Source organism: Lissotriton helveticus, chromosome 7 (assembly GCF_964261635.1).
Source record: "Lissotriton helveticus chromosome 7, aLisHel1.1, whole genome shotgun sequence".
Taxonomy (NCBI): domain Eukaryota; kingdom Metazoa; phylum Chordata; class Amphibia; order Caudata; family Salamandridae; genus Lissotriton; species Lissotriton helveticus.
The window spans coordinates 1,733,840,002-1,733,972,505 of record NC_136068.1 but is presented as its reverse complement, the minus strand read 5'-3'; the positions used below and the strand labels follow the sequence as shown (position 1 = coordinate 1,733,972,505).

General features: G+C 45.5%; 1 protein-coding gene across 1 annotated transcript; it reads right to left on the bottom strand.

The window, feature by feature from the left end:
• Positions 1-10,812: 10,812 nt before the first annotated feature.
• On the bottom strand, positions 10,813-126,449 carry LOC144770714 (uncharacterized). The gene is made up of 5 exons (XM_078655445.1): positions 126,230-126,449; positions 107,205-107,379; positions 102,072-102,198; positions 36,064-36,171; positions 10,813-12,163 (listed from the first exon to the last, which is right to left on the bottom strand). Exons 2-5 carry the CDS (start codon positions 107,351-107,353, stop codon positions 11,723-11,725), a joined length of 825 nt encoding a protein of 274 aa, XP_078511571.1. The 5' UTR covers positions 107,354-107,379; positions 126,230-126,449; the 3' UTR covers positions 10,813-11,722.
• Positions 126,450-132,504: the final 6,055 nt, after the last annotated feature.

Sequence of the window (132,504 nt, the reverse complement as noted above, 5' to 3'; positions counted from 1 at the left end):
ATATTTGTTTTTGGAATGCTTTTAAGGCTAGGAATATGGCTAGTAACCCCAGGTGGTTGATGTGGAGTAACTTTTGTTGTGGTGTCTACCTGCCCTGCATGGTGTGTAGCAGTAGGTGTGTTCCCAAGCCGGAGAGCGATGCGTCCGCTGTCATGACTATTTGAGGAACTGGCTCTAGGAACGGTCGCCCTTTGGAAAGGTTTGTGGTGTTCCACCACTGCAGAGACTGGTGAGTACGACCGTCCACCAACACTACATCTGTTAACTGACCTTGAGCCTGGTTCCATTGGCGTGCTAACCACTCTTGAAGGAGACGCATCTGGAGTCTTGCATAAGGCAATATGAATATGCAAGAGGCCATCATGCCTATGAGTTGCATGAACACTCGAGCTGGAAGAGAGTGTTCTGGTTGAAAATTTGTTAGAAGAGCTTGCATGTTCGCTATTCTGACAGGAGAGGGATAAGCTAGCGCTTTTGAGCTGTTTATTGTGGCACCGAGGTATTGTTGTATGTGGGACGGTTGCAGATGGGACTTGGTGTGGTGTGCTGTGAACCCCATGTCATGGAGGAATTGGATAGTGGTGTGAGTGTGTTGTACACACTGGCTGTATGAGCTGGCTTTTATGAGCCAGTCGTCGAGATATGGGAAGACGTGAACATGCTGTCTTCTTAGGTGTGCTGCCACCACCGCTAGGCACTTGGTAAACACTCGTGGTGCTGTTGTGACTCTGAATGGGAATACGTTGAATTGATAGTGCTGACCGTCCACTACAAATCTGAGATACTTCCTGTGAGCGGTGTGAAAAGGAATATGAAAATAGGCATCCTTGAGATCTAGGGTAGCATGGAAGTTGTTTTGTGAAAGAAGAAGAAGGACCTGCTGGAGTGTGACCATGTGAAAGTGGTCTGACTGTATGTATAGGTTTAGGGGTCTGAGGTCTACAATAGGCCTTAGAGAGCCGTCCTTCTTTGGGATAAGAAAGTACAGGGAGTAAACTCCCTTGTTTTGTTGGTGCAAGGGAATTGGTTCTATTGCACTTTTTTGTAATAGGGATATTATCTCCTGTTTTAGCAGTCAAGTCAAGTCAAGTCAAGATTTGTATAGCGCACTACTCACCCGGAGGGTCTCAAGGCGCTTGAGGGGGGGGGGGGTTCGTTACTTATCAAATAGCCAAGTTTTTAGTTGTTTTCTGAAGGAGAGGTGGTTCTGTGTAAGGCGGAGGTGGGTGGGGATAGAGTTCCAGGATTTGGCCGCTAAGTAGGAGAAAGATCTTCCTCCCATGGTGGTTCTTCGGATGCGTGGAATCGCGGCGAGGGCTTGATTGGACGATCGTAGTTGGCGGGTGGGGGTGAAAAAGGTTAGGCGCGTGTTGAGGTATTTGGGTCCTAAGTTGTAGAGGGCTTTGTGCGCGTGGGTGAGGAGACGGAACGTTATTCTCTTGTTTACGGGGAGCCAGTGAAGGTCTCTCAGGTGATCGGATATGTGATTGTGGCGGGGTAAGTCTAGGATGAGTCTGGCGGAGGTGTTCTGAATGCGCTGGAGTTTTTCTGTAATTTGGCTGTGGTTCCGGCGTAGAGGGTGTTTCCGTAGTCCAGTCGGCTTATGACAAGTGCTTGGGTGACCGTCTTTCTTGTTTCGGTAGGGATCCATCTGAAGATCTTTTTGAGCATACGTAAGATGTTAAAGCATGATGATGAGATGGCGTTGACTTGTCTGGTCATCGAGAGGGAGGAGTCTAGAATGAATCCCAGGTTGCGAGCATGGTTCGTTGGTTTGGGTGAGCTGCCTAGGGCCGGTGGCCACCATGAGTCGTCCCATGCAGAGGGGGATGATCCTAGGATGAGGACTTCCGTCTTGTCTGAGTTCAGTTTTAAACGGCTGTTCTTCATCCATTCGGCTACGTCTTTCGTCCCTTCGTGTAGGTTGGTTTTGGCGGTGTTTGGGTCTTTGGTGAGGGAGAGGATCAGTTGTGTGTCGTCAGCGTAGGAGATGATGTTGAGGTTGTGTTGGCGTGCGATGGATGCAAGGGGGCTCATGTAGACGTTGAAGAGGGTGGGGCTGAGCGATGATCCTTGTGGTATGCCGCAGATGACAACGGTGGCCTCTGATCTGAAAGGGGGAGGCGGACTCTCTGGGTTCTTCCGGTGAGGAACGATATGATCCAATCCAATGCTTTTCCTTGTAACCCGACGTTGCTGAGGCGTTGTACAAGGGTGTTATGACAGAACGTGTCAAACGCAACAGAGAGGTCCAGGAGGATAAGGGCAGCTGTTTCCCCGTTGTCGAGTAGTGTTCGGATGTCGTCTGTGGCTGCGATGAGGGCGGTCTCGGTGCTGTGTTTGACTCGGAAGCCGGACTGTGAGGGGTTGAGGGAGTCGTTGGACTCGAGGAATGCGGCGAGCTGACTGTTGACGGCCTTCTCTATGACTTTGGCAGGGAAAGGGAGGAGCGAGATGGGGCGGTAGTTCTTAAGTTCAGTTGGGTCTGCTGTAGGTTTCTTCAGGAGGGCACTGAGTTCGGCGTGTTTCCAGCTTTCCGGGAAGGTAGCGGTGTTGAGGGAGCAGTTGATGATATCCCAGAGTTAGGGTGCGATGATGGAGTCGGCCTTGTTGAAGATGTGGTGGGGGCATGGGTCGGTTGGTGATCCGGAGTGAATGGAGTTCATCAAGCGGATGGTGTCTTCGGTGCTGATCGGGTTCCAGGCGCAAAGGGTGGTGGTGGGGTGCTTCAGTTCGGTGGTAAGGGGAGTGGACTGGTTGCCGAAGCTGTTATGTATGTCAGCGATTTTTCTGTGGAAGAACGAGGCAAGACAGTCGCAGAGGCCTTGAGAGGGAGTGATGTCGTTGGTGTCGGCGCTGGGATTGGTAAGCTCTTTGACGATGCTGAAGAGTTCCTTGCTGTTGTGGGCGTTGTTGTCGAGTCGATCCTTGAATGCTAATTTCTTGGTGGATGGGATTAGCTGGTGGTGTTTGCGGGTGGCGTCCTTGAGGGCGGTCATGTTGTCTGTGGTTGGGTTTTTTCGCCAGGTTTTATCGAGGGTGCGGCAGTTCTTTTTGGAGTTCTTGAGGTCATCATTGAACCAGGAGGCTTTTTTGCTACCTGGCTTGTTGTGTTGCTTTTTCAAGGGTGCTAATTCGTCAGCACAGTGGGTGATCCATTGTGCGAGATTGCTGGCTGCTTGATTTGGGTCCGATGATTTGGCGGGAGGGTTTCGGCTTAGCGATGTGGTGAGCTGGTCGGTGGTAAGTTTGTTCCAGTTTCTGCGGGGGACTTGTTGTGGGTGCTGGTGGGTTGTGGTCTTTCTGAAGCTGAAGTGAACGCAGCTGTGGTCCGTCCAGTGGAGTCCTGTGACGTGATTGAAGGAGACGTGCTTGCTGGAGGAGAAGATTGGGTCGAGCATGTGTCTGGCGTAGTGGGTGGGGTTGTTTACCAGTTGTTTGAGTCCGAGATTGGCGAGGTTGTCCAGAAGGGTGGTGGTGTTGCTGTCGTTGTTCTTTTCCAGGTGGAAGTTGAGGTCCCCTAGTAGAATGTAGTCTTCGGAGGGGAGGGCGTGTGGGCTGATGAAGTCAGTGATGTCTTCGCTGAATTGTGTGCGGGGTCCTGGTGGTCTGTAGATGAGGGTGCCTCTAAGTGTGGTCTTGGGGTCGGTGTGAATCTGGAAGTGGAGGTGTTCGGTGGCTGTGAGGGTGTCGTCAGAGCTGGTCGTGATGCGGATGGTGTTCTTGTGGACGATGGCGATGCCTCCTCCGGTCTGGTTGATGCGGTCCTTTCGGATGATCTTGTAGCCGTCCGGGATGGCTATGGCGATGTCTGGAGCTGATGAGGCGTTCATCCAGGTTTCTGTAAGAAAGGCGACGTCCGGCGTAGTGTTGTCTAGTAGGTTCCATAGTTCAATGGCGTGTCTGTGGACCGAGCGGGTGTTGAGCAGGATGCACTTCAGGTGGTTAATGTCGGAGCTTTGTTTGGTATTTGTGGGTGTAGTGTGGATCCTGATGCAGCCAAACTTGCAGGATTGGCAGGTGAAGGGTCCATGGGTGCGTCCTGGGATGGCTTGGTGGCAGTCGGGGAGACGGCCGGTGTTGAGTGCAAAGAGGGTTGCGGCGTTGTACGTTAGGCGGGTGGAGTGGGTTTTGCGTGGTCCAGGGGGTTTGGCGCTGGGCGCGGTCCAGGCGCGGACGGGCGTAGACGGGCTTACCTTTGGCGCGCATAGGGCGCGTACGCTGCGCGTGTACGCTGCGCGCAAGTACATCTGTCATAAGTGGAGAATGGGGGGGGGGAGCGAGGGAGGAGCAGCTGTGAGGCGGGAGCGGGGTGGCGCTTGGGGAAGGGATCTCTTGTGGATGCTGTAGGGAGCGGGGGTGGGGCCGCGGGGGAGCAGCGGCAGGGAGGAGAGAAGGGCTGGGACACCAAATGGCACGAAACAACAGCAAAAGGCAATGCAGGGCGAGATCGGGGCACAGGCTGACACAAATGTTTAATAAAGGCAGCAAGTACGATCTCAGCAGCAGAAGCAATGCAGAGCTAGGCTGGCACAGAAACTGAAAAAAAGGCAGCAAATACGATACCAACAAGGCAGGCAGCAAATACGATACCAACAGGGCAGCAGTTACAGTGCGATACCAACAGGGCAGCAGTTACAGTGCAAAGCGAGGACGGGGCACAGGCTGGCAGGGCACAGAGTGAGGATGAGGTGCGAGGACGGCCAGGAGCGGGTGGAGCGACCGGATCTGACTGGGTCAGATTCGGTCTGACCCAGTCTGACCCATTCTGACCCAGTCTGACCCATGTTCTTGTGACATTGGACGCTGTTTGGGTGGTATGTTTGGGGGGGTAGATGTTAGTTCGAGAGAGTAACCCAATTGAATTATTTGTCTCACCCACCTGTCTGATGTGATGTTGGTCCAGACCGGAAGGAATTGTTGCAATCTTCCCCCGACTGGAGTGGAATGGTGTGGGGGAAGTGGAGGGAAGTCATTGGGTAGGGGTGGAGGCAGAGCGGATGTTGTTAGTTTTGCCTCTGCCTTTGTTATTGTTACCCCTGTAACCACCTCTTTGGTAGCCTCTATTGAAGGTGGATTGCGTAGGGGTTATGTAAGAAGTGGAGGGGCTATCTGAGGAGTAGCCTCTGGTGGTGCTTCTGTATGATGAGCGACGAACGGAGCGTCTGGGAGCTTGCGATTGAAAAGCTCCCATAGATTTAGCTGTGTCGGTATCCTTCTTCATTTTTTCAAGGGATACGTCAACTTTAGGGCCAAATAGGTGTTGCTCATCGAATGGTTGATTGAGGATGGAAATCTGGACTTCAGGTTTGAAACCTGAAATGCGTAGCCAGGCATGCCTAAGCAAAAGGACACTGGTGTTAATTGCCCTTGAAGCAGTATCTGCTGCATCTAGGGCACAACGGATGGAGGTATTGGTGATAGTTTTACCTTCTTTATGAGTTCATTGGCCCTATTTTTATATTTGTTTGAGAGATGCTGCATTATGTATTACACCTCATCATAATGTGCCCTGACGTATCTCGCTAACAGTGCCTGAGTATTGGCGATGCGCCATATGTTTGCTGCCTGTGACGCCATTCGTTTGCCAGAGGCGACCAGGAGTTTAGACTCCTTATCTGGTGGGGGGGCTTCACCTGATGTTTCGGAATTGGCCCTTTTTCGCGCATTGGAGACTACAAGGGAGTCTAGTGGTGCGGGCCTTTGATGTAGACTGGATCTGTGGGGGCAGCCTTATACTTTTTCTCGATTCGGGGGTTGATGACACAAGCCCTGAATGGATCTTTAAATACCTCTGTTGCATGCTTAATGACCCCTTTAAGCATGGGTAGAATTGAGGTGGACTTTTGTGTGGTGTCAAAAGTGTCCATGAGAAAATATGTGTGTAGGTCAACCCCATGGTATTGGGCACCTCTATGGACAAGTTGGTTAAAGCCCATAGTGTCCTCTGGGGGGGAAGGCCTGGAGGGGTATAGGTCATCCTGTGGAACGTTAGGGACGTCTAGGGTGCTATAATCATCCCAGGGGTCAGGGGAGTCAGGAGGACTAGGATTCCCTAGTGGTTCATTGTCCGCACCACCCCCTGTATCATCAGAGGTGTTAACCACATCATCATCATCTTCTACTGGAATAGGGGATGGTGTAGGAGAGTGATGTGGTGGGGGAGGAGGTGGAGGAGGAGGAGGAGGAGGAGGAGAAGGGATCCTTAATGGAGAGGTCGAAATGTCTCTTTTTAGGAGGAGGAGCCAGCGCAGATGCATCTAGTGGTCGTTTCTTGGAGCTCAGAGCCAATTGACCAGTTTTGGGGTCCTTTGCAAGAGTTTTTTGGTTAGGATCTGGTCGAAATAGTTCTTCTGTAGAAGGTAGATCTTTTGGTGGCAAGGTCTTTGGTTCTGTAGGTTTTTTCGGCACCGACTCGGTAGCGGTTCTAGGTTCTTTTGGCTTCGAACCGTGACATTTTGCAGTGTCTTTTTCCGGTGGAACGTGTTATGTCCTCGGCTCCGAGACCTTTTTTGGCTCCGAGGCATGGGAGTCGGGCCCTTTGGTGGCAGTTTTTTGGTGAGCTCCGAGTGTGTTCTCGGTGTGGAGGAGCTGGTGCCAGTCTTCGGCGCCGAGTGCTTGGATGTGGAAGCAGCGGTCGGCGTGAATGAGGAAGAGGAGGGCTTCTTTTTCGGTGCCGGTAGGTGTGTGTTGGTACCGCGGGTAGGCTGACTTGAGCCAGAGTCGCCTGAAGGCTTAGTAGGCTTCTTTACCGGGCCCGAAGGCGGGGCATGGGTAGCAGTTTTTCCGTGTGCACCTGGGCCCGAAGGTGGAAGTGCGACCAAAGCCTTTTTGGAGGGTGTCGAGGTCGACGTATGTACTTACGACCCGCTGTGCCAGAGTGATGTCCTCAACGACTGAGTCCTCGGCTTCAGAGTCGCTGGCGATGCCTTCTTCCACCCGCTCCTGTTCTGGCACATCAACGACCTCTTGGAAGATGTCATCGGGGATCAAAGAAGACGAGCGAGCCATGGTCCTTCGAGCTCGTCGGTCCCGAATTGTCTTTTTGGAGCGAAAGGAAGCGCAAGCTGAACAGTCTCTGGTCTCATGCTACGACCTATCTCGTGACTTTCACAGACTTTTCAGGACAAAAACAAGTGCAAACATCCGGGCCCAACACTAGATGGCGATCTATGCAACAGTGTGTAATCTGTAAGCATGGGCGGATTTTGCGGATCCACGATTCACGAATTTGCGAATTCACGGATCGTGGATCCGCAAAATCCGCGGATTTTGCGGATCGGCGGATTTGGGGGCGGGGCTTCGTCGAGTGTGTGGGCGGGGCCAAACGGACGGGGCTTCCATGCGAGTGCACATGCCTCTTGTGTGTATTAAAGGTCAGAGACTGATCAGAGCAGTAGATGTAGAGACAGAAGCTCAGTGGTCACATAACAGTAACATGTGTGCGTCTTACACCAGAGTCTGATCCGGTTTCGTGTAAGTGCAGTGTTGGTTGTAATGAGTTTTATGTTTTATGGTGGGTAAGACCGTTTTAAAGCCAGTGCAGCCCTTTCTTCTCTGAAACTCTGGTAGAGTTTAAGAACTTTATTAGCAGGCGAATATGGAGTTTACAATACTGGCACACCCGCCTTGTGTAAGAAGAAGGGATGGCTTCTTACCTTCAGGGGACCAGATTCACAAAGGTAAAGTTTGATCAAAGGGGCACGGCTTAGGCGCCGACAGGGATGGCGGCTGGCTGAAGCTGCTCCGCGTTAAGTGCCGAGGTTTTTAATCTTTAAGCCTGGTGGAAGCCTTATAACATCTGCTTTTTCCAAGGAATACGTGTTGGAACCTCTACTGGTACCAAAGATGCTTTTTGATGCACGCGGTAAGCCCGCATTTTTGACATTTTTGTCTTAAAGCTGCGACGCGCCCCGCAACTAAACCGTGGTTGCCATTTTTTTGTTTACTTTCAACTTACTCCGTGTTTCTCTTATGAAACGGAAGGTTCACCTCACAAATTGCTGATAATGCAGTATGAAGGGAACATTTTAAAATTTACTGCCAACGTTAATTTGACTATTTCTGATGTTGAGTCACAGAAAACATATTTTTAAACTTATAAATGTGACGCAACCTTTTTCAGCAATTGACTTTCTCACGTTGCACACTTCACTTCACATAACAGCACGGGGATTGCGCTCGTGAAGGTCAAAGATGCCCTTCATATTTATTCAAGAAGACACCACCGTTGGTGCCCCTGCTGTAAATAATTTACGATGGCGCCGGCAAGCTGCCAGCGCCATCGTAAAAAAGTTACTTAATTAGCTTCAACAGGAAGCTTCAATTGTTAAAACAAAGCAGGCGCTCGAGTCCCTGCTTTATCTTATCTATTAGAGCTTCCTGTTGAAGCTAATTAAGTAACTATTTGAGGATGGCGCTGGCAGCTTGCCGGCGCCATCGTAAATTAGGCTTGAACTTTTGACCGCGGAATCCGCCGCTCGCGGATTGCGGATTTTCGGTAAATTCGCGAGAGTTCGCGGATCGCGAATTTACCGAAAATCCGCAAAATCCGCGATCGGAGCGGATTTTGCGCTCATGCTTAGTAATCTGCAGCTCATATGCCTCAAACCTATTGTCATTGTTAAGAGGTGGTAAGTTCATTCAAAATTAGATCTGAAGAGTACTTAGCATCAAATTTGCTTGCATAAAAATACTAACAATCTTATGGAATATGTTACTATGGAGGCCCCTTTACAGTTCATAATAATGCCGTTTGGGGTATCTTCAGCAGTCGTATGGATGATATCTCGGGTGTTTAAGGGCATACTGAATGTCATACACTTCCAAGATGATAAACTTTTCAATGGAGCGACTGTGAAGCAACACAATCAAGTACTAAAACAAGCGCTGGATAGATTGCCAAAGGCAAATCCTCAAGACATAACATATCCCCCCTTCATTTACCATAAAAAATAAAGACTTAAAAAACAAAATAAATACACAGAAATGCAATACTAAAGAAAGATAAACTGGAATTCTGTAGAGAGAACATAAAACAACATAGTGAGAAGATGATACACTATCACAATGATCTTAGATGTAATTACATTTATCCTTCCACATAATATTCCAAATACACAGGTGGCCTCCGTTCTCTCATCTAATGACCCAACCTCTCTTCAACAACAAAGGGCCATAGTATCAAGAACGGCGATAACATTATCGCCGCTTTAGCGACAGGAAACTGCAGCTAAAGTGGTGATAAGGGGCTTGATAATATGCCCTTGTGAATTCCCATAGAAACCCAGGTTCTGGTGTGCAGGACATCAAACCTGGGCATCTATGGGAATTCACAAGGGCATATTATCAAGCCCCTTATCGCCGATTTAGCAGTAGTTTCCGGCCTCTAAAGCGGCGATAATGTTATTGCCGTTCTTGATAATATGGCCCAAAGTTCTTTCCTACCCTTTCACCTGAATCAGCACCACCTGAAGCTATTACTTTCATTCCAGCTCTGTTCCTTGAACCACCTTCTAACTCCTCAACCCTCATCAACAAAAATCCACCTCAACCACGTTCTTCATTCTTCACTTAACACTCCCCCAAACCCCTTTTTTGATACAGGGCCACCCTACATCTGTTCCACTTGTCTCCATTTTTCAATACCACATGCCATTCATGCACATCCTTGTCTTTAGAGGGCCCCATGAACTTCGAGAGACCTCTTCTGTCACAACTAACCATTATTTTGACCCAATCCAACTTCAATTGTGCGTGCCACTGCATCATGGCAACTAAGAGACTCCCATCCATGTTGCATTCCTTCAACCAACTTGGTACCAATTTGGTTCTAGGTTTATTACCTCTCATTAACTCTGACCACATTGCGCACATTACTGCCACTCTGAATTTCCATCTGAAAAGCCTCTTTCACCATACGGTTTGCCCTTTCCGCAATACCATTTGCTTGAGGGTTGTACAAGGCCACGGAATAATGACTAATACCATTACTACACAAAAACGTCTTCATCTCCAATGAAGTGAGCTGTATGCCATTGTTACTTATAAAGGTATCTCGGTCTAGACCACATTATTTCGACAAGTGCCTTGCCATGAACTGACAGGGAAAGGAGCATTGTAAGTTGGTTCAATCATCCAAGCTGCCTGCGCAGGCAGGAAAAGTAAAATAAATGTGAGAAATGGACTATCTGCCATTCGCATTTCACATACCTCTAAATGCCTGGAAATTTCAATCTCACCACTGGGTAGAGCAGCTTGATCTCATGTTGCACAACTGCTTTTTTGTTACAACATACCACAGGTACTTTCAGCCTTGGGCCGAACCACTGATCTGACCTGTTTCTTTCTATCTGATGGGCTCTGAGCTTCAGCTTTTGCACTGCTTATCAGGTTTACCATAAATGCTGATGAAAAGGTGCATGAACAAAAATTTCCGATTGAAATCGGATTTACCTGTCCTCCTGACTACAATAGGTGCACAAGGGCAAAAGAGTCTATTAGACCGTTGGAGTGAATACATATCACAACTTCTTGTCCTTGAAAGTAATCCTTATGTCCTGGGCGTTGGGCTATAGGAATTCCACACCCGATTCAATATACTAGCTAAATATTATGCTCCGGAAGATATATAAACGACTTGTTAATAAAATGCCAGTGTAAAGAGGAACTCCTACAACATATTATGGCCATCATAAAACACAGTATCACTATGGAGTTTACACTTAACTAACTATGACAAAATATATCACGTTTTGGGTGCAGGTGCTTATTATAAAGATTTCCATTATAATCAACTATACTCAGGAAACTAATATCAACAATTTTTTTATTGCATGGCAAAAGCTTTCTAAACATTACATTCCAAGGGCAAATTAATGTCAGTGTAAATGAAGAGTATAAAAAGAAGCAAATGTCATGGTAAACAAATAGAAACAGACAAGCTAAGGTCATACATCAATGGAGATAACAGAAAAGTAAGTAGGCCTATTGGACGGAATGAATACCAAAAGTTAAAAGAAAAAGTGTAAATAAATTACTGGTGCAGTATACCACTGTAAGAATTACATATGCCTATACAACAAATGCAAAGCTCAGTTAACACTTGAATCTGAAAGTAGATAATAAACATACACAGTTTCAACAAAGATATGGCAGTCACAGAAGCTTCTATAATCGTACATAGTTACCACCACTATCAAAAGGATTTTATGAAAGCTCTGTGTAATATGTATACGTACAATGCAGATTAAGTACATGAATTTGGCTAAAACATCACCACAACATACAAATTCTGATATGTTGTTTAATGTCCAATTCAACTTTTTGGTATTTATTTTACCCAAGCGAAGTCATGAAACTGCATCCCCATCCCTCATATTAGCCATATGAACATAATTAACATAATTAACAGCTATCAGACTTAGGAGCTTTCTTAAGATCTGACTAAAGCAATCAAAAGCTACATGAGGAAAGCAGGTCATTTTGCAGAGACTATAGCACCCAAGTAGAGGTCTCTGCCGAGAGAACCCAAGAGGCAGACTGGTGCATTAAATATTAGCATGAGAAGTCATATTGAAAGTGTAAGTAACAGCATGCAGCATTCCCACTTGTAAAATGTCACTGCTCAGGGGGTGACTGAAGGGAGTTAGGCTACCCCCCCCCTTCAAGTTGGGAGGTCTTCATGTCTTCAGAAGGCCTATGACACATGTTTTTGACACGTCTAATAATCCAATAAGTACACCTCAAACACTTGCATTAAATCATAGAAGATAAGATCCAAACTTTGAAACTTAATGGAGGTCTTAACACTTTTAACAAGTCGCACCACTTTGCCCATGGATAGCCGATTGTCTGGATTTTTGTGCAGCATTTCAGGGACTATGTCAGCATACCTTGACCGCTTAAGCAATTTTCGAATATTTTTAGTTGTGCAGCCATCCCAGTGGAGCATCTTTTCCAAGAGGACTTCGGTGATCACCTTCCCCATCGACCAGACATCTGACCTTCTGGTACGGATCTTGCCTGCATGGGCTTCAGGGGCAGCATATTTATGGAACCCCTTATTTTGGCCGCTAGTCTCAGGACTCCCACTTTCAGTGTAGTTAACAAACTTTGCTAATCCCAAATCAATAATAACAGCCCTTTTTGTCGAATGTTCAACCTATTAGAAAAAAATAAGTACGTAAATATATTTTAGTGATTAGTTCAGTTATTAAGTTTGTTGAGCAATGCTCTACAATGCTAGATTTGAAATATATACAATTAAATAAGGAAATCAGTCAATTGAGGTTTAAGGTCACCTATCAAAACAAAAATGATTGTTTGGGGTTGGCCTATGTTGATAGGTCAATAGATCAGAAAGGAGAGTAGAGTTGGTGCAAAGTCAGTATCTTGCCCCCTGCCTCTAGTACCTCTGAAATTGGGGTGGGGGAAGGTTGTTGAATAATTCAATGAAGATAATATAAACATGATGGAGATGTAGGAATACAGTAACTGGTCATTCTCCATTATGGGCTCTTCACTGATGAAGCATTACCTTTTCTGGTTAATGATAATTAAAAGCATTACTAAAGAACAATGCTTATCCAATTGTCTGTAATTGGGAATTTTTTAACTGGCTGAGCACTGCACCCAACTCCACATTGCTCGCATCAACAGTATTTGGACCTCTCCCAATCCGCCTTCCGTAGCAACCACGGCACCTACACCATCCTCCTCTGCACCACAGACAGTGTCCGCAACCTCCTTGACCGAGGCAAAACTGTATCCCTTATCCTCCTGGACCTTTCAGCAGCCTTCCATACCATCTCCCACTGCCCCCCATGCACAAGACTCCTTGAAGCCGGCATCCACGACAAACCCTGGAATGGATTCGCTCCTTCTTCACTGGCCGAACACAGAGAGTCAAACTACTACTGTTCCACTCTGAACCCACGGATATTAGCTGCGGAGTTCCTCAGGGCTCCTTCCTGAGCCCCACTCTCTTTAACATCTACGTGGCCCACTCACAGCAATCGTCAGGACCCACAGATTCAACATTGTCTCATATGCTGACGACACCCAACTGATTCTCTCCCTCACCAAAGACCCCACAGTCCCCAAGAACAACTTCCATGATGGGATGAAGGCTGTCGCCACCTGGATGAGAAACATCTGCCTCAAGCTCAACTCAGAGAAAGCCGAAATCCGAAATGCTGGGCTCCACCCCCTCCACCTCATCGTGGCCCGCGGCTCTTAGAACTACCCCCTCCCCCCCTCAGACCACACACGAAACCTTGGCAACATCCTGGATGCCTCACTCACTATAAACCACCAGATCAATGCCATCTCATCATCCTGCTTCCACAGGCTACACCTCCTCCGAAAGATCTTCAAGTGAATCCCCACTGAGTCCAGAAAGACGGTGACCCACACACTCATCAGCAGCAGAATAGACTACAGTAACGCACTCTACACTGGAATCTCCCAGAAACTCCTCAATAAACTGCAGAGCATTCAGAACACCTCCTCCAGACTCATCCTCATCATCCCCCGCAACAACCACATCACCGGCCACCTGAGAGATCTCCACTGGCTCCCAGTCAACAATAGAATCACTTTCAAGCTCCTCACACAAGCCTACAAAGCCCTACATGACGCAGGACCTGCATGCCTCAGCCACCGCCTCACATTCCATGCACCCACCAGAGACCTCTACTCCGCCCAACTGGCACTGGCCACCATTCCACAAATCTTCTCCTACCTCGCAGCAAAGACCTAGAACACCATGACTCTCCACCTCAGGCAATCAGCATCACTGCCTCAATTCAGGAATAACGTCAAGACATGGCTCTTTGACGGCATCACAGCGCCTTCAACAGATCAGAAGTTCCCCTCCCCCAGTGCCTTGCAGGTGAGTAGTCGCGCTTTGCAAAACACTTGATTGATTGATTGAACAGTAAGGATACACTGGAGCTCTGGGTCGTAATTATTTAAGTCTCTGGGTGATGTCAATTGCTCTTTTATCCACTCAAACATTTCTTGACACTCCTGCTCCACTTGAACTTAACTCCTCTCCTCAACATACTGAACAATGTTCCTAATTTGGTTGCATAATTTTGTACAAACCTAGAATAAAATTTGCATTAGCCAAGACACAACTTTAAACTAGGCTTATTAACTGGTGGTTTGGCATGTATAATACTCTTCACTAGGGTAGGTTTAGGTTCAACTCTTTGACAGGTGATTAGGTGTCCCAAATATTCCACTTTGTCCATGAGAAAATCACATTTATCTCTCATGAGTACAACCCCTTGTGTTTGAAATCTGTTTAACAATACATTCAAGATCTTATCATGAGATTGTCTGTCTGGGACACAAATCAAAACATCGTCCTGGAATATAGATATTCCAATTATATAACTATATAATTATATTAACCATATCTCTCTGGAATACTGAGGCTACCGAAGCCAATCCAAACGGCATAAGAAAGTACTGGTATGTACCAAAAGGGGATAAAAAAGCTGTGAGGTGCCCAGACTCATCATCCAATTCCAGCTGGTGATAGGCTGAAGCTAAATCCAGCTTGGAAAAAACGTTGGTCTCCTTCAATCCTGCCAGCAGTTCTGAGATGTAGGGCAGCAGATGTGAGTCTACCCATATTTCTCTGTTTAGACAGCAAAGGTCCACACACACCCTCAGCTCTCACTGTTTGCGAGCCACAACTAATGGTGAAAACCACAGTCAGGATTCAACTGGTTCGATTATCCCTTTTTGCATAGCATGTCAAGTTCCTTTTCTAATTCTTTGAACATTATAAAAAGGCACACTTCTGAGCTTATGCTCGACTGCCTGGCCCCTCCTTTACAATTATTTTTTGTTTGAACCTCAATATCTTGCCCGACTCACTGGAGGATATAAACGGGTACTTGTTCATAATATTTTCTGGTTCTGGATCACCTCTAATACCTGCTCTTCAGTTCCAGGTTTCAAAATCATGCCAAATAGCCTCTGGTGAAACCCCACCAGAATATCAAGGGCCTTGTTTGCTATGTGGACCCTGCCTGTTATCTTTCTACCTTTGAATTCAAAAATATCATCAAGCCCATTGTGGCTTAGCATGGATACTACTATGAGTAATGAGGGACGAGTCGCCCCAATAAACCCCTGGTATCTTCGCAATCCCAAGACCCGTGCTGAGTTGATGAAATCCCTCGATAATTATTGTGTTGAAAATGTGGGGTCTGTGTCCTCTGCTGTATCACTGTGGGAAGCTTTTAAGACTGTGATACGTGGGCAGGCTTTATCTCTAATCGCTAACGCCAAGAAAAGTAAGCGCGAAGAGGTGGTCCGTTTGGAGACAGAGATAGCCGAGCTGGAGGGTGACTTGGAGCTCGGAGTGTCCCGTGCTAAGCTTCATTCTCTCAGTCTCAAACAATTAGATTATAGGACCCTGGTCACTGATACTGCGAAAGTCATGAGCAAAGAACAGCAGGGCAGATTGTATGATGTTGGTGATAAGGCGGGTAAATTGATTGCGTGGCTGGACAAGAAAGAAAGGGCGAGTCGTGTAGCTCCTGTGATTGAGAACCTTGATGGAGTGTGTGTGACTGACCCAGCTGAAATTGTTGAGTGCTTTGTGGAACACTTCCGAACTGTGTATTGTCCGGTCTCTGATAGGCCGGAGGAGGACTCTCATTTGTTGCTCCGCGATATCACATTGCCCTGCCTGTCTGAGTCTGACAGCGACCTAATGGATGCGACGCTTTCGGCGGATGAGGTGGCTACTGCCATTCGTTCAGTGCGTTCTGGCAAGGCCATGGGTCCCAATGGTCTGCCCATTGAATTGTACAAATTTTGTCCTGACAAAATGGCTCCGTATCTTCGCGATATGTTTCTAGAGTCGCGAGACACCAGCTCCCTTCCTCGTGACCAGCGTCTTGCTACTATCGTGGTTATTCATAAGGAGGGGAAGCCACGGGATCGCTGTTCTTCTTATAGACCAATCTCGCTTCTAAACGCTGAACCGAAAATTCTTGCCAAATTATTAGCTAACCGCCTGACAAATGTTATCAGTGACTTGATCCATCCAGATCAATCCGGTTTCATCCCACACCGTAACTCGGCGCACAACCTGCGGCGCTTGCACGGTGTTCTCGCGAGGGCGGCGTCTTTTCGTGAGCCGGCCATCTTGGCTTCCTTGGATGCTGCGATGGCCTTCAATACGCTGGAGTGGCCTTATCTCTGGGCTGCACTTGTCAAATTCGGTTTCGGCCCCGGGTTCATCGGCTGGGTGAAACTTTTGTATGAGGAGCCACCAGCGCAGGTGGTCGTGAATGGTTGAGTATCTGCTTCTTTTGTCCTCGGGAGGGGCACACGGCAGGGCTGCCCGTTGTCACCACTGCTTTTCGCTCTTGCCCTTGAGCCGCTGGCTGCCTGGTTGCGCTGTGAGCCCTCGATTAGGGGGATCCAGTTGTCCCCGGACTTCGAGGATTGCGTCTCGCTCTACGCGGACGATATTTTGTTGTACCTTACGTCCCCTCGAAAATCCCTGAATGTTTTGTTTGACGTGCTTACTTCGTTTGGGAGGAACTCGGGCTTTGTGATCAACTGGGCTAAATCCTGTGTATACGTGCTCTCGGGCGGTCCCCCTCCCTTGCCTCGCAGGTGCCCCATTCAGGTCTCTCCGACGGGCTTTAAGTACTTGGGGATGTTTAGATCTTTGGACCCCGTAGCTCGATACGGACGTAATCTGCTCCCTCCTCTTCAGAGATTGAAACTTGATGTTGTGCGCTGGCGCGGGTTGCCTCTATCTCCGCTCGGGCGCGCAGCCCTTTTTAAGATGATGTCCCTGCCGCTGTTTTTGTAAGCGCTTCAGAATACGTTCGATATTATCCCGGCGAGCTACTTTCGAGAGGTTGAGAGCCTGCAGAGACGGTTAATCTGGGATGGACGTTCGCGTATCGTCCTCGCTAAACTCACGCTTCCCTGGTACGACAGGGGGATAGCGCTGCCGGATATCAGGAGTTATTATTGGGCCTCGCAGCTGAGTGCGATCAATCATGCAACATACGCTCCAGCTCCTAACCCGGCGTTCGAGATGGGTAAATATTTGCTACCGGGCGGGGACTACAGAAGGGCGCTCTATTCCAAGGTGGTGGGAAAGGATTTATCTGGACCCACCAGAATTGCTGTACGAGTGTGGCATGATGCGAATGCGTCTATGGAATGGAGAGATTGACTGACTCGTGCGACCCCGTTGTATGAGTCTGAAAGGTTGGGATGTCTCTGGAAAACGAAAGGGTTTGAAAAATGGGATATGATTGGTATCAGCACTGTGGGCGATCTTTGGGTCAAGGGCAAAATCAAGACCTTTGCCGTATTGAAGACAGAATATGCATTGAGTGACAGGTAATTCTTCCGGTATGCACAGATTCACCATGCTTTAAGTTCGGCTCTCCCTGCGGGTACCGACGTCCCCGAGGCCTCCCCCCTTGAAGATCGGGTCCTTGACGGCCACGTGCCCGACAGTACCATTTCTTTGGTATATAAGAAGTTGATCAATGCCCGGGTGGATCTGTTGACGCGTCTCAGGAAGGCTTGGACCGGCGATGGTTTGCAGCTGGACGACGAGGATTGGCAGGCTGCATTATCCTCGCCCAAAGAAGTTGCTATCCCTGCCCGTCTCCGTCTCGTTCAGCTCAAAATCTTACATCGTGTATATGTTACTGGACCGCACCTGATTCGTATGGGTTATTCTTCAGATGGGTTGTGTAAGCGTGGTTGTGGGATGCTTGGAACCTTCCTTCATATAATTTGGGAGTGTCCGGAGGTGGTTGTGGTAAATGCTTTCTATATCTTTTCCCCTCTACCACTGCATCAGAATGTCCTGTGACATCATGGAATGTTTAAGTGCCTGACTGTGGCTAGAGAGAGTTGGTCATCTCAGGCTGAGGAGCTGGTAGCTCGCTCCTGGTGGGGTTTTCTCCTTGTATCTTCCTATCTTGTAACCTGCCACCTATCCACCTACTAATAAAGAGGGATTTACTACTACACTTGGATTACGCATCCTTGTTTGTGTACCACATTTTGGCGACGTTTTGGACTAACCTATGCTGCAGAAGGAATACTGGAACTCAACTATAAAGAAACCAAGGACAATTCTACATTTAAGTAAGCTTATCTCCTGGAGATCAGAGAAACGCCCAGTAAACCCCACCAGTGTCTTTTTCAACTTGGACAGCCTGCAACCTGGGCGTTCGTGTTGGGTGAGAGTATATTGCCATCTTGCTGTCATCTGGAGACTATCTGTTTCCAGCTACGAGAGCCACTGTCTCAGCGGGCTTGCTCACCCTGTTGTGCCTTCTGGCTTTCTTGAGTTATTTGACAGTTCGCTTTGGATTTAACCACTGTGGATTCAGTGTAGTTTCACACAGTGAGGGCACTTCTTCTCCTACGAGCGCCTGTTAAATTTGTTCTTCTGAAGGTGCCCGGCACTAGCAGTACTCTCTCTCTTACACAAATATGTTGTGTTTTTACTTTCTCCATCACCGTAGCCACCCATCATCTGTTCAGTCAAGCTCTGTGTGGCCTTTCTACATTAGGGCTGTACTCCAACAGTGTGGTGTTTCCTCTGCCTTCCTGTGACTCCTCACAGCTTGAAGACATTCAGCGTGACTTGACTCTCGTCCTTGTGGAAAACAGTTGTATTTTTGCGGTGAGTGGAGGGCATTTTTATGATGTTTTTGTGTACTTCTACCATGCGATCTACTTTGGGGCGGTTGAGCCTTTACATTTTGAACAACCCAACTGCCATGGCGCGCACACGATCTTACCTGTCTCGTGGAGCCTGCTTCTTGCCCTGTGTGACGTCTGCTCCTCTGCCACTGCCTTCTTCTTTGCAAATCCGGACAGCACATCTTCGCCGTGAGCCTTCCGGCGCGGACGTGACGGCGTGGCGCCATTTTGATTGCAGTCAGTGCGCAAGTCTTCCCAAGTGTGCGTCTGGTGCTGCATGTATTTACACGAGTGCGTCTGGTGCTACAAGTCTTCACACAATAGCAGTCTCTATACAGTTTCAGCGGCAAGCCGAAGGTCAGAAATGGGACTCTTTGGTTCACTTCACAGTTCATGTGACTATTCAGTGTTTGAACACTTAAAATTTTAGGTGTGTTCCTAAGTTTCATCACATCACACTGCGCATTTGGTACTTTCTGTTTATATGACTATTCGGTGGTTGAACACTTCAAGTCTTCGTTGTGTTCCAAGTTTTTATTGTTTTTATTACATCGCACTGCACATTTAGTGATTGATTTCTTGGTGTGAAGTCACTCATCGGAGCTTATGGACAATCCTGGCTAAGAAGACCTCGGGTGAGATATCGCTCACCGGAGCTAATGTATTTTTTGTGTATTAACTGTGTTATGCTTGAAATTATTAATTTCTCAGTAGGTATTGTGGGTGGGTATGTGATTGCTTGTAGTCTCTAGCTATGGCCACTCTATCTTTAGGAAGTTCTTCAAGTGTTTTTCTCATTGTGTATTCTTCGAGTGTTTTTCTCATTGTGTATTGTTGTATATTGTGTCTTCTGCCGTGATGATTATATTGACCTACACCTAGAGTTACACAGAACTCTCTCTGAGTGGTCTAGTACTTTATGTTGTTCTCTTTAGTGGAGAGTTTAGTTTCCAAAGGCAACATCATAACCCTAGGGTGTACCCTAATTTAGGGGAGGGTGTGAGGCTAGTCAATGTAAAAAAACAAATAAAAAAAAAATAATAATTTTTTTTTAAACTAGGGCGATGTTGTTCCGTATGGATTACCCTGTATGTATATATAGGGGATGTTGTAGTCTTGGTTTCACAGGGTGTGTATCCTGTGTTTCAACCTGTTTGGGCAGTTAGGGCGTTTGTGTATAATCAATGCCCCATTCATGTTCTAAGGGTTAGTACCCTATAGTGTACCCTTACTTAGGGGAGGTTGTGAGGAAGTTTTGGGGCCAGTCAGTGCCAACATTTTGTTTCCTAGGGTCATGTTGTTACCCTTTGGAGAAGTTACGTTGCACACATTTAACGTGGTGTACCCTTTCATTAGGGGAGGTTGTCAGCATGTAACTACTATGTTCAGAAGTTTCAAGGATTAGTTTCCTTTGGCCTACCGAAATGGCGTTGAACAACTTTTGCACTGTTCCGTTGTGTACCCTTTTGTTAGGGGAGGTTGTCTGTGATTGTCTAAGTTGCATCACTCTTCTTGGGTAGGCGAGGTGCGTGGTCAGCGCTACCTCTTGGTGTAGTTGTGTCACAGTTGTCAGTGTGTGGCTACTGTGTTCTTTGTTCCAGTGGCTTTAGTATTCTCTGGTGTACCCTTTCCTGGGGAGTTGTTTTGTTCCACAGTTTAAAGGTTGACTTTCTTGGTGTACCCTTGGAGGGGAGGTTGTTAGTACATGTCATGTGCTAATCTTTATTGCAAGGCATACCTTTTTTCTGTGTAGGTTGCTAGTTCATCTTATTGTGCTTTCTTCCATCTGCACACATTTTGCAGTTGTTACACCCTACTTAGTTTACCGGGATCGCTACCTTGTTTTATTAAGGAGGGTGGATGGGCATGTTATGTAATTTGCATTACTGTGTTTTGTTCAACCATGACCATTTGTGCATCTTATGAATACCTCTCTACATGCCTCTTTTAATTTTCCTTTGTTTCTGCTTCCACGCTTGTGTTTCCTGCTTTTCAAATTGTCTCTTTGACTTGCTCTTATGTCTACAGTCTCCTCTGGATTCTTCTGCTCTGTCTTAACTTATTACTTGCTGTTGTTCGCTAACGGAAGTGGATGTGTGGTAAATGCTTTCTATATCTTTTCCCCTCTACCACAGCATCAGAATGTACTGTGACATCATGGAATGTTTAAGTGCCTGACTGTGGCTAGAGAGAGTTGGTCATCTCAGGCTGAGGAGCTGGTAGCTCGTTCCTGGTGGGGTTTTCTCCTTGTATCTTCCTATCTTGTAACCTGCCACCTATCTACCTACTAATAAAGAGGGATTTACTACTACACTTGGATTACGCATCCTTGTTTGTGTACCACAGTGGAGACGTTCTGGAATCGTGTGCATGCAGTGTTGGGAAGGGTCACTGGAGTGATGTTATTGCCCGAGGCCAGACGCTGTCTGTTGAATGTGTGGGAGCCGAATGATTATGGTGTGGCTCAGACACAGTGGGCGACCCTTGGGAATATGATCTCAAAGAGAGATATTGCGCAGTTGTGGGGCTCCCAGCGGCCGCCCACGGTATCGGTGTGGAAGGAGAATATGGATTGGTGTATGTTCAGAAAGAAGACTGTGTATGTGGCGCGGGTCAAACCTAGGAAATGGAACAACATTTGGAGCCAATGGAACGCATATCGTGGAAATGTGTGTACGCCTCCATTCGTGGAGAACCTAGATGTCCCCCTGTCCCCCTGATCAGACATTCCATATATTGTGTTCTTTATGTCATCTCTAATTTGTTTCCCCACTCGCCCCCTCCCCACTCCATGTGCTATTGATCTACTGTGTAATATCGTGCCTAGGTGTCCTCCTCTGTGAACACATGCCCATGTACACTGTTTTTTGCCTTGTATGTTGTTTTCTTTTTCCTTATTTTTAATAAAACTTTAAAAAAAAAAAAGAATATCATCAAGGTAACCACACAGGTCAATGCTGAGGCATTCATAGGACACAGCTTTTCGATCAAAGGGTAATAATGTTCTGTTAGGCCACACCTTTTCAAATAGCTCTCTGGTAACCATAGTTATAAGTGTCCCAGAATCCACCAGCAATTTTACCATTTTACTTCCTGTAGGAAAGTAGGATCTGCTTCTTATGGTTACCCCCACTTTTTTCTTGATGTTGCACTGTTTTTGACTAGTGTGACTGGGATCCTGCTAATCAGGACCCCAACTTATCTGCTACACATTTACTTTGGTGCACTCCAGATTGGATACTGGGGTTCACTTATCAGTTCCTAGTATATGGTACCCTTGCATCCAGTGCATGGGTAACCCAGAGGCCTCCCACGGGCTAAAGCATGTATTATGCCACACATGAGAGGCCATGTAAAATGGAACTACAGGTCTGCTACTGCAACCTGTGTAGGTTGGTGCTTGCATCACTTACTTTAGATATAGGTTCACTGTACATATAGGTCACTACAATTAAAACTTATAAGTCACCCCTATAGCAGGCCTTATCAATCCTGAAGGCAGGGTGCTGGGTTTTTAGTGAGAGGGTGCCCCTGCATGAGCAGAGCCTCTCTGCAGCCTTCGGAGACCATTCTCCCGGGTTGTCTGTGACTCAGCCGGACAAATAGGTAGAGGTGCATTATAACCTCGCAGTAAATGATGTCTCAAACGCCTTGGAATCCTATCTCGACACTGGTAACCGCTGTGGGAGTTATGATTCCACCTTTCTAAAGCGATCTTCGTGAGGTCACTGGTCTGTCCGATGCCAGCCTTCTCGACACGGTCGGCACAAAATGGATGCTGCTGACCAGAGACACATTTCTGCCCTCCTGCTGAGGAACCACGCTCGAGCAGAGGAAGGCAGCACAATAGGTATCCTGTCACAGGGAGGTGTGACCACCTCCCAGACAGGATTTACTGTATTGGGCTGGGTGGGTGGTGCATTCTGAGAGTGCCTGAAAGTCGGCACTTGGGGCACATTTGGTGTCCCTGTGCATAGTCCAGCTCAAACCAGTTCTGGGAGTAATTGGTTCCTGCTCTGGTGTGAAACTGGGCAAAGGACATGGGTGTAACCACCCCTCTGTCCTGACCCTCCCCTTGGATGGTCCACTGAATCTGTCCAACCTCCTCCAGTGGGTACAAAAGGGCTTACCTGGATGTAAGACTTTAGATGTTATGTGGACAAGATTCCACAAGAAGAAACCACTGACCTTCAACCGTCTGGACACTCTGAACTTCAACTGGGCCCGTCTTTGTCTCCCTCTCCGTCCAAAGCTTTGTCTGTGCCCTTGCTCCATACAGGCTCTGTGCAGGACCTGTGGTGCACTAAGGAAAACTGAAGAATCTCCCTTGGAGTGAAGGAGTCACTCCTCGGCATTTGCAGGCACCATAACGCAACTGACCGGTCTGCTGCTCCTGAGCTCCTGTGAACTCCAAAGATTTCAGCAACACAGGAGGTGGGTTTTTGAAGGTCCCTGAGCTCGATCTGCCCTCTCAGAAAGTTGGAGGCCAGTATCCCTCGTGAGAGCTGCATAACCCGAACCCCTGTGCACTGCATCCATTTGCAGTTGCATATACTTGTTGGTGATTCCCGAGCTTGTGCATTGGACTCCGTGTAGTCCTGACCCTGAGCAGTATTTGCACCAAAGAACTCCCCCCTCCTTGCACCGAGTGCTCCGTGGGCTGGTTCTTTGCAAACATGCTCGAGGTCCCCTTACGACTCGTGGTCTTTTGACCTGTGGCCATACCAACAAAAGCTACGGGTATGTATAAGTGACTTTAATCCTAGGCAGCACGAATAATGGTAAATGGAAAAAGGGAATAAAAACACTAAGCAATTGTGCATTGTCTATAGGCGCGGCAAACTGCAGAATAGAAACGGACCTCATTTTGAAAAAAGGTTTCTGCGACATTAAGACGTTTCTCCCAAAGTGGTCATTTAAAAACCCAAAGAGTAAGTAGTGTAAGAGACTGAAAAAAACAGTCAACTACTTAGCTTGAGTATGATGTATAATTCCATGCTTTTCCTCCATAGAAAAGCCATTGAAAGACAATCTATATGGCGAAAGCAAGCGCATTCGAACGCTAAATGAAAAGCGTAGAAGTCCTGAAAGATTAATATAAGGACCATAAAACCCGAAAACTCAAGTAAGGGCATCGAATATATGAAAAGTGAACTTTACCATAAACAGCCCACATTTAGTTTAAAAAAAACTCTCTAGAGGTACAAAATACTGATTATATTTATTTGTGTTTTTTTGTAGAAAGAAGTTTAAATCATTGCTTTTAATACTACGTCTGTCCTGAGGAAGGTGCCACAAATGTATTTCTACGCACCGAAACGCGTCGACAATGGGACTTTTTACTGTGTATAACTTGTGTGTATAATGTATTGAATTTGACTACACCTGGATTTTTAATTGTGGTGTGACTCTGCATTAGATACCGTAATTCGGAATTGTTAGAACGTGGTTAAAACTGTTACAGAGCACACTTTTTATAATATATAGGTATATTCAAAATTGTTTTGATGATATATGTTTATTCTTTTTACAAAAACCTTTTTTTAAAAAATAAAAACTTTGAGAGTTATAAAGAACGACATTTCATGTGTGGCGTACTATTGGTAATCATAAAATGGTAATTATAATGTGACAATAATTAAAAGTGTGTAGGCCGAATGGTCACCAGCTAAAAGATTAATACACAGAAAGGAAAAATATTTTTGATATAACTTTTGACCTGTGGGTCATCTTGATTTCTGTTGGGCTTTCCTGGTTGTTCCAGATGTGCCCTGACTCTCCATTGCTTGGTGAGGCCTGTAGGCCTTGCTGGTCTACACCGTAACCTACTTGACCTTCCTGCGTGGGTTTCTTTTGCCAAGGCTTGTTGGTGCTCCAGCCGGACACCGACCCTTCAGCACTCTACATCCTTCGTGGGACAGCTCACTCGGCTCCTGGTCGTCGTCGACATCTGCTGGTCCTCGTGGCTGCAGAGTCAAGCATCCCTTCTACCGCCTGAAGCACCCAACATCGGTGGGCATTCATCTACCGATTCCCTGGGCACTCTGAAGTGACTCAGACTCTGCCCCCTTTGCTTTCAGCTTCCTATCTTCCAGAATCCAGGCTTGGATTCCACTGGACCTTTTTTACCTTCACAGCAGCAGTTCTTCTTCACAGCCCTCAATTGAGAACGACGGCGGTTTCTGACGCCACTCCAGACCTATGCACCCGGCTCCTCTGGGATAGGTAACTCAGGCACTACTGTATCCACGGGTGGGGTTGCTCTCCAACCTCTTAAGTTCCAAAGGGTTTGCTCAAAGTTCTCCTAGAACCTTAAACTTTAAAACTGTAACCGCGACTTCCCCATAGAAATGACGGAGCCTGCGGTCCTGCTAGCACACTGCACCCGTCCTCCGTGGGGTCCCTATCTACTCACCTCGGGTGGTTCGTTGGGGTCCCAACGATTCTACGTGCTCCAGACCATGTCTTGACCCGAGTCCTGATAGTTATACCACTATTTTAGTATATGGTTTGGTCTCCCCATGGAGCCCACTGTGTATTGTGCTATTTACAACTGTTCTATTGATCTCGTATTGTGTGCTTTGTGTTCTATCCTCGTTTAGAGGATACTAGAGAGTGTTCTATTAGTAAATACACATTTTTATATAACTACTGTGTGGTTCTCCTTTCATTTAGTCAATATAGGAGGTGATATTCTGGTAAAACAAGCTGCTTTACATTCCTTCAAGATTAAGCTGAAGGCTGCTCTCCACAGCTACACCTAGGATAGCTTTCTAAAGGTTATCTTTGAACTCATACATAATAAGGGTCGTTTGGACTGGTGCAAGGCGCCCACTATAATTAGTGGACAGCATATACCAGGTCAACTTCTCACACATCCGACTAAACTTTCAAAAGAAGGATCAATGCATAAACTGGGGTCCCCAGTCTTTATGTCATCTGTCTTCACTACTAGTCTGTCATATCTCTTCCAATGCTGTCTTCATCGTCGACGACACCTTCATCTGTATACATTTTAGTGAAGACGTCATCCTACACCTGTGACTTTGGCAACACCTTGACAAAATGACCCCGATTGTTGCACATCCTACATACCACATTTTTTTGCAGGACATGGTCTTCCACCTTTATTATGCATACGATTCCCACAGCGGAAACACACATCCTGCTGGGAAAAAATGATTTAGGTTTGTTCAGCTGTTTGGTTTCTTTTTAGAGTTAGTTCAAAGTTGTATTCACTAAACCCACTTGCTCAGCACATTTGCTATCCAGTTCCTTCGCTGATACTTTACAAGTTTCTGTACTTTTTGCCATTTTGGTTTATGCCTCTAAAGATGGATTTCCCATGGACAAATGTTTTTGTTTTATAGTTTTGTCACTACAATACCCAACAAACTGATCCCTCACCAACTGATCTGCAAAATTCTCAAACTGGCATTCTGCCACCAGCCTTCTGAGTGCCATTATGTATGTATCTACATCTTCTCCTGTCTGCTGGAATAACTTATGTCTAACAACCACTTAGCTGGTTTAAACATCAAACCGATACAGTAATTTGTTTACCGTCTCCAGGTATTCATCCACACTTCCTCCCCTCTTACTATTTCTACATCAGGTAAATATTTGAAGATAGCTCTGCCCTCAAAGCCTAACAAGTGTAGCAAAAGGTACTTTTTCCTTTCTGGTCGAAAGGGTAGAGCTCCAATGGCACCCAAGTATGTTTCAAAGGCTTCAAATCATTGTTTCCAGGCTATTGGTGGATCATCTGGTGTTAGTAGCGACTGGGGCGGAGGGCATACAGCTTTCATTTTCCCCAATCCTGAATGAAACTGAACTAGATACTAACGGCGACAAATATCTGATTGAAGATCAACTTGAACAGTAGGAGATACAACATTCCAGAAAACATATTTTGAAATGCGCCAAGTGCCAGCAAGAATATTTATTTGTTAAAATATCCAACACGCAATCAATCTGTTCCAGTCAGAGATGCTGCACCAACTATGCCAAACCGTAGCAAGAATATTATTATTTTTAAAATATTGTTTCCAAAGATATAATATCAATGTGTGCGTATCAGAGATACTGGCCTTTTTAACATTAGCCTCAGTAGTGCTGAATTACAATCATAATGTGCATGTCAGCGAGTGCCAATGAGAATGATCAGCTGCTCAAGCGACACGCATAATCAGATGTAAGCTGTGTGTGTCAGTGGGACTGCTCCTTCTTTGCAGCCTGAAACTCCCTGCAGTACACTCTGATGTTCTGATAGCTGGCGCCAACTTTGCAGCATGTAGCACAGACCTGGACACTCTGTGTACGATTACAAGTGCATGTCTCTGATCCTCTATTACTTTGGATTTCCCAGTCCAAAATGGCCACTCCACGTTCACGCTATGTATCTTGAAACTGCGGTTCAAGATTTTACACGTGCATCACCATCACAAACGCCATTGTATTCATAACCTTTTGTTTGCGTTCCACCGCCTTCATAATGCCCTCTTGGTCAGACTTACTGAACGCATATTTGTGAAAATGCCGCACAGTGCTTAGAGGTTGACCCCCATGCACCACTACACAGTCATGAGCTATTTAAGCTGATGAACAACTTTTTACTGATAAGGGCTAAAGTGGTTTCTTCTTTCCTTGACTCCTTGGAGGAAGAGTAGAACTCTCTGCAATGAAGATTACCATTAGAAAATAAGAGCATTACTACAAAAGGTAGTTATCTTACCCACTGGTAGGGGTTGTTCAGCAAAGACTACACTATTTGTTGGTTTATTTGTTATTTTATAAAGCCCCTGAATCACCCCCTTAGGGGTATCTCCGCGCTAATGAACTGCTTTCGTCGACCAGAGAAGAGGAACAGATCAAAACAATGCAGTCTTATGGGGCTTACAGAACTGCAGGTGATCGTAGCACTCTCACAGATGGATGGGTAATTGGTTCCAATAGATAGGGTCTAGGTGGAAGAAGGCTTTACCTCCCACCCGAGATTTTTTACAGCGTGGAACCACGAGTAAGGATTTGGACCCTGAGCATAGAGCCCTGAGTTGCAGATACTTAGTGAATTTTTCTGCCAGATAACTGGGACCTTTGCCGTTCAAAGATTTGTGCACAATGCAACAAATCTTGAAACGGATCCGCTTCCGCAATGGGAGCAAATGCAATCGCTGAAAGAGGGGGAGGGAGAAGGTAAGGGAGGAGCATTGGAGACAAGTCGAGCTGCGGTATTTTCAATCACTTGCAATCTGTTCAGTGATGCTTCATTAGCTGAGATCAGAAGAGCATTGCAGTAATCCATACTACCTAACACTAGTGCCTGAATAAGGGTTTTCCAAGTGGTCAGAGGAAGAAAGGGAAATACCCTTCGAAGGAGGCTTAGCACATGGAAGCAAGTGCCGACGGTGGTTGAAGCATTTTCATTCAGTATTAGTTTTTGGTCCAGGCATCACCTAGGATTTCGACCACAGTCTTGGGGGCCAGTACGGAGCCCAGCTCCGCAGGAACCAACTTGGGGACCATCCCATGGATGTGTCACCAAACATTATTTCTGGTTTTCCTGCATTGAGCTGGAGGAAATTATGCCACATCCAGCTAGTATACCTTCTGAGAAGATGGACTGAGCATTGGGATTATTTTTATCAAAGGAGAGTAGGAGCAGAGTATCATCAGCATATGAAATAGACATGAAGCCTAAATTGCTGAGTAATCCTGCCAAGGGATCAACAGAGATGTTGAATAAAAGTGGGACTTAGACAGGATCCCTGAGGTACTCCTTTTGTTAATTCCACTGTCTCAGAACAGAAAGGGCCTAGGTTAATAGTCGGAGACTCTTTGCTCACCTGAGGCGGAAAGCCGGGAGATAGTTTGCTGCTGCCATTTTTAAATACTTGCTTTCTTTATTTTTCTTATTTGCGCCGCACTTTAATAAAACTAATTTTAACTCTCAACCCACGCCACATTGCCATTCCCATCTCCATCTCCATCTCCCGCTACATCCAGCACTGAATACCCCGAGCTCCGCAGCCGATTAGGCGCTGTGGTCGGAGACGCTTGAACTGCTTGCAGTGCAGGTAACTTGAGGAACTACAAGTCCCAGCGCTCTATCGCTGCTGACGAGACTTTAAAAGAAGGGAGCGCGCCTGACTCGCGAGACTCTTTGCTCACCTGAGGCGGAAAGCCGGTTGATAGTTTGCTGCTGCCATTTTTAAATACTTGCTTTCTTTATTTTTCTTATTTGCGCCGCACTTTAATAAAACTAATTTTAACTCTCAACCCACGCCACATTGCCATTCCCATCCCCCGCTACAACCAGCACTGAATACTCCGAGCACCGCAGCCGATTAGGCGCGTTGGTCGGAGACGCTTGAACTGCTTGCAGTGCAGGTACCTTGAGGAACTACAAGTCCCAGTGCTCTAGCGCTGCTGACGGGACTTTAAAAGAAAATGGCCACTTCTCCGCGCAGCGGGCACGCCATAGTCGCGCCGAAGTCAAGCCTAAGTCCAGCCCGTCTGCGCCCGTCCGCGCTAAGGACGGGCAAGAGGACGGAAACTTTGTCCAGGGACCTACCATTGGTAAGATATCCAGAGATAGATTACTCGCTTTAAATACACAATGCATGCACTGCCATCAGGCCCTTAATGTAGAGAAATGGGCAGGACCGTTAAACTGCATTGAATGTAAACAAACAGTAGAACTGTATTAAAGACCGTCAGGATATGATAACGGGACATGTAGAGTCATAAAGGGCGGCCTTATAAATGCCCGATCCATGTGCAAAAATGCACTTCACATTTATGACCTCATTCTAGAAAATGCTCTGGACTGTCTATTAATTACGGAAACATGGCTCAGAGATTGGTCCAATCCGGATATAATTCAGGCTTTGCCTTTAGGTTTTTTAATCCAGAGGTTGGACAGATCTCTTCAGCGGGGGCGGGGGGACTGGCGGTTATCTACCGGGAATCCCTAAAATGTACCACTATGGAACTATCAGATATCAAAGGGGCAGAATGTCTCGAATTTAGACTTCAAGCCCATGACTCTTTTTCCTTCACTGGGGTTCTGATATATCGCCCACCGGGACAAACGACCCAATTTTTAGGAAGTATAGGGGAAGTCCTGTCTAGTCTCTCTCTTAAATCAGCCAATTTCACTGCATTGGGAGATCTAAATCTTCACTTAGATAGCACTACTGATCCAAATGTGAAGTCCTTTAGAGATACTCTTCAAGTCCTGGGGCTGTCGATTTTAACATTGGAACCCACACATAAAGCGGGGCATATTTTAGACTGCATTAGCTCAAATTTAGACACAATGAAGGTTGAATCCCCTTTGATTCAAACTTGGACGGACCATAAATTTATCGCTTTTAGCCTCAAAACGGATGGCAAGAAGGCGATGAGATCGGTCATACCTGAGAATAAGACGCCTACCCCGTGCTGGGGGAAAATTATTGAACACCCTGACCTTAACACCTGGGTAAATGAAAGCAGACCGCCTTTAGTGGGGATTACGACCATGGATATTAAGAGCTATGAGGGCTGGATGAGGAACATAGGGGAAAAAATTAAATCTCGGGGGCCAGTACTAAACCAAGACAAAGGAAAATATCTGCTCCCTGGTTTACCTGTACATTAAAAGACACTCTAGGAAAAGTGAGAGTCCTAGAGCGGTTATGGCGCCGACATTATAATCGTAATGATCGAGAGGCCTACAAAACAGCTAGAGGAGCTTATCATGCAGATATTAAAGGAACTAAAGCAAGTTACTATACGAACTTGATTGAAGCTTCCAAAAATAATCAAAAGGAAATCTTCCAAATTGTCAATAATTTTAGGAACCCCAAAATACTTTCACAAGAAATCCCCTCATCGCAGGCCTTCTGTAACGAGATAGCAACCTTCTTTGAACAAAAGGTCATAAACCTCACCAAAGATTTTCCCCAGGTCAATCTGGAAGCCCTAAATGAATCTCTTAATCCTAAAAATGAAAAACCACACCTGGCAGTGTGGGAAACATTTACCCCGATTACCCCTGGAAGAATCTTCCAAAGTTATATCCGAAATCAAATCAGGATCACCATTTCATCCGTGTCCGCCAACATTGCTAAAAGCGATAACAGAGGAGGTTAATCCTTTTATTAACTCAATCCTCAATTCCTCACTACAAACAGGGGAGATTCCAGCTTGCTGGAAAGTTGCTGCTGTAAGACCCTTACAGAAAAAAGCATTACGGGACCCCACAGTCTTATCTAATTTACGGACTATTTCACTTCTCCCGGCTATCTGTAAAATGACAGAAGCCTGTGTTGATAAGCAGCTGGTGTCCTATTTGGAGGAGAATCATATTCTTCACCCTAATCAAGCTGGGTTTAGAGCTCATCACTCTACTGAATCTGCAGTATTGCACACCACAGAGACCATCAGGGCTGCATTGGATTAGGGAAAGAGGGCCGTCCTGATCCTATTGGATCTTTCTGCAGCGTTTGACACGGTGTCTCATGCTATTCTATTACATCGTCTTATGAATGTTGGCATAGGAGGCACCGTGTCAAAGTGGTTTGCAAACTTCCTTAAGGATAGAAGGCAGATTACAATGTTAGGCCAGTTCTGTTCCGAGGAGATGGTGGTTCGGTCTGGGGTACCGCAAGGCTCTAGTTTGAGCCCTATCTTATTTAACCTATATATGGTCCCCCTGATCGAACTCATCTCCACCTTTGGAATTAGTACTATAGCGTATGCTGACGATACGCAACTGGTCCTTACCCTTGATGAAAACCCGGCACTGGCCGAAAAGACCTTAAAAGAGTGCCTTACAGCAACCTTTGCCTGGATGAAAAACAACCATCTGAAATGCAACTCGGCCACAACAGAAATTGTGCCGTTTGGTCACAATAATCTGTTCTCCCTCCAGAGTTGCTGGCCAAAAGAGGAAGAAGCCCCGCCCAATACCATCTTAGCAGCTCGAAACTTGGGCATAAAATATGACAAGTCACTCTCGTTTAAACAGCAGGTAAATGAAGTGGCTGGAGTTTGCTTCAATATCATTAAGGGTCTTAGGAAATTCTTTGATCTTCTACCCCTATCAGCCAGGCGGTCTGTTGCAGTGGCATTGATTACATCTAGACTTGACTACTGCGACAGCTTGTATGCAGGGATTAACAAATCTGCCCTGCATACATTGCAGATGGTCCAGCATACCACAGCAAGACTGGTGCTCAGATGGCCAAGGAAATCTTCGGCCTCTGCTACACTGAGGGAGCTTCACTGGCTTCCTATACAGAAGCGCATCCTGTTCAAGGTGTTGGTGATTGTCTTCAGGGCCTATCATAAACATGGCCCCCTTTACCTCTCCAAATATTTTAACAGATATTACCCCACCCGGAACCTTAGATCCGCCACTGCAAATCTAATGAGTGTTCCAAAATGTAAACTCATGACAAAGGGAGGCAAGTCCATAGCAGTGTTGGGTGCTAAGGCATGGAACACGCTGCCTCTGAGTTTGCGCAACACCACACCTGAAAAAAAATTCAAGAAATCCCTTAAGACTGTAAATCACTGGTTTAATTCACCTTGACTGAGAACTTATTTCCGTCCATCCTTTTTAGCATATGAGTCCAAGCGCCAAGATGCTCCCTGGAGTGGTAGTGCGCTCTACAAATGTCCCTCACATCACATCACAGTTCTATGAGAAAGGAAACTCAACATCCATGGCAAAGCGGTTCCTTGATTTCCAACAAAGGACATGTCAAGAAGTACTGCCTGTCCGCTGTCCAGAGACTGTCTGATGTTGTCGGTGACAGCAATCAGTGCTGACTCAGTACTGTACATGGGTCTTATACCTGAATGGGATGGAGCAAGACAGCTGGAGACTTTGGCAAAATAAGACAGATGTTTATTAATAAGTTTTTCTAATATCTTGCTCAGGAGAGGTAACAGTGAAATAGGTCGATAGTTGGAAAGGTCATCCATAGGGGCCTTAAGATTCTTACGTATGGATATTATTTGTGCCGCCTTCCACTCAGTAGGGAGTTGACCTTTACTCAGCAAGAGATTGAGGATTGAACAGATTGGAGTAGCAAGCTCTTTGGACAGCAGCAAGGTGGTCTTGGCCAGATTGATATGAAGTGGGGAGCCTGATTTTACAGTGTTGAGTAAAGACTCTACTTTATCGGGAGTGAGCATGGGGAAGTTTTCTAGCTTCTGCATGTTATACAGAGCGGGGGAGTGGTTAACTATGGGATCCTGTTGAAAACTTCCATCTAAGGTGATTTTATCACAGATTAAATCAATTTTCTTTGTGAAGTGAGTAGCTATTTTGTCGCATAAATCTTGAGAGGGAGCTTCCCCATTGTTGCATGCCTTTAGAAGAGTGAAAGTTTTAAGAATCTGATAGAGTTTTGCAGTCCTGCCAAGTATCACGCATCAGACGTGACACTAACGCATTTCAGTGTGGTGCTCCGCAACACCGCACTGAAATGCATTGTCACGCATAATGCAGTAGTTTTTGCTGTCACAAAGCATGCTGCAAACAACTGTGTGTAGCAGCTGGCAGCACGATTGAATGCCTGCACTGCCTTCTCCCACAGACTTTGGGCGCTCCCAGTAGCTGAGCAGGCTCAGCCTCACAGCGACTGAATGAGCTAGTTCTGCTATAATGTATCTTTTTTGATTTTCGTGGCTTCATGGGGCTGAGTGACGCAAGTTTCAGACTTTCCGTAGTGCCACAGGAGCACGTGACGTGACGTCCTGCTACCAAAGGGTGCAGGGAGTTATTTCATTTTGGAAAGAATCTGCGTTGAGCGGCTCGACTCCTTGCTCAGCCTCACTGGTTTACTGGGGCCGGCCCCTGGGGCCCGGGCATCATGGTGGTCAGCGTCTGGCTCACACCAACCACGCTGCTTTTCGCAGTGACCTCAGACTCTGTCCTGCCCTGCAGGTCTGCCCACACTGGAGCAGGACTGACAGGCCCAGGAGCTGAATTATTGGCGGTCATGCCACCCGCCAGCAAATTACTTCAGAGCAGCCCGACTGACTCGAGGCCATGGCGAGGGAGAGTCCTGCATGATTATGCGTCCGCTGTGAGAGGGCCCGTCGTCACTGAGAGAGAGTCACGCTGCCTCAGCCTGGGGGCTGCAGAAGAACAACAGAACAAACACAGTGGATTGTGCCTGCGGGCTTCCAGGAGTTGTGCTTCGAGGGGTTCTGGAAGGAGACAAATACGTAAGTCAACATGTAGAAAGAATGTGGTGCATTTTTCAGTAAGAGGACATTAGTGCCAAATCAGGGTCGGATTGGGATCACAATTCGGCCCGGGCACTGACGAAAAAAGTGGCCCACATTCAAGAGGCGTGGCCCACATTCAAGGGGCGTGCCCTTTCATGAAACACCATTTGCACAGACAAGGAATTAAAGTGGGAGGATACTGTTCTTGCACAGGACACAGGGCCAAGGTGACAATGGCCTACATGCTGAGCAACTAAAAAAAATAGCAAGGCCCCTTTCTGTCACAAAATTATTCCAGCCCCCTGGGCACAGGAGCACCTGAAAAGCAGCAAAGCCCCTGCTATTACTAACCCACTTAGCCCTCCCCAGACCTTCAGCTCAGGAGCACATGAACAGAGGTAAGGCCCCTGCAATTAGTAAATTAATCAGCCCTCCAGGCCTCGGGAAAATGTCCTGGCAGGGGAGCACAAAACACTGCTTTCTGGGTCATCCAAGGTAGCCAGGTAGCCAGGGGGGAGGCTGAGGTGAAGCTGGTGCATGTTCCAAACATCACCTGGCCCCCACAGCAAGACCCATTCTTCCTCGCCCACTATGCCCTGAATGTGAAGGGCTGTGGGCGAGGTGTTAAGACTAACACCGTTTCTGGGCTGCATGGGCCCCAGGGGGGCCGAGGTGAAAATGGCTCAAAGGCCTGAGAAACACCTGGCCCCCTGGGAGGCCGATTCTTGCAAACAATCACCCCTCTCCAGCCCAGCCTCGGCGTGATTGCTTGGCAGGGCAGGGGTGAAGGAGAGGCCACAGCTGACAATCGCTGTCCGGCCGTGTGCGAGGCTGCTTTCATTTTCTCTGTCTGTCTCCGTGCACTCTGTGGGCCGTTTTTTTTCTCCCCTTTCCTAGTACACTCTCTGTGGACTGGGACAGGGGAGAAAAAACGGCCCACAGAGGGCACTGAGGCACCGGCCCTTCGGCCCATGCCCGAATGCCCGCCTTGCCAATCCGCCCCTGTGCCAAATGCGGTGAAATGCTGTTGCTCATCTTTATACATAAACAAACGGCGAATAATTGATCATGGAGCATTGATATATTTTTCTTTTCGTTCTTGTTTTCAATGACAGGGTGCATGTAAACTTTTGTGTCTGAACTGTATCATCGGGATGAAGGTCATAGTTAATATATAGTTAATCTAGGCAGCAATCACTACATTTGTGCTTGTTACAATTGTGATTATCACTATTCATGTTCGTTGACTAAGGAGTCGAGGGATTGGTATCATTTTCACATAGTAGGCATGGTGAGTGAGCACGTTATGATTCACTGCAGAGGGTAACGAATTTCTTATATTCCTTGACACTTGTTTGTAAATTAACTCCGCGGCATGTTTAAAAGGATTGTTTCCACCTGTATTGTTTATGACTAGTTTGATATCAGTTTGCTTGGAGGATAACTTTGTATGTTTTAGGGATGTTATATTGGGGCGCTCAGTTGCCAACATTGGCACAGGGTGTAAATATGCTGGTTTCCACACTGGATCTCATCTCTACACATACCGTGAGATTTAGCTTATTTTTTTTTTTACTTTTCGTGGTTGCTTTTCCTCAGGGCAGCATTGATTGGCAGAGCAGCTCGCTGGCGCTCTTCGCAGGCAGGCCCCTGTTAGTGCACTTTCTTGTTGCTCCAATGGGTCTCATTTCTGATATTTATATGTTTCTCCATATGTTTCATTGCTTGATTTTTGATGCAATAAAGTGTCACTCATAGTTGTTGAAATGTCACTCATAATTACAATGAAATTATGAAAATGTCACACATAGCAATTTGAAGCCTTGGCAGCTATGGTTTTTGGGGCATTCCCAGCCTGCTCTAGTTGCAGTGCAATAGGGGCTTTGGGGGCATTTTTAAAATATTTTTATGATATTTAGTCAGAGCAGTTTTGTATGACCATTTAACTAATGCTTCTATTAGTGTTAAAGTTTTCAGAAACATTTACCAAGCACATACCAGAAGATTTAAAAACAATAAAATGATTTTGTTGGGTGGCTGACTTGAAATGATAGTTCACAGTGCATGAATAGCTGCTTTGATAGTTTCCCATCCATTCACTTGTCTGCTTACCATAACGTTGTTTGGCTTCAGATCCTGATGCACAATATTTTTCTTATGAAGGTAGCTTAGACCTTTGCACATTCCAAGGATGATATGGTCTTTTTCTGCAGCCAATAACTGTGAGAAGAATACAACCAGGTTACATTTTGAACCATTAAACCAAGAGTTAGAGACCAGTGACAACCTTCAAAAAGCAAACAGCAGTTCTACAAACCCCAACCAGTTGGCAACATCCTACTGATGGTGTACTCTACAACATACTGAATATAACCACAGAAGTGTTTGTCCTGAGAGCAGCAGATTATACAATGGTAATGCAAGTGAACTGTTATTGGTCTGTGAGCGGTCTTGTTTAAATGGTGTGTGAAGTATTAACTGTACTCTCACTTCTCTGATCATAGTCTCTGAAGCAGCTGCATCCTTTAAAGTTTTCTTTGAAAGAAATCTGAAAAGCAAAGCTACTAACCAGACACAACACAGGGTGTTATAGTGCTAGCTCCAATGATCGGTGAAGGGATTAGAGACACTAGTAGAACAAGCATTTACAATGCAATAGGTCTCCCAGCTTTAAAGTTTGAGCTATTGGCATTGTATATTACAATGTGTTACATTAACTTGTTATCAAACTCTGAATTGTTGTATAAAGATGATTTGCAAACTGTCAAATGTTGCTGAATAGTAAGCAACGTTGTGAATAATATTGTTTGCTAGTCATCCTTGGGTACCAGAGTACTTCACTTGAGGCAGCTCACTACTCTGCACTCACTACTCTGCACTCACTACTCTGCACTCACTGCTCACTACTCTGCACTCACTACTCACTACTCTGCACTCACTACTCACTACTCTGCACTCACTACTCACTACTCTGCACTCACTACTCACTACTCTGCACTCACTACTCTGCACTCACTACTTAAATGGGTTAAATTTACTATTCCCACTCCAGTGAGTGGGCTTCCCTCCTTTTACACTCCAGTGAGTGTAAAAGGAGGGAAAGTGTTGAATAGCATAGGTGTAAAAATTACTATTCCTACTTCAGTGGGTGCAAAAGTAGGGAAAGTGTTGGATAGCCTAGGGGTAAAAATTACTATTACCACTCCAGTGAGTGCAACAGTATGGAAAGTGTTGGATAGCGTGTGGGTTAAAATTACTATTCCCACTCCAGTGAGTGCAACAGTAGGGAAAATGTGGGATAGCGTAGGGGTAAAAATTATTATTCCCACTCCAGTGAGTGCAACAGTAGGAAAAGTGTTGGATAGCGTAGGGGTTAAAATTACTATTCCCACTCCAGTGAGTGCAACAGTAGGGAAAGTGTTGGATAGTGTAGGCATAAAAATTACTATTCCCACTCCAGTAAGTGCAACAGTAGGGAAAGTGTTGTATAGCATAGGGGTACAAATTACTATTCCCAATCCAGTGAGTGCAACAGTAGGGAAAGTGTTGGATAGCGTAGGGGTAAAAATTACTATTCCCACTCCGTTGCTGGCCTAGCTCTATCATTGATAGACTGATGCAGTAAAACATTGCAAAAATAAACCAACGTAGCACGGGGTTTTGTGTCCAGAAATGCTTTAGATAGCATATCAACCATGTACAACCGGGTACCCGACCCTTCCTTTCCCTCTGGTACACCAAGTACCCGCAGGTTTTTACTACTGTGTGTGTCACTACACTGTCCGAACACCGTTATCTTACTGGGACATGTGGTATGGTAACAGTTATGTATTACACTGGTGGCCAAAGGAGCTAATGTGCCTACTCCAAGGATCTGTGTTTGCTCTCCTATACTCACATGTTCACTTTTTTGATTCCACATGAGTTTACATGGCTTTTCATCCTTCTAAGGTCGATAAAATGAGTACCATTGAACAGAGGATCTTTGACCATTCAATAGCACAACTAAACTTTTCAGTGAGCTTACAGAGAGCGCAGAGTAGTGAATGCAGAGTAGTGAATGGAGAGTAGTGAGTAGTGAGTGCCGAGTAGTGAGTAGTGAGTGCAGAGTAGTGAGTAGTGAGTGCAGAGTAGTGAGTGCAGAGTAGTGAGTAGTGAGTAGTGAGTGCAAAGTAGTGAGTGCAGAGTAGTGAGTAGTGAGTGCAGAGTAGTGAGTGCAGAGTAGTGAGTAGTGAGTGCAGAGTAGTGAGTAGTGAGTGCAGAGTAGTGAGTAGTGAGTGCAGAGTAGTGAGCAGTGAGTGCAGAGTAGTGAGTAGTGAGTAGTGAGTGCAGAGTAGTGAGTTTTTTCAGGGATGCCGATTTTCATGGTCTTCTAACTTCCATTGTATGTCAGTTAGTTGAGCATCATGTGCAATAGTAATTTCGCATGTGTCTGCCAGGTCGTTCTCCAGAGTTTCTGTTCTTGGTTACAGGGTTGTCAGGCACTCATTGATTATACAGCATGACTTTGCGACTTTCCTATCAGCCCCTTGAATCTTCTGCATGGCTGTCTGCGCTCGCCTGTTATCTTGGCGCGTCTCCTCACAATGATAGAGTATATATTGAAGAACAGTTTCTAGGGTTGGGTGTATTGAGGGAAGTGTGCTGTCACCTTGGGGGTGGTGTTGTCAGGCTAGTGAGTAATTCTTACCCTGAATGATACCAATTTAGGCTTTTTATGCAGATTGGGGTGGCTTGTTCTTCTTGTTGCCTTACGCATTGTGACTGTTGGGTCTCTTTTATCACTGTCCGAAATCTCCTCGCTCGAGTCACCTAGTGAATCTGATCCTGAGCCTGACTCTGATCAGATTCCATCTGAGAGGGAAAATAAGCAATCCATTTCTCGCTCACTATGGTTCGAGGAGGCGGCTTGGGTCGTGGTTAGGGCATTTTCCTGATAGGGGTTTAGTGTGGTGGTTTCTAAGGTTGTTTCCTCCACTTGAGCCCCAGACCCCTCCGTCTTACACCCATCGTCGTCCCTTGGCCCGGTTGCAAGCAGGGGGAAGCGGGAGGCAATTGACTGCTCGCTGTTACCACGCTGATTTCAAGTAGAAATACGGGCACAGATATGAATAGAGATACAGTCTCGAGAAAAGCCTCATGCCCATCTACCAGTTGTTATGGCAACATCCACCCCATCACACCACTGCCTGTAACACTACCCCCTCGGCTTTGCTCACCTGTTCCATCTCCATCTTCTTCTTGTCGTTGTGACTGCGGAGTCACGGCATGCTTAGCTCCTGGTGCGGCTCTCAGCAGGTCCAGGACAGAGGGCTGACTTGCGTGCGGCTGAGATGGAGCTCCGCCCTTGGTTTTTCTATCCTCCGCCTACTCCATCCGGGTTGTGGAATTTCATACAGACTGCTTCTTTCCCCCGCCGGGTCTGGCCTGAGGGTCAGATGATGTTGCAGATTTTGGAGAGGAGCCAGCACTCACATCGGAGCGCGTCTTCCCCTTCATTCCTCCTCCGACCGGGACTTTTGGTGCCATTGTTTCCTGGGAGTATGGCTGGCACTGACCCACATATGCTAACCAACCTCCTTGCTCTTCGCTGCTGCGTGTCAATGTGGTGAAAAGGCAGAATAGTGCCTTGATGAGTTCTGTGCGGCAAACAGCACCCCCCCCTTGCTGGGACCGCGGCAAAGCTGCAGATAGGAAGACAGAGTTTCCATTCACTCTTTCGCTTTATCTTCCCCTGCCTTCTTAGCTTTTTCACAAAATTTTTTCTCATAGCATTGAGCCTGAAAACCAGTGTTTCCTGCTGTTCCTCTCCAATATCTTTTTACCTTTAGAGCAGCAAGTTAAATGCGACGCCGTCCCTTTAATCCATGCTCGAGGACGTGGGTCCCACGTGGAGCACGAGGAGTGGAGGGGAAGTCAGGCACGGTCGCCTGTGACGGGGGCGGGGCCACGTCCAGACCGGAAGAGGAGGCAGGCGGAGTCGATGCGTCTCGCGGCCCGGGGCTCCTGTGAGCGGTGTGGAGACCCGGGGCCGCGCTAGCAGGAGGTTGGGCGCCGCGTGCTGAGAGAAGAGTCCCCGACATTGCCCAGGTAAGTTTCAAAAGGCTGGGGGGGCTTGGTGCACTTGTGTGTGTGTATGCTCGTGTGTGTATGCGACGGCGACGGTGACGGCGGGGGAGGGGGGGCCTCGGGGATGCGCGCGCCCCAAACTGTCTGTGTGTGTGTGTATGCGACGGCGGGGGGGCCTCGGCGCACTCGTGTGTGTGTGTATGCATGGGAGAGTGTGTGTCTCTGTATGTATGTATGTATGTGCGTGCGTGCATGGGTGCTCGTGTGTGTGTCTGTGTCTGTGTGAATGCGCATGCGTGTGGGAGCTTCCCAGGAGACAGCAGCTGGCCACAGCGCTCGTTCGCGTGCGCGTGGCCAGCTCTAATCGCCTCCTCGGAGACAAAATGCGCGCGGCCAGTACTGTCTCCTGGGGAGCACAGTCAGTGACAAAAGATCTCCTGGCGGACACAGCGCTGACGCGCTGTTAAACGCCAGGAGACCTAAAAAAAGGGTATGAAAGAGAAGAGGAGTCAATCCAGTGAAGTAGTTAAAAGCCAGGATTTGAACTCCTCATAAAAGAGATACACTTTGGAGAAACAACTGGATATATGTCTAAAACGGTAATATGGCTGTTCAAAGTTTAAGTATGGAATGGAGGAGTGAAGGAAATGTATTTCCCCAGTTAAACCAAAAAAGATAACATTAGCTTTTAGAAGTTTATGTGACCTGTGGCAATGGAGCGTTAATGTCATATGCAAATTGCTCCATTTGCAAACTTTTGTTAGGAATATACTATCAAAAACATATCTACATAATATAGAGAATTCTGAAAGAAAAAAAAAACAATGGAGTATTCATATTTTGGTTACCTTAAATCAGTGGAGGCTCCTAAGCTAAAGAGGAGGGGCGTCAGTCCACTGCTTAAAAGGGGAAAAAAATGATAATATATCGTTATTATCATTTTATTTTTACTATTGGAGCACTGGCAGAGCGGGGCTGGCAAGAGCAGGGGGAAAAGTGGTTTTCACTCCCTAAGTTCACATGACTGTTTGGCCGGCCCTCTTGGACCGGTCAACACACACATGCACACTGTGCATCTTCCCCACCAGGCTGCATTACACAGCCTGATGAGAAACAAGCAAAGACTCCCAGTCCCTGTGCTCAGACCAATCATAATGCTGCATTGCAACGTTGTGGTTGTCTCAGGGAAGCCTGGGAGACCGGGTGGAGAGGCGGCGGCCGGTCGGCACAGTTAAGTCTTTTTTTTCCCCTCTGGAATCCTCCCTCAACACCCACCCACCCCTAACCAGTAGCAGCCGCTACTCCTTTAAATCATTAATCTCCCACGAGCAGCTTAGGCACTTTTGGCACCTCTCCGATTTCCCAGCCCAATCGGTCATTTAAAGGGTACGAAGAGTTGTGCTGCAATCTGCGCACTGTCCCTGGAGAGAAGGCCATCCAAACTAATGGCTAAAAGCAGACACACACATAAAGAGTGTGACTGACAACACGGTGATCGGCAGCACAAATAAAGCTACATGGTGACTGGCCGTGTTGTAGGCACTGGGTGAGGCAGAAGAGAGAGAGAGAGAGAGAGAGAGAGAGAAGAGTGTGTATGTGTGTGCATATGTGAGACAGAGGAAATAATGGCAGTGGTGCTGTATAAGCTGGAATGGAAATTTATAAGATCTGGAGTTGTGTGAGCGGTTTATGAGATCAGCTCCCATGTGTGACCCTGCTGGTGATGCGGGCCAGATGAAAGAGGAAGGCAGGAATGGGAGACGTGACAGGTAACTTCCTCATCTGCTGTGTCAGGATTAGTGTACACGTGTGTCTGTACTTGCAGAAGAGGGAGCAGTCTTTGTATGCAACCACACTCATGTGCCTTGTTCTGGTTGCATGCATCCTATGTCTCTACCAAGGGTCAACTACTGTCAACAGGGAAAGTATGATGTGATAACGATGGCAGATTGTGTTTGATATGAAAATATAACAAGAACAATAATCTAGGAACAACCAACAGCATGTGATGCCCCATTGTGGTCTTCTTTGGCACAGTGCTGTGTATCCCTGACACAATGGTGATCATGGCATTCTTAAAATATGTCTGCCATCCTTGCCCGTGCTGTGTTGGCTGTCTGGCACAGCAGCAGCTATCTCCTACATTCAATAATCATACCTGGCCTAATTGTGGTTGCCCCTTAACATAATGGTGGCCATCCATCACAGCACATCATTTTGACATCTCTGGCCTGACGTGGCCACCCAGGGCTTAATGGTGTCCATGCACAACATAATGGTGGCCAGTCCCGGCATAATTATGGCCACTGTTGATATAACATGGATATGACTGGCATTATGTTGTGCAGCATTGCTTAAGAGGGTTGCTGGAATAATAATGGCCATTCCTTGCATAATGTTTGCATCCTTGCCCAAAGCAAAGATGCTCCTGTGCCATTTTGTGGGCACATGGCAGTATGTGTGAAACTTTGGCACACAGTCGGTCATTGCAGAATTGTAACTATCTACAACATACTGTGGCATCACTGGCATTATGTTCTTTAGCCATTGCAGGGATTGTAGGGGAAGGAAGGGATAGATGGATTGACAGACACACAGACAGACAGACAGACAGATCTAGAATCTCGCCTTTCAGAGAGGACAGGCTCATGGAAAGTTCTACAGTACTGACATTGTATGTGCAGTGGGCATGTAGCACATGTATGGCAGTAGGACACTCTGTGAATGGAGACCACGAGTACTGGCACCAACGCGAACCATTTTGGACGGCCTGTGGTGAGCATGGCCCATGACAGAGGAAGTGTATTGATTGCTTTCCTATGGCTGGATGGGTGGAGACCTAGGCAGTAAAGTGAGGGAGGATGGAGACTGGGCTACCCTTATAAATTCAATAAAATCCTTTAAACAAGGGCCTGCCTACTAGTGCAGGGGAGGTCTGCACTTTTGATTGTTAAAGGTGAGGACAGAACTATTCATGAACTGGCCTGGGATATCTGCTCTAGCTTTAGGCTGGATTAGCATCCACTCCCATTCAACTACACTTAACTCTGGTTGCAGCATAGATGCAAAGTCGGGAACACACATCCACGTTTAATATCCTGCGGTTAAAGCTTTCATCAGTGGCCTTAAAATATGTATTTCTCCCAAAACACAGCCGAGCCCCTGTTTGGAAACTAAAAAGGAGTTCTCATGCAGCTCATGGATTCACCCATTCTGTCTCAGAAGCAGGAAATATCAAGCTTAAACCATAGAGATCTAATCACTCCTGAGGCGGAAGCCGGGAGAGCTGTTCGCATTTTGTTTTAAAATTATCCTTGCTTTGTATTGCTTTTAAACCCACTGAACACTCACCCTCGAGCACTTTCCCCCTGATAGCTGCTGGAATATCCTTCGCACAGCGGAATTTAGCGTTGTTGCGGGTAGGGAACAACATCGCCGCCATCGCGCGCCAAACCCCAGGGCCACGCCCACTTTCTGAGGCCACGCCCACTGACCCAAGCCTTTAAAGTCGCGCTAAATCACTAGCGCGCCACAGAGATCTAATCACTCCTGAGGCGGAAGCCGGGAGAGCTGTTCGCATTTTGTTTTAAAATTATCCTTGCTTTGTATTGCTTTTAAACCCACTGAACACTCACCCTCGTGCACTTTCCCCCTGATAGCTGCTGGAATATCCTTCGCACAGCGGAATTTAGCGCTGTTGCGGGTAGGGAACAACATCGCCGCCATCGCACGCCAAACCCCAGGGCCATGCCCACTTCCTGAGGCCACGCCCACTGACCCAAGCCTTTAAAATCGCGCTGAATCACTAGCGCGCCACAGAGATCTAATTACTCCTGAGGCGGAAGCCGGGAGAGCTGTTCGCATTTTGTTTTAAAATTATCCTTGCTTTGTATTGCTTTTAAACCCACTGAACACTCACCCTCGTGCACTTTCCCCCTGATAGCTGCTGGAATATCCTTTGCACAGCGGAATTTAGCACTGTTGCGGGTAGGAAACAACATCGCCGCCATCGCGCGCCAAACCCCAGGGCCACGCCCATGCCCACTTCCTGAGGCCACGCCCACTGACCCAAGCCTTTAAGGTCGCGCTGAATCACTAGCGCGCCACAGAGATCTAATCACTCCTGAGGCGGAAGCCGGGAGAGCTGTTCGCATTTTGTTTTAAAATTATCCTTGCTTTATATTGCTTTTAAACCCACTGAACACTCACCCTCGTGCACATTCCCCCTGATAGCTGCTGGAATATCCTTCGCACAGCGGAATTTAGCGCTGTTGCGGGTAGGGAACAACATCGCCGCCATCGCGCGCCAAACCCCAGGGCCACGCCCACTGACCCAAGCCATTAAAGTCGCGCTGCATCACTAGCGCGCCACAGAAATCTAATCACTCCTGAGGCGGAAGCCGGGAGAGCTGTTCGCATTTTGTTTTAAAATTATCCTTGCTTTGTATTGCTTTTAAACCCACTGAATACTCACCCTCGTGCACTTTCCCCCTGATAGCTGCTGGAATATCCTTCGCACAGCGGAATTTAGCGCTGTTGCGGGTAGGGAACAACATCGCTGCCATCGCGCGCCAAACCCCAGGGCCACGCCCACTTCCTGAGGCCACACCCACTGACCCAAGCCTTTAAAGTGGCGCTGAATCACTAGCGCGCCACAGAGATCTAATCACTCCTGAGGCGGAAGCCGGGAGAGCTGTTCGCATTTTGTTTTAAAATTATCCTTGCTTTGTATTGCTTTTAAACCTACTGAACACTCACCCTTGTGCACTTTCCCCCTGATAGCTGCTGGAATATCCTTCGCACAGCGGAATTTAGCGCTGTTGCGGGTAGGGAACAACATCGCCGCAATCGCGCGCCAAACCCTAGGGCCACGCCCACTTCCTGAGGCCACGCCCACTGACCCAAGCCTTTAAGGTCACGCTGAATCACTAGCGCGCCACAGAGATCTAATCACTCCTGAGGCAGAAGCCGGGAGAGCTGTTCGCATTTTGTTTTAAAATAATCCTTGCTTTGTTCTGCTTTTAAACCCACTGAACACTCACCCTCATGCACTTTCCCCCTGATAGCTGCTGGAATATCCTTCGCACAGCGGAATTCAGCGCTGTTGCGGGTAGGGAATAATATCGCCGCCATCGCACGCCAAACCCCAGGGCCACGCCCACTTCCTAAGGCCACGCCTCCACCTCCCTATACCAATGTGCATTCCCTGGACGCGCAGCGGGCGAGCGCAGCGCCGAAGGCACGCCAAAGGGAAGCCCGTCTGCGCCCGTCCGCGCCCAGGGCCCAAAACCCCTGGATGCCACACTCCATTATCAAGGGACTACACGCCTGACCTACTACTCTCCATGCGACCCCCTGTCAAATTAAACTGTAAGATCCTACCAAACGACAGGCACAATTCCATCTCGTGTCCTTTCTGCAACTTCCAACTTGATGTCCCCCAGCTCTGTCGGCCCTTTTCCTCAGGCCGTAAGCCGGTACATACGTGGCTCCTTGGAAGCCTGAATTGTAGATCCCTTAGCAAACACAAAAGAAACATATATGACCTCTTGTCCGACAATTCACTAGATGCCCTATTTCTCACAGAGACGTGGCTACATGCCAGCTCAGGCCCAGACATAGCTGAAGCCCTACCGTCTAACTATGCCATTGTCAGAACAGATCGAACCACTGGCATAGGGGGTGGCATAGCAGTCATCTTTAAAAAATCGTTGCAATGTACCTTGTAACGGGTTTCCCTAAACGCCTGTGAGATGGCCCTTTTTAAACTTCAACTCCACCCAAACTTCACCTTCACGGGTCTCCTGATTTATCGACCACCCGGCCCCATTCAACCCTGGGCCACTAAATTCATGGACTGGGTCGCCGCGGTTCGGGCAAACTATAGCAATTTGTCCATTATAGGAGACCTAAATATACATTTTGACGACCATCTGAACAAACCTGGCATAAACTTAATTCACGATCTTGCTGCCATGAATCTCACTTTGTGGAATTCGGGAGCTACACACAAAGGAGGCCACCTTCTGGACCCAATTTTTTCCAGCTTTCCCCTGTCACTCTGCCATCCAGCCTTGCCCCTACACTGGTCAGATCACTTCCTTACTAATTTCAGCGTGTCTGACCATATGACTTCTAGCTCCTCCGGCAGGACAGGACAGTCCGGTAAAAGGAATTGGATGAAACTGGACATAAACCACTTCATGTCCGTACTAGACTCTGTACCTCTGGATGAATTATTTGATACTGAGGACATAGAGACTGTAGCCACTAAGATCAACAAATGGCTACTAGGAGCCTTAGACACCTGCCTTCCCTTGGCTCGCAAAAAACTCACAACCCACAACTCTCCTGCGTTATGGTACAACGAGGAACTGAAGGCAGCGAAATCCAAGTGTAAACGCTTGGAACGCCTTTGGAGGACAGACTACTCCCCTGTAGCCTGCCTGACCTACCGAAACGAACTCAAGCTTTACCATAAAGCCTGCTCTACGGCCAGAGCCAACTACGTGGCGAAATCGGTCTCAGAAGCCACTAATAAATCTAAAACTCTGTTCAATCTCGTAAAAGAGTTAGCGGGCGCAAGCACATCAGCCAAACCCCTTCCACTGAATGATGTCCAATGTGAAGAATTGGCCCTGTTTTTCACAAAGAAGATTGAGACCATCTACCAGGACATTGTAAAACAGCACCAGACTCAAGTAGAGACAGACCTGGACCTCGATCCGAAGGGGGAGGCCATTTCCTCTGCGCTAAACCTGTCCTACGAGCCACTAACTTCCTGGCCCGAGATAAATGTTCAGGGTCTTCGAGACACCTTAGGGAAAGTGAAATCTGGCTCTCCCATCGACACCCTCCCAATCTCCGTACTCAGACTCCTGGACACCCCACAACTCTCCGTCATCTGCCAAACTTTGAACCTATCCCTCTCCACAGCAAAGGTCCCAGCCATGTGGAAACATGCCATGGTGTCACCCCTACTTAAGAAACCATCGGCAGACCCGAAAATCCTGGCCAACTTCCGCCCAATATCCCTCCTACCCGCTTTATCCAAAGTTTTGGAGAAACATGTCCATGGACATCTCGCCAGTTTTACGGAAGTAAACAACATACTTCACCCCTCTCAATCGGGTTTCCGCCCTGGCTTTTCGACTGAGACGACATTGCTTGGAGTGATGGATAATCTTCGCCTCTTAGTCGACAGAGGTGACTCCGCTGCGCTGATTTTACTTGACCTCAGCGCAGCGTTCGACACCATCTCCCATAACATTTTGTTAAATTCGCTCTCTACCATGGGCATCAGGGGTAAAGCACTGGACTGGATATCATCTTTCCTGACTCTAAGGACGTTTCAAATCATCTCCAGTACCGTGGCCTCAAATGTCCATCGATCCCCCTATGGTGTCCCTCAGGGCTCAGAGCTGAGCCCCCTGCTTTTTAACCTATACGTAACCCCACTTGCCCAGATCGCCGAAGCAGCAGGTCTAAACATGTTTACCTACGCCGATGATTCACAGATCGTATTTTCTCTCTCCAATGGAGACCACGACTCCTCCTCCCTCCTGCAGTCTGGCCTTAGGAACATCGCCACCTGGATGAGTAAGAATATGCTCAAACTAAAGGGTAGCAAAACTGAGGTTCTAATACTGGGCCCAAACCAAAATCTCTGGAACCCAAGACACTGGCCATCTGAAATGGGCTACCTACCAATCCCTTCACAAAAAGTACGCAACTTAGGCATTATTATTGACAACGGCCTAACCATGGAGCCTCAAGTCACTAATCTGACATCCACCTGCTTCACCATTCTGAGGTGGCTCAGGAAAATCATTTGGATGCTACCCGACGATACTCAAAAGTCTGTGGTCAACGCATTAATCACCTCCCATTTGGACTATGGAAATGTCCTCTACCTAGGGGCTTCACAGTCGGTCATGCGACGCCTTCAACTGGTGCAGAACGCCGCAGCAAGACTGCTCTGCAAGTGCCACAGAAGGGAACACATGTCCGGTCACCTTAAGGCACTCCATTGGCTACGTATCGAAAACAGGGTCAAATTCAAAACACTTAGCCTTATGCACAGAATCAAATGGGGCACTGCCCCTAGATACCTACAAGCCCTCGTGCGAACCTACACGCCGGCTCGTTGCCTGAGCTCCTCATCTCAAGGCCTTTTCTGTGTACCCAAAGTACGCCTAGTGAGGATGGGGGGTAGATCTTTCTCCCTATTGGGCCCCAAGCTCTGGAATTCCCTCCCTCAGCACCTACGCCTGGAAACCCGCTATATCTACTTCCGCAAAGCCATCAAGACCTGGCTTTTTAACCAGTAACTTGCTCTGGCCTCTCCCCAGAGTCTTTCGTTCTGTCCATGTGGTTTAATGTCTCTTAGCGCCGGGAAACCCTTTTTGGGTAGCTGTCGCGCTTTAAAAGCCCAATAAATAAATAATAAATAGAGGAATACTTCATCCAGGTTAATAAGCAGCCGTTAGACTATCACACATCAGGCATTAGAGTAACGCATTTTAATGGGGTGGTCTGCATCCCTGCACTAAAATGCATTAATCACGCATTTTTATCGCCTTGACCACAATGGATGCTGTGAGGAAGAAGCAGGGAGTGACAGCAACCGTCATAACTGCATTTACAGCAGCGCATTGTCCGAGTGCTGTGCAGACAGTGCTGCAAGGTTTGTAATGTCCACTCAGATCTATGTGTTAATAAATGTTGATTAAGAACTTTAATATCATTTAATTATACCCAAGGGAGGCTCCTCCATTAGGGCGGAGGAGCGTCGCCCCAATGCTTTCTCGCAGTGCAAGAAGCAAAAACATAAAATGGTAAAATTACCATTTTATGTTTCTGCTTCTCGCACTGCAAGAATCCAGAAGTGCATGGTTGGGGCGGGTGGGTCTACTGGAATATAGGGGAGGAGTGGCTAGCCCAAAGCTGTGGGCCCTGACTGTTTGGTCCCAAACCAGCCATGTGCACTCTCCCTTTTCTCTATCTAGGCTACATGCAGCCTACTTACAGAAAATGGCCTCCCCATAGGCGCCCAGCTGCGTGCCGTCCCCACCAATCACAACGCTGCCTTTGCAATGGCTTGGGGAGGGAGGGCAGCTGCTTGCTTCCTGTTCCTCAACAAGGGACCCGGCTAGGAGCTGCAACAGTGCGGGACCCGAGAAGGCAAATGTATTTAATTTTTTTTAATTAATCCCCTCCCCGAGACCCCCATCACTGGCTTCCCCACCCGCGACTCATGCCGGCCACGACTGATTATAGCAGTCTGCAACTCAGAGCTGCTCACCTCAGGCTCGTGTCCCAACGGGCTGGGCTCAGTTGACTGTATTAATAAGCAGTCAAGACCCCGCCAACACTGCATCAGCCTATCATGTGGCCTGTAGTTCCGTCCGTGCTAGTAATCAGTAGACTAAGTGAACTAACCGGGAGTGGCACCTTCCCTGTTTCTGTTTTTAGAGTAACTGGAGCCACCACAGCGTCACTGACAGTGACCTTTCCTTTTGGCGGCTTAGGGCATTCTGAATGTCGCAGACGCATGATGGGTGCTTGCCGGCATGATCACCACTGTGTATGTAGTTTTCTATCTTTGGTGCCAGAATGTGGCGGCTGGCACCTCTTAGGTCGGTGAGGTCCACAAGGAGAGGAGGGACTCTTTCTTTTATCATTATGCCATGGAGGAGGGTCTAGTCAGCGCAGGCTGTGGCAGGATGTTTTTAATTTCAATTTCCTGCTGGGCCGGGCCCCCAGGAATTGCTGTGGCCACCTGGCCAAGTCCTGTCCTGTCGTGGGGAACTCCCCGGGGGTTGTGTATAGTCACGGTGAGTCTGAGAGCAGGTGCTGAGCATCTTTAAGAGGTACATGGCTCGGCTCTCAAGACAGCGGTGCCACCTCTCAACTCCATAAGCTCCTCTCACTGTTGGGACCGTCTTTTATCTCACCTGCAGCAACTGTCTGCAGCCAGAAGTGAGTGCGACTCACAGAGAGTCTTCAGCGACACATCAGCTGCAGGCTTTATTTACCCAGCTGCATCACTGTGTTGACTCAGAGATAGACTGTAGTGATTCCAAATGTTCCTGCTCAAAGGTCGGAGCTTTATCTACTGGCAATTTTGATGCACATTGCACTTGCGCAGAGGGCTAATGTCCCTGCTGTAAAGAACATGTAGAACATGTACCATGCATACTCAGAGCTGTATGTTATGAGGAAAGCCTTGAGTTACTGCTTTTCTCACAGAGATCCTTTTTTTTACTTGTGGAACTTCTGATGCACTGCAGCAGGTGCTCAGCTGAGGGGTGGAGGATACTTTTGATTAAAATAAACTTGGGTGTAAAATTAATTGGCAATGGGGATGAACTGCTTGTGTGTCTCGTCCAGGAGTTTCAATGCAACAATAAACATGTCAAGATAACTCTGGTAAATTAAGTTCCATGTGGAGCAAGATAAGCATTTTGTTTCGTAGCAGCTTTCAGTAATCATAAAGTAGTGCATAGGGTTAATATCCCTGCAGCAAAGAACACGAACCATGCATATTCGCAGAACTTTATTTTATGAGGATAACTGAGAGTAACTGCATTTTTCACAGAGATCATGTTGTTTTCATTTGTAGAACTTCTGTTGCTCTGCAATTGACACTGAGCGGAGGAGTGCTTTATATAAATAATAATAAAGTACTGACTCTGAAAGACTTGTTTAATGTTTAACATCATGGTCACACATTTGTTTTACAGTACCATCAGGATAAAAGGGCACTAGGTTAGTGGCCTTCCATTTCTGGTGCTTTGCAGCAGTTTCAAGATCATCTTAGCGTTTCTCATTGTTCAAATGGATGTAATTTCTGATATGTAACTGCTTCCCTGGTCTTCATTGCTTGATTTTACTTGTGATACAGTGTCACTCTAACGGTCACCCATTTTGTCATTCAATGTCACTCAGAAGTACACTGAAACTATGAAAATGTCACAAATAGGCCATCTGAAACCTTGGCAGGTATGCACATGAACAGGTTCACATTTGCAGGAACTAACCCATGTTTGTGCCAAATGTAGTGTCACCTTTCTACATTAATAAAACAAGGTTTTATACACAGATGTTAAAAGAGCACTTTTGTAGTACATTGTCACCACCAAGGCCTTCCGTAAAAATTCTACATTACATGGAGGACCCTGGGTTCCATTTTGGGAGGCCCAGGCTAGTCTGGTGAAAACATGAAGAGGTAGAGTAACCACTCCCCAGACAGATTTGTGTATTGCTGCATTCCTGTGAGATGAGTGGGACACACTAGAGGGAGAGAGAGACTCCCATGTACACTTCAAAGGGTGCTCCTTGATTTAGTGATAGATCGTAAGGAAAGAGCCAAGACACATCTCATGAAGGAGATGGGGCTGATGTAAGAGTCATTAAGTGTATGGCTGGGAGCCCAGGATTAACCTTTTTATGCACACTTCACTGTGGCTAACATCCAGGTGTGAACTCTAGTCACTCTCATGGTGTGTGTTGTGTTACTATCCGCTTCTAAGTCTCTCCAACTGTGATGGACAGCCTTTCAATATGAAGCAGAGAGAGAAAGTGTACACTTCAAAAGAAGTTGAACCCCAATATAAAACTTTAGACCCAGACCCTAAATCACATATGCTCACCAGAAATGGACTGTAAGAAGAGGAGGCTGAGACCCCAACATTTATCATCTGTCAAGCAGCCAGACAGGCTGTGTTACAAGGGAAGCTCTGCAAGACTTCTGCCTGTGACCAGGACAGGGGGGCAAGACTTCCTAATCTCCCTGCTGGGTGAGGGACATCACCCTGAGAAATCAAGACCACCTGTTCTGGAGCACTAGCACTGTCTTGCGTGCGAAGACCAGTGTGCCCTGTGAGGAAAAGGAGAATGCTGGAGGGAGGGAGGTCTAGTGACTTATGCTGAACAGACCATGTCATTGTCCATGTGCAGGTTCCAGTCAGCAACCCCTGTATGCAAGGATGGGGCGCCATGAAGATAGCCATGAGCAGAGAGCCATGTGGGACGAGTGAAGCCAGGCGGCGCCTGTGCCAGCGACCCCTTATGCTAGGTGTGGCGGCCATAAAATTCTTGCCAGAGCACCTCCAACCGCGTATGCTAAAGAGAGAGCTGCGACTCTCCGAAGAGAACCGGAGGGGTGTGAGTGCCCCATGGTCGAGCCACCCGCTGGGACATTGCAGGCCTTCTTTCTGCTAGAACAGGAATACTTTTATGGGTCTATCAGGCCCCAGGAGACTAGCTGCTGGGGGGGGTTTAACTATTTTACGAAGAGTTGGAGTGGACTACTGAGTTAAAGCCTACCAGTGAGCATTCCCTTCATGCAGCCACCAGTGATTGGGGAATAACCCCTACCACATTACAAAGAACAGGTGAGATAGGGATTTGCTAACGAAACACTAGAGTCCTGACCTCAAGGGGAAATGTGTTATTGTTTATTTATGTTGTAATATTGCTTTGAATGTGTAGAGTGACAAATAACATACTTCTTTTTATGAAAAAAGAAGTATTTGACTGGACATTTATGTATTGACACTGCTGTGTCCTCTCTGAGTCATGACTTGTGTTCACTGACTAGAATTCACACTGTCCTGTCCCCTCCCCACTCTCACACCACCCCCCAAGGGAGCCTTGGTTTGCTCAACCCTAACTGCCAGTGAAAGTCAAGTGCAGAAGGGGTATTTGGCCCAGTTGCTAAGTATCCATGGTAGGTTGGGCCCTGGGTCATCAGGATTGAAAGGCCTGAACCATAACTGGCAGCCCACTAACCCCTACGCGCCTCTTGGTCCTCTATAAAGGGTTCTGAAACACACATATTTATCTTCTCAAAGATTATTATAGTAAGAGTGATACTCAAAAAGACTTTAGGATGATCACCAATTTCTCGAGTGATGCAAATAGCACTAGAGAGGTATTACGGAGAAACTGGTGGATCCTTAAATCTGGTCTTGTTATAGGGGTGTGTCTTCCAGAATCCCCTATATTTATGTTTAGAAAGGTGAGATCGATAAAAGATCAGCTAGTACAGGCCACCTATCCCAAGATAATAGAGAATCAGTGTTCAATTAATTAAAAGGCTTTTTTCCTTGTGGTTGGTGCAAGGCCTGTGCTAACAGCAGGAAAGTTTTGGCATATGATATTCCAGGTCATTCTGCACCAAAGAAGATTTCTAAAGTCATGAATTGCAATACAACTTTCACAGTGTACTGTGTGGTGTGTCCCTGTCAGTTAAGATATATCGGCAGCACCATACACATTGCTAAAATACAGATTCTTAAAGATCTCAGAGCCATCACTAATAAGGATGCTACGTTTCCGGTGGCTAGACACTTTGAATCCCATCATGGCAGTAACAGGAATTTGTTGAGGTGTTTTTGCATAGACTATGTGGCCAGGGATATCAGAGGAGGGGACAGAGAACTATGACTCTCTAGACTTGAATCTAGGTACATTATTGATATGCAAAACCAAGGTACCAACAGGATTAAATAGTGGAGAAGAATTGGTGGTACATTTATGAATTTGTAGAAATATAGGAGAGATATTTGGTCAACCCCACACGGCTCCCTAGGTGGAGCAATAAACTAGTAGAAAGTGTATTTGTCTATAATGGTTGACTGCACACTAAGAACGTAAGTTAATTTGTGTGGAGGACTAGGGGGCCCACAGTAAATTTTGCCATTATCCTCTCGCGCTCGATACACCTGGGTCTACAAGGTATAGTGTGTTTTTATGGATAGAGAACAGTATACGCTGAAGCCCATAAGAACCTTAAGAATCTGTTTTATTGATATATGTAAGGCAGGTAGCCCATACAGGGCATAATATGGATTTTTATTCTAATTGTGAAATAATTTTGAACATGCATCATTGATTAGTAACTATTTGAATATGCTGTATGGCAGTGTATTGGTATACCGTCTTTAGCCTATACAGGACACTATAATATAGGCCTACTGGAACCACATGTATTATAAGAAAACCAGTGCAAGCAACGCATTGTTGTTATGCATTTGGCTGAATTAACAAGATAAGCGACATTGCCAATCACAATTAAGATACAATATGGCGATGTTATGAATACGATTTGTAAGGCATACCTGGCAGTCTTCATTTATGTCAATGAATTTTCGGCAACCAATTGATTGTATTATATTTAATGATGGATCACAATGGTGCACGCTACCATTGAGAAAGGCGTTTGCCGAAATGCGTCAAAATGTGTCCTCTCCTGTGAGTGCTGGTCTTCTGGACTGTGGAGCATCTATATCTAGATCTGTGTGTGTGTATGTGTGTGAAATAAACAAAGGTTACAGTGATGTTATAGTTAGGCTCACGTTTTACCCACACAAAACCATAGAAATTCAGCAGTTATAGTTATACTTATGTTAAGCAACTAAAACTTCTGGACTAAAGTTATTTAACAGCACGAGTTAGAGTTTCTTCAGATTAGTATAATTTATATTTAATTTTTCCAGGGCCCTCCATGAGCCGTTTCTGGCCCCCCGAGACCCCATCCCCCAGGGCCGGATGCATGTGTTAGAGGCAGGGCGACATGCAGCCCCCTCCCCTGGCCGCTTTCGGCCCCTCGGCACAATGTTTGTTTTAATGGGGAGGAAGGTGTGCAGCAGCACACCCCAAGCCGTTTGCGGGCCCAAGGACCCCATCTCCCGGAGCTTGATATGTTTTTTAGGGGAAGAGGCCCCCGCCCCATGGGCAGCTAAAGTAAGTTAATGTAGGGGGTTGATGTGTGGCCCCCTCCCTGAGCCATTAATATACCTGAGGACAGGGGAGGATTGGCAAGGCGGGCATTCGGGCATGGGCCGAAGGGCCGGTGCCTCAGTGCCCTCTGTGGGCCGTTTTTTTCTCCCCTGTCCCAGTCCACAGAGAGTGGACTAGGAAAAGGGGAGAAAAAAACGGCCCACAGAGTGCACGGAGACAGACAGATAAAATGAAAGCAGCCTCGCTGTGCGGCCGGACAGCGATTGTCAGCTGTGTGGCCTCTCCTTCACCCCTGCCCTGCCAAGCAATCAAGCTGAGGCTGGGCTGGGGAGGGGTGATTGTTTGCAAGAATCGGCCTCCCTGGGGGCCAGGTGTTTCTCAGGCCTTTGAGACATTTTCACCTCGGGCCCCCTGGGGCCCATGCAGCCCAGAAACGGTGTTAGTCTTAACACCTCGGCCACAGCCCTTCACATTCAGGGCATAGTGGGCGAGGAAGAATGGGTCTTGCTGTGGGGGCCAGGTGATGTTTGGAATTTTTTTATTGTATTTATTTATGCGATTTTATATAGCGCAGACTTTACACGAAGGTGTCAGAGCGCTTCACACTAGGAACAGCAATAATACATGAGGAGAAAAATTACAAGTGGACAAATTACAAAAACAAACGTTAAGTTACATGAATCAAAAGTGACAATAGTGAGCAACCAAAATACATGAGGTAGCAATCGGTACATTACAGGAGGAAAAAGTGATATGTGTGCAGGTTACAAAAGCGTACAATGTACAAGTAAAGGTATAATACTGCAATAAATGGCAGACACTCCAGCACAAGAACAAACGCTACGTAGGCAATGGTGGCACTTGTGCAAGTATCGAAAGCAAACAAAAGTGAGAGGTAGCATACATTGTGATACCAGAGAAAAGTGACGTGTGCAAGTTACAAAAGGGTACCATACACAGGTACAAGAGTAATACTACAGTAAATGGTAAACACTCAAACTGCCAGAACACACTGGGAAGGCACTTCCCATGCTCCAGCTTCACCTCAGCCTCCCCCCTGGCTACCTGGCTACCTTGGATGACCCGGAAAGCAGTGTTTTGTGCTCCCCTGCCAGGACATTTTCCCGAGGCCTGGAGGGCTGATTAATTTACTAATTGCAGGGGCCTTACCTCTGTTCATGTGCTCCTGAGCTGAAGGTCTGGGGAGGGCTAAGTAGGTTAGTAATAGCAGGGGCTTTGCTGCTTTTCAGGTGCTCCTGTGCTGGAGGGCTGGAATAATTTTGTGACAGAAAGGGGCCTTGCTATTTTTTTTAGTTGCTCAGCATGTAGGCCATTGTCACCTTGGCCCTGTGTCCTGTGCAAGAACAGTATCCTCCCACTTTCATTCCTTGTCTGTGCAAATGGTGTTTCATGAAAGGGCACGCCCCTTGAATGTGGGCCACGCCCCTTAAATATGGGCCACGCCTCTTGAATGTGGGCCACTTTTTTCGTCAGTGCCCGGGCCGAATTGTGATCCCAATCCGACCCTGCCTGAGGACCTAATCCCCCTTGGCCTGCTCACATGCTGTGTTCTGTGGAGCTCACCCCTGTGACACAGCAGTGTTCTTGCCCTCACCAGCGCAAGCAGGGAAACCCATGTTTGCTCCTGCTTAGTGGAAGCATTTTCACAACTTCAGCAAAAACAAAACGTGCTCCCAGATGACGGGAGCTTTGCAAACATTCCCGCCGGCTAGGAGCAGACTTTTAATCTGGACAACTTTGTGGCTGCTAGGGATTCCAGTATATAGCACTTCCGCTCTTCCTGGTGCCCAGGACAGCATTGTGGCTGCCAGAGACTTCAGATCCAGATCAAAAGTCTGCTCCCAGCTGGCGGGAGCGTTTGCAAAGCCCTTGATGTGTACTTAGATGTATTTTTGCACTTCAGCAGGTGTGGGTGTTTTACACTTTCCACACAACGCTTATGGAAAGTCTCTAAATTATTTGATGCTTAAATAGGGTTGCTTGCTATTGGAGAATTGTAATGCTGTGACTAGTTAGAAGACCCATTCTTTTATTGGGAGAGATGCAAACACTACAATTGATCATATATTAATTACTTCAACTGTTAGTCACTTTGTTTTTAATTTGGGGTAATTCAAATTGCACTGAGTGACCATAATCCAGTTTTCTTACCTTTGTCTTTTCATGCTGAAAGCCCAACTTTTACTACTTGTGAAGTAAACACTGACCCAGTTAGGCAAAACGGCATCCATATTAAATGGTCAGGGTATTGATCCCTTGTATGTAACACGGAAGCTGCTAGCCACCAATGTAACTTAGTTTAATTATTGTTTGGGCACTGAGGTGGACCAAGTTGGGTTGATTCATGCTTTTGAAACAATTGCTATGTCATTTAATTGTTTATTGACATGACCCTAGACCTAGGACCTACAAGAGACATGGTTGATTTAACTACTCATGTACACAGGCATCAAAGGTGCTGCGGATTGCTTTACATAGTTCTCCAAGAAACTATTTTACGATTAAGAAAGCATTGTAAAATGGCATTTGCCTCCAGGAAAAAGCTGCTTAGGGAAGAGGCTTAGCTAAATCTGTCCCAGGCAGCAGAGACCAATGATGTAATTATGTTTTGGAGCAGGGTTAATGCCCCTTTTCTAAAAATTATTCTGGCACTGAATTAACTTTGGTTCTTTCACTGTGGCTTCCCTGCTTCACAGTCATATTGGAAAACTTTCTTTTCATATTGGCTGGGGTGGGACTCTCTCCTCTGTCCACCGCGTGCCTGAGGGGCAGGGGCAGTCACAATGCGTTAAAAGCACACCACCAGACCAGCAGCACGGGGTTCTTTCACCAGTGGCTTCCCTACTTCACGGCCACATTGTAAAACTTTCTTTCCACATTGGCTGGGGCGGGACTCAGTCCTCCAGTCCACTGAGCGCCTGAGGGGCAGGGCCAGTCATGACACACTAAAAGCACACCACCAGAACCACGGTGCAGGACGTGTCTAGGCAAAGACCGGGCCAAGACAGGCCCATCTTCGCCCAACATTGCCCAGAAAAGGTCAGGCGCACTCTCTTTAGCCCTGCTATTGGATATCAATAACACCCTGAAAGCAACGAATACCAATAACTATCTGTGTTCCTTTTGTCTGCAGCCACAATAGTGCTGACAATGAGGAGTCCACTAGTGTCTGATGCCAGCCGTACTGGTTTATCGGAAGCAGATCCAGTGACCAGCGAAACCAGCATCTAGTCTACAGCATCGAATCTACAGCTTGCTATCTTGCCACAAAGCATACGTCCTCAAACGTCGCTACTTACAAAAGTGTAACAGTTGGAAAAAGAAAAAATCCGGAAAATTACAATGATAGCAAAAATAATACGCTAACCTGTCCATTAGAAGCTGTAAATGTTTTAATAGAAGAGGGAGAGGGCATACAAGGTAATGAATCATGGCGGAATGAGAGACTAGGAGCTAAACCTAAATAACACACTATTTCAAGGGAAATAACAAGGTGGTTACCCCTGGAAAAGATTACTCCTTAAGCTTTGCTACTGCCAACATAGATCTGTCTACATAATCGAAGAAGCCTCGTCCTCCATCCACTGTTGTAGTGATCCATCCTTACCCGCTCCCCCGTAAGTCAAGCACCGATTGAAGCAGTTACTGTAACCAACGTTCCCTATTTCAAATCTGTCTGCCCCACTTATGTCTGCAGCGGAAACAGTAGCTGGATGCTAAAACTTCTAATTCAGCCATTGACCAGGGCATGACCTTAGTGTGGGCTTCAATGCAGATTATTTCCCTAAAGGAACATTTTAAAGTCTTGACATGGATCGTGCAATCGCTCTGCTCCAAAATAGAGGGCCTTCATAAATCATTTGTGGAGCAACTAATGAGCAAGATTATTTTTTATGTGGAAGAAGGGTAGGTAACTCGAATCACACAAACTGCCAGCTGTGTGGATGTCCTTCAAAGTGGACGAGAAAAAACTTCCTAGACCTACCCTACCTTCTTGCAAAAATCTCTCAGCCTCTCCACCTCAAACAAAGTCTAGGTGTCGAACTACCAACAAACACTGCCATAGAAATGGGTACTGTACAGTATCAAAGGTCACAAGATGACAATATTGCATCCGCTTCCACGCCCATCATCCATTCTGCAGACACTTCGCACCAGCATAGCCAATACAGCTTGGCAATTCTGGATCTACCCTCTAATGTACCATCATTTTCTTCAAAAGACCGTTCATATACACCGCCAACTAACTCGCAGGCTCAAACCATTTATATGGAACATATGTTATATTATAACATCGACTTATTAAGGTACATCATTTCCTTATCGTCCCCTTTCCCGTCCTTCCCCTTTTGCTGCGCCAGTCCTTGTGATAACTTCTAGATTACTTAAAATCATTACAATTAATGTTTGTATTTTCCAGCAAATTTTAATCATCTAACGAAAAAGCACCATTTTAGTTTATTTGGTGAACCTGGATCAATCTCTACACCAGATACGCAAGATACGCCAGATACTGCGTAAGCAGGTACCGTGATGCTTATGTAATATAAGTTTGGTATTTAGAGAACTTGTTTATAGCAATATTGTCTACTATCATAACGTTTCTTCAACCAAACCCGAATCTACAACTACATTAGGGTGTTTGAATTTCAACCGTTGGCAATATGAAAAATGGTTGCTACTTGAGCTTTAAATACAAAAAGAACTTTTGCCTCAAATTACGTTCGGAATATTGTCCATTATAAGTGTATCTACACCTTTTCCCGGTTTATTTGGAGATCATTATATATACCATAGAGACATAGAGATACCATTGTTTTGCACCAACTTGATATCATGCTGCTCATATGACTTACTATATTGCTCATATGTATATATTATGTTTATTGTACGATATCATTATCTTCTCAGGAAATCATTATGTATCTAATCATGTCTGTATCTATGGTTACCAGCCTACGTAAATACCGATGCATCAGAAATTGCTCTTATTCGAACAATGTATAATGAATTGTCCACATTTAATGATTTGTCAATGTTTCACCCTTAGTTTTTAATAGCCATTCTTGAAGTACAACACAATCGCTTTTTGAAATATGTGTATCATCACACCAGTTAGACATTTAAGTATTAATACTGGACTCTTTTAGGTTAGGTATGTAGATGTGAGATATATAGTTTACGTCAATGATAAATAAATTTTGTTAGAATTGTATTTTTCATTAGATATATTTTGTTACAGAAATTATGATTAAATAAAGTTTGTCTTTTCCTTTTATGTAATTGCAGAAATTGTATTGTGACTCCTGAAGAAGGCGTTTTTCGCCGAAACGCGCGTCGAGTAATCTCTTCTTCATTTTATATCGGACACCTTATGACAATTAATTATTGTGTCTTTTTAATTCATGTTGTTTTCAATTTTTCGTGTCACTATATGTATTCCTTTGCACTTAATGATTTTATTATGTAATGTTGTATAAACTGATTTATGTAAGTTTGTTATTTTAAAAGAACAGATTAAAATTATGACTGTTTTTGTAAATTTATGAATTTGTTGATAATTTTTTCACAACTTCCTACCCAAATTGAGTCCTTTATGCCTTTGTCTAAACATTAAGTCTGCCTAGGAGTTTTTTTCATATATTTGGTTTACCCTGCCCTAGGAGTTCTTCTTTAACACTACCCAGGGGGTCCTTGTTTTTTACATACTGGTTACCCACAGCCTGTCTGTGTAGGGCTGTTCTCTTTGTTGTATCATTACATACGATATCCAAGATTGTTTAGTACTTCTCCTGGAGTGGCGTCCTTAAATTGTAATATTTTTATCTCTTCATCGGCATTTCTTTAGATCAGATGGCCCAGCTTAAGACGTTCGGTTTCTCAGACGCAGATTTCGAACTACTTGTAGGTATCAATCCCACTTCAGCTAACAATACCAATACAAGTAACCATAGGAATGAAGATAACCATAAACTACTAGAACTTAAAAAGAAACTTAAACGAATGGAAGCCCATGGAGAGTTTATGCTGGCCTACTTGAGAAATGGCATAATCCCCATGGGGCTTAAAGTCCGCAATATACCTGGACTCTTTGTGCATCATAGACCATTCCTAGAGAAATGGAGCCTCATTGCCAATAGGTGCTCTAGAGACCTCATGATTTTAATCGTCGAAACTGCCAAAGAGCTAGCAGTGGCAATTAAGACCGAAATCGACGAATTAGAATCCAAACTGAAAGCAATGGGCAATGTAGAGGAAGCCCTGAAAAAAATTGAAGAAGCTAACAAAGAATTGAAATCTTTTAGTAGTTATTTGGACAAACGTAAACAGGACAAATTGTCTAAAGATAAACGCCATTATACACTGGAAGGTACTTATCCCTATTTAAAACAAGATTTTTACAAACAAAATCATTTTGTAGATGAGACCAGACCCACACCTCAACGAGTTAACAATTTTACTGATACATCGGACTCTGAAAATGAAAGCACTAACTCATATCATGATACAGAGGGCAACTACAATCAATATCAAGGGCCCCGCTCTAGGCCTTTTTTATCCAACAGGGGCCTCCGTCGAGGTCGCCCGAGAGTACACTTTCAGACCAACAACAGGGGAAATTTCCATCAGTCGCATCACCAATATCAACCACAGCAGCAACAACATCAGCAGCAGGAACCCCAATTTATACGCGCAATCGGCAGTATTGGGGCCAAGGGATGTGATCCCCATCTTTAATTTATCATCTAAAACTATAGATTCTCAGACAGAAACTTTACTCTCCAAAGGGCTTACATATGTGCCACATGCCCATGCAAATATTTTTGAGTTACAAACAGATATTATCTCATTTTTTAGACGGATCAGACTTAAAAAATTCTTTGATCCAATGACAGAGTCAGATAATACTCCAACTGAGCCTAGACGTTTATCCCTTCCATCCACTTTCTATCCCAATTTAGACCAGTTAGGTCCTGAGGTTGCAACATTTGAGCTTGTTGTCCTCCAACAATTAGAAAGGGCTCTTCGGTACATACCGAAACCCATTTATAATTTAAGCAGAGACGAATCGGAATCATTAAACTCCCTCAAGAATGACAATAAATTGGTGATTAAGAGCTGTGACAAAGGCGGTGGCATTGTCCTACTAGATTCCCACCAGTATGAACAAAAAATGAAAATGATGTTGGCAGATGCTACCACATATTCTAAGATTAAGACCAACCCCCTAGGCAAGATATCCAATAGAATGTTAACACTTACTAATAAGGCACTTACATCTGGAGCAATTGATCAAAAAGACTATGAATTCCTCAATTGCAATCAAGGGAAAACAGCATGCATCTATGGCATGCCAAAAATTCATAAGAACCTCACAGATCCCCCCTATAGACCTATAGTGTCAACTATTGGAACTAATACAGAACCACTGTCTAAGTTTATAGACTTTTTCCTACGTCCACATATCCCAAGAATAACGTCTTATGTTAGGGACACCGGAGATATGATTACAAAAATAGAAAATCTAGTATTCAACCCCAGAACTGACATTTTAGTAACAATGGACGTTGAATCGCTGTATAGCAATATACCTCAGAAAGAAGCGCTTCAAGCTACCAGTTGGTTTATTGATCAGTTTAACATATCATGTCCTAAAGAATTCATCTTAGACCTTCTACATATTGTACTCACTGAAAACATCTTTGAGTTTGGTAATGATCTGTACCGACAGATACGAGGTGTCAGCATGGGAGCCTCGGTAGCTCCTTCAATTGCTAATATTTATATGGCGGCATTTGAAACTAAATTTATTTACAACGAAGTGGCACCTTTTTACGAATCCATTTCCCACTGGTCCAGATACATTGATGACATCTTTTTTATCTGGACCAGTGGGGAAGATACACTTCGCGAATTTATTCAATGGATCAACCTTGCTGACAACAATCTTAAGTTTACGGCTAATTATGATGAGCAACAAGTAGAATTTCTTGACATACTGATTAAACATGAAAATAAAAAATTAATAGTTGACCTCTTTGTTAAACCGACTGCGAGGAACACCCTCTTGCATTTTAAAAGTTTTCATCCTCGTTGTCAACGGGAGAGTATTCCTTTCTCCCAATTTCTCCGAGTTAGGAGAAATTGTACGAATTTAGCTGACTATGACATACAGTCCAACATTTTACGTCAAAAATTCTTACTCAGAGGTTATCCTCATAGATTAGTGAGGGACTCGTACAAACGAGCAAGATTTTATGACCGAGACTCACTCTTGAGGAAGAAAGATGCTAAACAGAATACGCAACTTGTTTGCGTTACCAAACACTCAACTTTAGACAACACAGTGAAACACATTGTAAATAGTAACTGGCACATCTTGAATTCTAATCCTACATCAAATGCCAAACTAGATAAACCATTGTTTGCTCATAAGCGTAACAAAAACTTAAAAGATCTAATTGTACATTCAAGATTTACTGTAAACAACTCTACATCTGAATTTGTTCAAAGAACTATTGACAACAATTTTCCCGTAAAAGGAACAGTCAAGTGTTCTTCCTGCAAATCGTGCCTAAACATTCTAACAGGTGAGTCATTTGAGCATAACGGATGTCAAGTTGATGCTAAAGACATGTGGAACTGCAAAACTGCGAATTGCATATATTTTATTATATGCCCATGCCAACTTGGTTATGTGGGAGAAACCTCCAGATCCATACAAGTGAGGCTCACTGAACATCGCTCAGCTATTCGTACCCAAAAATTGACAGCCCCACTTGTAAAACATTTCCTTGACAAGCAGCACGGCCCAGATGATTTTAAATGGCGAATCATTGAAAAAATCAGACTGCCTGAAAGCAAAGGTGGCAGTAGAATTAGAAAAAAACGCGAGGTATTCTGGATTTTTTCCCTTGGAACCTTTAAGAAAGGCCTTAATTCAGAAATTCCGTGGGAACATGCGATCATTTAATTTTAAAACTAGCGTTCTATATTTGTTTCAGTATTATTTTTCTCTAGGAGACTCGGGCAATTATGAGTTATACAACTAGTTGTTAGAGTCTATCCCTTCCTCCTGTATTTCTCAAATTTGATATTTCGCGTCCGGGACATTGTTAAATCATTCATCTTGCAGACATTTTTCAGAATTAGAATTAGAATTATTGTATTATTAGGCCCGCATTTTCCACGGTATTTCAGAGACACTCAGGACATCTCTGAAAATTTTTTCTTCCTTTGTGATTAGTATCCTAGTGCGTTTTTTATTTTTATGACCACTTCTGAAACATCGGTTCAACTCCGCCCCAGTGTCAATGATATTTAAAGTGATTAGCGAGTTTCATTAGATTTATCGTCTGCTATACTTATTTTATAAACACTCCTTAGAATTAGAATCAGAATTATTTTATTATTAGGCCCGCATTTTTCGTGGTTCCCCGGAGACACTCAGAATATTTCTGAGTCTTTCCTTTCTTTCTCATTAGCATCTTAGTCCGTTTTTTATCTTCATGATCGGTTCAACTCCGCCCTAAGTTTAACTCCGCCCCAGTTTCTATGATACTTAAAGTGATTGGCTAGTCCCATTAGATTGATCGTCTGCTATCTCGACGACGGGACGCCATATCCTGGTACCGCCGCAAGTTTGTTTTATCCGGCGGCGTGCTTTCCCTGCACAAGGTAATTTCGTAGGAAGGGGTACTGCTTTATCGAGATATATAGTCTTAACTAATTTCTAACAATACGGTATAAACGACTGCTTTAGCTACCTAGTTTTATTCGTGGCATAGATGCCGGCATTGATTCACGTAATACGTATGCTTACCAGCGAATGCTATACACCCGTATTATCTTTTCCATGTTTAGCGGTTGATGCAATAGACAAACCAACTACGTTTGTTGCCTTAAAAGTTTAATGGAAACGCATAGATGTTGTTAGCCTGTCATTTTTCTAAGAACGCACTAAAATAATGAGAACCATCGTGTGTATCTAGATTGTTTCTACATTAGTTTGTCATTATTTCCCCTCTCTCCCTTTTTTTAAATAAAAAAATACGCTAAAACAATGAAAACTACCGTGTGCATTTAGATGTCTTCTGCATCAACCGGCCCTAATCGAATTGCTGGTAATCGGCCATATATCGGGTTGCTACGATAGAAATATGTTTTCATCTTTTAGTGAACATCACTATTTCTTTCTCATAAGAGACATGAATTATTATTCACAGTTGTATCCTATGAAACTGGGAAAGAACACGACTGGAACTGCTTATTGACGAATTGCCGTTTTTTATCCAATGAACATATCATAGACGCATCTGTCTCTTTTTATTCAGGTACATGTTCTTTTGAATAATTATATTAGTAAGTCCTTTCTTCTCTGTTAAAATAAGCGACTCAGTTCCTTTGTGTATTATTTTTTAGATTTAACGACGATACTATTGATTCCCTACCTTGTGATCTTAAGGATCTGGAACATATGTTATATTATAACATCGACTTATTAAGGTACATCATTTCCTTATCGTCCCCTTTCCCGTCCTTCCCCTTTTGCTGCGCCAGTCCTTGTGATAACTTCTAGATTACTTAAAATCATTACAATTAATGTTTGTATTTTCCAGCAAATTTTAATCATCTAACGAAAAAGCATCATTTTAGTTTATTTGGTGAACCTGGATCAATCTCTACACCAGATACGCAAGATACGCCAGATACTGCGTAAGCAGGTACCGTGATGCTTATGTAATATAAGTTTGGTATTTAGAGAACTTGTTTATAGCAATATTGTCTACTATCATAACGTTTCTTCAACCAAACCCGAATCTACAACTACATTAGGGTGTTTGAATTTCAACGGTTGGCAATATGAAAAATGGTTGCTACTTGAGCTTTAAATACAAAAAGAACTTTTGCCTCAAATTACGTTCGGAATATTGTCCATTATAAGTGTATCTACACCTTTTCCCGGTTTATTTGGAGATCATTATATATACCATAGAGACATAGAGATACCATTGTTTTGCACCAACTTGATATCATGCTGCTCATATGACTTACTATATTGCTCATATGTATATATTATGTTTATTGTACGATATCATTATCTTCTCAGGAAATCATTATGTATCTAATCATGTCTGTATCTATGGTTACCAGCCTACGTAAATACTGATGCATCAGAAATTGCTCTTATTCGAACAATGTATAATGAATTGTCCACATTTAATGATTTGTCAATGTTTCACCCTTAGTTTTTAATAGCCATTCTTGAAGTACAACACAATCGCTTTTTGAAATATGTGTATCATCACACCAGTTAGACATTTAAGTATTAATACTGGACTCTTTTAGGTTAGGTATGTAGATGTGAGATATATAGTTTACGTCAATGATAAATAAATTTTGTTAGAATTGTATTTTTCATTAGATATATTTTGTTACAGAAATTATGATTAAATAAAGTTTGTCTTTTCCTTTTATGTAATTGCAGAAATTGTATTGTGACTCCTGAAGAAGGCGTTTTTCGCCGAAACGCGCGTCGAGTAATCTCTTCTTCATTTTATATCGGACACCTTATGACAATTAATTATTGTGTCTTTTTAATTCATGTTGTTTTCAATTTTTCGTGTCACTATATGTATTCCTTTGCACTTAATGATTTTATTATGTAATGTTGTATAAACTGATTTATGTAAGTTTGTTATTTTAAAAGAACAGATTAAAATTATGACTGTTTTTGTAAATTTATGAATTTGTTGATAATTTTTTCACAACTGCCTACCCAAATTGAGTCCTTTATGCCTTTGTCTAAACATTAAGTCTGCCTAGGAGTTTTTTTCATATATTTTTTTCATATAATCAAACCATTTATATGACAGGGATTCATTGATTAGCCCTTGATCAGTGAGAATCGTCAGACTCTCTAGCAAACAATATCACTTATTGGATTTGTTATAAATGCAATTGCCTCTCATATACACACTTATAAGTGCTTTCTTTCCAACGCTTATAAAATAATTGGTGCTGCTATGACAATATCAAACCGATTATAAGAAATCAGGCCGTTAATGATGGACTTTTAGAAATGGAAGCTCGTTTCTTCCCTCTGCAAGACTCTTCAGTCCAGTTTGAAAAAGCACCAGATTTAGAAAACCATGCTAAAGATCGTTCCCAAACTCATAGTCAGAGATAAAGACCCCATGTGATAGTATGTTCTGACTGCAGAATACTGAAGGGGCTAGATGTTTTAAACCACAATGTAATGTTAGCTGGACACCATCCGGTTGGATTCATAGGCATATACCTTGGTATTATGAAGGTATTATCAGATCGAGCTTGATTGTTATGAAAACTGTGTGACCTGGGATTTACACACAAGGTCCAAGCTACTATCTCTCTTGTACTGGCTAAATTTGATTACACCACTGGCCTCTACCATGGATCACATTTATCAACTATAAAAATACTACAACGAATTCTGAACTCTGCTGCCATACTACTCCTACATGTGAAGCCACAAACCCACATCTCCACTGCTTTAAGGGCCCTTCATTGGTTACCAGTTGCCAGAAGATCCACCTTCAAGCTGCTTTGTGTCACCAACAAAGCAATGCATGGAACAGGACCATTTTTCGACAGAAATAACATCACCGAAAAACATGCAACAAAGGAACCTCTGCTCCAGTTTGGCACCTCGCCTAAACATGGCTGGTACAACTTTCTCTGTTCAAACACCAACACTATGCAATACATTAACCCCAAACAAAAGATCCACAGATAACTATCTTGTCTTCATGAGACTATTCAGGAGTTGGCGCTTTCCTACATAACCACCATACTTAAACACAAATGTACAGCATATGCCCGTGCATCTAAACATGTATAATTTAATTACACGTTTTTATTTAGATATGCACATTTCTTTGTATAAATATATATACTACTTATAGTTAAAAAATATATAGATATTCTTATAGATCCGCTAAACAAATGTTTATATTATGTACTGTGTTTGTATATGTATAAATATCACCACAAAATCCTCAAGTCAAGGAATATATATTATGTTATGCTTAATGTGTATTTTGCTCACTGCATAGTTTACATATAAGTTATTTGATTGCATGCTTTAGGGCCTTTGTTTTATTTTTGATCTATCACAATGTGTGATAAGTTATGTAAGTTACTGGATTACATATTTATGGGTCTCGGTCTTATTTTATTTTTTCTATCTTAAGGTGTAAATATGATCATATCAATTATATCTATACATACTTCAGTATTGAAATACTGGGGGAACATCTAAAATTAAAATAAATAAAAAACATAAAATATTTTTTTTTTAAATAAAAATGCTTACATAAATTAGCGTTATGTGCAGCAACTCTTCAAAGTCTGAGTCCTTAATTATTTATCCATACACGTACACATGGGACTTTATAAATACAACATTATAGATCTTCATTATTAGTGCTCGTCTAAAATTCTGGGACCACCGTTAGAAATTTACAAAGCACAGGCGAGAGGGGGGGGGCGCTCTATGGGGTTGAACTCTGGGGCCATGCTAACGCCAGGACGCTCTCCATTACGGAGAATAGTTTTATTAGGCGTCTAATGAGACTCCCACAGAGCACACCCCTGATTCCACTTCGGCTTGACCTAGGGTTGGTCCCGCTACATGAAATCATCCCTAATCGACCTTTATTTTATTGGAGGGGGCTTTGGGCAACACCTGAGCTCTCTAACTACCGGGAGGAATAACTTACCTTCTGACACTGAGAGGTGTGGGAAAAATCCCTTGGTTTATGCACGTAAAACAGCTTTGCCAAGACCTGGGGAGGGGGGACTTGTGGCTTACTCCGGTATCTTCCTCCCTCTCGATGCATAGGAAATTACTGGTTAAAGTGCTTAACCAATTCCATTTGGACCAGTTGGTAGTGAAACCATCCCTTGGTAGGCTCACAAGAAGTTTTTTAGAAATAAAGGATGTATACCTTTTTGAGAAATTCTTGGATAACATCCAGCCCCCTCTGATGAAGAAACTATACATCCAATTTAGGCACGGTTGTCTTCCCGTGAGGGCTGTAACAAATAAGTGGTCTATGGCTCAACACGCATTAAGTCTATGCCCGGGGTGCGAACACGCCGAAGAGACAGATCTGCACGTTCTGCTCTTCTGCCCCCTGTACTCCGAGGCTAGAGCAAAATGGATCTTGCGGTTATGTAAATCTAAGGGTTTTAGGGACTATAGAGAGGTGTTTAGATTGCAAAAATAGGATTCCTCTGCTTTGGTTGTGTTCGCGACCTCTAGATACCTGTTATTGATGTGGTGTACTAGAGGAGCCAAAATTAAATTGCATCTTGCCCTAATTGATTTTACACCCCCTTGAATTTACTTGGGATCTGTAACACACAACTACCCATACATATTATGTCTGTATATAACCACCTGTTTTAATTTCTCATGCTCACATATTCTTTTACTTTTATTGTGTATATAATGTTTTTAAAGTTTTTAGTGTTGGCCAAACTGTAAATTTACCAATGTGTTCTGCTTTTATGGTTTTCCACCGATAATAAAGCTTTTTTTTTTTTACTGATATCTTCATTATTTACCATAAACATGTATACCTTTCTATGCAGTTATGTATCTATATAATTATTACTTTACTATAACTGTGGGAGGGAACCATCAACATCACTACTCTATTTCTCATCCTATAACTCTTTCAATATATCCTCTACTTCCACTCTCTGACTCATCCCAAACTACATTGTACTACATGGATCTCCCTAATAACCCTTCTAGACTCTTCCCTCCTCTATCCTCCTTTGACCTATCCCTAACCTCATTTGCTGCTATAATCTCTAAAATAACACGTTCTAGTGTTGTGTTTCTATCTAGGACCCTAATTAAATATTCCCTATTTATGCCCTTGTATGGTTATAATAAATAATATCCTTATAAAGGCATAAGAATCATGTCCATATTTAGTAATAGCCCATGCAGTCCAAATACGGCAAGGCTACTCCCCTAGACTACTAGAAAGTACAACGCGTTCTTTAAACAAACCAAGCCTCCAGCAGCCCGGGAAATCCCCCTGCTCTTGTTTTGATTTGCACAAGAACTCCTAGAGTCCAGAAGGAACTGTTAGTTCTTAGTGACGTCTTATGTCCAACCTTACGTCAAACCCGGCACCTTTCAGGTATAAATATACCAACGTTGCCTTAAGCAAACACACGGTGGTTTGGAGCAGAGCGGCTATCTACTTGCCCGGAAGCCCAGCTGAATCGAGGAGCCGAAGGACGCCGCCCTCCCCTTTTTGACGCACTGAGAAAGACGCTGTCTTTTTCTCCAACCGAGAAAATTCCAGCTCCGGTGTTTCCAGTCACCCTTGCGGGTTGCTGGGATATCGAGTCCTGAGAGAGAGATACAAGACCTCCCACATTCTATTACCAAGGTACGGAGCGGACTAAACCCTTAAGAGAATTCTTGATTCAGATTCCTTGGCAAAAACCAACTTAACTTAAACTGCTACTTGCTTACTCCTTCCCACGTATTAGGCCTAGGTCAGGTACACCGGGGTAGGCGTATTTAGAAGCACCAGTTGAGTACGTTAGTCAATGTTTTTATGTATGTATATATTTTATCCATGTTGAAGTATCATATGGCTAAGAAACCATATCAATGCTTTTACAGTATTATTTTATAATACTCATTTTACTGTACGCACTTTACTTTATGATAAGTATTGCAATTGTGCCAATTCATTTCTCTTGCATGAGAAAGAAGACTGCTCAATAAATAACAACTTTTATTGAAAACGCCTGTCTCTCTATTTCTCTGCACTCTGGTGAAACTAAGTATGCACGATTGACTGAGTGAAATAACCGTCAGTTGTTTTCACACGACTCTAGAGATACACTCTTTATTCTGAGGGAGCAAAGTTGTCATGTTTATGCGGTTGTCAGAAGCTAATCCCTTCTTGTCTAAATCAGGAGAGTTAACTCTTTTCTGAACATTCGAGAAAGTTTCTAGTGACCTCTGAGCTTGCTGGCAAAACTAATTAAGTCTAATATAGTCAGTAGAGACCTAGTGGACCTCAGTCCTACGTCTACACTGCTGTTTATATTATTCCAATGCGCAGAGCCTATTGGGAATATAGGAACTACACTACACTAGACTATTCCCTTCTCTATCCCTTGTATGACTCATCCCTAACCTCAATTTACTACTAGGACCTCCCAAATATTACCTCCTAGACTCTTCCGCCTTTGTCTCTCCTTTGACTACTTGCAAACCTAATTTTACTACTATGATCTCCCTAATGACATTTTCTAGGCTCTTCCTCCTCTATCTCTCCTTTGACTCATCCCAGATCTCATTTTACTACTACGATCTCCCTAATAACACTTTTTAGACTCTTCCTTCCGCTAGCCCTCCCTTGACTAATCCCAAAGCTCATTTTACTACTATGATCTTTCACTTAATTTTCTAGATTCTTTCCTACTCTATCCCCCATTTATCCTATTCAATCCAACTAACATATCTACCGCTCAAATTAAAAATGTATTTTTCCTATTCAAATCCACCACTAATCCAATTTAGGTACCAGAGTAGCATACTACTTACCAGAAATTGTCTAAACACCTCGTATGGGGTAGGAAATGCTAAATAAATACAATTACATTACACACTAGTATTTGTATTCTCCTGAAGAACCAAATATAGCTTCATATACATTGAGAACATATTTTTTCGTATGATAACCAGGTAAACAGAACAATACAAATGATAGAATGAAAATAACAGGTTAAAAAAATATATTTGACACAAGAATATTGCTGAAAGAACTGAGAAATAGTACTAAAAAAGTGTGCGCATATTGTATCAGGGCTTTTGACGCAGAGTACAGATTTAGTCTGTTGGGCACTAACAGGAACAAAGCAGCACTAGTAGTCAAAAATCTTTTTTTCCTTTAACCAAAGAATGTGTCCAAGTGTTTAATAAATCTAAAGTTTCTTAAGACATTTTACCATATTCCAATCTATACTACTATTTCGCTACTGTTTACACCTCATATGAACATGTATTCATCCTTACTGTTTTCTAGTAGCATACCGCAAAATAGCCATTAGACAACTACAACTATTTTTATAATTAGTGGCTGGGATAAAAGAACCATGTAAATTCAAAACCAAAACAACTAAACTTACTGCCCCAAACACATAGGACGGAGTTTCAAGTTCTGTGTGCTGCCCTTAGAGCCTCATCTACCAATGTAAGCTTCCACCTCACCAACACCCTCTAAATCTCACGATGTTACCATAATACACACAGTCAGTCAAAGCACTTTATTCGATGCTTAAAAAAATGTAAGATCATAAAAGTACAAAGATGCACAGTGATCCAGCGGGCTATAGAAAATATATCATAAACAACGCTACCCAACTTCATAACCTATAAACAAAATTCTAAACTAAATATGGACCCATTTATAAACCTGATATATTTTGGGCCTACTGAATCAGGTGGTCAGAATAAATCTATATACACATTATCTACAAACTATATACATTTTTATACATTTGCAGAAAGAATATTGTCATGAGAATAAAATCCAACTATTTAAACGACCACCATAGGCGACATGATCTAGCTAATGGTAACCTACACTTCTGAATAACCAAGACCAGCTTGTTTGTCAAAAGTAAGATTTTATTTTCTAAATTATGGTATATAAGTTGAAAGTTTTATGAATGAAATTTATTAGCAATAATGCAAGCATGATTGTAAAGAAATATGAGAAAAATACAATTTAAGCAAGTGAATCAAAATCAAAGTGAATATATAAAGTTTAGCATTTCTAAAACCTAAGTCCCTAAATAAGCTAAATAGATAGAATTTAAAGTAAAGTTCTTTGAGGATTCTTACGTGCTCCACGCAAAGTCCAGCAGCACTTCACCCTCATCGGAAAGTCAGAAAGCAGCAGCCAGCCCAACCCTAAGGGCATGACTTTTTATACCTTTCTACGCTAACTAAACTAGCAAAGGAAAGTTTTCAGAAATCCTCGACGTCCCATTGGCTGAGAGTGACAAGTGACATGTCACCCGTTTCTCAAAAAGTTCCATAAAATCATGTCTCCACAAAGACCATTGTCTCTTCCACGTGAAGCCAGAAGCTTCCTGCGTTTGCAACTATGTATTAAGTCATCCTCGCAGCTTCCATAGACTTTCATTACACTTCCGCGGATGCCAAGTTAAGGACTGACAAAATGTTCACTTTCGACCTTGGTCATGTCCGACAGAATGATGTCAGCTCATCAGTTTTTTGCTTTGTGAATGCAGCTTCAATAAACGTTTTAATTCAGAATGGGCGTCTCGTGACTTTCTGCAGAATTATATGTCAGCTCTTTTTCTGCGGTTCAAATGACTAGGCCCAAAAGCAGGCAACTTATGTTTTCTAGTATAAAACAAACACAAGAAAAGTATTAATGTAAGAAATAAAGTAGATTCTGTATCCACCCCATGGTTTACTAATTAATTAACCCACCCGATTAATCAAAATGTTACCTAGCCATTGCAAACAAATAAAGCAGCGTTTATATTTACCAGTCTCCGTTTTTCCAAGAGACCCATATGCACCTAGAATAGTAGAAATGACATCACACAGACAAGGAAAAGCAAAACAAGCACATGCTTATTTTAAGTTTGCAGCAGTTAGTAATGACAAAAACGAAAACAATAAATTATTTTATTATTTTGCACAAACAAAAAGATGCAACATTTATGCACGTTTATGAGCACACATGTTAGTCCCCCCACGTGTAAAGTTTAATCTAAGTTGTATTAGCACGACATATCACAAATTATTAATATTATTATTCATGTTATGGAAATGTGACTTCGCGAGTTTAAACAAAATTTTGTTTTCTATCTCGCTCCATCAACTCCCTCATCTGGTGATTAACAAATCACCACACCAGCACTCAAAATTTTGGTAAATTAAATTTATAAGAAATCGATTCAAATTCAATTGTATTAGTAAACCTAAAAGTCTGTTTCTGCATAATCTTTGCAATTAACATGACGCTCTCTATGTAACTCCTGTAATTCGATCTCCCTTTCTTCTTCTTTTCTGAGTTTATAGATTCTTTTCTTTTCTTTCAATTGTTTCTTTCTTTTATGTAACAAACAACCTAATTTGGTCAAAATAAAAATGAATACTATTATAATCAAAGGTGCCAGAATCTTGCCAAGAATTGAACTTCCGATATTATGAAACCAGTTTTTAATTGCTTGAAACCTTTTTGAAAGTTTCCCTGTAAAATCTTCTTCTTCTAAAGGAATTATCTCTGAATGCATTTGTGTAATATTCTTAATATACATTTCAATATTCTTACTTTCATCAGGTATATATGTACAGCAATGTTGGACATGTAAAATGCCACAGACTCCTCCCTCTTTTGCTAGGAGTATGTCTAAAGCAAGACGATCTTGAATTACCATAGATCTAATTGCAATAACTTCAACATTCACTAATTGAAATCCATCAGCAGTGTCAGTTGATAATCTATCAACTATAGTGGACAATTTTCTGATTCTCCCTGCATTTAGGGTTATACCAACAAAAGGTATTACAGCTTGAAAAATATCTCCCAGAACTTCAGTAAAAGTTTCTCTTTTAGCTCTATTTACATAATTATGAATTTTAAACAATCCTTCTGAATCTCTGTCAACATGGAACACTTTAGGAAAAACAATTCCCACATAACAAGTTCCATACCAATGGTCTGGAAGGTTGTAGTAGGCTTTGTCACCACAAACAAAATAAATCCCAGGAAAGATAGGATCTTTTCCACCTTTAAATCCCCAACCTCCCATAATCTGATAAGTATCTTCACAGTTACTTGCACCTACAAAATAATTATCAAAAAGTGTATTATCTCTTCTAATGCAAAGCTTTCCACTAACTGGTTTGTCTATGTGAATTGCAATATTTTCAAGCATTTTACCATTTAATTTCTCATCCTCTTTTTGCCAGAAGGCTGACTTAGTCTGCTTGACTAATTCATTTCTCTTATAAATTGCTCTTCTCTCTTCAACCATATTCAAAAATTTCTTTCCTTCAGCACTTAATTTACATGTTAGATTATTCTTGTAAGCATACTCGTAAGTGAGTTCGTTAGTAACAAGGAAATATTCTCTCATTTGTTTTGCTTTCTTATGCTTATTTAAAGCATTATCAATCTTAACATTAGCAAAAATTTCATCATAATTTGAATAGTAATATTCTAAACGACCAGTTTGATAAAATAAACTAGTTAATACACTACATGTTACAGCATAAGTGAGAGGAAGCATATTATATGTTACTCCCTCAGAAACAGAAGCAGGTAATTTAACACAGACATAGCAGTCTTTTGCATCCATTACCTTGACATATTCACTCAAAAGCTTTGTGAATGTATTACTTGAAAAATCACCTATTGATTTATCTTGATGAATGTTAGGCTGATGATCAATAACTTTTGCAGATGCACTATGTTTAGTTTGGCTAACCAGAGCTTTGCTTGTTATGTTAACTTTGTGTAATTCTCTATTCATTTCTAAAGGGATAATCACAGCTAGTACCAACCAGAGCAGAACTAAAATGAGCAGACACACCAGAGTCATCTTACAGCATCTTTTAAAAACAAACATCTTGAAGTGTTCTCCTTAACATAAGGCATTTTTAGGTTAGTTTTAGCCTCAAAAATAAAAATAAATTTTAAAATTTATATACACCCCCCTTTTAAAATATATTTTTCTTTTATAACCCTAAACAAGATTTCTTCGACCTTATGTCATACATAAGTTTTCTTTTACTAAACAGTTTTTCTTCGACCTTGTGTCAACTAACAAGATTTCTTCAGCCTTTTGCCAATTTAATAATTCTGTACTTCAATCATTGTCACTAATTTCTTGGATTTCGTTTTCTTCTTCACTACTATCATATATGTCAATAACAGGTGGAATTACTAAGTAAGTCCACTCAGGAGACTTGTATTTCTGGTTTGGTCTTATTATCCTCTTCCCTTTTCTTGATATCACTTCAATTTTTCTTCCAACTCCAACTTCTTTTCCTGGACTCTTTTGACTACTGATTTCTTCAACTTGTTCTATTGGCTTTTTGATCAATCTGACTCTCAATCTTCCACCAGGCCAGTAGTCTGCTTTTCTCACGTACTTCTTCTTTGGTTCAGAATTATTTGATTCTGACTTCCAAGTCCTTTTCTTTCTCTTTTCACTTTCACCTTCCACGTCACTTTCTTCAGTTTCGTAGTCTGAAATTTCAATTGACTCAGGAACTTCTCTATTCGGCAATTTCACTCCTTCAGGAACTTCACTTTGTCTTCCATCACTGGTACTCGGTAATTCGTTCTCCTCCTCTTCCTCAATTACCTCTAACTTCCCAGATTTCCGATTTTTGTTCCTTACTTCAGAGTTTGTTCTCTGCCTTTCGATACTCTCCTGGTCTGAAACTTCTTTTGGTTCAGCTTCTTTGTCTTCAATAGAGACAACCGAATCCTCAGTTATCTTTCCTTTTAACAGATTCTCTTCACCTTCAGAATCTATTTCAATGATTTCTAAGTCTTTTCTTGTCAGATTTCCATTCACTGGCACAGTTTCCAGATGTCGACTTTCTTGTCGATCTTCAGAATCTGGAATTACTTCACCTTCTGTTCTGTCTTCTGCTTCAGAATCAGAATCATCTGTGGTATCACTTTCAACATCAGAACTCTCAGGAGTTGGTACTGGAATAGTATGACTAGGATGAATCCAGCGTTTCAATCCTCTGCACTTTACAGCATTAGTAGTGATCAAGATTATCTGCCTAGGTTTCTGCCATCTAGGAGTTAGACAATTCCTTCTCCGATGTACTTTCGTTCTGACCCAATCGCCAGGTCTCAGATCATGAGTCAAAACTTTTTCATTTGATTGAGCTTCAGTTCCCACCTGATTAGACACAGAAGTTACCATATCAGATAACCTTTTACAGTAATCCAAAATTGCACTGTCATTTATGCTCAACAGTTTACCTACAGGTACAAAAGCTTGCCTCATAACTCTTCCCATTAAAATTTCATGAGGACTTAAACCTGTCTTTTTATCTGGTGTACTTCTTAATGACATTAAAACAAGTGGAAGAGCATCTGTCCACTTAATACCTGTCTCAAGACACATTTTTCCAATTCTGTTTTTGATTGTTCCATTTATTTGTTCAACTACACCTGATGCCTCTGGTCTGTATGCACAGTGTATTTTCTGCTCAATGCTCAAAGCTTCACAAATTAACTTCATCAGTTTGTTATCAAAATGGCTTCCTCCATCACTCTCAATAGTGACTGGAAAACCGTACCTTGGGATGATTTCTCTGAGCATTAGTTTTGCCACTGTAATTGAATCACAATGTCGTGTAGGGAAAGCCTCTACCCATCTTGAGAATAAGCATACAATTACAAGTACATATTTCAAACAGTTGTGTAAAGGCATTTCAATGAAATCAATTTGTAATCTGGTAAAGGGACCACCTTCTCGACCAATTATTCCTGTCCCCACCACTGATTTTCTGTTTGGATTCATTTGTTGGCATGACAAACACCTTTGACAAAAAGATTCAGCAATGGTTCTAAATTTGGTATTGAACCATGTTTCTCTGAAAAGTCTGACCATAGAGTCTCTTCCTAGATGTGCAGGACCATGATATAATCTGGCCATGTCAGCAATCAAACAATTTGGTAAGACTACTCTGCCATCTTTGTAAACCCACACTCCATCTTCTTCACGTGGTCTACAATCTGATCTTAACCATAGGTCTTTTTCTTCATCATCTGCTTCGTTTTGTAAATCTCTAATCTCATGCCATGTTTCTACAACAGTTGTTAGCATTAATGAATTTGAATCAGTTTCTTTACTCCTCTCCCGATTGTATGAATAATTTTTCCTTGCGCAGTACTTTGCTGTTTCGTCTGCGAAGGCATTTCCCTTGGAAATATAATCAGTTCCTCTAGTGTGCGCTGCACACTTGACAATGGCAATTTCTTTTGGTAATTGTATTGCTTCAATTAATCTTCTAATGAAAACTGCATTTTTAATTGGAGATCCTGTTGATGTCATGTATCCTCTCTGTGACCAGAGTTGTCCATAATCATGCACAACTCCGTACCCATACTGACTATCAGTAATGATGGTAACTCTTATATCTTTTGATATTTCACATGCACGAATTAAAGCAATCAATTCAGCCACTTGTGCTGAACGAACTCCTTCAAGACATGATGCTTCTTCAACATCTACAACTGTACAAACTGAGTATGAAGCTTTCAAGACACCTCCTTCGGATCTTAAGCATGAGCCATCTACAAAGTAGACAAAATCCGATTCAGATAAAGGTCTGTCTTTGATGTCTTTTCTCGGTTTAGTGCAGAATTCCATGACATCTAAACATTCATGTTCAGTTTCAATGTCATCAACAATTTCAGAATCAGGCAGTAATGTAGAAGGATTCAGATTCAAACATCTTGAAATCGAAACATTATCTGCTCCCAGTATGATTTTCTCATACTTTGTCAATCTGCTACTTGTTAAATGTTGAGTCTTACCTCTTGTCAGTAATATTTCAACTGAATGAGGCACAAAAACTTTCACAGGAAATCCCATAATGATTCCTTCACTTTGTTCGAGACTGATACTTGTAGCTGCAACTGCTTTCAAACAACCTGGTAATGCTTTTGCAATTGGATCAAGAACTGCAGAGAAGTATGCAATAGGTTTCTTTAAATTTCCATGTCTCTGTATTAATACAGATAATGCACATCCTTCTCTCTCACTGCAATACAGTTCAAAATCTTTCTCATAATTTGGCATACCTAAAGCAGGAGCTTGACATAAGCTCTTTTTCAGGTTCTCAAAAGATTCCATCTCAGCATCATTGAGAATAATTGGATCTTTTACATCTGATTTGGTCAGTCTTTGTAGTGGTTTTGCAATTACTGAAAATCCACTTATCCATTGTCGACAGTAACCTACCATTCCCAAGAACATTCTGACCTGTCTTTGTGTTCTTGGCGGTAGCATTGCCTGAATCATTTTTATTCTCTCTATTGTTACTTGTCTTTTTCCTTTTGCAATTCTGTGACCAAGATATTTTACTTCTTGTTTGCAAAACTGTAGTTTTGCTGGGGACACTTTATGTCCTTCTTCTGCAAGGCGATTTAACAGAATTATTGTGTCTGTTACACAATTTTCTCTTGTCTTTGCAGCTATTAACAAATCATCAATATACTGCACCAACGTAGACCTACCTGGTAAGTCTAAATCTTCTAATGATCTTTTTAACAGTTCGTTAAAGATTGAAGGACTTTCTGTATAGCCCTGAGGGATTCTTGTCCATCCAAGGGTCTTACCTTGGAATCTGAAAGCAAAGATTTCATAACTGTCTGGATGTAAGGGAACAGTAAAGAATGCATTGCAAAGGTCAATGACTGTATACCATTCAGCATCATGTGGAATCTGAAATAGAATTACTGCTGGATTTGGAACCACTGGACAACATGGAACGACAATTTGATTAACCTTTCTCAAATCTTGTACGATCCTAAATGTTCCGTTAGACTTTTTAACTCCCATAATTGGTGAATTACAAGAGCTACTCTTCATTTCCTTTAATACACCTTGCTTGATTAATTTTTCAATTATAGGTGTAATACCTTCAATTGTTTCAGTTTTCATTTTATACTGTGGAGTGTTTGGAAATTCTATTCCCTGTTTCAATGCAATTTTTACAGGATCTACGTTTTTCATTAGACCCATCTCATTTCCAGTAAAATCCCATATTTCAGATTTCACTGTTTCCTTTAGCTCTTCGGGTAAATCCTTTTCTTCAAATGCAGGAAACAATTTTGTTTCTTCTGCTTCCATCATCATCATTGTCATCCTGTATAAACCATCTTCCTCCATTGTTTGTAACTCAACTCCATCAGGAGAACAATATATTCTGCAATTCATTTTACATAGGATGTCTCTACCTAATAGATTTACTGGACTACTATTACAAACCACAAATCTGTGTTTGTCTCTGTAATTTCCAATTTCAACTGGTACTGGATCAGTTAAGTCTGTTTTAATTTGCTGATTACTTACTCCGACAACTTGGATGGTATCCCCAGAGAGAGGTAGGTTTTCAATTTCCACTGATCTAACAGTAGAACGGGTAGCACCAGTGTCCACTAGAAAAGTGATGTCTACATCATTAACTTTCCCGTTTACATAAGGACCAGACTGGTCAACCTCAAGAGTGGCTCCAACAACACACTCTTCCTCCTCTCTCGGGCACCGTCAGCAATAATCATCAGAATCACTGTCTTGACTTTCTGCTAATAAAAATTGTTGTGAAGCATTTTGCATTTGAACCTTTTGCTGCTTTTGTTGTTTTTGTGGTTTTATTACCTGTTCACTTCCCTGAAATCCCACGTTTGGATTATATTTTTGAACTCCCCCACAATTCGGAAAAGGTGGTTGTGGCAATTGGTCTTGACGATTATTCACCTGTTGTTGTTGCTGTTGCTGTAACTGTCGCTGAACAATAAATTCGTTTAACCCCTGTTGCATCTGTAGCTGTCGCTGCAGGTCAACACCATTCTGCATCTGTGGATTCAATAAGGAATTCTTTAAGTTTTTAGGAGGATGAGGACACTCGTCCCTCCAATGTCCAATTTCGCCACAATTAAAACAAGGTAATCTTTGTTTCAGCTCTTCTATCTTTGGGCTAAATTTCTTTGGGAAATTATTACCTTTAAACTTTCCTTGTATCTGGTTTGTATTTCCAGTTTGAACAAAATTAGTGTTCTTATTTCCCATGCTGGCAATCTGTTGCTCAGCCACCTTTACCTGAGCCCACATGGCTTTCTCCTTCAGCTTCTTCTGTTTTACTTCTATTTCATCGCTACAATATTTTGCTTTTCTTAGAATATCATCTACAGATAGTGATTGCCATCCGACAATACTAGTTCTGATCATTTCTCCAATTTCAGGTTTTAGTCCATAAACAAATCTATAGACAAAATGACTCATGTCTTTTTCATCTAATTTTTCATAACCACTGTATTGTTTAAAGATTAACAATAGTCTTTCATAAAAAGAATGAACTGATTCTTTTGTTTCCTGTTCTGTTCTTTCTATTTTAACCCAATCAACTTCTTTGGGTGGAATTTTGTTTTTCATCCAAACAATTACTTTTTCATAGAAATCCATTACAATTGGATTTGGGGCACCTGTTTCTTTAATTCGCTCAGGTTCTGTTTTTGGCCAACTAATCGATATTTTACATTCTGTCCAAAGATCAGATGGAACTACAATGTCAAAAAATCCATCTAAATCAATCCACAGAACTTTTGACACTTTGATAAATCTATCAACTTGCCTGTACCACTCGACTGGTTTTTCCCTCAATTTTGGAAAGTCATTTGTAAATAACAGAATGTCCTGTCTTGACCACGGGATATGAACATATCCTCCACCTGCAACTTCTCTCATTGGAAATTGTTTTGACAATTTATCCAATCTTTCATCTTCCTTCTTTTTCGTCCATTTTACTCTCCATTTATTCAGTTCTCCTAGCTTTTTGATATAGACAATCAAATCTTTAATGTGAACTATTCTTCCCATTGAGTTTAAACTCTCAATGTCACTTTCTGAAAAGTCTAATCTGTAATGTTTTGCAAAATTCTTTTGTTTACTCACATCGATTTCAAGTTCTGCAGCTAGATCCTCTAATTGATCATATTTATTTTTCGTTTTCCACTGAATGCTTTTACAAATGAATAGTAGTTCATCATCCCGATAGTAATTTAAACTATCTGGACCAATTGTTCCAATTATTAATTCTTCGATATTCGCTTTTAATTTGGCCACATCAAGTTTTGGTGTGGTTACCCTGACTTCAGGACTCCCTATATCTGACATAGCACCCATTGGTGTTTTTGGAGATAAATCCTCATTAAAAGTTAAATCAGGCATTCTTGATTTAGAAGTGTTTAATTCCGTTAAATCTGAATAAAATTTATCAGCAGCCTTTTGAAATTCTGTATTTAAAGGAATAGTTAATCCATTTTTGTTTGTATCCTTTTGATCAAATACAGGCTGAACAGGACCAATTGTTACTGGAACTGTGACAGCTTCCATGCCTTTTGTCATTCTTTTAATTAATTCTTCTTTAGATCTTAAATATTCATTATAATCAACATCTTCAACATTTCTTGTCTCTCTTGCATATTCTTTTGGAGGTTCCCTTGCTCTTGGAGTCATTGTAAAATGTCTACCTTCATTTCGAGCATTCTCGAATTCTGATCTTCTAGGAGTTTCAGTGATTTCACAATTATTTGGATAAAGTTTAGGAGCTTCACTAATTGGAGGTGCACTCGGTGAAGTTTCAGTAGAAACCACCGGAGTAGACCATGATCTAGGAGGTCTCAAAGGCTGATTAGGCTGATTCTTTCTAGTTGTTGTATATATTTCTTCCATAACTGCATCCTCAGATTCACTTTCCATAGATTTCCCTGTAGGAGAACCCATTACCATTTCATGAATTAAATACAATCCTTCACTCATGTTTCCCTGTCTCCACATTCGCAATCTATCTTCATGAGTTTCTCTTTTCCAAGATGGATTTTTAGAAGGTCTTTTAATTCCACTAGCTTCTCTTTGTAACTGATACATCTCGTCTTCCCACTCAACTAAAGCTTCAAATTGAGTTGGTCTCGGTTTTGGAACAAGAGCATTCATTTTCTCTCGTAAGTTTCTTAAAACTCTTACATTAAATGAACCATCATCAGGCCAAGCTAAAACACCGTCGTTTTTAGTATAGCGTTTCCAACTGTCGAACCATAAGACAGTATGATATCCGTATTCACCTTCCATGTACGCTGCAGGTGTTTTATACTTATGAAGTAGTTTACCACCTCGCGTTTCGATTTTCTTGTCAGGTGAAAATAAATTCTTGAATTTCTGAAATAATGTTGTCTTTTTCTCAACATGTTTAAAATGATAACTCATTTTTAAAAGTTAAATTTAATTCACAAAATCGTTCGTAAAATATTTCCGGGATGTTCCGCAAAACAACCAATCCGTGCGCGAAACACACCAACAAGCCAATGGCAGTTGAGCTACGTCACTTTTCTGCTCAACCAATAAATTTAGAGTTTTTCTGAAGGACCAATCAGCTCACTGGCCGTCAGAGACTCAAGAGCCAATCAGAATACAGCTTGTGACGTAGGCCACCCAATCCCAGCGCGGCTCTGTGACGTACACAGCAGCTGCGGTTTCTCGCTTCTCACTCCTGGCGCTTACCCCTCCTTCACAAAATCTTTTCACAGCGCCATTTTAAGGGCACTTTTCAGTGTAAATTAATTCTTAACAATGACTATAAAGACAACATCTGTTCGTTTCACTATTTAGGATAGTTAACATACATTCAAGTATCCACACTTCGGAATAGACGGCGCTATTCACACTAAGGATAATATTCAATTGTCAGTAGAGTAACTTTACCCCACCCTTCTAACACGTATAATTATGAACTCGCTTTGCTCTGAACCCACCGCGAAGTGAAAGTTCTAAGAGTTCCACTTGAACATAAAATACAATTCAAACTCGCACTTTTACACGGAAAATTCCCTAATTTCAAACACACATGAAATCCGTACAGGACTCTCACCTGTTTATAGAAATCATGCACCGTTAGCAAAATAACGACGTTATCCGTACAGGGCTCTCACCTGTTTATAGATATGAAACATGTACCCGTACAGGACTCTAACCTGTTTATAGATAATCATGCACCGACGTTAATTTTACCCTTCACTCAAGCTCGGATATAACTAATACTCTCATCACAGTGAGTTTTATGGAAGGCGCTTTGTCCCTATTCTCATGCTGCTTTGATTTCTTAGAAAACCCTCACTATACAAGATTCAGACCTAGCCCTAAAACTGTGCTGCTCGGCGACAACACTATGGTACACGGCGATACCTCTTGTGATACTCGGCGATATCACTACAAACAGAACAGATGGCTTGCGTGACTAATTTCTCGCCACACAATCTATACCGGTATAGCTTACAGATAGGCACGAAAAACGAACTTAACATGTGTTAAAACATCGATCCTATTTCCATACCATAACGCAACCCTTAGCAACCAACATATTACCTTGGTTACCCCTTAGCAACCATCAATTTCTGCTACCAGAGAATTGATCCAGCGGGCTATAGAAAATATATCATAAACAACGCTACCCAACTTCATAACCTATAAACAAAATTCTAAACTAAATATGGACCCATTTATAAACCTGATATATTTTGGGCCTACTGAATCAGGTGGTCAGAATAAATCTATATACACATTATCTACAAACTATATACATTTTTATACATTTGCAGAAAGAATATTGTCATTAGAATAAAATCCAACTATTTAAACGACCACCATAGGCGACATGATCTAGCTAATGGTAACCTACACTTCTGAATAACCAAGACCAGCTTGTTTGTCAAAAGTAAGATTTTATTTTCTAAATTATGGTATATAAGTTGAAAGTTTTATGAATGAAATTTATTAGCAATAATGCAAGCATGATTGTAAAGAAATATGAGAAAAATACAATTTAAGCAAGTGAATCAAAATCAAAGTGAATATATAAAGTTTAGCATTTCTAAAACCTAAGTCCCTAAATAAGCTAAATAGATAGAATTTAAAGTAAAGTTCTTTGAGGATTCTTACGTGCTCCACGCAAAGTCCAGCAGCACTTCACCCTCATCGGAAAGTCAGAAAGCAGCAGCCAGCCCAACCCTAAGGGCATGACTTTTTATACCTTTCTACGCTAACTAAACTAGCAAAGGAAAGTTTTCAGAAATCCTCGACGTCCCATTGGCTGAGAGTGACAAGTGACATGTCACCCGTTTCTCAAAAAGTTCCATAAAATCATGTCTCCACAAAGACCATTGTCTCTTCCACGTGAAGCCAGAAGCTTCCTGCGTTTGCAACTATGTATTAAGTCATCCTCGCAGCTTCCATAGACTTTCATTACACTTCCGCGGATGCCAAGTTAAGGACTGACAAAATGTTCACTTTCGACCTTGGCCATGTCCGACAGAATGATGTCAGCTCATCAGTTTTTTGCTTTGTGAATGCAGCTTCAATAAACGTTTTAATTCAGAATGGGCGTCTCGTGACTTTCTGCAGAATTATATGTCAGCTCTTTTTCTGCGGTTCAAATGACTAGGCCCAAAAGCAGGCAACTTATGTTTTCTAGTATAAAACAAACACAAGAAAAGTATTAATGTAAGAAATAAAGTAGATTCTGTATCCACCCCATGGTTTACTAATTAATTAACCCACCCGATTAATCAAAATGTTACCTAGCCATTGCAAACAAATAAAGCAGCGTTTATATTTACCAGTCTCCGTTTTTCCAAGAGACCCATATGCACCTAGAATAGTAGAAATGACATCACACAGACAAGGAAAAGCAAAACAAGCACATGCTTATTTTAAGTTTGCAGCAGTTAGTAATGACAAAAACGAAAACAATAAATTATTTTATTATTTTGCACGAACAAAAAGATGCAACATTTATGCACGTTTATGAGCACACATGTTAGTCCCCCCACGTGTAAAGTTTAATCTAAGTTGTATTAGCACGACATATCACAAATTATTAATATTATTATTCATGTTATGGAAATGTGACTTCGCGAGTTTAAACAAAATTTTGTTTTCTATCTCGCTCCATCAACAGTACAATTAAAAACCAGGATACAGCTTTCACAATAGAAAATAGTAACAGTAATTTGATGACAGACAGATTTAAAAACAGGACTCAAATATATATTTCCTAATTCATGAAACAGAGTAGTCCCGCCGCCTAATCGTCCATGAAAGAAGTAGATATGAAGCCACAGTATAACATACCAATTCATTGGGTAGTGTTGGTAAAAAGTACAAAGCTGGATGACATTGAGTGAAATGGTATTTACGCATTAGCGGCCAGATAAATCCTTTGCGGGACACTTTATAAAATTCACAAACGAATATAATATGTAAATTTGATTGGGGAGAAGAGCCATCACACGGACAAGGCGGCAGGTCAGCTAGGGAATAAATGCCATCCGGAAAGGAAAACATAAAAGGAATAGGGTTAAAACGGAATCTTAACAAAATAAATCGATGACGCAACTTGGTTACCAAGGATAGATATCCCGGGGCACCATCTTCTTCGATAGGGCACTCTAGATATGATTTTACAGATGTCTTCAAAAAATTTCGTTTAGAACGCTCCAAAGCCCTTTGGTTAAAAAACAGTGTTTTTTTTTATTTTTTTGATACTGTAGTACATTTTAAGGGAGATGTAAATAATTGACCTAAACCAAGGGAGGTGAGACTGCTTTTATGTATAATAACCATGGGTTTCTTAGGGCAAGTTCCAACATGAATCAGTCTTCTATTAGTCTCTGCGTAAGGTTTACTGAGGTTCTTCTCCAAATGGAGTGCCACAACAATATAGGGGCCAACCTAACTGTGTTGTCTATATATGGTACATCTAGCTCGACAGGACATAACAAGTTGGAGCAGCTAACTGGGAGGCCAAGAAGTCTCTCCCCGAAGGAATTTTCAGTAGTCTGGAGAGAATGGGTGTTGGTATATCCCCAGATTCCTGCTCCGTAGGTTGCCACTGATGTTGACTTGGCAGAGTAAACCTTTTTGATCATCTCATGGGGCTCCGCACCCAGTTTCTTCATAAAGGAATTGTTCTGCTTTTCTCTAGGGCTAGTCCCCTAGTTTTGATCATATTGGACCAGGAAAGTTGTCTCTGGAAGGTTATCCCCATAATACACACAATTCATGCACATATGCTTAAACAAAAAGTAAAGTGACTGCTGGTTTGCCTTGTCTGCTTCAAAAGAAAATGGCCACCTTCCACTTCTCTGCTGGGTTGCTTAACAGCTACATATGTTTCCATGAGGTTTGATGAGGCAAATAGAGCTGGTGTTGAGTACAAAGCAGTGGAGAGGAGACTGGATGTGATGCCAGGGAAAATGGTGTGGATGAGGATTGCCAGAAAGTAAGATACTGCAAGGCTGCCCAAGTCACAGTTTAAAAAAGCATTTGCAAAGCGATAGGTCTCGCATTTACGCAAGCTTAAGCTGTTGGCCTTGTTTAAACTATTGTCAAGTTTAAGCTATTGGCAATGTAAATTACAATGCCTTTTATTTATGTTTTAAAAAACAAAAATAATAGGCATTGTCATTTACAATGCCAATAGCTTAAACTCGAATAAATGTGAGACCTATTGCATTGCAAAAGCTTGTTTATATTCTACAAGCATGCCAGGCTTCTGGTAAGATGATGTATGGGGCAATCGTCTGGTAGGGGCTGATGGGTTATAAATGAAACTAATTAAGGAAATGTCAAACATAATTAATAAAAGGATTGAGTTGCAAAAACACTGTCAGCTGAATGCATGGAGGCGCAGCCATCTCTCTTATTGTTTTAAGTTGTGTATGCCCGGAATTCTCCTCTCTCCTGGTCTTTATTTAGCGCCTTTCAATAAGGGATCTGAAAAGGTTGCTTGGGAAGAGGGACGCTTTACAACCACTTCATCTTGGTAGAGGGAAGCAAATACATTTGCCAGTCGATCTGCCACCTGGGAAAAAATATTAATTGTCAGCTCGCCATCTTTCTGAAGTACAGTTTGACATTTACATATGCACTGGAGCCAAAGCTCGCCACTGGCTGCTTAACAGACCACGTTACCAAAGTAATAAAAAAGAAGAGAGAGCGCGGCGCCCCCGCTTTAAGGACACTGCGCTTAGTATTAAAGTTAAAGAAAACGCAACGAGCGCGGTGTCCCTTAAGCAGGCGCCGCACTCTGGGGCCGATTAGGATGGCGGACGGAAATGGGTACTGTCCGCCATGGTGGGGGAAATTTTACTCCCGGCTGCGCCGCGGAGAAACCGCGGTTGGGATTAGGATATTCATGTCACGAAACTCCGACCGCGGCGGACGGAACACAACCAACACCGTCCGCGGTGGACGGAACACAACCAAGTCCGTCCGCGGCGGACGGAGTCCAATGAACAACCACTGCCGCGGACGGAAATGACCGCGGAAAATAAAACATGTACCGCCATCCCTGAGAATACTCCGTGGCCGCAATTAGGATAAATCCGCCCGTACAACGGAACTCACAGCCATCCACGTCCGCGGCGGAAACAATGCAACGAGAACCACAGCATCAGGGCGGAAGGCCAACACGCACAACATCCCTAGCGCCTAACAAATGTATGAAAGTGCACCGCAAGTCCTAAGCAAACATACGAACATTGACAAGGCCCCCCCCCCCAGCACAAGCCACCATGACACGTCCCAATTATCCAATAATGCACACAAGTCAACACGCCCACCTACCACCTGACTGCAAACAACCATCGAGACACGACTATAAAAAGACACCCCCACACAACCACAATCCCTTGCACCACAGCATTGCTGCCAGCAAGAGGGCCATTCGAGACACTGCTAACTCACATAAAATCACATAGAAGACACCCACCCACCACCCTACCACACAAACACCCACCACACAAATCCTACACATCACACACCACACACCTGCACCTCCCAACTCACTCAACTCACACACTGAGCACCACACACCATGGCACCCAAAAAAAAACCCAAATTCACGGAGACAGAGTTGCGGGTAATGGTAGATGAAATTATCCGTGTGGAGCCCAACATCTTCGGGGCCCAAGTCCAGCAGACGACCGTGGCGCAAAAGAACCACATGTGGGACAGGATCGTCACTCGTGTGAATGCGTCGGGGACTGTGCCGAGGACCAAGCACGACATTCAGAGGCGGTGGCATGACCTTAAGACCAGGGTCAAGGGCATCCGAGCGAAAAACCACGCCAGAGCCAATCTTACTGGCGGTGGCACACCCCCGGAGCCCATACCCTACACCGATTGGGAGGAGAAGGTGCTGGTGATACTACACCCAGAGAGCCTAGACGGCCTTGACGAAGGAGAAGAGACTGGTGAGTACAAACCAAGCACCACGATCAGCACGACATGGTCAGGCTCACACAACTGAGAAGAAACATCCCCCACGCCCCAACCCATGCACGTCGGACACCAACACACTAACATGTCCATGGCTCCCAACAGGCCCCCATGTTCACGGGGAGGGTGGTGGTGGTGGTGGCGGTGGTGGAGGGTGGGGTGTGTGAGAGGCCCAAACTACAACTCCCAACAGGCCCCCATGTGCACGTGGAGGGTGGCGGTGGTGGAGGGTGGGGTGTGTGAGAGGCCCAAACTACAACTCCCAACAGGCCCCCATGTTCACGGGGAGGGTGGTGGTGGTGGTGGCGGTGGTGGAGGGTGGGGTGTGTGAGAGGCCCAAACTACAACTCCCAACAGGCCCCCATGTGCACGTGGAGGGTGGCGGTGGTGGAGGGTGGGGTGTGTGAGAGGCCCAAACTACAACTCCCAACAGGCCCCCATGTTCACGGGGAGGGTGGTGGTGGTGGTGGCGGTGGTGGAGGGTGGGGTGTGTGAGAGGCCCAAACTACAACTCCCAACAGGCCCCCATGTTCACGGGGAGGGTGGTGGTGGTGGTGGCGGTGGTGGAGGGTGGGGTGTGTGAGAGGCCCAAACTACAACTCCCAACAGGCCCCCATGTGCACGGGGAGGGTGGCGGTGGTGGTGGAGGGTGGGGTGTGTGAGAGGCCCAAACTACAACTCCCAACAGGCCCCCATGTTCACGGGGAGGGTGGTGGTGGTGGTGGCGGTGGTGGAGGGTGGGGTGTGTGAGAGGCCCAAACTACAACTCCCAACAGGCCCCCATGTGCACGGGGAGGGTGGCGGTGGTGGTGGAGGGTGGGGTGTGTGCGACAGGAAACAGAAATGTCTACAAATCAATGTAACCATGTACTGTCCACATTACTGACCTGCTCGATCTTGTCCCTCAGGTGATCGTCAACTGACTGGGGAAAGCAGTACCCGGCCGCCAGCCTCGCCTCCCACACCTACAGGACTCTCTGCCGACGACGACACAGGCAGCTCCGGGGCGGAGGATGGAGCGGGACCAAGCACGCAGCCAGGGCCATCTGGCTCACAGGGACTCCCGGGACCAACCAACGTCGCATGTGTGACTCCCGCGGCACCCGTCTCTGTGATCTGCACAGTCCCCACCACCACCAGTACCACCAGTACCACCACTACCACCACTACCACCACTACCACGAGCACCACGACTCCTGCCGGTGCCACCCAGCATGACCCAGCGCGCAACGCTGGTCCAACCGCCCCACACACAAGCAGGGTGAGTGGGCCACAAACACAGGCAACGGGACAACTGCCAATCAGGCGACCCACACACCGCCGGTCAGAGGAGGGACAGCTACCCGAGCCAGTGGCACAGTCCCTACAAGCTCTTGCCAGGTGCCAGGCCTCATACGACCGGTCCCAGGCAAACGCTGATCGTGTTCACGAGGACTCAGTGGACAACACCAACAGCCTGCGCGAGATCTCTGGCATCCTTGGCCAGATGTTGGTGATCATGGGCCAGCAGGCAACGATGTGGAGGGAATGGGTTGCCTGGAACAACCCCCCCCCCCCTCCACCATGTGTGTCAGCGCCACCGCCACCGTCACCTCCGCCTCCCCCGTCACCTCCGCCTCCGCCTCCACCGCCGCCACCACCACCTGAGCCCCTGGCGACGGATGTGGCCCATCACCAACCTGCCCTCCCAGCTGCCTCTGTACCACCTCCGAGACGGAGGGGGCGGCCGAGGCAGGAAGTTGCTGAGAGCAGTGTTGGAGCGCCAGGCACACGCTCCAAGAGGGGACGACCTTGACAATGCCACTGCCTGTGCCAGACATTCACCCTGCAAACCATCCTGTCCCACATAGACAATCATTGCCACTGGTCTGCTGGACTAGCCTGACACCCCCCAATGTGGTGTCAGCACGGAAATTTCATCTGCCATTACCTACAACTCCAACTCCCTCCCTCCCACTTACTTGTAAATATTCACCAGCACAAAAGCACAACCTGTCAATAAATTGCATTTACTCACACAATGATGTTTTGCCTCCATGTTTATTCACATGATTGCCATCAGATACAGACGTAAACAGGTACAGGGATCATAGTCGCACATGATCATGGCGCTGCGGGAGTGACCTAGAGAAAACCAGAGACAGCAAACACACGTCAGTAAAGAGATTCACACACATCACAACACAATGCACAGCAACATTACACAAACGACAACCATCACACAAGCATGGGATGGGAGCACACACATCATGGACACTCCTATGTCCAAAGACATGAAGACACACATGTGCAACCATCACAAACCACACCCAGCTGAATAACCCCATATCCACACAACACCAGAAAACATACATGAGGCATTGTCAACCGCCACTAGAGGTAGATACTCACATTCAAGGGAAGTAGCGATCAATGAGCTGGCGCCTCTGGTCCACACCTTCCTCCTCACCACTATCCTCATCAGTCGACATGGGTGGGATGGGAGGCCGAGGAACTCCTTCGTCTTCAGGGTCCAACAGCAGTTCAATGTCATTGCGTACTGCCAGGTTGTGGAGCATGCAGCAGGCAATCACGATCTTGCATACTTTTCCTGGTGAGTAAGGCAGTGCCCCTCCGGTCTTATCGAGGCACCGAAACCTAGACTTCAGCAGTCCAAAGGTACGTTCGATGACTCTCCGTGTCCTTCCATGTGCCTCATTGTACCGCATTTCACCCGCCGTCCTCGGATTACGTAGGGGACTGAGGAGCCAGGGCCGGTTTGGGTAAGCCGAGTCGCCTATGTAGGGGGATGACAGAGACAAACATCAGAACAAGATATGGTGGGTACCCCATGCAACACAGAGATCACAAGAGTCCCCACTGCACACTCACCAACAAGCCACGCTTGACCGGGTGGCAGATTTGCCATGAGTCGTGGGACATTGCTGGTTCGCATGATGTGGGCGTCATGTGCGGATCCAGGAAATCTTGCACACACATGGGAGATGATGTTGCTCGCCAGGCACACCACCTGCACGTTCAGCGAATGAAAGTGTTTGCGATTCCTGAACACTTGTTCGCGTGCCCGTGGTGGAATGAGCGCGATGTGCGTGCCATCAATTGAGCCCACAACGTGAGGTATGTGGCCCAGTGCATAGAAACCAGCTTTGACAGCTGGCAACTCTTCCGGACGTGGGAAATGTATGTACTCATCCTTGTACAGCATCATAGCTGTTAACACATCCCGAAGAACCGTGCTGAACATTGCCTGTGACATACCCCCGGCACCTCCAACTGTATACTGAAATGTGCCAGTAGCGAAGAAATGTAGTACCGCCATGACCTTTGCAGTGGGTGTAAACGAGCCAGGATACGTTCTACGTGGCTGCAGATGAGGAGCCAATTGAGCCACAAGCTCCAGCAACCGACGTCGATCCAGCCTGAATTTCCGAATCACCTCCTCGTCTACCATATCCTCCAGCTGAGTGTATGGGCGATGCACATTTGGAGCCCTCCTGTGTGGGAGAGAGATGTAACTTAGGTCAACGTACAAACGACGCATACGTGTACAACTCCATCACATGTGTACCTTACTGACATAACTCCAGTCGTCACCCTAATGTATCGTAGACACATCACAGACACTCATGCAACTGCATGCACACAAACGATAAGTTTACACACGCCATGTCATCAAGCACAAATGCCACCACCAATGATGATGTGCATACGGTAATGACATGCATGGTGACAGAACGTATAAATCACATACACGGAATGCATGTGTACCACCACCACTGTAGTCACCTCGACACAACAATAAACCGACAACAGATGCATGAATTGGCCACACAGCCGTGATGTACTGTGTAGTTGTGAAGATGTAACAACGTCTGTAGGGTCAAACCCGACGTCAACACGTACGAATGCACATCTGTTGGCCATTGTGTGCCGACCGATGTCCATTGTATGGACACACATGCTATATTGTATGACATATGACCTTTCACAATCACGCTCACATCCCTCATGACGCAACTGCACACAACACATCACGGTGCAGCGTCTGACAAGATCACATATTTGGCGCCGCCATGGCGGTGCTCAACTTCCGCTACTTCCCAAAGGCAGAATGCGGCCTGCGTCCCTCTTCCCATTGGCTGCATGTGCAGGGACCGTGACGGGCACACATCGGCAACCGCACGTGCAAGCTTCAGGCACGGATGCTTCAGTTGCAACAATGTACTATCACTGGCGCCTCCATGGCGGGGCACGTACACAGCGGGGGAGGTGCAGGCCTATACACCCTGCAGATGTACTCAATGGACATGCCAGTTCATGACCCCCCTTACAGTCACCTTGCATCATCCACCGTACACCGGCCGGAGCGGCCGGCCCATGAACAACCGCCGTGCCCGGCCATGAACAACCGCCGTGCCCGGCCATGAACACAACCGCCATGGCCGGGCACGGCCATGAACAACCGCCGTGCCCGGCCATGAACACAACCGCCATGGCCGGGCACGGCCATGAACAACCGCCGTGCCCGGCCATGAACAACCGCCGTGCCCGGCCATGAACAACCGCCGTGCCCGGCCATGAACAACCGCCGTGCCCGGCCATGAACACAACCGCCATGGCCGGGCACGGCCATGAACAACCGCCGGTCCCGGCCATGGCGGTTGTGTTCATGGCCGGGCACGGCGGATGTTCATGGCCGTGCCCGGCCATGGCGGTTGTGTTCATGGCCGGGCACGGCGGATGTTCATGGGCCGGCCGCTCCGGCCGGTGTACGGTGGATGATGCAAGGTGACTGTAAGGGGGGTCATGAACTGGCATGTCCATTGAGTACATCTGCAGGGTGTATAGGCCTGCACCTCCCCCGCTGTGTACGTGCCCCGCCATGGAGGCGCCAGTGATAGTACATTGTTGCAACTGAAGCATCCGTGCCTGAAGCTTGCACGTGCGGTTGCCGATGTGTGCCCGTCACGGTCCCTGCACATGCAGCCAATGGGAAGAGGGACGCTGGCCGCATACGGCCAATCGCAAGTAGCGGAAGCTGTGCACCGCAACAACAGGGCCAGTCATTGGCCCATTTCACGATCACGCTTCCAGGGCTGACCAATTGCTGGCGACGTATGCCACTGACACGTGCTGAGGGCCCTATATATGTGTCTTGGCCAACATGAAACTTCCTACCCTGGGGACCAGTGCTGCCTGTGACCATCACCTCGACCTGCTGCTGCTGCTGCTGAGCTGACCACCGACTGCTGCCTGTGACCATCACCTCGACCTGCTGCTGCTGCTGCTGAGCTGACCACCGACTGCTGCCTGTGACCATCACCTCGACCTGCTGCTGCTGCTGCTGAGCTGACCACCGACTGCTGCCTGTGACCATCACCTCGACCTGCTGCTGCTGCTGCTGAGCTGACCACCGACTGCTGCTCTAGTGCCATACTCCGTGATCTTGCCATGTCGAGTGGCAAAGAGATCCGGTCTCGACCCTTCACCGCCGCGGAGCTTGATGTCCTCGTGGACGGTGTACTCCGCAACTATGGACGCCTCTACGGCGCACCGGGACGGGTGGTAAGTGCAGTGTGGGACATGTTGGTGTGCATGAGGGGGCCAAATGATCAGGCCTATTTATATCTTAGCTGTGTAGTGTGGGCTAGACATATGTTCCTGATTGTGCATGGCTGCTGACAGTAACGTCTTGCCCCTATGTGTGTGACAGGCCACCTGTCCACTGACTTAAACCCTTTTGTCTCCCATCATGGTAGGTCAAGCTGCACCTTCGCAAGGACCTGTGGAGGACCATAGCACGGGAAGTACGGGCATTGGGGGTGTGCAACAGACGACATACACACTGCCACAAACGCTGGGACGACATTTCCAGGCTGAGCAAGAATGTAGCGGAAGTAACACTGGGCCTGATTCCAAGGACGCCCCGTCTGGCCCGACGCTCCATGACCCCTCTCATGCACCGTATCATTGCAGTGACGCATCCTGACCTGGCCGAACGTCTGAGTGCCGATCAACAGCAAACTAGCGGTGAGCATACTGTCTGTGTAGGAAACTTGTGAGTGCTATGCATGTATTGGTGCACAGACACACTATTGAGTTCCGTGTTGCGTATGTATGCCTGTGATGGCATTTTGGTCCCATTGGGTGGTACTCATTTGACATCCAGGTCCGCCATGTTGACACGCCACTTGCTTAGTAGTTGAGTGTTAAAGCACATCCCCTAGTGGTCCATGTCCCCATGGCAGAAAATGTGAGGATGACTGGTAGGGGTGGGCCATGTGCAGGCTGAGGGCTCATGAACCTTTGTCTGCTATGTGATTTGGCTATCCTGTTCCTTCTGTACGTGAGTGTGCCCATGACTCACACATCTTTTCTGTGCATTTCAGCTTTGACAGAGGACACTCAGCCACAGACGGTGGAGAGTAGCCGAGGAAATGAGTCCGGCTCAGACTTCGCACACACGCAGACTGACACGGAGGAGGCCAGCGCCGGAGAGGGGGACAGGACCGTCCCTGAGGACTCGCATGTGGAGACACCATCGTCCTCCTCGTCGGACACTCTTGGTGAGCCTGCACTGTTGTCACAGACTGGGAGTGGGCACTCATCACCTTCTGTCGGAAGACAGCACACAGGGCCCACACTTCCGCCAACTGCACCATGTATTGTTCGTGGCCGAAGGAGTAGGGGGAGCAGAGTGGCGTTCGGTGCAGGCACCGCTGCCCCTGCCACGGTGAGCCAAAATGCACTGTGTGCTGAGGCCGTTGATCTGCTGCGACAGCTGTGTGTGGGTCAGACCAATATGACAAATGCTTTCCAGGATCATGATAGGAAGTTGGGGCAGGTGGTGGCATTCATGGAAGGGATGCATGGCGATCTTGCAGGTCTACACAGGACAGTGCAGTCATTGGCAAGCAGTGTGTCGTCTGCAATAGTACAGTCGAATGAACAGGGTGCTACTTCTGTTTCCCCATCTACACCGCTGGATGTCTCAGGGGGTAGTGATTATTCAGAGCAGGACTCAAATACAGGTTATTGCACTAGAAGCAGCGTCAGACAGCACGTCAGGGCACGCAGGGCACAGACCCCATCCCCTAGATCAGCTAAATCTGTTCAGGTAGACGACGTCAGATGCACTGGAGTACACACACAGGATCCACAAGTGTTGTTGGGGGACATGCCTTCCGGAGCTACACAGGCATTCAACACGAAAGGTACTCCGAAGGCAAGGGATACTCACATGTCCATGGACTGTTCCTTGGACAAGGCCAGTCAGAAGACAAAGGCACCTACTGAGAGCAGGGAGACTCCCAAGAGCAGGCCCACAGCAGAGGTAAGGGACACTCCCAAGGACAGTGAGAAGACTAAGGCACCTACTGAGAGCAGGGAGACTCCCAAGAGCAGGCCCACAGCAGAGGTAAGGGACACTCCCAAGGACAGTGAGAAGACTAAGGCACCTACTGAGAGCAGGGAGACCCCCAAGAGCAGGCCCACAGCAGAGGTAAGGGACACTCCCAAGGACAGTGAGAAGACTAAGGCACCTACTGAGAGCAGGGAGACCCCCAAGAGCAGGCCCACAGCAGTGGATAGGAACACTCCCAAGGACAGTGAGAAGACTAAGGCACCTACTAAGAGCAGGGAGACTCCCAAGAGCAGGCCCACAGCAGTGGATAGGAACACTCCCAAGGACAGTGAGAAGACTAAGGCACCTACTAAGAGCAGGGAGACTCCCAAGAGCAGGCCCACATCAGTGGATAGGAACACTCCCAAGGACAGTGAGAAGACTAAGGCACCTACTAAGAGCAGGGAGACTCCCAAGAGCAGGCCCACAGCAGTGGATAGGAACACTCCCAAGGACAGTGAGAAGACTAAGGCACCTACTAAGAGCAGGGAGACTCCCAAGAGCAGGCCCACATCAGTGGATAGGAACACTCCCAAGGGCAGCGACACACACAGGGAGCAGGTGTCTGCTGGAGGCAGGTGCACCACAGACGACAAGTCTGCTGGCAGGAACAGGGCGGCGAGCAGGGCACAGGCTACATCCAGAGACAACACTCCACCTAAGGATAAGGCACATCCTACGGACAAGGCATCTAGCATGGACAATGGCGCAATCAAGGACAGGCATACTTCACCCCTGGCTGCACTGAGGCTGATGTTTTCTACTAAACGCCAAACTGATGTCTCCGCGGCGGAGTCCCCCCATACCTCCACTCCCATCCAGGCCAGTCAGAAGCAGAGGAGGGTGTCCCCTGTTGTTGCATCCCCCATTACACATCATTCCGAGTCCAGGCGGCAGGCACAGAGCAAACGACAAGCAGGCTCCAGCACGTCCCCCGAAACCAGATCCCCGGCAGCAGTTGCTCCACCTATGCTGGGTGGTGATTCTTTGGAGTCCCCACCACTTGGCAGTCCTGTCCTGTCCAGGGTGCACTCACACCTCCCTAAGAAACGCAGACACACACCATTGACACCTGCAAACCCCGATTTGGCTCTAGGTGAGCTATCCCCAGCTCCCAGGCCCACCCTGCCTCCTGGCCCATACAGCCCTGTGGCTCATCATTTCAGTTGTCCCAGTGGCGCCGGTGCAGTTGACTCTCATGTATCAGATGGTGGCACAGTGTCAGTTGTGCCCTCTCCTGTTGCAGGTCCTGGCAGTGTATCTGGGTCTATGGCTCACGTGTCAGTTAGAAGATCTGTGGCTGTGTTGCACACTCCTGTTTCTGGTGCTGGCAGTCTGTCTGGGTCAGTGGCTCACGTGTCAGTGACTACATCTGTGGCTGTGTCTCACACTCCTGTTGCTGGTGCTGCCAGTGTGTCTGGGTCCGTGGCCCATGTGTGTGTCACTCGGGCTGTGGCTGTGTCTCACACTCCTGTTGCTGGTGCTGCCAGTGTGTCTGGGTCCGTGGCCCATGTGTGTGTCACTCGGGCTGTGGCTGTGTCTCACACTCCTGTTGCTGGTGCTGCCAGTGTGTCTGGGTCCGTGGCCCATGTGTGTGTCACTCGGGCTGTGGCTGTGTCTCACACTCCTGTTGCTGGTGCTGCCAGTGTGTCTGGGTCCGTGGCCCATGTGTGTGTCACTCGGGCTGTGGCTGTGTCTCACACTCCTGTTGCTGGTGCTGCCAGTGTGTCCGAGGCAGGTAGTTCACGCAGTCCCCCCTGATTCTGTGATGTGAGGTGCTGTACACTTCACTCAAATGTTAATTCACATGGTGTGTCCATTGAGAACTGCGTGGCACTCTTGTGGTCCCTGTGACGGGTTGGTAGGGACACGTAGTTGTGCTGCCTCTGATGTACCTGCTCTGTAATGCACAATGCCCTGTTGATGCTCTGATACTGCATACTGCCCTCTCGTTACCTGCCTCTGATGTACCTGCTCTGTAATGCACAATGCCCTGTTGATGCTCTGATACTGCATACTGCCCTCTCGTTACCTGCCTCTGATGTACCTGCTCTGTAATGCACAATGCCCTGTTGATGCTCTGATACTGCCCTCTCGTTACCTGCCTCTGATGTACCTGCTCTGTAATGCACAATGCCCTGTTGATGCTCTGATACTGCATACTGCCCCTCTCACGTGCTGCCTCTGATGGGCCTGTTCTGTGCAATGGACTGTTGATGCACTTTGCCCCTCTCACGTGCTGCCTCTGATGGGCCTGTTCTGTGCAATGGACTGTTGATGCACTTTGCCCCTCTCACGTGCTGCCTCTGATGGGCCTGTTCTGTGCAATGGACTGTTGATGCACTTTGCCCCTCTCACGTGCTGCCTCTGATGGGCCTGTTCTGTGCAATGGACTGTTGATGCACTTTGCCCCTCTCACGTGCTGCCTCTGATGGGCCTGTTCTGTGCAATGGACTGTTGATGCACTTTGCCCCTCTCACGTGCTGCCTATGATGTACCTGCTCTGTACTCTACAATGCCCTGTTGATGCTCTGATACTGCAACCTGCCCCTCTCACGTGCTGCCTCTGATGGGCCTGTTCTGTGCAATGGACTGTTGATGCACTTTGCCCCTCTCACGTGCTGCCTCTGATGGGCCTGTTCTGTGCAATGGACTGTTGATGCACTTTGCCCCTCTCACGTGCTGCCTCTGATGGGCCTGTTCTGTGCAATGGACTGTTGATGCACTTTGCCCCTCTCACGTGCTGCCTATGATGTACCTGCTCTGTACTCTACAATGCCCTGTTGATGCTCTGATACTGCAACCTGCCCCTCTCACGTGCTGCCTCTGATGGGCCTGTTCTGTGCAATGGACTGTTGATGCACTTTGCCCCTCTCACGTGCTGCCTCTGATGGGCCTGTTCTGTGCAATGGACTGTTGATGCACTTTGCCCCTCTCACGTGCTGCCTCTGATGGGCCTGTTCTGTGCAATGGACTGTTGATGCACTTTGCCCCTCTCACGTGCTGCCTATGATGTACCTGCTCTGTACTCTACAATGCCCTGTTGATGCTCTGATACTGCAACCTGCCCTCTCGTTACCTGCCTCTGATGTACCTGCTCTGTAATGCACAATGCCCTGTTGATGCTCTGATACTGCATACTGCCCCTCTCACGTGCTGCCTCTGATGGGCCTGTTCTGTGCAATGGACTGTTGATGCACTTTGCCCCTCTCACGTGCTGCCTCTGATGGGCCTGTTCTGTGCAATGGACTGTTGATGCACTTTGGCCCTCTCACGTGCTGCCTCTGATGGGCCTGTTCTGTGCAATGGACTGTTGATGCACTTTGCCCCTCTCACGTGCTGCCTCTGATGGGCCTGTTCTGTGCAATGGACTGTTGATGCACTTTGCCCCTCTCACGTGCTGCCTATGATGTACCTGCTCTGTACTCTACAATGCCCTGTTGATGCTCTGATACTGCAACCTGCCCTCTCGTTACCTGCCTCTGATGTACCTGCTCTGTAATGCACAATGCCCTGTTGATGCTCTGATACTGCATACTGCCCTCTCGTTACCTGCCTCTGATGTACCTGCTCTGTAATGCACAATGCCCTGTTGATGCTCTGATACTGCCCTCTCGTTACCTGCCTCTGATGTACCTGCTCTGTAATGCACAATGCCCTGTTGATGCTCTGATACTGCATACTGCCCTCTCGTTACCTGCCTCTGATGTACCTGCTCTGTAATGCACAATGCCCTGTTGATGCTCTGATACTGCCCTCTCGTTACCTGCCTCTGATGTACCTGCTCTGTAATGCACAATGCCCTGTTGATGCTCTGATACTGCATACTGCCCTCTCGTTACCTGCCTCTGATGTACCTGCTCTGTAATGCACAATGCCCTGTTGATGCTCTGATACTGCATGCTGCCCTCTCGTTACCTGCCTCTGATGTACCTGCTCTGTAATGCACAATGCCCTGTTGATGCTCTGATACTGCATGCTGCCCTCTCGTTACCTGCTATGTTGTACCTGCTCTGGTGCCCACTTTGCCCATGTTCACGCATACACTGTGATTTGACCCCTATTATTTGACAATAAAGGTAGTCTATCAAGTCTCGTGGTCTGTCGTTGTCATTCCTGCTTGCGTACTGCTAATGTGTATTCGTATATGCTTCTCATCAGTGGTTTCGGTAACATGACACTCCCCCTCCCTACGTCACGTCCCTTGCTGGTATTCCCCTCCAGACAGCCAATGGTTTGTACCTTACCTGCGTCGTCGTCCATAGTAGGCCATGACTAGGACGTGGTGGATCGCGAAGAGCATCGGGAAAGCGTGTAGCGCCGGGTCCATGGTGGTGGTCAGCTTGCGGTGGGTATCTCGGCTGTGTCACCTATGTTCGCTGTGGGGATTCCGCCGTGTTAAGACAGGTTGTTTTTCCGCAGCGGTTTTATGTGTGTTTTCCGCCATCTTGATTTGGGGGACGGTCTTCGACGTCAGTGCGTACGGCGGAGCGTCCGGATGTGTTCCGTCCGCCGCGTGGTCGTGTGTAGTTGGCCGGCGGAGCGTGTTTTTCCGTCGCGGACGGAAATTTGACACGTTTTCCTATCCTGATATGGCGGACGGAGTATCCGCGGCAGGCGGACACGGAAAAGGCTTTTTCCGCCTACTCCAGGGCCGCGGTGGCTCTTCCGTCCGCCATCCTGATCGACCCCTCTGTGTTAAAGTATTAAAAAAATCGAATACAACCGAGTGCAGTGTCCATTACGTGGGCGCTGCGCTCCGTATTAAAGTTTCAAAAAAATAAAAAATGCAACCGAGCGAGGGGTCCCTGAAGCAGGTGCTGCGCTCCGAATTAAAGTTAGCAAAACAAAAACTGTGTGCGGTGTCGCTAAAGCGGGCGCCGCGCTCAGCCTGCAGATACAAAAAAAAAGCAGCCGCCATTGTCCCCAGTGTCTAAAAATAAAATAGTGCTGACCCACTTATAAGGCAGACCTGGTAACAAGCCAAGTAAAAGGTCCAGTCGTTATGGGCGGTAAGTAAAGGAGACAAGGCACTACCAAGGAGGTACTAACAAGCCTTTCTACGAATCAGAAGCCAGCATTTAAGAAGTACAATGACACACGCCAATGACAAATATGGGCGGAGAGTGTGAGAGGCTTCCACAGCATACTATACTACAGCATGCGCACCGCCGCTAGGCTCGACCTAACAAACATGACTGATGTACTCCTATGTGCATTTTTGGGAGTGGTTACGTAAATCTTTTTCACATTACATTGCCGGTTTGATTTTATTTTTACTTATTGGAGTCCTTTATTAAAAAAACATGAGAAGTGAGGGTTGGTTTTTAAATTGCGTGTGTTACACACAGACTGGTGTGGACGAGCCCCAGTTTGCCTCTTTCTTTGTAACCAGGCCACTAGAAAGTACAATGTACTCACATATGGTGGCATAAAATGAAAAAAGCAGAAAGGAGGGTTCTCTGGAAACTTTTGTCAGTAGCTTTAAAACAAAACGACACACCTTCACTTTGTCAAAAATCTGTAGGCGCTGGCCTTTTCTCCACTGGGCTTTACAACTACTTGTAACAATCACATAGCCACAGCCACAGGTTCTACTTTTTTGTCTGCTTTTTTCACCCTGTTTTGTTCTTCTGCTGTTTTTCAGCTTCCACCACAAAGCGATCTATAGTAGATTTAGAGAAGCTGTGACGCACAGCTAACTAGTGCTATACATTACCTTGCAAGAGGGGAATATCAGATCTTCCAGGGTACACCCCTCAATCAGTTCCAGTGGAATGTGCCAGTCACGCCTATGCTTTACTGGTGGGCCTAGCAGCTTCACCACATTTTTGTGCTTCAACTTTCTGGAACAAAAGAAACAGAAATATATTTAGGGTTGAGGTGAATGCTTGCTTTAACTAAAGGTGCTGAGATGCAACCAAAGAGAAAACAGCCCAGAAATATTGAGGCACAGTCTGAGGGAGATATACTCATTTGAAGGGGGTTGATCACAAGTCAAGTAGGTTGTTTGCGTCTCTCAGTTATGCAACCATCTTACACATGCTTCGATATGATATTTATCAATTACACCCTCAGGCCGATGATGATGAAGGCCGAGCATGAAGTGATTACCCTATTGCAACCTGTTCCAGTAATAGGAGATATACAGTGTGCAACAGGTGGAAAGTTGGGAAGGTACGCGAGGCAACTTAATGATTCCCTCATGCGAGATCCTTTGGTGAGGGCGACGTGAAAGTCTTCCTCCAGTTTAGTGGTTTCCATCAGACAAACTTCTAACTAGTCTGGGATTCATTTAAAGCAGGTATAAGAGCATGCCTAATAGCCGAAGGGGCATGGCCGAAGAAAGTTCAGGCAGACGAGAAGTTTACATCACTGATGCAACTGAAAGAGGTGGAATCCCACCACAAAAAATGCAATTGTTATGGAAGGTGTTAACCCTACAAGGCCAACGCAGAGTATTGGAACTGAACAGGGAAGAATATTCCCTTGTTGAAGCATGACAAAGATTTTACAAAGGTGGAATAAAGCAGGCAGTGGGTCGGCATCCAGAATAAAACTGAAAAATAAGCAGTCTTGGACACCAATGAAAAAAGCACTAAACTGAGAGATTATTTGGAGAAAGCAGAGAGGTTCTGCCATTTTACCAATAGTTCTTTATAATAAAACCAACTAACCCTGAATCAGTTAAAGCATATGATAGAGTTGGGGGTCAGCACAGACTGTCTCCAGATAAGGTGGAATATTGGAAGAACCCATCCATAAGGAAAAAGTGATAAAACCAATAAAATGCCTCTAAGCGTCCAGAGCTCTGGATGCAGATGGCTTTACTACAATATTCTGGCCTGACTTTTAAGACTTTTGACTAAATTACTGATTTGGGCCCTCTGGGTGAGATATACCTTCAGTGGCAGAATCAGAATTCTGGTGCAAGCTCAGCAAGGAAAGAATGTGGATCTTACTGACTGTTTTAATGAACAATTGTGGATACTCCGATTTACAAGCAAATGCAGGTCACAAGGCTGAATAAGTCGCTCCTCCGAATGATACACCCAAATCAATCCAGCTTTGTGGATGGTCGCAGTGTAAGCGAAAATACTCAACAAACCAGCCCACCTGATCGTAATGTCATAAAAAGTCAAGGGCGGGAATATGTTACTCTTCCCAGTCTCCAAAACGGCTTTCGATAGGTTGTAGTGGGGCTATCCGCTGGAAGCAATGGAATCAGATAGAAAACTTATAATGTGGTCAGCTTGTGTAGATCCAAAGGCACAAACTGGAAACAATATCATAGGTACATAGAAGATTCAGATCAATAGGGGAAGAAGACAGGGGTGTCCCCTCACCCCATTTACATTTGCACTCTATCTGGAATCTCTGGCTCATACAATTAGAAATAATAAGTCTATAAACAGGGGCAGACTGGGTCCGACATGTTGAATTGACTATGTTTACGGACTACATCTTTGTCTCCATCCCAGATCCAGCTTCGTTAATCCCATCCCTGGTGAGGGAACTCAAATCACTGCAGGCAAAATGCAGGTTAAAAGCACAATGTCATCGAATAGGAGGTGTTAAGTGTTTACAACTTCTCACAATACATTTAGACCAAGTAAGGAATCCGTTCTTTTTCAATGGAAAGAGTACTTGGGGTAGGGGAGGGGAAATGAGGGGCTCACCTGACATCTACTTTTCAAGGGCTAGCTAATGCAAACTGTCCACCTCTATTATAGTGTCCCAAAAGATAGTCAGGGATGTCGCAATATGCATCTCTTTGGGCTGTATAACCCCTGTCAAAGTGACGGATCTTCAGAGGATCCTCTTCCTTCCTCCTCCCCAAGAAGGTACATTTGTATAGAAGCGCCCAACTGAGGGTGTAATGAATGGTTCAGAATGGAGAATGTGTGCCAGTGATGCTTTATGGACCATACAATGGCGGGTCATTCGCTATGAGAACAAAAGCTGTTAAGAAGGAACAAAAAGCAGAGTGGTAGGCTCTGGCGTTTTAACATAAAACAAATAATCTGGGACGCAATTGGTACAAGCAAAGCCTTTTGCAAGCTATCCATCCCCCAATACCAATTTCTATGGGAAATCAGATTTTCAACCCCAATATGTACCCGGAAACTTTGAATCAATGGGTGATCAATTGGTGCATGAAGTTAGTTGATCTCTTAATGCAGGGAAACATGATTCTGTGTTAGGAGAAAGTAATGATTTCATACAATTAGCCATTAAGGACTACATCAGTCTGTTAAAACAGCAGCCTTACGTATTTTGCTAATTTTTAATAAACTCTTGCAGACATCAGATAAACATCTAAGGGGCAATTAAAATCTCGGTCGGAAAGCCTCAAACCTGAGGTCGAAGGTTTTCTGACCGAGATGTAGGGGGTCAGATTTTAAACGGGCCGGTCATTCTGGCTGGCTTCTGACGGGCTACAGGAGCCCGTAAGCCAGTCAGAGACCGGCTCATAATTCCAATGGCTGGCGTTTCTGTAGTTGGGATATCTCTCTACTACGAGTTTCACCATTACGCTCCAGGACTGTATCTAAATCATTCTTGATCCAGCCACTGAGGATATAGCCTAATTGCCCCGAAATGCGTTGGCTGGTTCTATCAATCGCATATCAAGCACATCTGAGAATAAAAGATCAGAAACGAATATCTGCTGACACCTTTTTTTTATGTACCTTTCTGTAATAATTGTTTGTGCTTATATATTACCTCTCATCTAACCAGTTTGCATATTCATGTTTATGATCTACATGCGGCAGATCATTTGAGGTATGCAATATCTTCTTTAAACTAGTGAATAGTCCTGGTGGGGCAGTCATTTATGACCCAGCTGCTTTCTTTCCTTTCTTTCCGGCACCTATGGTGTCCCCTGTTGATCTCTGCACCACGTTGACACCAACCCGAGGTGCCTACTATGTGATGAAGGTATGAACACAACCTCCCATTTCCCTATGGGAGCTTGTGCTATGGCTGGTGTACAGCCGTAGCACATGCTCCGATAGGGAAATGGGAGTATGTGACCGCATCTTATGCGGTCGCATCATAATTAGGCGGTCGGGACGCTGACCAGAGGTTGGTTGGACCTGTATCCATACAATGTATATTTAGCAAGGACCCCCTGAAGACATAGATAATATAGTTCCTAGGTCAGGGAAAGAATCTCATTTGACAAAAAACAACCTAGGCAACTAATGTATAAAAGGACACAAATTGATGTAGAAGGACAAAGGCTGCCAATTACTATAAAGTCAGTATTTTATTATCGAATTAAAAATACAACAGACAATAGCATAAAACAGTTTCGAATGAAGATTGGTCAAAAATTCACTCATGTGTAGTGCATTATACATAGAATTCCCTAAGCAATAATCTGTACATAATATGAAGAAAATTAAATTAAAACAGTCAACAAATATAAACAATGTCAAAATAATTAAAAAGGTGGCACAATATTTCTCATTTGAAACTGTTTTATGCTATTGTCTGTTGTATTTTTAATTCGATAATAAAATACTGACTTTATAGTAATTGGCAGCCTTTGTCCTTCTACATCAATTTGTGTCCTTTTATACATTAGTTGCCTAGGTTGTTTTTTGTCAAATGGACCTGTATCCATGCCAGACCTCGTAATAAGCCTCTATATAGTAAAAAAAAGTATCAAGTCCTAAGGGCAGTAGAATATTCCACAAAATAGAACTCCCAGAAGGGACGGGAGAAGGAATTAGCAGTCTGAATGACAGAATGGGAGTCCATAAAGCAGTGCATGCCCAAGAGGCACTAATTTGGATGGTATAGAGGCAGTCCTTCCACCTTTATAAAGACGGTACTATTCAACTGTTAGGCTACACACTTCTGATGCCACCAGATCATATTTATGTTGGAGCAACTGCGAAAAAAGAGAATCCATCCCATGCTATGTGGCACAGCTCCAATATTAGCTGGAAAATACTAAACACAAGATTAATCCTGGGCATTAGGACACTGCGCTAGCTCTGAATGCCCCGCTGGGAGGATACCGGAGGTGAACGGGGTCTGCCATACCCACCAAGAACAAAGTACTGATGTTGTAGCTGAAAGGTAATGAGAAGTCTTACGCCAAGTAAGAGCTACCCTGAGAGCTGAAAGGTAAACAGACACTGTAAACAGACACTAATGGGGAAATGGGAAAGGTAGATGCACCTTTAATGCTGGTACCACGGAAGGGGGTATTCGTTGGGAATAGAGAAAGTCTCCGAAAACATCCTGGGTATGGGGAAGAAATTCAATTGAGTATCCATTGCTAGATTTCTTTACACAAGACGCTAGATTGCATACTTGCTCAAAGACAAAGAGGCCCCTCCAGAACATTCCTCGATCCCCACCTTGAGTCACAGAAGACAGCTGGCTTCAAAGATCTTCCCTGGGGAACTAGTGAGAATCCTGGAGTTATGTTCTCGCTGGGCTATGGCTTCCATGTTTATGATGAAAGCACTGCAGAACGTGGGTGGGAATGGGTAAAAAAATACTTTGAAGTACTGTTGATTGTTAGCATTTTAACTCAATGACTTAAGAAAAACCAATTTAATTATAGTCTTTGCCATGACAAAATTCTATAGGGTTACTTCAGGTCATTACTGACAATGCCTTCAGGTCGGTCTGAATTTGTCACCTAGAGCTGATTATAGGTGTGTTGGTCTAAATAATTCCATGGAAGTAAAAGAAACCTACATGTCCAGAATGTATTAGGCCACACAAAATCCAGGACTGGAAAAGTGTCCATCAGGAAGTGTCCGTCATGACCTGGAGGAAGGTGGTTACAATAAAACATAAACAGAATTTCTTGTAGAGTACTCACGCATAGACTCGACATTCTCTTTTAAGGTCATCCTTGTCCGTTTTATGACGCGGGATTATTTTGATAGCGGCTGGTGTGTCTTCATACCATCCTTTACGCACTTTACCACAGCAGCCCTTGCCAAGATAGCGGTCGGAATAGTAGGACATGCTTTGCAGAAGATGAGATCTTTTCCCTTAATGGCAAATGAAACAAAAGTTATGGTTTGCATTGTAAATCAGAAGTTAAATAACTGTCTCAAGTAACAAGAGAGAACAGAGCTACTTTCCAGTAATGTAACATTGATGGTCTACCAAATATGTGGGATTTCACCTCTTTCTGTGGGTAAACATCACTTACAACGAAACTTTTACCATGCACTACCATTACAACGCGGTCATTACAACGCAAACTATTACAACGCATTGCGCTGGGGGGCGCTCTAGGATAGGGAATACGTTTAATTTACTATCCAACACCTTCCCTAGTGTCCACGGGGACTAGAGTTGGAAAAGTAAATTAAACTATTCTCTATCCAGCACCCAAAAGCGCTATGCGTTGTAATGGTATGCTATGTAAAAACCGCGTTGTAAAGGCAGGCGTTGTAATAGCCTGCGTTGTAACGTCATACATCCCTTTCTGTGTAATGTTAATTGGTGCCAGCTTGAGGAAGGATTGAAAAATGCTTCTTCGAAAGTGGGTTATTACAAGGAGTAAGCTGTCAATACTATGTGCAGGGGTCTCTCCAAGTGGCTCTCCCTCTACCCTCCAGTAATGCCCACCCACCTCTATGTTTTCCTTGGACCACTGCCCAGTGAGATCTGTTTTACCACGTGTATTACAGCTTTTCGAAGCTGAGTCACAGCGCCCTTAAGGATCCTTTGTTACACAGCACCTTCATGTTAGCAGCTCAGTGTTCCAGCTGCTTACCCGGATAATGAAGACCACTGTATTTCACCATCACGCTACTTATTTATTAAAAAAGTTTTATATAGCGCAAACTTGACCAAAGAGGGTATCAGAGCACTTTACATTTAGGATAGTTGCGTTAAAAGTTACATCAGTTACAAGAGCATAGTAAGGTACTGTACACATAAACAATGTTGCAAGAATTCGTAGGAGGGAGGGGAGGAAGGAGTAATAGCGGAGAGAAGAGGAGGAACTGTGACCAATGTCCGGCTGGGTAGGTGACGGTCAAGGGGGAAACCAGGGCCAATCTCCTCATTAGCTGTCTAGCAGCTCCACCGGGCACCAGCCATGTTGCTCAGGTCTCAGCGTTCAGTAAAACCAGTTTTGAGTTTATTTGATTTGAGAAGTTTATATAGCGCTGGCTAGACCCGGAGGTATCAGAGCGCTTAACCAGAGGATCGTTGCATTACAAGGTACATCTTAAAGGCTTATATAGCTCAGGCTAGACCCGGAGGTAGTCCTCCAGTGGTGACACACACACACACACACACACACACAATGTCTGCGCCACCGGCCTCTAGAACACTGCTACTTCCAAGAGAAGTACCAGGCACTTTCACTAATAAAAAGCCAGATCAATTGTAAAGTGTGATAAAATCTAGATGCTGCTTACCTCACGAATACCGAGGATATCACTGCACAAGTACCTCGAAGTCTGTGTCAGGCTATGAAGCACTGTACAAAATGTATGAAGTTAAGCAACTGCTCTCCCAATCTTGCTTGGTGTCATGCCTAGCCAACTCAGTCCCTTAACGCAGAGGACAAGGACACTGGAGATATGATGATCAACTGTTCTATCTCCTTCCTATCGACTGAACAATATACCAGGACTCTGCAGGAGATATGCTAAGGATACATGCTCTAAGGACAACCCCGCTCTTCCAGGTGGACTTATCTTGTGCAATCCCATTGGGAAAAAAGCACTAGCCAATCCAATAGCCTGGTTTGCATTTTGAGTCCTGGCTAAAATATTTAAAAAGAAAAACCCTAATGCATTGAAAAACAAAATAAAACAGATTGAGTTCAGTATACAAAGAATCTGAGATAAAGAATTGAATGTGTCAAGATTCAGTGTACTTGTGCGACCCCATCTGAGAAGCTTGCACAGTAAGCCAGGGGATCCTGGCCACATGTGTTAGGGCTGTGGTTCCATCTATAATGGTTCTCAGTGTGGATCGGGTATAATTCCTTCTACACTTGACTCTCAGAGGTAGTTATGGCGAGAAGTCACAGGCTTCTTAAGGAGGTTAGTGTCGGGTACAACACACTTAGCACTCAACAGATACTCATCCGTGTAATAACTCGATGTTCCAGCCCAGTGCTTTTCTTTGTAAAAGAGAAGTATTTTAGTAGACAATACACTCAATACTACACACTCCAAAAGGTATTAGGTACTCAGAGCCTCTGGTGTAGGGCTGCTACTTCCTGGTAAGAATGTCCCTCCTGCTCTCCCCTTTACCACTTTTTATCCTAAAAGTAATCTAGTGTGGGTCTAGTCACAGGAGTAGTGCCTCCCCTTTAGTATGATAGGCAATAGAAGGCACTCAGTATCTCTGCAGTTTCTCACCAGCAGTGGCAGGCCTCACTGTGGCCTCCTGCACTTCAGTCCTGGTTTTCCCGCTTGGTGGGAAGACCCGCCAGTTGCAGGCGGGTCAGGTGGCCGCCCCACATCCTAGGACAACAAAGTGTCATATTTTGTACCTGGTATTAGAGGCCACACCTAGCAGTGATCAGGAAGAAAGACAAATGTCTGATCCCTTTCTAAGGACTTTTCACACTCTGACAACAGGAACTACAGCCCCACCCTTCACCCCTTCCTCTCACTACATGGTAGTAGTGGGGACACCAAATAGCAGCCCTCTGCCGGAGAAGAACCTCGTTAGGTTTCCAAGGGGAGCCTGGCTCCTGTAAAAAACACTTCTTTGTTTTTTTAAAGTGCCATGTGGCACACATACATGCCCTTAGGGCATGTATGTGTGCCACATGTGCACACATGCACATTTCAGGGGTGCAACAGGGTGTCCTTTTGACACCCTGGCACCCTTGAAATAGCTCCTGCTATTTGTTATTTAATACCGAATCGCAAATAGTGAATATTTTCCCTTCATTCCTATGGGCCTCCTAGCCCATAGGAATGAATGCGTAGGTATTCCTTATTAACGAAACTCAATTTGCGATTCGTTATTAAGGAATTTTAAGGAATCGCTAATATTTTAGCGATTCCTACCTTCATTCAATTTAGCGAGTCCTTAATAGTGATTCGGTAAAAATCGCTATTAAGGACTCGCTAAATTGAATTTACCTACATCTGGCTCCAATGCCTTCCCTCCAGTCTCGGGACTGTCAGCATGAACAGGCCAGGGGGATCCAGAATGGACACGCGTCCTTCACTCTGGTTCACTCAGACACTCATGATGTGTGCAACACATCTCTAACGATAGGACTCCTGAGGCGGAAAGCCGGGAGTGAGAAAAACGCTGTTTTTTAAAAAACCTTTTTAAAATTGTTGTGATACTATGCTCTGATCACCCCCCCACCTACCTGCACTTTGTGACCTTTTGAACAGCGCTTCACGCTGCAACGACTCTCTTCCTGGGTAGCCATTCTCGAGGGCACGGCGCCTGATTGAAACACGCCCCCTCGGTTGGCCACGCCCCCCGCTGATCATACAAATAGAGCGCGTCAACGCTAGGCGTCGCACTAACGATAGGACTCCTGAGGCGGAAAGCCGGGAGTGAGAAAAACGCTGTTTTTTAAAAAACCTTTTTTAAATTGTTGTGATACTATGCTCTGATCACCCCCCCACCTACCTGCACTTTGTGACCTTTTGAACAGCGCTTCACGCTGCAACGACTCTCTTCCTGGGTAGCCATTCTCGAGGGCGCGGCGCCTGATTGAAACACGCCCCCTCGGTTGGCCACGCCCCCCGCTGATCATACAAATAGAGCGCGTCAACGCTAGGCGTCGCACTAACGATAGGACTCCTGAGGCGGAAAGCCGGGAGTGAGAAAAACGCTGTTTTTAAAAAAAAACTTTTTAAAATTGTTGTGATACTATGCTCTGATCACCCCCCCACCTACCTGCACTTTGTGACCTTTTGAACAGCGCTTCACGCTGCAACGACTCTCTTCCTGGGTAGCCATTCTCGAGGGCGCGGCGCCTGATTGAAACACGCCCCCTCGGTTGGCCACGCCCCCCGCTGATCATACAAATAGAGCGCATCAACGCTAGGCGTCGCACTAACGATAGGACTCCTGAGGCGGAAAGCCGGGAGTGAGAAAAACGCTGTTTTTTAAAAAAACCTTTTAAAATTGTTGTGATACTATGCTCTGATCACCCCCCCACCTACCTGCACTTTGTGACCTTTTGAACAGCGCTTCACGCTGCAACGACTCTCTTCCTGGGTAGCCATTCTCGAGGGCGCGGCGCCTGATTGAAACACGCCCCCTCGGTTGGCCACGCCCCCCGCTGATCATACAAATAGAGCGCGTCAACGCTAGGCGTCGCACTAACGATAGGACTCCTGAGGCGGAAAGCCGGGAGTGAGAAAAACGCTGTTTTTTAAAAAACCTTTTTAAAATTGTTGTGATACTATGCTCTGATCACCCCCCCACCTACCTGCACTTTGTGACCTTTTGAACAGCGCTTCACGCTGCAACGACTCTCTTCCTGGGTAGCCATTCTCGAGGGCGCGGCGCCTGATTGAAACACGCCCCCTCGGTTGGCCACGCCCCCCCTACTTCCCGTCCAGCCGCTATAAATCATGTGTCTTGGTAGGAAGCGCAGCGGACGAGCGCAGCGGGCGCGTCGATTGCGCGCCGAAGGCGCGCCTAAGGCAAGCCCGTCTGCGCCCGTCCGCGACTGGCCGGGACTAGGGGCGCCTCACTCTACCCCACTTATCACCTTCACCCCGGACCTACTACGCACCTACCAGGGCCCCTGGCCCATCTCGGCTACAACAAGCTCTCGCATCGCTGCTCTTGGCATAGCTCCCCTCACTCCCCCTTCCCTTCTTACTCCCACAGTTGATATTTCCCCCACGAGGTGTGGGTCTGTTTCTCCGCCAATCCCTAATAATCTTACTGCCTTTTACCTTAACACTAGATCTGCTGTTGCCCATGCGCACGAACTTTCGGTCCTGCTGGACCTCCATGCTCCCGATCTTCTCTTTTTAACTGAGACTTGGTTCTGCGACGACTCCCTCCCGGCTCTCCTGTCCACCTTACCGGCCTCCTACTATGCCCTCAGGGCGGATCGTTCTTCAGGCAGAGCCGGGGGTGGCGTAGCGGTCATCGCACGTACCACTCTCCCCTTTCAAATTTTACCCCTACCGATCATCGCTACTACGGAATTCCTGGTGATTCGCACAGTTTCCACCTCTCCCCCTCTTACCTGCTTCCTCACTTACCGTCCCCCTCAGTCCCCTCTACAGTTTCTCCCCGACTTTTTGGAGGTCCTGGCCACCATTACAGTCAACAATTCTTCCATCTTGCTTCTTGGCGATTTTAATTTCTGGCCCTCTGATCCTGCCGAATGCTCATCATCTAAGGAATTCTCCGATACCCTTCACTCCCTCAACTTTACCTCTCATGTTCACTCCCCCACCCACATTAAAGGTCATCGGCTCGACCAGATCTGGTCTCTGAACTGCCCTGTGGAATCACTCTCTATTTCTCCCTGCTCGTGGTCTGACCACCACCTGATTTCTTTTCATCTTCCCATTCTCCCCCCAGCTAAGCCCCTCCGGCCCAAGAATACCTGGGTCCGATCATGGAGCTGTGTCAACCTCGAGCATCTCTCCTCTCTCCTTACTGGCTCTCTTCCTTCTCTTCAGGGCCTCACCACTACCTCCCAGGTTGATGCCGTAAATCAGTGGCTTTCTCATAGCTGCAACTCCGTTGCCCCGCTCAAGCGCATTACCTCCAAACGCGACAAAGACGCTAATCGGTGGTTTAACAATGAGCTTAAAACCACCAAACTAATAGTCCGCCGCGCGGAGCGGGCCTGGAGGAGAAATTACTGCCCCACTCTGAAACTGAAATACATCAACATCCTGAGCCAGTACAAAAAAGCCATCTTGGAGGCAAAAACATCTTACTTCTCCTCCAAAATCTTAGCAGCAGAGAACCAGTCCAAAGAGATCTTTACCATCGTCCATAACTTGGCTTTCTCGGACAGAACTACTCTAAAACCAGCCCCGTCCGAAGATCTCTGCTCCTCTCTTAATAACTATTTCATTCAAAAAATTGCCACTATCAAGGCTAACATCCCCCCACCGTCCCCATCTTTTGTTGATCCTCAATGTCCTCCCGCCAAGGGCACACTGACCACCTTTCCCCCTTTTACTAGGGAAAGTCTGACTTCTTTGGTGCCTTTGATCAAATCTGGTTCCCCACTCGACCCCTGCCCTGCTCACATCCTCCGTCACGTCTTTATTTCTTGTCCAGATCCTCCCCTCCACCTTCTCAACAGTTCCCTCTCACAAGGCATAGTTCCGAACTCCTTGAAATCCGCGGTCATTGTCCCTATCTTAAAGAAACCTGGGGCAGATCCCTCTGTCCCGGCCAATTTCCGCCCCATCTCCCTTCTGCCATTTCTGGCTAAGGTGCTCGAGCGCCATGTAATCTGCGCTCTGAGCGCCTTTGTGGAGAAGCACGGAGCTCTTGCCCCCCGCCAAGCCGGTTTCCGCCCCGCACACTCTACGGAGTCCGTTGTCATGTCGGTCTTAGACACCCTCAGGGAGGGTATGGACACCGATCAGCACCAGGCCCTCGTGCTCCTCGATCTCTCAGACGCCTTTGATACGGTAGATCACAACATCTTACTCTCCCGTATCGGGGCGGCGGGGATCGGGGGGAGTGCCCTGGTCTGGTTATCCTCCTTCCTGAGCGACCGCACCCAGGCTGTTCGCCTGGGTGACTTCACAGCGGACACCCGGAAAGTTCAGTGCGGGGTCCCCCAAGGTTCCTCTCTCTCTCCCCTCCTGTTTAATCTGTACATTGCCCCCCTGATTTTCTCTCTTCAACAGATGGAGGTCGCCGTATTTAATTATGCGGATGACCTCCAGCTGGTCTTCAATCTTTCCTCTCCTTCGGCTGTCCTCAACTTTCAAACTGTCATGCTTCACATCAGGGACTGGATGAACCACAACCACCTTAAACTCAACCCTGATAAAACAGAGTTGGTGTTGACGGGTGGCTCGTCCAGTCCCTGGTCCCCTCTTTTTTGGCCCCCTTCTCTTGGTTCTTCTCCTGTTCCCTCTTCCTCAGTTAAAACCTTGGGTATAAAACTTAATTCTCAACTCACCCTACACTCCCAGGTTAGTTATGTGGTGTCTTCCTCTTTCCTCTCACTGCGTACTATACGTAGGGTGTCGCGCTTCTTCACTTTTTCTGCCCTCAAACTTATTATCCTGGCCATGGTGGTGTCCCGCCTGGACTACGGGAACGCCCTATATGCTGGTATCCCTGCCTACAGCCTGCGCCGCCTACAGCAAATACAAAACCAAGCGGCCCGCCTGGCCTTCAATCTCCCCAAGCTCCACTACTCTACCCCACTCCTGAAATCTCTTCATTGGCTCCCCGTGCGAGCTAGAATTCAATTCAAGCTCGCATCCATCACCTTCCTGGCCCGATCAGGCCTTCATCTCCTCTGAGATTGTCTCTTATGCCCCCACCAGGGCCCTACGTTCCTCCTCCCAGTCCCTCCTTTCTATCCCACGTTTCCGGAGAAAGAAGTGGGGCGGTTCCAAATTTGCTTTCCTTGCCCCCACCCTCTGGAACTCTCTTCCCCTTGACCTTCGCTCCATCCCTCTCTACTCACAATTCCGTAAATGCCTTAAAACCCATTTATTCACCAAATTCTTTGAATAACTGCTCCCTTCTCCTTCCTTCCCTTTAACCTCAGTCCCCGTTAGCTATAGCGCCAAGAAACCGCTGGTATACGTTGCGCTTTACAAGAACTTTTAAACTCAAACTCAAACTCAAACTCAAACACACAGACCAGACACAGATACATACATGCGATTGGGATCGTAGCACCAGGACTCAGATTCACCTACAACAGCGGACCTTAAAATAAGTGGGGCGAGAGGTCTCCACTCCTGTCTCACTCTAACTTACTAAAAACAAAGAATACTGCCACCACCACCACATGCTTGAACACGTGACAGGGACAGCAGTCCTCTGTCACAACAGACAGCACACTGAATGCCCCTTTCAGGTCCAGGACAGAGGTCACATTAATGGACAGGCACAGGCGCTCACCCACATGACAGATCAAAGAGAAGCAGAGACAAATATCCCAACAAAAGTGTACCGGATACTCGCAGTTGGGAACTTAAGGAAGAGGAAAGTAGTGTACATCATGCAAGGGACATTTCTGTCCCAGCAGTACACCTGAGTTAAAAAATAGCCTCTAATTCATTTCAGTGAAGCACACTCAAGAGAATGAGGGGAGAAGCTTAAGCTCCTCTGGGTGGACGAAAATCCATTATATGAACATTTTAGAGAATTTGCAATAATAGGTTTTGGATAGCTGCTCTGTGAAGTCAGACCTGAAGCAGTGAAATGAAAGCACATGTTGTATAGATATTTTTTTGTTTGTTTTCTTAAACAGTGCTGATTACAGACTGGCGATTTGCAGCATTGTGAACAACAGATAGGAATACTACTCAGTACATCAATCTCAAAAACATTAAAATGTGTCTTTCTCTACTGGAACTTAGATGTGTGATATATATAGGTACAGTCAGATACGGGACAGGATCATTAACCCCTAGGTAATCTACTGGCTTGAGTAATCGGATCTGGTTGTGGTGTGCAGTGTCACACATAGCTTTGCATATATTCTGAATCCGTCATTTACCTGCTGTCTCTAAGGAAGCAGTTCCCTTCCCTACAGCTTAAGCGGAGTAATGCGACAAAAGGTGCTTAAATCATAACGTTTTACCCCGCACATCGCTACCTATTGTGACTGAGCATTCAAACGTCACGAATCTCAACATGTCACGGTGGAGCTGGGAAGTCAAAGTTCAACCCAGCCTGAAATCCACAGCTGTCGACAGGAAGAAGGAGCTGTTTATGCAGTTTGATAGAATTAGAGCGTTCGCCTGTCTATCCTGCCCTAAAAGGGAGGCGGGAGGGGCACCTTATTGACAGGAATCCGAGTTCCCTCGAGGTGGATTTGAGAATCACGGCCTCTTGCTCAGCAGATGGGCCGCCTGACAGCATAAATATCCCTCTGGTTCCATGAGATCTAGGCCTCGGCGGCCGAAAGATACACATCTATGATTTATAGATTTATTTATTTAAGTGATCGGTCTTTTAAAAACAAAAACCATTACACCAATGACATTTATAATAGTACTAGTGCATACTTATATAAACACGTAAAATCATTAGTAGAATTTTTACACGGTTGATCAAAAACATACTACTATACATCAATTATTTAAAATTGCGTTTAAAATGGAGATTTGGTAGTTCTTGTCTTTATGACACATCTATGAATGGGGGATAGTTGTGAGGATTGAAAAAGAAAGGCGGGATCACAGATGGGCGTGCCTCACCTCTCTACCATCCCCCACTGGAACCCGCACTCAATGACACACTTGCACCCGGGGACACAGCCAGGGGATTAAATAGTGCCAGTGTTTCATTACATTCATTTAGAGTTGCCATTGAGGTGCATTGCACTTTGCATTCCTCTGCCAATATAATGGTACCTATCTATGAAGAATGTCAATTTTGATCATGCTCATCCAAGATATGTGTAAGATGCTCTATGCCACACACCCACAACTCTATTCCTGCAGCAAAGCACATCCCCGCTCAGCACTAGCTCACCAAACACTGCCTGAGACCCTCTTTTTACTGCATCCACTGTACCAGGTTAACACCCCCTCCGGGATGTACAAACACCCCACTGCACCACATGTTCCACTTCACCTCCTAAAACTGCCAACTCTGCGGCAAATTAAGCAACACACATGGGCGGCACCACCGCCTTCACAGAACTGCAGCGGCTCATCAGTCCCATGCCATCAGAACACAGCACAGCACCAACAAACTACAGTCCCACCGCTGACTGGAAGCCACCACACCTGCACTGACACTTCGCTGCATCTCCAAAGCAAGCACCACAACTCTGCAGCCATGTCCCCCTAGCAATGCACAATTACTATCCAGCACATATAACAATGCATCAGCACCCTCAGACTGCCACCCAGCAGGACTGCACCCGAACTGTAACCCCAACACTGGAACATTAGCCAGCCACCGCAATACTGAATAGCTCTTAGATTGGTTCTCCAATGTCATTCCTGGAGGGCCGGATCCATGCCAGATTTTTAGCATTTCCACATTTAGACAAATGTAGTTAACACAAAAATCTGGCATGGACCCGCCCTTCAGGAGAGAATTCGGAGAACCAAATTAGAACTTTACAGGGACTACTACAGTCAACTGTGGCTTTCACATTGGTGGCATCGGGAGAGGGAAAGGGGAAAGCAGAGAGCGAATACGGGAATGGGGAGGGAGAAAGGGGGAAGAGAGAAAGGGAGAGAAGATACAGATAACCTGACGTTGAAGGAGCTGGAGTGTAACAGAAGCTAAAAAAATGCCTCTTTGAGAAACAAGTTGGCAATGTCATCCAAGTCACTTTGTGTGTTTATTCTTGCAATGGCTTTTTTTCTGCAGCAAGACGCCGGGGTAATAGGCCTTCCTTTAGAATCTAGTCACTTCTGAGGGCAATGAGGGGGTTGCATTTCCCAACATAAGGTTACCAATTAATAATGTCACCAAGGCTGCAGTACTCTACCTACTATTGGATTTCATTTAACCACACTATGCCCTGGGAAATGTGGTCCTGATTCAGTTCGCTGAATTGAATTGTTCATGCATATCTGAAAACCATGAATTGAGCAATTAACGTTTGGGGTCGGAGTACTGCCAACAAGTTGCCAAGGAGTCATACGCTAACTTTACCAAAAACAATGCCATGCGGCAGTGCATTTAAGGTGGCCACCTCATAACACGTGCTTGGTTTTCAACCTGGTGTGTAAATGTATTCAACTCAATGGAAGCAAACAAAAACTACAACATCCACAATGCATTAGAATTCACTATCTGATGACACGGAATGCGGAAGACATCGTAAGTTAGAGGTCTTTAAATTGTGGGTTACACACTCCTCAGGGGCTATTTCCAGGTTGCCTTCTCGTACATGCAGATGTCCATTCAGGTGAGTAGGGGAGAGAGGTGTTTGAGGATGAGGAGGCCAGTGGGTTCACATTCAAACTCTGGAGCCATGAGCATCTGTACTCCTGGGGCATCTGATCAATGGCCAAGGACAGAGGCGGAGGGTGGCAAGATCCCTGGGTAGCCTGCAAGCGATGACCCATGCTCATTTTTTGGTTACAAAAGATTTGATTTGTTTTTATATTTGTGAAGCGCACAAATGCCCGAGGCGTCTCGGCGCTGCTTTCTGACTTTGGGAGGATAGAGTCACTTTAATGATTAAAAAGCCAGGTTTTGAGAGATTTCCAGAGGGAAAGGTCTGGGCAATTGTCTTGGAAAGATGACTCAAAGAAAGGAGGTGGAGTGGAGGAAGATGGGTCTTTTTGTAAACAGGGGGCCAGTGGAGGGAGCAGAGGAGACCACCTCTCTTGTATTGGTTTAGCAATCATTGATGCAGCTGGTGCAGTCACACTAAAAACCCATGGGTGTGTAAGGGGCAAAATGCATTGCAATGATGCTTCACAAAAGAGGTTTTCCATGTTACCATTAGGGTCTCGGGCACCCTGAAATGAGTTCATAAGCCCTGCCCCACAGCCCATTCCAGCTCACCCGTGTTTCTTGCCAGGAGGAGTTCCCGGCGATGGGGGCAGGAGCTAGAATACCTCTCCCTTAAGCATTCATGCCAATGGACCCGATTCAGGCAGGAGCCGCCTGGTTTATACCCAAAATGGTTTGACTTCAGCTGTCTCAGGCCCAAAACTCCCTCGGTTTCTATATAATTCAAAGTTATTTTTTAAAAGCTCCCTCTTTGCAGCTTGAAAGCAGTGGTGTGTATGCCAGTGCTTTAAATGGGGAAAAATAAGTGCAGGTATTATTAAAATGAGTTAGAAGTGTGGCAAATAGGCGGGGCTACAGGAGGGGCTAAGGGCACGATATGATGATACATAATGACTTCTGTACCAGTTGCAGCACATATCAAAACTCATGAGAAATGTGTTTATGTAAACAAAACAGGTTAATTCATTACACAAAATGGAAGCCAAACTGGATAATATGTTAACATTTCCTTGTTTTGTAATATTTGCTGCTTTTTAATGTCATATGTTAATTGTTGTTGTTTGGCGCAATACTATATATTCTCAAAGATGCACATACACAGAGAGTGAAACAAGCTGAGATGAACACAAAAGCATTGCACCCATTCTCTTTAAAATATCTCCTGAGAATGTCCTGATCCTCTCTCTTTTTCCTCTCACACAAAAATAGGCACACACAGAGCATCGCCCCCCTTAACACCAAAGCCCCCTTCTAGTCAGCAGTGAGGCACATCTTGAATAATTAGAAATATACCAGTGTTCACCCTTGTCTGTGCCGTTTAAGCAGGGCGTGGTCAATCCTAGTGATTGGCAATGCAGCCTAAGCCTTGTCTTAAATTTAGAGACCAAAACAGGTTGGACAGGTCTCAGACTGCGACCAACCTGCCATGCGCACTTCAGGCCTTGAACATATGCTCTGTGAATGAGCAAGAGGAGAATGCCGCAGACCGCGTGCCACGCAGGGGGGACATCAGCGAGGGAGCGCTCTAGTGCCATTCGTCGCAGCTCCCTGCCAGTACATGTGGGTGGGCGTGGAGGGGAGGTATGCAGGGCTCCTTGCCCCTCCCCGCGATCGCCAGGTCACGCGGCCAGGGCTGGGCTTACCTGCCGGGGGGGGGCGTACCCCGTACTTAAACCTCGGCTGCCTACGGCTCGGCCTCTTTTCAAGCTGTCCGCCCGCTCGAGCGCTGTTCCCACCCTATCCCTTACCCAGCGGCTCGATAGGCGGTGCTAAGTAATGGAATGTTGTAACGTTGTCTTTTGTGTTGCAGGCGGAGTTACAGGGCGATCTGGAGGCAGCCGGGTACAGTAAGGGTACCTCTGCGGCAGACTGGTACAGTAAGGGTACCTCTGCCTGGCACAGTAAGGGTGCCTGAGCCAAGGACCAGGAGCTGCAGGAGGTTCCGGGAAACCGCGACGGTGCCCCGTTAGTCCTTCGGGCGGTCGGGGGGCCTGAACCGACCGGGGGTGTGCCACACCGCTCCGCCCTGACAGGGGGGGTGGCAGTATAACAGAAGATGGCAATGTGCTGCACCGTCCGAGCATCAACTCACCGTGCTGGCCGGCTCTTTAGGCAGGCGTGACAGCGAGGGGCTGCCTGCTTGGGATCGCTCGTAAGATGACCCACCTAAACGTCATACGTTTGTTGTATGAAAATAAACCTGCAGCAGTTCTTACCCATAATACGTGTCCAGAGTATCATTTGGGTTGGAGATGTGATATGTGTAAGTGGGCGGGAGCGAATGACGGTGTGGGCACTATGCAGCTCGGCCCCTCTAATGTCCTTCGGAGCGTTGGGTTTACCGGACCCACCCAATCCTTGCTTTACTCTCATGCAGTTTTTACTATAAAATGCCTGAGAGCAAAGCCTGGATTGGTGGTGGGCAGGCGCGCGCTTGGTGCGTCCCCGCACACAATGTGCAGGCAGGACTGTGGTTCCCAGAGCGCTGCCGGGATTAAAGAGAAAGCCAGATTCCTTTCTATTTAAAGGATTTCGTCTTCCGTATTACGGGCAAGGATCTCTCTGCCCCGGATACCCATGCAACTAACCTGCGCACCCTGCTGCCTGTACCAGTGGGCACAGACCAAATCGCGTGTGTGGGCTGCTCAGAGCCAGAGGGGGCATTTGAAAGCTGGGGCTCGGAGTCCGAAACCATCCGCTCCTCTGCTGTAAGTAATACATAATTAACCAAACATCAATGGCACTGATTGTAAACCTTAATATTATTGTTGCTTTTCTTTTTACTACTTATCTGATTTTTTGTGCAAGTGGGCTGGAGAATTTCTCACAGAGAAATAGTTGTGTTTTTGTTCCTCTTTTTAATTTGATATCTCACTTAGAGTGTTGTGCTTATGTACTAAGGGTCCCTGTTAATTATCAGTCTTGAAAAGAAGCAAAAGACACCCAGCCCCCTCATGCCTCCTTCCGTCACCCCCACCACTTTAGATTGGTGGCAGCCGCCACTGCATATATGTATGTATAAACGATTATTAAACTTAACAAGAAATGCACCGGATTTTTAACTGCACACAAATGTGTGTTAAAATACCATGTCAAAGGCCATTCATAATTTCAGAACTCAACAAATATCTGGTATTTTTATGTGAAAAAAGTGGCAATCCTCACTTCACCTGTCAACTCACTTCTATATCTTCATCCCTCCCCCTTCCTTCTATGTTCATCTCAACTTACCCTGAACCACATCCATTTGCCAGTTATCATGGAGCTCATTCTTGGAGTGCTGCAGCGTTCCCTGCTGTTCATTTATCTATGGGAAGGGCTAACTTTACTCCCATGGAGCCAGTACCCAGGTCACTCACTGTTATCATGAAAAGGCAGCGATTAGTGTTGGAGGGGCACACAAAGGAAAGCAGCCTCTGTGCTGAAGAAAAAGATGAAAAGAAAACGGGCTTTGAAGACGAAAGAGGATTGTGTGGCGCTGCCAATCACTTTAGTAGGGCCAGTGCATTTTCCTAAAGGGGATAGGATTACTGACTGGCAGCCCCAGCCCATTTCACATGCCTGATGGAGGAAGGGAGGGGGTGTGCCCTTAAGCACTTTAAGCCTAGTAGCCTTTGCGCACCTGATCGACAGTGCGGAGTCTGTCTAGACCCTGTCCTGCTGATCACAGCATGACGCAAGCCTTCTCAAGCCCATGCAGACTGGGCACATTCAAGTGGGCGGTGCTGGAATCTCCAGCAGCTCCTCTCCAAAGACCAATGAGGGGCTCAGTGACTTGTAAGCTCCTCGGAAGCAGAGCGGCATCTGCCCTGAGCTGGAGGAGATACCTAACCTGAGCCTGCTGTGCCCTCAATGAGGGTATCGGTACTCTCCCTGACCTAAGAGAAGTGCTGGTACTGACGGCCAGAAAATTCGGAAGTGCCGGTACTCAGTACCGGTGAGTACCGGCCCATTTAAAGCACTGTGTATGCTTAAGTGCACCAGCATCGCCCCACCACAGCCCGTACCATCCCTGCACCGCACAAGCCTTGGCCCACAACCCTTCATTACAAACACGTGGCTGTGGACCCTTCCCAGAAGTGAGTAGCACCGTCCTGCTCCCACCAGCAGCCATACTTATAGACACATTTGAGGCCACTGTGTGTAGGTGTGTGTATGTATTTATATATGTATGTGTATATATATATTTTTTTTTTACAGTTTCATTTTTTTGTCGCAATTTTTGTGTAGCTTAAACTCGACCCGAAGGTACTGAAGCACTTTACATAAGCACCAGTTAAACTACACAAAGATACATTCATTAATTTTTTTGAAGGCACAGTGAGATTAAGTGATTTTTTTTTAAACAAACTTTATTAGGTTTATAAAACAAAATAAGCACTTTGCATACATCATTGATCCATTCACTCCCTCCTTCATGATATCAAGCCTTTTGCTCATCAATTTTGGCGTCATCCCAGTTTTCGTCTTCATTGTTTGTTTGAGAACCGACAGTCATGTGACTAGGATTGCATATTCCAACATTCAGTATATTCCAAATATAACTCCATAACTTGTCCCAATAAATCTAAACTTAGACTACCTATCCCCTCCCACCCTCCCTCCAGGCATGTCACACCTATTGTCTCTTTATGCTCAACAATAAATAATAATTGTGCGCTATCAGCTAGTTCCAATTCCCATTCAACACAAGTCATACAGACTTTCTCTCCAGTTTCACACTACCAATACCTGTTGAACGTGAATGGGCAGCCACTCCCGGGCGGTACAAAGAGCTTAGGCTGTGTCCGGGGTTCCCGGTTCCTCGTCACTGCCACTCCCATCCTCCGGGTTCTTTAATAGTCCCACCAAGTGTTCCCATGCATGGGTTGCCTCCAGCGCTCTCTCACTCCCCGCTAGCTGTAGTCGCGTTAATCCATCACATTCTGCCCGTTTGACAAACTCTTCCATCTAATTAAACTCGGGGGCCCTCTCGTCTTCCAATGCAATGTGATTTCTCTCTTAGCCAACACCAACCCCATGTCTATAAACTTGCTAGTAATCTTGGTTTGAGCTGTATGTGGAAACCAATGCAATATACAAGTTCCTAGCTCCCGTCGCAGCCCTCCATCAGTCACCTCCTCCAATAATGCAATAACTTCATCCCAATAGCCAGCGAGAAGTGGGCATCCCCAAATCATGTGAGGGAAATCTGCCCCCTCCCCCTACACCGGGGACATTCGTCTGAATCAGTGTTTAAGTATGTTTTAATTTTCGCCGGTGTGAGGTAGGCCCGGTGCAAGATATAAAAGTGAAGCAACTGGAAACGAGCATTCTTGGTACTCGTTCTACTATCCCAGCCCAAACCCTTTCCGGAATCTATTTCCCCACATCTACTTCCTATTTTTGCTTGAGCGTATCCAAAGGGGGCAACTTCTCAAGTGTCATATGATTATAGAGGCATGTGACCGCTTTAAACTTCCCTGCCGTAATTACTACATATTGGCATCCCATCGAAACCCTAGGTTCCGCTTCTCCCTCCTTCCAGTGGGCGCGGATAGCCGCAGTTAGCGCCGCGTGGAGCAAAATGTCTCCACCTCTCAAATCAACCTCTGCGCACCTGATCGACAGTGCAGAGTCTGTCTAGACCCTGTCCTATTGATCACAGCATGACGCAAGCCTTCTCAAGCCCATGCAGACTGGGCACATTCAAGTGGGCGGTGCTGGAATATCCAGCAGCTCCCCTTCAAAGCAACCCTTCGCCTCCTAGTGCCCCATAAAAATCCAGTGGACATGGATGTAAGTTGTTTAAATATCCACACTCGTATCCATATTGGTAGTGTTCCGAAAGATCACAATAGGCGGGGAGGGCCACCATTTTAAGTAAAGACACCCGCCCAGCAACTGATAGTGGCAGCGTTCCCCAAAAATCAATACTGCTTGTCAAGCCAAGAATCGCTCTTACGATGTTACCCTCCAATATTTCCGCCCTGGAGTGATATATCTGGACGCCTAAGTAGGGGAGGCACCTGCATTCCCACCAAACTCCTGCCACTTCCTGCAGATCCTCTTTATGTCCATCCGTGGGGAACAAGCAGGATTTAGCCCAGTTAACTCGAAGGCCAGACGTCTCCCCAGCTCATTTAATAACGCCTGTGCTCCCAATAATTCCCCCTCTGTGTCACCGAGGAACATTAGCAAATCATCTGCATATAGGACTATATGATGTATTTGACCCTGCACCTGTAACCCCCGAAAGTACCTCCCCGTTCTGGCCCTTGCCGCTAAAGATTTCATAGCCAACGCGAACAATAGTGGTGACAGCGGGCATCCCTGTCTCGTGCCCCGGGTAACCTCACCTGATATCACCCCTCCTGTCCTGACCCGGGCTGTAGACGACTTATAAAGTAAGGCCGTCCATGCTATGAAATCCTCACCCAACCCAAACCTGGTCATAACATGGAAGAGATGAGGCCATTCCAGACTGTTGAGCGCCTTCTCTATATCAACGGCAAACACCGCAGCTGTGGCCCTGGTATAAGTGTCCACTTCAAGTATGTGCAGTAAGCGACGTATATTGTAGGCCGTGTTCCTAGTAGGAATAAATCCAGATTGGTCGCGATTAATTAGGGTCGACATGTAGGGCAACAGTCGGGTAGCCAAGATTCGGCTTAATATCTTATAGTCCGTATTAAGCATGGACAACGGCCGATATGCTATTCTGTCCCATGCCGCCTTACCCGGTTTCAGGAGTGGAATAATAACCGCCTCTCTTGTGGACACAGGGAGGTGACCCAGGCGCTTCGCCTCATTGTACAAATTGACTAAGCGCTGCGCTAACATAGAGCTCAATCAGGAGTCCGTCTATTCCTGGTGTTTTGTTCCGCGCCATATTTTTAATAGCAGCCCGTATTTCCCGTAGTTCAATGTCCCCTCCCAGTGCCTCAACTGTCTCATCCTCCAGTTGTGGGAGCTGAAGCTCGCATAAGAACCCCTCTAATTCGTCCCCAGTCCTAATCGTCTTGCTCCTGTATAGTTCCCTGTAATAATCATAAAACAATCTGTTCATACCTTCTTGAGTAAAGCAAGCGACTCCCCGGGAATCGCTAATCTCCAATATCGGCGAGCCCCTGTGCGATGGGTTAGCCAGCTAGGCCAGTAGGGCACCCGACTTGTCTCCCTCAGCATGTGAGCGCGTTACATATGCCTTGTGATCAAAACATCGTAGACGCTCCACCTGCCCTGCCACAGCCTCCCGTGCCTCCTCCAAGACCCTCTGCCTATCCGGTCCATTAGGGCAAGCTTTCTCAGCTCCGGTAAGTGTGTTTCAGCCTCCCTCACTTCCTACAGGAGCGCCCTGCGCCCATACTTAAATATCAGCTTTAAATATATTTTAGAAATTCAACTGTTTTTCTCCAAACATCAGCTTATTAATCCTGAAAACTCAGACATTTTAGTTTAGAATACATTTGATCAGTCCTTTTTGTTTTTCCTTACTAATACTTTTGAAACTAAATAAAACTTGTTTAAAATACATGCTTATTAATTTAGTTTTCCTGACTCATACTTTTATGCTTTTCAATTTAGGTAAATAATTAATTCGACCAACCAAAAGCTTGTTATTTAGGTCACCGAGTTGCACAAAGAGGGGATCTCCTTACAGCTAGCTGGAGAACTCCCAGAGCCACCAGCTCAAGAGATACTCGATGAGAGAAGTCTGGTCTAGCACCATCCCCCACCCGCTCTCACTCCTCAAACGTCGCAGATCTCATGCAGTGTACCAGGTGGACCAGTGTCACTTGCCTGCTCCGGAAGTTTCACGCAAGCCTGCTCCGTTATGCCACTCAGGAACAAAACACGCCGGATTCAAGAAAGGGCGAAACTCGCACTCCCCGGCAGTAAAGTCAGATCACGATATAGTTCGGGTGCAGCCAGGCCTCTTTCCGCTTCCCCTGTGGGAAAAGAACCTCTCGGTGTGCCCCGTAGAATGCTATCCGGACTTTCAGTTTCGAATCACAAAGTCTAACATCACGGCCTGGGTTTTAAAGGAACAGTGTAATAAGGTATACTCAAGATAGGCGCCCGGTTGTATCTCTAAGCAGTTGTTTCAGTGTTTACTCATATCTTTTCCTTGCCTGCATCGGTTTTTTCCGTCATTTTCAGCAAAGTGTTTATTTGCTTTACATATCAAAACGTTATGCTATTTATTGGAAGAGGGAGATACCATTTTTGTTAAAGCTGAGCCAGCTAAATATCTTATATTTCCACTAGATGGCGCACAATGCTACTCCACTCTGTTTTCCTTCTATACACAGGATGTACATCAAAACGTTGAACACTCACTGCCAAAGCCAATATTTCAGATTTTAATGAACCAACAGATATTAGCACAGGCGTTCACAAATGCTCTGTGCATGCATTGTATGCAAACATTGTTCATCACAAAAAAAGCCTGTCCTAATGCCATTGCCAGTGGTGGGAAAAAGTTGCAAATAATATTGATTTCTGCTAAGGTGTTTAGGATAAAAAAAGATCTCAATGTGACAAAGAGCACAGTTGAATTCATCTTTCAGATTTAGACTAATGCCTCCTGCATTCCAATGTAAACACTGCCTGGCGTAGGGATGAAACATCGCCAGCTCATAGCGTGATGTGAGTGGGTAATAATACTCCTTTGGTTGGAGCCAAACCAAAGCCCACTCTATGCACGTTTGAAAGAATTGCTAAAAATATGGGGAAACAGTCTTTAAAATGTTGCCTTTACAATGTACGTATTTGTGCCTTTACCACGCATGCCTTTACTGAGTATGGTAAGTATTGATATATCTATATGTAGGGGCGGGTAGAGGTAATTTAAAGAGATTAGGGGTGTGTAGTGGTAAAGGGAAGTAAGGGTAATGTTAGGGTTTAGGCCCGGTGTTAAGGTTGAATGTAGGATTTAGGGGTTGGTAGTGTTAAGAGGATGGTAAGGGTGATTTTAGGCTGGTAAGGGAAAATGTAGGGGTTGTAAGGGTAACTGTAGGGTTTAGGGTGGGTAGTGGTAAAGGAATATTAGGAGTAAATTAAACAAGCACTGGCATAGCCAATAGGTCTCGCTTTTGGAACCTTATAAGTATTTAGCCATGCAACACTTGATGTTGTTTAATCAAGGTTATTGTGCTGGATAACTAAACACTTATAATGTCCCAAAGGCGAGACTTATTGGCTATGCATTGGGGGCCTTATAAGTGTTTCAGTAGAGCTATTGAGTTTGCCAATGTTTCTAAGCTGTGGCTGCTGTGCAGTGTGGCGGCTGTGCAGCACGCTGAGAAGTTCTAATTAAAAAGTGTAAGAAGCACTGAGTGATACTGTGGTGTTGTTGAGTGATGCTGTGCTGGCCCTGAGTTATGCTGTGGTGGCGTTGAGTGATACTGTGCTGGCTGTGAGTGATGCTGCGGTGGCCCTGAGTGATGCTGTGGTGATGATGAGTGATACTGTGGTGGTGCAGAGTGTTGCTGTGGTGGCGTAGTGCGATGCTGCGGTGGCGCTGAGTGATGCTGTTGTGGCCCTGAGTGATTTTGTTGTGGGCTTGAGTGACGTTGTGCTGGTGCTGAGAGTTGCAGTAGTTGTGCTAAGTGATGCTGTGGTGGTGCTGAGTGATGCTGTGCTGGTGCTGAGTGATATTGGGGTGGTGCAGAGTGTTGCTGTGGTGGCGTAGTGTGATGCTGCGGTGGCGCTGAGGGATGCTGTTGTGGCCCTGAGTGATTTTGTTGTAGGCTTGAGTGACGTTGTGGTGGTGCTGAGTGCTGCTGTAGTTGTGCTAAGTGATGCTGTGGTGGTGTTGAGTTATGATAATGTTAATCATAGACGCTGAGAATTTTACAAAAACTGATGTCTGCTCATCTCATGCACGTCCGTAATCAATGGATGTGCGCATTACTTTCTCACACCCAGGGCTCGAGTCGGGGTACCATGCGCGTGGACAGCATCCCCCCACTTATTTTACCGGGCCCTGCCAAACAGCTGGACTTACTCTTTGGCCTCTCTGGGACGAGGAGCTCGACACCTTTTGTGACGTCACTTCCTGTCGTGACGTCACTTCCGGTGACAGCGTCCCCCCACTTCTTTTTTTACGACTTGTGCCCTGCTCACACCCAAGCAGAACTGTACCTTCCAAAGAATCAGCATGAAGTACTTACCATCTTCTGGAGCTCCTCACATGACTCTTGCACTCGCTCTCGGTCATTGCTATCCACTACGAAGATGGAACCCTGGAGACAAAGAACCATCTGGTAAAACAAAATGGGAGAAAAGTGCACTGCCTAAATGGAAATCCACCAGAAGGAGGTGGGGGAAAGCACGGCATAAGGGGAAAACTACAAAAGGAGACAGACACTGCTTAAAGCAACACTTCAAAGGGAAGATTCTGGTTACGTTACAATCAACTAGATTAGAAAATAACTTTTTGCATGCCGCAAAAGAGAAGTGGAGAGAAAATCACTGCTTACAGATTAATAAAGGCTGGAATAGAAAGGCACAGCTTACATCTGTCTACATACTAAAATGAAAAGCACTAATGATCGGGATGAAGGAGAAAGAAAGGGGAGAAAACACAGCTTTGAGATAAAAATGGAAAAAAGAGAAAAACTTCTTTAAAAGAGACAGACCAAAAAGAAGAAAAACAGTTTTAGTGAGAGAGCAAGTTAGTTGCGTTAGGGTTGGAGTTTAAAAACTCCTTATAGGTAGCCATAACCAAATATATGACAGTACAGTTTACAGGAAGATCCAATGGAGAAAAAAATGAAAATAGGTAGCCAGATTACAGAAGACAAAAGTGACTATTTATTTTTACGAGTTTCTTTCAAATACATTTTTTTAAGCCCACCTCTAATGGTGAAACTGAAACTATTTTGTCGGAACCCCTGCAAGGTTATGTAAAATATTGTGGAAGATTATAGTTAGTAAGCTAAAATGTCCATGATGTGCAGGGAAAGGGGCTTTACACTGCATAATGTGCTAAACATTGAGAGAAAGCCAAAATTTTCTAAAACGGAAACATTGCCCTCAGATGTTTAGTTTCTTTTAGTATGTGAAATGTACAACACTAAGGGCCCGATGTAGGTAGCCAAATACCGGTCGGTAACGGCCGAAAATCGGTAATTTCGGCCCTTACCGACCGGAATAAGAGTTTCAAGATGTATGTGTAAAAAAAGTGTCCGATTCGGTAAAAACCAGTCGGTAAAATACCGAATCGGTATTTAACGAATCGGAATATACCGAATTCTTATTTACCGAGTCGGAAAATAAGAAATGGGTATTTTCCAAATCGGAATATACCGAATTCTTATTTACCGAATCGGTAAATAAGAAATGGTAAAAATGGCATATCGAGATGTAGGGAACCCAAAAAATACCGAATACCATGAAAATCGGTATTTAAGAGTCGGTATTTACCATGGATTGAAAGCAGGTGGAAACCAGGTGCAGGATATAAAAGAAGGCCCCAAAATGCAACAGTGCAACCACAATGGCGGCTTTCTACATAATGACAAGGCGGCTACGGATACAGGCAGCAGGAGAGAGGGTCTGGCTAAGGGAGGAGCAGGTGTATAGGCAGAGGATCACCCTCTTCCAAATGACTGAAGCTGAGATCCTGCAAAGATACAGACTACACCCCAGAACCATCCTGGTTGATTGATTGATCAGGGACCTCCGCCCATATCTGGAACACCCAACCCCAAGAGCACACGCCATCCCATCCCATGTGCAGGTGCTGTGCTGCCTACACCTTCTTGCTTCTGGGAGCTACCAGAATGTGGTAGCTGTGGTAGGTGGGGTGTCCCAGATCTGCCTTTCACGTTTTTTCCGTAAATTCCTGGACGCCATGATGCAGAGTATGGGACACTACATTGAGTTCCCTGACACACCTGCTGAACTAGCAAAGACCAAAACCGATTTCTACCAACTCGCACACTTCCCGCACATCATAGGCTGTATCGATGGTACGCACATCCCACTATGCCCACCTGCAGCAACAGAACACATTTATAGAAACCACAAGTCTACGCATTCAATCAATGTGCAGGTGATCTGCAACGCTGCCAACATAATTACGGACATTGTTGCCAAATTTCCAGGGAGTACCCACGACTCCTACATCTTCCAGAATAGTGGGATATACAGACGCCTTGTTGCTGGTGATTTTGGGGATGGATACCTGCTAGGTAAATAACTGTGAGACACCCTGATAGTCAATGCAGAAGGAGCAATCATGAGTATGTGACTAATCATTATTTAATTTTCCACCAGGTGACAGTGCATATGCCCTGCGTTCATTTGTCCTCACCCCCTACCTGAATCCATCCACCAGGAGTGAAAGGCGTTACAACGTGGCACACAGAAGAACACGTTGCGTGGTGGAACGCACTTTATACTGCTTAATAGCAGATTTAGGTGCCTCCATAAGAGTGGAGGTGCACGGCAGTACACGCCAATTACCTGTTGCAAGATTATTGCGACCTGCGCCATGCTGCACAATCTTGCCACCAAGGAGGGCACAGAGGTAGAAATCACATATCATGAGGACATAGATGATGGGACAGAACAAGCCAATCACGATGCAGCAGGAGCAGCGCCAGCAACAGATGGCAGACGGAGACGCGCAGAAATCACAACCAGATATTTCTAATAGAGTGAGGAGACACAGGCATGTTTAGTTCTTGAAGCACTCAGTTTAATTTGCACTAATGGACTTCACATATACCAGAACACATGAACTAAATAAAATCCACTTTTCACACTGGGTGGCCAAAGTTCATATCACTGCGACCTATCCTGTGTTCAGGATTAATTGTTAATGTTTGCGCTTACGCAATATGTTGTGGGAGCTACGGGGCAGGGGGTCAACTTGCGCAGTGGTGCCAGGGTCATCTGCATGGAGCCTGCTGCTCTGACGAACATCCTGTACAGGCGTGCTGGATCCACTCCTGCTTGTGGACTCCTCTGTGTCCCCGACACACGTGTTACCAGCAGTGGCTGTCTGCTGTGTCAGCAGTATCTCCATAGCAGAGGTCACTCTCCCCATGCCCCTGGACAAGTCACTGCAGCAGTGCACAATGTCAGTCTGCATGTTCACTGACCGGCGGGATAGCAGGGTGGTTGCAGTTGCCAGACGGTTGATGGACTTATTCAGCTGCTTGAGTTCGTGCCTATTCCTGCGCCTTTCTGTCTGGTCACGCTCCAGCATGTCACATAGGGAACCCATGCGCACACCCATTTGCCTCACCCCCTCTGCCTTGGACTCCATTCTTTTTCCCATTGACTTCATTCCTAGGGCCATGGAGCATATCCCCGATCAATGTTCGACATCCTGCTGTTCAGGATGTGCACCTGTCTGTGCAAAGCCATGATCCCTTTGGCCTGCATGCGCTGAATCTTCACCATTGTGGTTTCCATACCAGCAAAATCCTCCTGCATATTCTGCCCCTCTTCGCGCTCACGTGCTCTACACCCACGGACACTTGCACGCACAGATCCTGATGACCCCTGTTGCCCTGCGTTGCCAGCCAGTGGTGGAGTGCTAGGTGTGTCAACCTCCACCTCTTCTTCATCAGAGCTTTCAAGGATCCTGAGTGGTGGAACATTCTGCCTCCTTGGCCTCACATGCACAGGGGACCCTGAGGTTGGTGTTTCCGGTGGCTGTGTCCCAAACAGCAGGGGTGACAGTGGCTGTGCTGTGGTGTCTTCCTCCAATGCTGTGGGTGCCTGTGCTGTGGAAGTGTCCTCAAGGACAGTGCTGGGTCCTGACGTGTCAGTAGGCTTCTCCCTCGCAGCCGTTGCTGGTGCACTCGCCTCCCCTCCCTGCGCTACACTGCGCGATGACTCTCCTGTGGGCAGACATGGACAATGGTCACCTGTGTGTCTTCATTACACTCATTCCTATCACACAATTTGCTAAGCCTCAACTGCTTGTGTATGGGGAGTGTGGCATGGCATGCTGAATTAAGTGTTGGCTGCTTTGATGTATGTTCCTATGACTACGACTACCATGATGCATTGCAGGTGAGTACTGACATGTGTACTGGATTGTGATTCAGTCA

Excerpts from the sequence above, each read along its gene's own strand:
- LOC144770714 (XM_078655445.1), bottom strand. The coding sequence starts at position 107,353 with ATGTCCTACTATTCCGACCGCTATCTTGGCAAGGGCTGCTGTGGTAAA. Across the intron at positions 102,199-107,204 it reads AGAGAATGTCGAGTCTATGC|AAAGTTGAAGCACAAAAATG; the intron begins GTGAGTACTCTA and ends CTTTTGTTCCAG. Across the intron at positions 12,164-36,063 it reads TGAAGCCAAACAACGTTATG|GTTGAACATTCGACAAAAAG; the intron begins GTAAGCAGACAA and ends TTTTTCTAATAG.